The 135,995-nt window shown below is 39.1% G+C and overlaps 7 protein-coding genes, 1 long non-coding RNA gene and 1 pseudogene across 8 annotated transcripts; 4 read left to right on the top strand and 5 right to left on the bottom strand.

Annotated features, from left to right (window-relative positions):
* The first annotated feature begins 3,244 nt into the window (after window positions 1–3,244).
* LOC118826185 (cornifelin homolog A-like) lies at window positions 3,245–11,067 on the top strand. The gene is made up of 5 exons (XM_036597076.1): window positions 3,245–3,372; window positions 3,595–3,861; window positions 5,797–5,907; window positions 10,199–10,344; window positions 10,639–11,067. The coding sequence occupies exons 3-5, from the start codon at window positions 5,805–5,807 to the stop codon at window positions 10,768–10,770; spliced, it is 381 nt and encodes a 126-aa protein (XP_036452969.1). The 5' UTR covers window positions 3,245–3,372; window positions 3,595–3,861; window positions 5,797–5,804; the 3' UTR covers window positions 10,771–11,067.
* Window positions 11,068–11,180: 113 nt separating this feature from the next.
* Window positions 11,181–16,597, bottom strand: LOC118826184. The gene is made up of 6 exons (XM_036597074.1): window positions 16,520–16,597; window positions 16,029–16,091; window positions 15,751–15,834; window positions 15,052–15,431; window positions 14,029–14,190; window positions 11,181–11,597 (listed from the first exon to the last, which is right to left on the bottom strand). Exons 3-6 carry the CDS (start codon window positions 15,793–15,795, stop codon window positions 11,525–11,527), a joined length of 660 nt encoding a protein of 219 aa, XP_036452967.1. The 5' UTR covers window positions 15,796–15,834; window positions 16,029–16,091; window positions 16,520–16,597; the 3' UTR covers window positions 11,181–11,524.
* Window positions 16,598–24,791: 8,194 nt separating this feature from the next.
* LOC118825873 (cornifelin homolog B-like) lies at window positions 24,792–37,038 on the top strand. Its single transcript, XM_036596725.1, has 4 exons — window positions 24,792–24,958; window positions 25,937–26,047; window positions 36,155–36,300; window positions 36,424–37,038. Exons 2-4 carry the CDS (start codon window positions 25,945–25,947, stop codon window positions 36,568–36,570), a joined length of 396 nt encoding a protein of 131 aa, XP_036452618.1. The 5' UTR covers window positions 24,792–24,958; window positions 25,937–25,944; the 3' UTR covers window positions 36,571–37,038.
* On the bottom strand, window positions 27,127–36,240 carry LOC118825874. The gene is made up of 5 exons (XR_005008699.1): window positions 36,131–36,240; window positions 32,038–32,476; window positions 28,574–28,633; window positions 28,254–28,346; window positions 27,127–27,751 (listed from the first exon to the last, which is right to left on the bottom strand). It is a non-coding gene; the product is annotated as an uncharacterized LOC118825874 (long non-coding RNA).
* Window positions 37,039–47,221: 10,183 nt separating the features above from the next.
* Window positions 47,222–66,842, top strand: si:dkey-33c9.6 (active breakpoint cluster region-related protein). The gene is made up of 22 exons (XM_036596761.1): window positions 47,222–47,441; window positions 47,643–47,761; window positions 48,026–48,130; window positions 49,378–49,602; window positions 49,822–49,929; window positions 50,026–50,080; window positions 50,187–50,239; window positions 50,383–50,520; window positions 52,849–52,970; window positions 53,867–54,023; window positions 54,342–54,467; window positions 55,019–55,094; window positions 55,185–55,280; window positions 55,542–55,613; window positions 56,180–56,277; window positions 57,074–57,166; window positions 59,545–59,711; window positions 60,360–60,499; window positions 61,454–61,588; window positions 63,733–63,838; window positions 64,099–64,240; window positions 64,361–66,842. Exons 1-22 carry the CDS (start codon window positions 47,390–47,392, stop codon window positions 64,445–64,447), a joined length of 2,472 nt encoding a protein of 823 aa, XP_036452654.1. The 5' UTR covers window positions 47,222–47,389; the 3' UTR covers window positions 64,448–66,842.
* Window positions 66,782–89,580, bottom strand: ntn5 (netrin 5). The gene is made up of 8 exons (XM_036595976.1): window positions 89,389–89,580; window positions 77,790–79,210; window positions 76,071–76,259; window positions 74,878–75,027; window positions 71,644–71,697; window positions 70,280–70,360; window positions 69,578–70,170; window positions 66,782–66,793 (listed from the first exon to the last, which is right to left on the bottom strand). The coding sequence occupies exons 2-8, from the start codon at window positions 79,195–79,197 to the stop codon at window positions 66,782–66,784; spliced, it is 2,487 nt and encodes an 828-aa protein (XP_036451869.1). The 5' UTR covers window positions 79,198–79,210; window positions 89,389–89,580.
* On the bottom strand, window positions 89,555–101,676 carry LOC118825389 (annotated as a pseudogene).
* A 269-nt stretch (window positions 101,677–101,945) lies between these two features.
* On the bottom strand, window positions 101,946–106,632 carry cnpy4 (canopy FGF signaling regulator 4). The gene is made up of 6 exons (XM_036597686.1): window positions 106,472–106,632; window positions 105,331–105,457; window positions 105,078–105,174; window positions 104,428–104,550; window positions 104,038–104,155; window positions 101,946–103,369 (listed from the first exon to the last, which is right to left on the bottom strand). The coding sequence occupies exons 1-6, from the start codon at window positions 106,554–106,556 to the stop codon at window positions 103,254–103,256; spliced, it is 666 nt and encodes a 221-aa protein (XP_036453579.1). The 5' UTR covers window positions 106,557–106,632; the 3' UTR covers window positions 101,946–103,253.
* Window positions 106,633–107,061: 429 nt separating this feature from the next.
* Window positions 107,062–135,297, top strand: hdac8 (histone deacetylase 8). Its single transcript, XM_036597470.1, has 11 exons — window positions 107,062–107,278; window positions 107,492–107,544; window positions 107,784–107,914; window positions 108,912–109,053; window positions 109,890–110,002; window positions 110,270–110,347; window positions 111,956–112,064; window positions 113,015–113,187; window positions 113,663–113,757; window positions 125,837–125,942; window positions 135,058–135,297. Exons 1-11 carry the CDS (start codon window positions 107,165–107,167, stop codon window positions 135,078–135,080), a joined length of 1,137 nt encoding a protein of 378 aa, XP_036453363.1. The 5' UTR covers window positions 107,062–107,164; the 3' UTR covers window positions 135,081–135,297.
* The last annotated feature ends 698 nt before the right edge of the window (window positions 135,298–135,995 follow it).

Here is a 135,995-nt window from a genome sequence, read left to right as displayed (position 1 = left end):
AAAATACCAAAAAGATGAAAATCTCAGCTTTCATATTGCTTGCGGTATCGCTAATGTTAGCTATTAATAATAGTCTGACTCTGGTGGCCAACTAGTTAGTTCTCCACATAATGTTACACTTGTTGCTGCACACGATTCACGCATCTTTTTTCTAGTTCAGCCTTCTGAGAGTTATGACAAGGTTCCTGGACCAGTATGATGACGTTGATGCACAATCCAGCTGCCAATGCAATGTCTACATGAATATGTCAGTGGTGCAAACAGCTTGTACACTCTCCTTAGAAAATCACTACCAACAGGAGCAGATTAACTTGGTCATAAGGCCCTCTGGGCTGTACATTCGTGTTTGCCCCCAGTGTATTTATATTACATGCCAGTCAAATAATGCCATCCAATTAAGGTCTTTGACCTAATTAACCAAGCTAAAGGTCCAGGGCTGTAAGAAAACCCAAGGGCCACCAAACCATAAGGAGGTCCACAGGTATGCAGCTTTCTTCATCTTCTTAATATTGTTTGTGTAAGTCATAATACTTTCAATGTCTTTTTAAGACATCATTGATGACTTTGCATCCAAAAACAAAAACAAAAAAAACAAACCATACCAAACCAAAACAAAACAAAGAAAGCAGAAAGCAGCATGCCACTTAAACACACAGTGTGTAGTTATTATTTCATTTTTTTATTTCAACTTTGTGTACTGGTTGTTTTCTTTATGTAAAATATGTTTTTCAATATTCCATTTTACCTGTTTAACTTAGTATTTTTATTTATTCATTTATTTTCTTTATCACAATTAAGTATTAGTTATTTTTCATTCTTTCATACAAAATGATATGACAGAGGTGACAGGGACCCACTTGGAAGTCAGTGAGGGTCCCTAAAATGGTCCCCGAGGTTTATGTGTCTCCACTCAACAAGAATCCTACAGGCTTATGTAACGTCATACGAACAAACCAAAAGTTCTACAGAACACATGATGGTTTTTGAGAGTCTGGGGACCTACTGAAAAAAAATTAGTGAGTTTTAGAGTGAGGGCGCCATCTGCTGCTACATCTACAAAACACACTACTAGATATTTTTTTATATATACTCATTTTGCATTTGATGCCAGCAACACATTTTTGAAAAGTTGGGATGGGGTCAACAAAAGACTGGTAAACCACCTGGTGGAACATCACACAACTAGTTAGGTTAATTGGCAACAGGTCAGTAATGTGACTGGGTATAAGAAGAGCATCCCAAAGAGGCTGAGTCTTTCAGAAGTAAAGATTCACCACTCTGTGAAAGACCATTATAAGATTCAGAGAATCTGGATAAATCTCTGAAGGCCAAAAACGAATAATGAATGGCATAAAATGTCTTGGTATGCTAAGCATTAAGATTTCCTTTCAGTGGAATTAAGGGGCCTCAGCCAACCCCTGAAAAACAAGCCCATAGCATTATCCCTCCTCCACCAAACTTTACACTTGGCACAATGCAGTCAGACAGGTAATGTTCTCCTGGAATTCATCAAACCCAGACTCATCCATCAGACTGCCAGATAGAGAAGCATGATATGTCACTCCACAGAAAACGTTTCCACAGCAGAATCTAGTGGCCACTCCATCCGATGCTTGGCATCATGTATTTTGATCTTAAGCTTGTGTGTAGCTGTTTGGCCATGGAAACCCATTTCCATGAAGCTCCTAACGCGCAGTTCTTCTGCTGATGTTGCTTCCAGAGGCAATTTAGAACTCTTTAGTGAGTGACTGAACAGAGGATAGGCACTGTGCACTTCAGCACTCGACAACCTTACTCTGAATTTGCGTGGTCTACTGCTTCGTGGCTAAACTGTTGTTGCTCCTAAGTGTCTCCATTTCACAATAACTCTAGCATGACAGAAATTTCACCAACTGACTTGTGGCAATAGTGGCATCCTATGACAGTGCCATGTTTAGTCATGAGCTCATCAGTATGACTCATTCTACGAGATTGCAAGATGATGTGCTTAATTTGATCCAGCCATTATCAAATATGGCTGAAACACCTGAACTAAATAATACTTTTGTCCATATAGTGTGTTATGATGTTTATGCCATAAAGTCTGATTCTATCTAGTGCCTTTTAATAAAGCCCTTGGCCAATTTAATGATGGTAAATAGGCTCACTGTCTTATTTTAGGCTACAATCTAAAATATTTCAGTGTAAAACTGCAATTTACTGGCAGCAGTTTGTCTAGCAATTTACCCTTTATTAAGAGTGTCCACACTGTATTATTCAACTACAGCACTTTATTGTATTTCTAAACAAGCTTGATTATTGTACGGTTTTGAACAGCTTGTATGTGCTCTTATGTACCCCCACAGCTGACTAAGGACCCTCAGCTTTTACCACATTACATCATAAAACATGTAAAGATATATGCAAACACAGCAAAACTATCTAGCAAGTTTTGACAGCAGCTCCTTGAACATTCATGCATGGTTAACAAAATGATCAACACTCAACAGCCTAATTCCACTTATCAGTCGCGTTCCAGCAGTATCTGCTCTCACACCAGTAATTAGAGGACGAACTATTTAGAACTATTAGACACAAAACACCATCATGGTTCGTATAAAAAACATGTAAAATACATTACTTTGTGATGGGAATAACACAATACAACTAAATAAAAACTGTGAACTGTAGATGAAAATATAAAAGGAAATGAACAAAAAAGAACAAAACCGTAAGGAATGCTGGGAAGCTTCAAAGTGCAGCTCTCTTTTCCTAAATCACAGCTAACTGCTGCAATAGCCAACATTTTAACTTCCCATAATACATCGCTCTTTACAGCAGTCTGTATTTCAGACATACAGTAGAGTTACTGCTGTCTCTGCGATGTATTTACATCAGTTATTTACAGTGTTCAAAAATGTATAGGCTAACGTTTTACATCAAACAAAAATTTGAATAATTCAGTAACAACAGCTTAGTGTGAGGAAAGAGGAGCTGTTTTGTGGTCTATACTCACTGGAGCATGAACTCCCTCCCCTCTCCTCCCCTCTTGCCAACGTTTTTTTTTTGCTTTTTTAGCAAAACCGAAAGTTAAGGAAAGTCTTCAGAAAACGTCTTCAGTTTTCAGAAAATGAAAGTTAAAGGCGACCAATCACGAGCCACTTACACTCCCTTCCTGGCCCCTCGACCAAATTCACGTGGAGAGAGAGAGAGAGAGAGAGAGAGAGAGAGAGTGAGTGAGTGTGTGTGTGTGTGTGTGTGTGTGTGCGCAGCGGACCGTTACGTGCAGTTAACGCATTTACTCCTCCTCTGCTCTGCTCGCCTGTTCTGAGAGGGAAAATGCAGCCTATGTGGTTTCCTTCGAATATGCACCTTCACAGCGGGTATAATTAGGTATGAAATGAATAACAGCTAACAGAATAAAAACCCCGCATTTTTACTTCTATAATTAATGTGATATTAGCATAGCAGTGGCCTTGAACGTGTAAAGCCCACTCTCATCATGAAAATTCATAAAATAAATGTAAATGGGCTAAACCTGCCTGACAACTTCTCGTCCAACGTATCCTTTCCATGCCCTTTATTATACTAATGATCTTGTTCTGCTCGTTTTAGGGTTTTTCAGTTGGGCAACACACCTGCCTTTCATTACCTTTCCTAGCACACAACTGTAAAACGTATCAGAGCACGTCCACCATGAGTGGAGGCGTGACCTTTGTAGTCCTCACTGTGTACACTGTGGACCTCCTGCACTCAGTGGATGCTCTGCTGGAGACATTTTCTTAGTTCCCACGAAAGGAAAAGTTCCCTGCCTCCACAAACTGCTTTCATTCTGAGTCACTAGAGGATTTAGAGGATTTTCTTCGAACCACTCAACCACAGGTAAGTGCCTAAAAGACAAAAACTTCATTTCTTTATTACTTTTAGGCCAACACTGTCTTTTTTTTTAAACACACGTTTGTCTTTCGCTGTCACTTCCACTTATAATAGTTCAGTGCTGAGGAGGAAGCCTGGTCTCATGTCCTCATTTTGAAGGAGAGACGGAATTAAGGCTACGCTGTGCGGTTTTACTGGCACATTAAAATGGTGTTCGAGCGGCTAGACATTTGACTTGAAATAACAGAATACAGCTTTTCAGCATTTAACATTTTGCCTCTAATTCTGAAATAACTGTTTAGTTAAATACCTGCACGTTTGCGCCAAAATGTCAGTGTTTTGATCGTGAATTTGGAGTTAAGTCGTTAAAAGCACACTGGATAGTTAGAGCAGCGAAGTGAAGACCTCTGAATTGTTTCCACTGGTTATCGTGATGAGCAGGAAATGGAGGGTGGAGAGGAAGACATAAACAACTTAAGACAGAGATTTACTACGTTAGAAAACAGTGTTGTCTCCTGGCTGACCTCAGATTTATTCACACTGCTTTACCAGTAATTAAATACAGTCTGTTTTGCAGCTTAATTTCAACATATGGACTGTCCACACTTCAAACAGAAGTGTCAAAAAACAACACATTGTCCCTGAATACTAAAATATGGTTAAGCTCAACAAATGCCTGCTATGAAAGTGTGAGGAAGAATAGCTTAGTGAGAAGTAGATGTGCACATTTCCTTTAGACTGCATGCTGTTGATCTAAAACTATACTGCCTCTTCATATACTGACTGTAAAACTGGTAAGGCAGTTTATTAAACCATTGATGAAGTTAATATTTAACCCTGATAATATTTAACCCCTTAAATGGCCAGGGCCCACTGGCGGGCCCAAAGTTTTGTCAACCACTTCTATAATCTAACAACAGCACTGGAGTCCCTGTAATTACTGAATAATAAGTCTTAGTATGCAATAGGCCTGATAATTTAGGTGAATAAACTCAAGCAAGAAAGGCCTCATTAATATTGGCACTTTTAAGATTTTTTGCCTACCTAGAAAGATGTTAGTCTGACTTGCCTAATGACCGAGCCATGAATCCACAGCCCTCACTGATGGCTCCACTTTACTATAATAAAGTGTAGTATATACTTTATTATAGTAATCAAATTAAACAACACATTTGCAGATAAACAGTCTTATCAGACTCAAATTAGTCATTATGTTCAGGTTTTAGCATTTTGGCATTCCATGTATAACCTTCAGGATAAATGCTTCATAAAATGTTTAGGGCCAGTTTCTCAGACCCATGTTAGTCCTAAGTCCAGACTAAAAAAACACTCCAATAAAGATTTACCATTGGCATTGAAGTTCAGCCCCAAGACTAGGTTTGATCCATGTCCAAGAAACCAGCCCTTAATCGACTGTATGGTAGGCTTGTGTATGGCTAGTGAAATGAACTGACCTCAGAGTTTTATGCAAAACCTCTGAAATCCTGACCACTTCTACATTTTTGTGTTTTTTCAAGTTTATTATTGCAAAATTTCTTGGTGAGAAAATTCTAACCAAGTCACTGTCTCAGTTACAAAAACTTTTCCTCTTAGACTTTCTCTGCAGATAAGACTGATTCTTTATGTGGTGGCTGGCTAAGATCAACTTTGAGGATGATGTCTAAACTTGTCCAGAGGTTGACCCAATAGCACAAAATGCTATTTCGGATATTTCTGATTTCTGTGTCTCTGCCACAATGTAACTTTATCAAAAAAGAAGGTTGAGTTGCTTTTTCAACAGTAGCTAGATGTGTTCCACTCAAACCAGTGTGACCATTGTTAGCTAGTCAGATTTAGTCATCATCACATTTACTCATGATTTGTCTTTGAGTACAGCACTGTAATCTCCAATTAAATTTCTCTTTATTTTCTCTCTCTCTCTCTCTCTCTCTCTCTCTCTAGTAATAGTCATGGCAGTCCAGCAGCAGGTTGTTTCAGTGACAACCCACACAACCCATAGTTCTGGAACATGGACCACAGGCCTCTGCGACTGCTGCTCAGACATGGGCACATGTAAGTCAGTACACACATGGATGTGCATCAAGGTAGAATTATGGGGTAATTTAATTCTTTGGCAAACATGGGGTGGTTATTAACCAACATATCACACCTGTAACAAAACCGTGCACCTATGAAATGGTCATTTTACAGGAGAAGTATAAAATGTTCTTAGCTTCAGTGTACATGAATGTAATGAGATCGTCTTATGCCCATTTTTGGCTACATATTCAATATGGAAAGAGGTGGAAGGTCCTGCAATAACAATTATTTGCTAATATGGGAAAGCTACACTCGCCACTTTTTTAGGAACACCAGTACACCTGCGTCAGTCATGCAGTTATCCAAATGATCTAATCAGCCAATCATTCATGCACTTCCATTAAAGTCAAACATAATAGAGAAAATGGCAATGGCATGGTTGTTGTCAGTCAGATGCTGAACTCCTGGTATTTTCACACACAGCAGTCTGTGGACTGTACACAGAAAGGTGTTAAAAAAAGAAAAAAGAGCAGTTCTATGGGCAGAAAACTTGATGCTGATGACATGTCAGAGGAGAATGGCTTGAATTGTTTGAGCTGACAGGAACTGCAGTAACTCATTAACCACTTTTTAAAACAATGGTGCCACACGAGTATCGTTGCTGACCATGAACATTCCTTTATGGTCCTTTCACATTTTCTTTTTACAAATATTCTAATTTATATTTTCATCATGATAAAGCACCTTGTCACTAAGCAAAGTCATCTCAAACTGGTTCCATGGGCATGACAATGAGTTGAATCCCTGTCATGAAGAATTCAGGATATTCAGAGAGCATGGGGGGTATTAGAATTGTGTTCCTAATAAAGAGGCCAGTACGGGAAAGTCACAGCTGTTCATTTGACGTTTTATTGACAAGTCTTAGTTGACATGGCTGTCTTTTCAGTTTCATGAAGACTCACTTGTGGCTTAGTCTTTTGTTGCAAGGAACACAAACTTACAGACCGAATGTGAAAAAATATGCTTGTTTAATTTAACAAGTCCGTTGGGATGTAAATGGGCCCCTATAGATTGTAATGTAACAGAGGGAAGCTTACAGAAATCAGCAGCCAAAACTAGATCATGGTCACTAATGTGTCATTTCAAATGAAAATACAACATATGCATATAACAGCCGTTTTATTATTGAGCTGAAATGTGGTGTTTTAGCATGTCGGCTTTCGGGAAAATATAACATTCAAATTTAAGTTTTCATTGGCCATACATCCTGTTATGGTTGTTTGTAGCTGAAGCTATTGGCCTCACACCTATCCCCCCCTATGCCACAAACCACGTACACAAAGAACCATGCAGAAGTCTCATGCTTTCTTAACGGAAACGAGGCGGGTGTGTTCACATTTTTATAGCAGCATTTCTGATAAGAACTACCAACATCTCTTTCCATTTTAGGGATTGGTTGATGTGTAAATTCAAGTGAATTAGAGTGTGTGTGTGTGTATGTGTGTGTGTGTGATATTGGCAGAATAGAAGGATTAGACAGAGAAGGAAGATGAGTAGTAGCAGAACAGAGGGTGATTCGGTGTGGAAGAAGAGGACACTTAGTTTGTTGTTTGAGGAGAAATATGCTGGTGTTAGCATAATGGAATAACAACACAGGGATCGGGTTACATGTAAACAATTTCAAGGATATATATTGGCTGCCATGGTTTAAACTGAGACATTATATCTGAGGAAGAAGGTCACATAAAGTGGTGAAAAGAGACATTTTATTAAGTAGTGCTGTGGATCAGCCCTTCAGTTACAAGTTTAGATACTCCTAGTTATATTATATGCTTTGTTGGTTTTCTAAGTGAAAATAAGTTAACACATCCTCTACAGGGAGCAAATCTAAATATGAATATAAAAATATAAGCATGTTTCTACAAATTTTAGTGCACAATTTTTTTTATTCGCTGAATTTAACATATTGGGGAAAAAACATAAATTATAAAGTGTGCCAAAACTTTTACACAGGCCACATTTTGGGTTTTATTTTTCTCTCTATTTGATAAATTCAGCAAATAAACACAATTGTGCATTAAAATGTGCACAAGTATATTCTCTGTAGAGGATATGTTTTTTTTCACTTGAAAACTTTACAAAACATACTTTTTCATCCATTTCCTGACGTATTACACTGTCAGACTAAAACTGCATTAACAAAATGAACTAAATATAAAAATCCGTAGCACTGCTATTGAGCAAACAGTACTGCTCTTTGATTTTATTAACATCATGATGTCACTTTATATGGAAAGCTGTATGTTTCTGGTAAATCTTCTTCAGCTACACTGACAGTATTTTCATAACTAGACAATAACCGCAAACTTTAGTAATAACCAGTGACTTGTCACATTCTTTGCATATGTCTTCTTGCAGGCTTCTATAAGGCTCAGTGCACATTCTCTAAGTACCTTATGTTAACATCCTCAAGTAATAGGAGCACCTCCAGCATGTTAAAAGTGCTATAATCAGTCATCCCGCTAGTAATAAGGGGTCCTAACATAATCTCAGAATAAATACAAATAAACATAAACACAGTATAACACAACAAGAAATTACGGTTTTCAAGAAAGTTATTAATATCTTGTTTAGAAAAATACAGTTAGAAGAACCCAGATTCGGCTCCTCTGTGCTCACTCCAAATAAATGCAGATAACCTGCTTCCTTACAAAATAAAATAAATCCATTAGGAAGAAGAAAGTCAATGAATAAATAATCATTTCAAAACTGGAGTTCAAAAAAATGAGATAAACAGTTCTTAAAGCTTTCATTTTTGAGAGAGGAGAAAAAAAATCTCTTGCTCCAGATAAAAAAAAATCCACAGGTGTTTCTGTCCATCCTTCCACTGTGAGAAAACAACTCAACGCTATGTGTAGTGTCAGTAAGGAAATAAAGAAAAAGGAAGAAAATTTGCAAATAAAAGTAGCTGCTGGTGGCGTCAGAACAATGGACTGTCTATGTCTACGAGTCCAGACCTCAGGATCACTGAATATGTTTGGAAATACTTGGATTGGCCAAAGCAGAAAATGCAGCCAACTTCTAAAACTGAACTTTGAAGGAGTGAAAAAATAGTCCTGCAAATTTCTTTGAAAAACTGAATGCAAGTCTTCTGAAAAGAACGGAAGCTATAATATTGGCAAAGGTGGACACTGTTGTTTAGCCCTCTGTGTAATTTTCTGTTTTTTATATTTGTTTTCTGCTTTTCTTATGATGCTAAAAAATGAACAAATTGTAATTAATAGCCATTTTGACTGGAAATTAAATTAATGAAGGATGGTTTTCTGACTTTTGCACAGCCTTGTATAGAGATAGCCGATATTTGAAAGAGCATGATGGACACACCACATACATCTTTTTTAAGTACATTACATTGTATTCTATTTTATTTGAATCTATTGATTTTATTTACATAGACAGTTTAGCTGTTTAAAATTGTTTAAAGATTATTACATTTAAGCAGTGCCGACTCTACATGCGGCATAAGTTGCAGCTTAGGTCCTCACAGCAAGCAGTGGGCCCCCTAACAACTTCTGGCTTATTAATGTACCACTATGTTGTCTAAGTTGCTCAAGTAAGAGGGGCAAAAGCAACTGCCCCAGAAATGAAAATATTCATCTGGAGTCAAGAAATAGAAAAAAGAGAAGGAGAAAAACATTCACTTGTAAACATAATTTATAACCAGGTTTAATCCATGTTTAGATACTCTGTGATTAATCTTCATGCGTGAGCAACATGAAAGTGTGACGTTTATAATGAACAGCCAATAACGTGAAACACGAGGAAGAGTCGCCAAATAAAGAAAAAGACATCATACTACCTAAATATGTAAAAAGTAAAGCATTTTTAAAGGTAAAAAAGCAACGTTCTGTAATTTAAATCGTAACTTATTAGAACCCCACACAAGCATCCAATTATCAGCAGTACACAAAATAGCCAGTTAGAAATGGGTATTATTTGGACAGCTTGTGGTAGTCAGTGTTATTAGTTAGCCTCCGGTTTTACAGTGTATCAGCTGGAGTCCCCACAAGGCCAGATTCAGCCCTGCTTAAAGTGTCTTCAATTTAATGTGTAACATAGCATTTATCTTGATAATATTTTTTCTTGAAATCTTGATTTTTTTCTTGATCCAAAATAAATGAAGTATTAATCTTTGTTTCATTCTTGCATACGAAATAACACCTTTGAAGTGGGTAAGGGGACCTAAATGTCCAGAAAAGGCCCTGACTTGAAGAACAGTGTCTTGAAGTTGTCATTGAACCTTTCTATTCTAAATTTGTTGCAGGTTGCTGTGCCCTGTGGTGTTTCCCCTGCCTACAGTGTCAGACTGTTTCTCAGTTCGGCTGGTGTTTCTGCTTGCCCCTTCTGGACTGCTGCCTGACCGTCTCCTGCTGCCTCCGCAGCAAGATAAGAGAGCGCTACGGCATTCATGTAAGACAAGCAACTTCATTTCCATAGTCTTTGTAGCTAATAAGGGGCTGAGTTATTTCCGGGAATCATGCAGCACCTGGCTGACCACAGTTTGTTTCACTTTCACAAAAATGTAGAACTACAAAGAATAGATTGTGAAATTTTCTCCACCAGTAATTTAGTGGATATGAGCAAGACTTCTGGTGTGAATCAGACTCACACAGTCAGAGCAGTGACTTATCACTCCACCAAATGAGAGCACACCAAAAATTTTATAAATCTCTCTCTCCATTTCTCTTTCCGTTTCTCTCTCAGGGCTCCTGCTGCGATGACTGCTGCACACTGTGTTTCTGCTACCCATGTGCCTGGTGCCAGATGTCTCGCGAGATAAAGATCCGTGCTCACGCCACAACTTCTACTGTAGTTACTCAGCAGGTTCGTGCCTAAGCGGACTGCTGCACATACCTGCTCTTTTCCTGTTCAGATATAAAAGTTAATGTTCAGAGCATATAAGAGGGAGACAAAACCAGTGTATCTTAAGCATCTTAAGCTATGTAACAACTAATTATCTTAATAATGTAGTAACTCCCTTTTAGTTCTTTTAGGATGTGCTTTAACCAAAACAAATCAGTTCAGTTCCAGGCAGATTGTCTTGCTGTTGTTTTTTTTTTTGCTTTCTTGCTTTTGTGTCTTCTTGCTACAGCTTTAATACTTTGCTAAATAAAACATGGGATTGTTAAGAAAGATTTTTGTTGTTGGTTTGTTGTACAAATGTAGGCACTATTCATGGCACTGATGGGTCCTACATTTTGCTTTTATACTCTATTCAGTAAACAGTCCTTAATTTAAGTACTATTTAGACAGGATTATGTTTACATGGGGAGGTGGAGTAGTGTAATATTAACACAGGATGATATAATGGGAGTTGCTACCTGATATATGCATTACATGAAAAAAAGTTTCAGGTTCATTTTTTTTTTTTCAGAAGGCCATTATGCTCAGTCTGTCTGCTGTTCAGGTCAGATTATACTCTAAGTTTAAAAACCTCCCTGTTTTCACTGGGTTAGGCACTGGTTAACTTACCTCTGCGGTTAAAATGTAGCAAAATGCAAACTATTGCAAGATATATTGGTTGGTAGTGTTTTACAGAGAGAGAGAGAGAGATGAGTGAAGCTGCAGTATAAGTTTATTTCAGGAGATATCAATCCTGCTGTTCTTCCACATCTTGCCCTTTGAACTCTGTTATCTCAGCCTGGCATCGCTTACACAGAGCACTGAAACACACACATATGCATCCACACAGTTCCACTTGCGTAGAAAACAAACTTGCTTTGCTTGAAAACATCAGCACCGTCAAAATAGTGACATAAACTGCATGACATAAATTAGGCTGTGAAATAAACGCTACACACATGCATGTTCAATAAATACTCCTGGACTCTAGAGAAGAGATACAACTACAGTTCCTCATCAAGAAAACATTCAGGAACACAGTAATAAACCAGTAACGTCTGCAAGTCCAGATGTCACAGGGGAGCTAAAAGCACATCAAATACACTAGTGAAAATATTTGTTCAATTTTAACTTCAGCCATTAATTAGTTGCCATGGTTCTAAAATTGACTGAATGGAGAGGTGGCTTTAAAATGAACTAAGCGGTCAGGAAACTGAAATGATTTTCTAGTAAAACATGATCTTAAACATCCATCTTGATGTTTGAAACCCCTGTAATTGGACATTTTGCCAACGTCTCCCTTCAACACATTTTGAAATGATATCATATGAGAAATTGTCACACACCACACACTCACATTTGAAACCTTGAAACTAAAACTATAACATCTGTACAATCCATACACAGAAACTAAGCCGTACAATGTTTATTTAAGTAAAGCTTGTTCAATTCAAGGATAAAAAGATGGTGGGAAATGGCCATGTAAAAAGTAATTTTAAATTAACTGTAAATATAAATTGTGATATGGGCCCTTTAAAATCAGCTATTGTTGATTGATGGACTTTTCTTAAGATAAGCATCAAAAAGTAGACAACGTTCAAGCTACTTTAACACTCTACTACCCCACAGGAAGAAACACACAACTAAAAATATCACACAGTGTGAGTGTGTGCTGTTTCAGGCTAGATTTGTTACAGGATCAGATCGGACACACTTTTAACCCTCCGATATCCAATCCAGCATGTTCTGCTGTTTTCCGCTCGATACCGATATCTGGTGCCAACTTTACTGAAAACAATACTTGCCACTAGGCTACTAAAAATGAGTTTGGCCTGGATAAAGTTTCTTACTCTATTCAGTAAACAATCATACTAGTCAAACAGGATTAGTTTACTGGAGGAGGTGGGGTTATGTAATTTTACCATGGAATGTCTGTTTTTAGAGAGAGGCTACCTGATTTATTATGCAATAATTATGCAAATTTCCATACACAATATGTTTGGCCGCTCACAAGTTGAAAACTTGTCCAAACATTTCATTTAAATGGCTTACACTAACCATCTACCTTGTTATCTTTCATTGTATCATTGGCATTGTCATTATCTGGGAAGTTACAGCACTTTTTCTGTGATTTTACATGTTTTAAAGGGCCCATATCCTATGTTTCTTGAATTTATTTTTTTAACCGATTATTACCTGATGGGTTTATGTGACACAACCATCTTAATTCATTTTTTACATGGCCATTTTCCATATATATATATATATATATATATATTATATATATATGATGCCTGGCCTGACTGGCTGTCCTATATTGTGCCTCATTCAGAAAAGCAGGCCAGGGTGAAACTCTCCATATAAGTTCATTGTGAATAGGCGGGGCTAAACTGTTGTAGGCTGAATAGGTGGATATATGTTAATTATTTGTTTCTTCATGACATCACAAAAACTGAATTCAAAACAGGTGTTTTTGCAGCTTAGTTTCCATATATGAACTGTGTGGGCTAGGTACATTTTGAAACTTTAACAAGGCTTACATACTACATCAAAGTCTTATTTCTAAAGCAAAAATGATGATATCGGCCCCTTAAAGTTCAGAGTCATACATTTGAGATAGGACATTACATATCGGCTTCATATGGACCACAGAAAATACAAGTAAAGGCATCTCTACAATTAAAGAAAACTGAAAGCTCCTTTACCCACAGGATATAATGGAATATTTACCGACATGGCAATCTGCGCAGAATTGATTTAACCCAGGCTTATATCTACAGTTTGTTTTTAGTAGATAATAGCTGTAAATCGTAACTGATATGGGAGCATGCAGTCCATGATGTAGTGGATTCAAATGAGACCAAAATCACAGCAAAACTCTGTTAAACACTGTAAAACACTGTTAATAATTACATTAACCCATCTTCCCGTGTAAAACTAATCCTGTCTGAAAAGTCCTTCAGTGATGTAGGATCTGCAGCATGGGTAAAACATTAACTGAAAAAGTCATTTGACTAAGAAATTTAGGAAACCTCGATCTCTGATTACAGCATGGAAAAATAACTCATCAGTCACATGATTACACTGTTTCCTTACCTTTCAGCTGACCTTCACACACTGTCAGCTGTAGTTATCTTACACCAAATGCTTCTGCAAGAAATGGCAAGCCTTTCCTGAGTGTTATGCAGGACAGCAGTACCCCAGGACCAGGGTTGGGAAACACTGCTCGATGGTGTGTGTAAACATACTCACAGCTTGTTGATTTTGCTGGTTTGTTGCCGCTGGTGGTCGAGTTGGGTAGCACTCTGCTGCCGTGCAAGCAAAGACTCAATCTGCTGTTGGAATCCATGGAGCAGAGCCAGAATCTCTTTACTGTCCTGCTCCTGAGCCAAACGCACCTTCCCCACACTCTCCCTGAGAGAGAGAGAAAGGAAGTGGGAGTGAAGGCAGATGGGGTGAGGAGAAAAGACAGGTGAAAGGAGAGAGAACATGGATCAGTAGGGAGAGGTGAGAGATAATAAAGGTTCCTGCTGATTTTTTTAAATAATAATAATAATAAAAAGTTTATAAATGGGCACTGTTATAGTTTCATAACAGTCATGACTAAGAAACAGTATTGAATGTGGATTGGTCAGATTTGTTGATATCCAATCCATTAATTAAGACTAATTCCAGTGACTATGACACATATTAATATTAATATTAATATTACTCTCTCTTAGCAGGGAGAATAAATCTACTTATTCAGTGGTCATTCTTATGACCTTATCACAATAGGTCCAACTAATCAGCCAATTAACAAGCCCTTCCTGAGATGGAATGGGTGACTTTGAGCAGGGCAATTACTAAAAAAGTGCAGGACCGGGTTTCTCCAAGACCACTGTCTTTGAGGATGGTTACTGATTCGCAACACAGACAGCTGAGCAATGTGGTATAAATATAATGCCATAAATACTTCAATACATTATACATATCACAATATTTCCGTTTTCAAGTTGGAACAGACACAAAGCCTTAGCAAAACAATACTGAGCTATGAAAAAGAACAAAGATTTTTTTTGATGTTTCATGTACTCCACATCACAACATCCAGGCCAGAATATGCTCTGTTGTCATCATTAGATTTACAATCATCTGGCAATAAGACTAAACTTCAGACTACCTTCCTGAGAGAAGTGTTATTTTGAGTATTATACTTCCAATGATATGGGAAAGGTTTTTTGTGATGGAATTTACAGTGAAAATGATATTGTTCTGTTTTGTCTCTACTGATACCTGAGTTCTGTCAATATGTGGAAGGTTTCCATCTTCTCCTTCCTGCGCTGAGCACAGCTGGGTGGCTCAAACATGCCTGAGCAGCAGGGGCTGGGGAGGGGGTGAGCAGGGTGGGTGAGGCACGTCTCAGAGGGCCTCCGGGCCACAGTGTGGGCTGCTTGCCAGTGTGGGTGAGGTTGGGGGTTGTGGGCATGGGTTTCAGTCATAGTGGTGTAGCCAGAGATGTACGGTTGAGGGACTGAATGAGTTTGAGCAGATGAGAAAGTGACATGGATGTTTGGAGTAGGTGATGTGAGGTGAGCATGTTGGGAGGTCTTGGTGTTGTTTGCATTAAAATGTTGAGCCTCAACCAGGTGCGTCAACAGCGTCCTTAGAATGTCCTGTGTATGACACAGATATTACAAATGGTAGAATGCCACATAGATACAGTCGTGTGCAAACACAACATATTGGGAAAAAATATAAAACATCAAATGGGGCCTGTGCAAAAATGATGGCACATTTTATATTTTATTTTTTCCAATATGTTAAACTTAGCAAAAAAAGAAAGAAACTGAGTTAATATTTCTAAGATGCAATGTTTGCTTATGACATCAACAGTATTGTAGCTTGAAAAGGAATAGCTGCACTTGTAACTTCATAGATCCTAATACCAATTATACATTCATAAATAGAGACTAATATCTTTTGTTTCTGTACCTGTACTGTCTGCACACTGCGGTGTATCATTTCCATTTTCCACATCACACTCTCCCTCTCTCTTTCCACTCCTCTCCATTCTTTCTGCACAGAAAAACCACCTACAATGTTTCTTTTGTTTTTTGTCTGCTTCCCCATCACAGTAAGTGCTAATCTAAGATCAGGATCTTTTTTGCCTTCAGTATCCTGATGAATACAGTAATTAATTAATAAATATTATTATGAGTATGCAAGAAGATAAAAATAAAGCACACAAGTATCAACCACACGTTACCCACCTCAAGCTCAAACAGGCAGTGAGTGATTTCTGAAGGGACCAGGCTCTGTGGTAAACTATGAAACTGCAAAATGAACATCGATTACATGTTATGATGCTGTTTTATGATGCTGAATTATTATTTGATAAAGGTGTTGCTATTTCAACAAAGCTGTTGCTGCAATTAATTATCATTTTGAATAACTTAGCAAACTCGTTATCCTGTTTAGCACACTAAGCTATGAGATGTCCTTAGTTATTACAGATATACATGTTCACAGTCTACACTTTAATAGAATTAAACACGTAACTGCCAAATTTCACTTTAGGCCACCTTAACCGGCTTAAAGAGTTGCCTTGCAATGCACACTTTACTGTTTTCCCAGTTATAGCAACCCTAACTCAATTTAAGACCTTAAAGAGCTCAACTGTATGTGTACTAAGCCAAGACTAGGTCCAGAAGCGTGTCTGGATTACAGGCTGTAAGATGAGGTAACACCTAAGATGCTAAACCTGCACGTAGTTGACTGAGTCAGTTTGGGCTCTGGTTCCGATGCCATTCTCCTCCTCCGCCTCCTCTTCCTCCTCCTCATTATCATTATCGTTAACAGATCCTGAAACATCTTCCTCTATCTGTGCCCCACTTTCTCTGGCATCCTCCCATTTTTCATCCTCCTCTGCACACACCACTATTTTTCCATCGCTGCTTTTCCCCTCTCCACCAGAAGGGATTGCTACATTATCCAGAGAGTACTTGCTGCCAACCAGGCAGATCTCTGTGGCACTGGGGGGCTGGTGCTCCATTCTGCCTTCCCCTTTAGAGACTGGAAGATGGAAACAGTACAGAAATAAGTTTCCGAAGCCCATTATCTTGACACTCTTTTGTCTTTTTTCTTTCTATTTTGACTATTATAGTCAGAGGTACGTAGACTAAACAAAGGTAGTTTTACTCTAATAAAATAATGACTCATGTAGATATACACGTAGCCTGGCAAAAACAAATTGGATAAAGGAAAAGTATAATATATTGGTGTAAAAAAACAAAATAAAGCAAAACACTTTGCCACTTTGGTCAGATTTCTGACATGAAAACCAGGGACATTTGCAGTTTGGTGGCCAATATGTCATTAAAATATCTAATGTGTTTATCTGTGAAATAAAAACAGGTGACAATTTCCAGTTTCATGCATTTCGACCATGGTAACTGTTGTACTGTAATAAACTATGGTAAAGGCTGACTGATAAAATTCGGTAATAAATAACATTGTAAACTGTGTCAGAAAATCATAGAGTAGCCTACCATGAGTAAACTATGGAACACTCAATAAAGAAAATATGCATATGCATGGCTGAAAACGTAGTTTAAAAAAATTATGCACTGTATGTAGATCGCATAGTAGCCTACATTTAAGTTTATTATATGCCTAAACAAATCAGATACAAAATCATTACAGTTCATTCCTGGGTTACCTTGTGTCTTGAAAAAACGTTTGTGGTGCTGCTGTGGACTCACTAGACACTTGCTGGTCAAGTTTTACACAGCAGTATTCCCTAAAACTAGGTGAGCAAGTGGTCAATGTGGTTAGTAGACCAGCCCCTCTGTTGGCCAAAACAAGCACAATGCAAAACGTCTGCCCACCTGCTCTGATGCCAGGTCTTTCTTAGGACTTTCTGGTGTATTTTTAATTCACAGTTACACCCAGGGACTTTTCTGGGGTAGGCCACCAAAAACAGGGTTGCCTGGTTACCCTACACTTAGGTACTGACTTCACTACAACTGCACTAGAACTTTGGTCTAAAATAAAGCACTGAAGCCTGAAAGTATTCTTCAGGCTGTCACCAACAAAGAAGAAAGAAGGAAACACTTTTTCATCTACCTTCTGCCTTTGATGTACATAAACAGGCAGACAGCCGCATAAGACAGAGGCTGCATTCAAAACCACAAGGTAACTTACTGGACAGTATGTCAAAATAGTTTTCGCAACAGTAGTGGCTTCCTTATTCTGAATTTCCTGTGTACTGGACTTTTTTTCACAAGATTTCTAGCTCTATAGAAGCGGTTATGTCACCCCAGCTCAGTCTTTCTACTGATTAATCATTTATTAGAAGGTTTTCTTTTTTTATCTTGTTGTAAACAAAAACAAACATGGCAGCCTGGCTAGCTCCAGCTCTGGTGAGATAGTTTAAGGAGTTGTTTGACTTTCATATTTGTGTGTAGCTTCAAAACAATTAGCCACAACATTAGGATTTCCAGTATGTGTAATGGCAACCAAAACAAAGTACCATGCTGTATTTTCTCCATGCATCCTGGTACAGCACAGTTCACCACCATTCTGAACAATATGACGCAACATTGCCAACCCAAAGAACAGGGCATTGTAAGGGAAAAAACAGTACTCAAAGACAACATATATTTTTGTGAATTTAGCCCTATTGTACCATTATCAGCATGACATATAAAACGTATAAGACACAGTTCACTGGTGATGTTGGATAGCAGATACAATGTTGATATTTGTAGTGTAGACATAAGGATGTCTGGTTCCTAGTACTACAATAATAAACAATTTTGACTTTTCTTCAGAATTTCTTAAGAAAGGCACATTTCACAGCAAACCACTCTAAATGATTTTGATTACATCTAAAGCTTTGAATGATTAAGTCACTTTGTAAAATTGGTGCAGTTCCCCTTTTAGTGTCCAGTAATCTGGTGTAGTAAATTGTGCTTAGATTGGTATGGTAGAGTCATACCTCACAAAACAATTATTATTTGAGATTTTTGTATTTTGTTAAACGTAGAATCTTTCATTTACTTATGAGTGACACCAGATGATCATTTAAACATTTGCAGATATTGAAGATTTGATTTATTTTTCCTAGATTTTATTTATTTATTTATTTATTTATATATTTTAGTCATTTCAATTAAATTAACAAATTAGGCACACTGAATCTGCAGGAGTTGATTTGAAAATGAACATATTATTACTGATATCGCACCATCATATGATTTTTGTCATCATCAATGTAACAGACCCAAGCTAAAACACATAACTTTCGCTGTGTTTACTGTATGTACAGCCACCAGAAAAGGTTAGTGTAGCTGTTTGTCTGGACAGCAGTAGTTTGATAACCCCCTTGAACACCACTGTTGGAGACCATGAACATGTGATGTTTCCAGCTCCTTAGTTAAGATCCTCTTCTGATTTGAAGAGAAGGTAGGCAAAATTTGTGTTTTTATCCATAAAAAATAAGTTTTTTGATTTAGAGAGAAGATCAGACCTGTCTGGACTGAGGGGGAACACGACTCTAATTTTCCTTTTTTTTTAATGTGACATTATCCTAGAGGTTCACAAACCTTTTGCATCCGTTATCTTGGTTGTTTAACCATTTGCTCATTTTAGATATCTTAATGTAAATCAGTGAATATGTTAGTGTTGAAAAGCCATTTGTTTATCCCAAATGTCCAGCAGACTGGACGCTGAACATTATATGCTCCACAGTAAACAAAATGTTTAAAATGTACTGTGTTATATAGTGTGGGGCGATGAACATTTTTCATAACAAAACATTGTTTATTTTAAAAGTGTCCAGTCTTGGGACAGAGGAGGGTATATATATATATATATATATATATATATATATAAAATCGCATTATTCCCTTTTTAACGTGCGCAAACAGGCTTCCAAAAGTATCATGATAACGGCCTTGGTATGGCTTGGTACTGGACCGAGAAAAGCCTTACAGTGCACACTTACCTGAACGCAGCGGCAGCGCCCCCTCCAGATCGTCGAGAGAAACGCTGCTGTGCGCGAGCTGAGTGTGTGAGAGGGCGGAGTGCAGCAGGTCAGTGGAGCCGAAGGAGCGCCGCACTCCAAGGCTTTTACAGTGGGGCTGCTGTAAATGGCCAGATCTGTTTAAGAGCGACAAACCCGAAGTTCAAACAATGCTCAGCAAATAGCCAGTTAACCTCTGCCTCTAACTGTCTATCAGCTTAATGCTGTGTCATACCTGTGAGTGCACAGAGCGAAACCCGGGTCGGAACTGGACGTTTGATGGTCGTCTCTGAGAGAGCGTGCACTGGCCTGCCTCAGCTCCTTAGATATATAGATAGTGGTGCACTCCTCCATTCCCTCCTCCTTTACCCTCCACAAAACGCAGACCGAGGAGACAAGACAGCAAGAAGGATGTAGGTCCACTATCCAACACCGGACACTGGATTTGAATAACTGGGTGATTTACAAGTTACACGTGGATTATGATGCTGAAATTCCACATTCTGACGCCATAATTGACCGAAGGAGTGCTTGACGTCAGTTCAATAGAGCAAAATCTGTAGGAACTTACGTCACAGATATGTCGACCTTTCATATTCATGTCATGCCAAATCCTCACACTAGGCGGCAGTATTGCACTAACAACTATGTATAGACACTGTATAGTATTACTGAAGGCCTTGGTTTCAAAACGTTCTACCGTTTTTTTTAGACTGCCACTTCACACTGTTGGCAGCTTTTTGGTTAAACTTTGTTGCTATGCTCATTGGCCATTTTATCAGAAACATCTATATCTGTGCACTCTGTAGGTTTTCAGTTACTGACTGTAGCCCATCTGTTGCTGCACAGTTTATCAGGGCTGCAGTTCAGCAGCTTGGTGCTTTATCTGGTCAAACACACCTACTAAACCTGGCAGTTAACCGATGAGTTGAATCAGGTGTGCGGGTCTCTGGCTGTCCAGGATCAGAAGAGAACACCCCTGCCCTAGTCTGCCTGTCAGTGAAAACAGACCATCATACGGCCACCGCTGACTAGATATGGTCTGGATGGTGGACCATTCTCAGCACATGGTAGTAATATGGTAGCGTGTGTGGCTACATGCCCTCAGGAAGCAAAGAATTAAGCACCCATAACTGAAGATACTGCTAATATTGCTTTCCCTCAGCCTTTTGTGCGTTTTGATTCAAGGCTGTATGACGGTGGGGTGGATTTAGTGATTCTGGTGCTCTAAAAAATTGTATCTTGGCTAGAGAACTCATGCAGTTGATAAAATCTAGCGTTAATATTTCTCACTTTGAGATGTATAATAATATACAGTTATTCAATTTATGTTTAGACTTTTAGATTTTATTCAGTGAAATTGGCTCACTATTTGAGCAGGTCATTTTGCCTGCTTTAAGAAATATGCTTAAAACAAGCTAAACTACCTGCCAAAATAGTGAGATAATTTAATAATGTGGAGTAACATAGAAGTAAATCAATAAGTATTGTGTTTTTATTTCCATTGTTTTCCAGGAAATAATAACTACTGTAATTCCAGTACAGTTTGATAGAAGTAATTAGTAACTTAGTTTAATTACTTCTTTTGAAGACCTACCCCAACTCCAGAGCTGTACCAGCGTTCACACTAGCATTATATGTAGTCTGGCAAACCTGTGCAGCAGCACTTTGTTCTGACTAAAAAACAAAGTTAACTTTGGGTGGGATTTGGGTAGTGACAAACTTTTTGCTTTTCTCCCTTTTTCATTGTGTCCTAACAGCAGCTGGCACGGGGCACCTGGGCTCATGGGGGCCCTAGGCAGCTACCTATATTTGCCTAGTGCAAAGACCACCCCTGATCACAGTTAAAATATATTCTACAAATAAATATTGTAAATCAGGCATTTGAAGAGGATAAAATAAAAATAGTAGAGATCAGTCTGGAACTTTAGTCAAAACATATTTAAAAATCATTAAAACAAGCAGAAGTTTTGTCTCTTAGCTGTATCTTGAGTGCCACACCATCAGCAGGTGGCGGTACAACCTCCAAGAAGAAAAACTGGTCCCATCATAGACTCCTGTGTACGTCTGTGGATCCCACACTGGTCGCATTATGTTGTGAAAATGTAAGAGCGTAAAAATGATCTTTCTCTTTCCTCCTGCCAGTTTATGTCAAAAGAGACCCGACCCCCCTGTTCCAAACATTTCACTAAGGCGGTGATGGCTACTATGTGTGTTAGTCCAGTCAACTAAACCGAAGACTGTATCCTCTCTGGATGGACCCCCATCTGAAAAAGATCATTCTATGATCATTCTTGACATAAACTGGCAGGAGGACAAAAAAGTCTCTGTTGGTTCCTGGTGGTGTCCAGTAGTCACTAATGGTATTCTGTGTTTTCCTGATGGGTTGACATCACGGTGTACTGTATTCTAATGGTTACATAAACTGGAACCATTTTATGGAACTGCTCCATAAAATGCATCTGATTCCAGATGCATTCGATGGTTTCTTAATGGGATCTGAAGGTGTGCTACAGAAAACTAGTGGTCTCTAATGGTAACCATTAAGCCAATTCCTATTAGCAGATAGCAGATAAAATGATGATATTTGTAGTGTAGACATACGGACGTCTGGTTCCTAGTACTATAATGGTGAACAATGTTGACTCGGTAAATTTCTCTAGAAAGGCGCATTTTACACCAAACCACTCTGAATGATTTTGGTTACATCTAAACGGTTGAATGATTAAGTCATTTTGCAAAATCGGTGGACTTCCCTTTTAATGATGTTTGTGAGCATCGTGTGAACTCTTGAACTTGTCATTTTGGAATCGGGCCGGATTTATGAAAGATTTCTTAAGAAAAAACTTGCAAAGGCTCTTAAGACAAACATTAAGAAGTTCATAAGAATGTTCTTAAATGCAGTTATTAAAAAGAATTTATTCTCTTATTCTATTCTCTATTCTCTTAAGATCTTCTTAAGAAAATCTTCATTGTTTTCTTATTTAGGCTACGTTGCATTTTACCTTGTGGCATAAATGACGCAGGTTACATTTTGAATTTGTATTAACTGTTGTTTCCATAATTAGGTTAATCTGCTCAGAGGAGCAAAATGGGGGAAAAACATCAAACCAAGTATTTAAAAAATGTAGCAAACAAGAATTAGAGGTGATGGTGTAAGAAACGGCAAACATGAAAATATCTTTCTTGGAAAACATAATTGTGGGGTGATGGCAAAAAGCAGGAGAGGAGTCTGAGTTTGATACATTTAGATGCTGACCTTGTCACCTCTTGCAACCTGAGACGACTGTGAAGCTATCATAAGGTTAGGAAAACATTTAAGAACATAATATTTTCAAGAATACCACTTATTCTCAGAACTATTTTTAAGAAAATAGTTAAGAAAAGAAAATAAGATCATTTTTAAGGAGTTATTTGAAGAATAACAATTTTTGTAACTTTTTTCTTAAGAATGAAGTTAAGAAATAATGCACATTTATGAGGATTTTATTTCTTAAGACACTTTTGTGAATCTGGCCCCAGGTGTTTTTACCATTGCGGAATTTGACCAGCATTGAAAGACATGATCAAACTATTTTTTTCTAATTAGTTTGACCGTTGCTAACTGTGTATAACTTGAAACATAAAAAATGGAATAAAAATAGAAACATCAAGACAATCAGCTGTGCTAATATGGCTACTAGTGAAAAAAGCTATGAAAGATCCTGTTTTATTTTCATTTCCATATGTTGAAAATTATCCATCAGGTCATCAACACCAGAATTACATTGCCAGCTGCAGACTTTGCATGATTTATTGTTTTGGTGATGTAATGGTTCCCTCTATGTACACTCATGCACTATAAATTTAACACTTTTTGGTACACATGCAATAGGCTCCTGCACCCCCCACAATCCAGAAGGATAAGCAGCTTAGGTGATGAGTGAGTGAGGTACACATGCATTTGTCTCCTATCTGTCTAAACCATATCAACTAAAAGAAGCTCTGTAATAAAGCTATCAGTCTGGAGAGTTCAGATCCAAGGAGGGGAATTTCACAAAGGAGGTGTTCTCAGTTTTCCCAGATAATTTGAGCGCAAAAGATGAGGATTGTCCAATAGGAATGTCCGTCAGGTCTTTGGCTCTTGGAGGATCCACATCTTTGGACTCAAATTATCTGGGAAAACTGAGAAAACCTTGTTCTGTGAATTATGCCTATTGATCATGAGTCAAGTAAACAAAGACATTGTCCAGCCATAATTCCGCCCATTTCCACAGCTTAGTACAAGGAAGTCAGTAATTCATGCAGGCTACTATCGCAAATTTGGTGTATGACCTCAACAACTTATGTTTTTGTTAGATATCATTTCTTAAAAGGGTCACTCGACTCCATGGCATAAACAGTATGATTTAACCATTTAAACACAGATAATAAGTATATTTCTAAGTTGTGCGAATAGTCATTATGTATAGATAACCATCCTGAGGAATTATACCTTTTTTTTTTAACTCAGCCATGGCAAAACACTACAGAAGCTATAGGCTGCTCATGTGGTTTTCTGCCTCAGAGGGGCAGCAAAAGCAAAAAGAAGTTGCGCTGCGTCTCCTTTTATGTGCATGAACTTCTTTATGTTGTACCATAAGATGTTTTTGTTTCAGTGATTCATATACCGTCCTTCTCCCATAGTCTAAACACAGATTTGTTAAAATACAACACATTCTGTCTCTAACTAGACACATCAGTGTGTGAGCAACTTTTGACACAAAATGTGTTGAAATATTTCTGTGCCCACCCATGGATAACACGTTTTGTGTTACTTTTAACAAAGAATGTGTTAAATCAGAAAACAGAATAACTTAAAAGAAGTGTGTAAGTGTGTTGTTATCTAACACAGCACTTTTTAGAGTCACAAGTACTGCATAGCACAGAAGTCTAACCGACGTGTTTTAAAAAAGCATTACCAGACGTCTCAGAGAGCCAGTGTGTTTACAGGGTACGCTGTGGGGTGAGTGTGGAGGCGTGGCCGTTATCGTCCTCATGGTGTACAGCGTGGCCTCCTGCACTCAGTGGATGCTCTGCTGGGGGCATTTTCGTAGCTTCCACCAGAGGAAAAGTTCCCTGCCTCCATAAACTGCTTTCAGTCCCTAGAGAATTTAAAGGATTTTCAGCATACACACCACACGAAAAACACCACAGGTAAGTGCCTAAAAGACAAAAATCTCTTTCATATTGAACATTATTTGTTTGCCTAGTAAGATGCTAGTTTGACTTGCCTACAATGACCAAGCCATGAATCCACAGCCCTCACTGACAGCACCAGTCAATGTAGTGCAGTAGGCAAGATGTTCATGGAATTTAGTAGATCTACATTGAAGGGACTTACAAAAACATAAAAACAAATGTACTCAGAGTTAGATTTTTATTGGACTTTATTAGAGTAAAGTACAGTATATACTTTTTTAAAGTAATGAAATTAAGTTAAATTAAGTCTTATCAGACTCAAATTAGTCATTATGCTCAGGTTTTAGCATTTTGGCATTCCATGTATAACCTTCATGATAAATGCTTCATAAAATGTTTGGGGCAAGTTTCTCAGACCCATGTTAGTATTAAGTCCAGACTAAAAAAAACACTCCAATAAGGATTTACTGAAGTTCAGTCCCAAGACTAGGTTTGAAGAAGAAGAAGCCAGCCCTTAATCGTAGGCTTGTTTATGGGTGGTAAAATTAACTGATCTTGAAGGTTTTATCCAACACATCTGAAATCCTGACCACTTCTCCATTTTTGTGTTTTTTGAAGTTCATTTTCCAATTTTTTTGGTGAGAAAATTCCAAACAAGTCACTGTCTCAGTACTGAGAAAAATGTTTGTCTTCAGATAAGACTGATTCTTTACATTGTGAAGTTACTTGGCTAAGTTGCCTTTTTCAACAGTAGCTAGATGTGTTTTCTGCTCAAACCAGTGTGACCATTGTTAGCTAGTCAGATTTAGTCATCATCACATTAACTCGTGATTTGTCTTTGAGTACAGCATGTGATGCTCAACACTATGATCTCCAGTTACATTTCTCTCTCTCTCTCTCTCTCTCTCTCTCTCTCTCTCTCTCTCTCTCTCTCTCTCTCTCTCTCTCTCTCTCTCTCTCTCTCTCTCTCTCTCTCTCTCTCTCTCTCTCTAGTAATAGTCATGGCAGTCCAGCAACAGGTTGTCTCAGTGACAAACTACACAATGAATAGTTCTGGAACATGGACCACAGGCCTCTGCGACTGCTGCTCAGACATGGGCACATGTAAGTCAGTACACACATGGATGTGCATCAAGGTAGAATTATGGGGTAATTTAATTCTTTGGCAAACATGGGGTGGTTATTAACCAACATATCACACCTGTAACAAAACCGTGCACCTATGAAATGGTCATTTTACAGGAGAAGTATAAAATGTTCTTAGCTTCAGTGTACATGAATGTAATGCGGAAGGTCCTGCAGTAAAAATTATTTGTTAATATGGGAAAGCTACACTCACCACACTTTTTTAGGAACACCAGTACACCTGCTCAGTCATGCAGTTATCCAAATTATCCAATCAGCCAGTTATTCATGCCCTTCCATTAAGGTTCATGTCAAACATCTTAATGGTGAAAAATTACCATGCACTCAAAAAAATGACTCTTTGAAATTTACTTAATTTTTTTTCGTCAAAGTTTTGCACGAAATTAAATTATCTACATTCAGATATATAATTTGAGTAACATTTACTCATTACCTATAAGCAATGTCAACTTAACTCTATTTTGCTGGATTTACTTCAATAACTTCAGTAACTTTAACTAAAATGAATCATGTTCTTTCTACTTAAGCAAATTACGTAGATTGTAGATAACTTTTTTTAGTTAAAATCAAATGCACATGTATATTAGGATCAACTAAAATACACATTTGCTTTACCACTATAGAAAAACACTGAATATTAAGTAATAAAATAAGACTGTAGACAAAATAAAGCAGAGTAGTAAAAAAATAGACTAAATACTTCTCTAAAAGTGCACCGCTATCAATACATTATTGCTTGTCTAGCAGGCAACACAAGCTAAAATGCAACTTTACATACAACAATAAGCTTCAAACAGAACACTGCAATTATAAACACATTCACCTAAATGTGTGTGCCTTTAATCACAATTAATTAAGTCTTAAGTACTGGCCCAGAATTTGTGAAACAATGAAGTAACATTCAGTAATTATGTAATGATAACACTAACCTTAAGTGCAACTTTACAACAGTAGATATTTAAAATAGAACAGCACAATAACACAGTATTAATGTTATATGACTTTATACAATATCCAGTTGTCATCAATGATCAAAATAATGCCCCAGAAATAGGTGCCTACAGAGTACAGCCTTCTTGTCAAGCACTGCCTCTAGTTAGCACAACCTTATTTTGCTTGTTAGGCTATGCAAATTTGGGGTGAAAATTTATAGAGCTCAAATTGTTCAAAAGGCTACTTTGTACAGCTTTAGCAAAAAAAGACTCTAAAATTTAACTGCATGCTGTTTTAAGACAAATTGTTCTTAAATATGACCAGGATCTTGACGTGTTGTATAGAAAATCATTGAAATGTCACTGAATTTTAAAAGAGATGTTGTGTGAAAAGTTCCATATATTTCCAAAATGGACAGCCTACTTTGACTGTCCCAAGATTTTGTTCTGCAAACCAAGAATATTAGGGGAGAGCTTTGCACCATCCTTTGGCATGAGGAATGTACAAATTCATAGCAGCATTTCCACCCATTGTGGTAAGCCATATTCAGTGCATAGATTACTCCAAGCATTGCTGCAGTCTGGTGCAACTGATTTGATGTTTCCTACAATAATGTTTCCATCAGCGTCAACGTCTTCATATTCTCCTAGAGCTCCACCCTCTTCTGATGACATGAATGTCCATTTCAGTGCTGTGCTGGTCTCTCAATATGTCTTCACCATGAATGTCCTACAAATTAAATCTTGTTATTAATACTAAACTCCATTGTACTCTTGCTCCATAAAGAGTAAGTTCAGTTTATTTCTCATTTGAGCTCTTCTAAATACTTCCAGGCACCTCCGACAGTTTTTTTAATATCAAATACTTATTTTATGATGAATCTAAATAAAATCAGCCCCCATCTCCACAAACCTCCATTCAATCGTAAAATACACATTACAAAATGGATAGTTCTAGTTCACCCTTCTCACATTAGCACCTACAATCTATGGTTGGTGCTAACATACTAACGCACCAACGCCGCGTTTCGATTTGGATTTACTACACAGATGGGAGGGGACTGATTTTATTAAGCAAATGTTATTAGCAACTGATATAAGAACTGAGGTGCCTGGAAGACACACACGGTATTTAAAAGAGCACAAATATGAAATAAGATGAATTTACCTTAGTTAGAAATTAGAAGTGAATTAGAATGATGGTGATGTGCTTAGGTCACATTCTGACTTACCCTGTACTCCTTGATAAGAAATCCATCATCATCATTCAGGTGCGGACAAAGAGCTTTTATGATGGCTTCTCTTTTACGGTGGACATTCTTCACCTGCACATATTGATTGCACTTGTTAGAATATACCTTCAACTATACATGAACTTGACAAGCGTGCAAGGAACAGATAAAAGAAACATATGAACATCAAAACACAATCATTTTAGAGACTGAAAAATTATTACTAATTTGAACAATAAAACAAATAAATAAAAAGTAGCTTTACAAAACAAATAGCCGCATAGTTAAATATCAAATCTGGATCATAAAAATGCACTTACCAGAGACTTAGAACAGAATCCTTTAAAACATGGCACTCAACAACCTTGTTAAGCCTTAACCTATAAACAAAGAGTACATTTACATAAAATGAAATGAAAGACCATGTTAACATTTTATCTCAAACATAAGCTTTACTTTAATGTTTTATCGCGTTACCTTCATGTTTTATCTCACCATGTGGAAGAACATAACAGTGCATTATTTTGGCTGAAATTTAATAGTCTTACAATAATATATATTATTTGACTCATATTTAGCTATTTGTTTTAATTTTGTGAACATTATTTTAGTTTGAAACCAACTATGATATTTAAGTCACATCAAGGTTCTTTTAATCAATATAGCTATCAGGATTCCCTGTCTAGGATTTGTGCATTATTGAGCATCAAAATCAATGTATAATAGTGTTGTCACGATACCAAACTTATAACTTTCGATACAATACCTGCCTAAATATCTCAATACCGATACTGAAACGATACCACAGCAAAAAACTAAAACATCAGGAAAAATAATGGAATAATAATGATCGAACATAGAACTTAGAAATTCTTTGTTTTTTTTTTATTAATAAACAGAACAGTTTAACAATGTGAGGTTTATTCAGTGTTTGCTCTCTGATATATGGATAAGTTATAAGACTTCAGTTATTTCAGTCTTCAGTTTGATAACCTATGTAGATTGTAAACTACTTTTTATTTGTAATTGTAATTTTTGCATATAATTTGACTAAAAAATAAATAAATAAATGTTGTCAGTAGAGCACAGACCTATGCCATAGACATGTATTGAGTCATTTATGTTCAGTAATGTGCAAACAAATAATCCTGAGTTTGAGCTGACTTACAGTTCATGTCATTGTTTATTTTATGTTTATTTTCATGCTCAATAAAAAATGCAGTTTGTGTGTGTTTTATGCATGTAGGTGCGTTTTTGGCAATCAATATGTACATTTTGTAACATTAATATTTTGATTATTAAAAATAATTAAATTAGAAAGGTCACATTGTTATTACATTGTGTGCAGTGATCTGATGTCCTATGTATCCTTGAGTTTATGGAATTTCTTTAACGATATTTCACGATAATTGTTTTTTAATGGACGATAAATTGTCCCAGGATTTATCGCGATAAACGATTTTATTGTATGTGTACGTGTGTATACATATGCACATACATATTAAACACTGTTTTTAAATAAAGTCGACATACCAGCTCAATCGTGTTAACGGGATCTCCTCGCAAACTCAGTGATCAGAAAGGATCCTGGTTTTAGGGTCACGGATCGGATCATATTTACCATATAAAGATAGACCAGTCACCGGTTATGCTGATAGGGCCGTTTGCTGTAGTGATGGACTGGGGGGATGAGTCTGATTCCTCACGAGGCTCATTCACACGGTCAACAGCAGCTCTGATTGAGTTTGAGTCAGATAGGGTAAATAGCTGACTGACTGACCACATATTTTCAATCCGAGCGCGCTGCAAGCCCAGACGTGGCGTGCGTGAAGGTCTGGAACTTTCCCGCGCTGCCTCGTAGTACACGCGGGAAAACTAAAGCGGTTTTGACTTGTGTTAAAACAGACGTTACAGATCTCTCTCTCTCTGTGTTTGGCTACTCGCCTCAGAGCAGACGGGAGAACAGAGCAGCGCGCCTGGTTAAACGTATCTGCTTAAATACACGCAAATAAACACAGCGGCATTATCGAGGTCGAAATTATCGACGTCATATTCATTTATCATACGATAAGTCGATAACGTGATTATCGCGACAGGCCTATTTATAACTGGTGCTGATCTACTTGTGAACGCCTGATATTTAGCAGCATGGAAGTTAGCGTAAACATAACGTTACCAGTTCGCCACATTGGTAGTTACCAAAAAAGATAAAGTCAGTTAACTTAAACAGTTATCACTGCCCTAAACTGCCTCATGAGAAAGACTGACACAAAAAGACTCCCACTCGTCTGACTTGAGCTTGATGTAATTGTTATAGCTATATCATATTCACTAACCTGACGTTCTCTGAATTCTTTAAAGAACTCTGCATGTCTGTCAGAAAGATGCTTTGCTAAGTTGGAGGCGTTGGCTCCTTTGGTCTGTACATGTTTAAAGCATCTTTTGCAGGCCGGTTTTGATGTGTCCACGGGGTTGCCCTGACTGTCAGATGTGTATGCAAAATAATTCCATATTTCGCTTCGCGCGTGTGCTTTTTCTACAAGCCGAGGACGGTCTGCGAAATCGCTGGTATTAGCAGCCATGCTACGCGTTTTCTTCTGACTCTGTCCTGTGCGCGCACACTGCCCCTGTGGCACTCGTTGGAAATACTGCTCTTATTTTAAAACACGCTCATTCATTTAGTACCGGTACCAAATAAATGGGGTACTGTACCGTTTTTAATGACGAAGTATCGCGATACTTTTCAAGTATCGGTATACCGTGCAGCACTAATGTATAATAATTACTTCTACCACTTGACACTTGAAGACCATAATGTTGAAGCAAAAACACATTTAAATTGAGAAAAACATGCACAATTTTATTATGTAAAATTTACTAAGGGCCAAGTTCATTTTTTTTCAGTGTGATATGTTTGTTGGAGCCAGATGAGGTGGTTTGAGTACTAAACTGCTGAACTCCTGGGATTTTCTGCATTTTACACAGAAAGGTGTGAAAAATGAAGAAAAACATTAGGAGCAGTTCTATGAGCAGAGACATCTTGCTGATGACAGAGGTCAGAAGAAAATGGCTAGACTTATTCAAGCTGACAGGAAGGCTGCAGTAACTCAATAACTATGGAGTAAATTTTGTGCCAAAGGTTTTAAATAAAATTATAAGGTCTACAAGCACCATGTTAAGTACAAAAATATAGCTTAGTCTTTCATTCCATTCGGTCAGTACAAGCTCACAGGCCGAATGAGAAAAAGCGCGCTGTACAGAAGGTGCCTTACAGAAATCAGTAGCCAAAACTAGATCATTTTCACTAATTGGTCATTCATAATGAAAATACAACATATACATATAACAGCTTTTCGTTATTGAGCTGAAATATACAAATGTAAGTCTTCATTGGTCATACATCCTGTTTTCGTGGTTTGTAGCTGAAGGTACTGGCCACAAACCACGCACACAAAGTGCCATACGGAAGTCTCAAACTTGCAAACGGAAATGGCGTGGTGTTTTCCGATGTTCATAGCTGCACTTCTGATAAGAATCGCTAACGTCTCACTTTATTTTATGCAAGTAAATTAGAGAGTGTGTGTGTGTCTGTGTGTGCGTGTGAATAGAAGGATTAGACGAGAAGGAAGAGGAGTAGTACCAGAACAGAGGGTGACTGTAGCATGGCCTGTGCTACCGGGGGTACAGGAAGGACACTGGAGGCAGGAGAAATGTCTGCATCAAGCAAATTTTGGTTTCCACTCAAAAAACACAACATAAACAAAACCAAAACTGGCCACCTCACCATTGCTACTAGACTTTTCAGGCCTTTTCTCCATGATCTTTTCAGCTCGTCAGTCTTTCATGCTGCTGCTGGTCCCTCTCCTCTCTCTTTGTTCCCTCTCTGCTCTTTTTAAAGACGGATGGAAGGAGAGCTCCGATCCTTCTTACAGCAGGGAGGGGAGGTCAAAGGATAGATGAGAGTAGGGCTCCTGCCCCGGGCATGCTGAGGAATACCGCTCTGCCAGCAGGCTCCTGAGCAGCTGGCGCTTAGCCATCTGCTGCTCCTCATGTTGCCTTTACTGCCTTGTCTGTGTGGTGGAGAGCAGCCTGCAGCCATTGACCGACGAGGTGCCAGTGGACAAGCGCCCAGATTGCTTACTCCTTTGCTGTGGAGACTCCCTCGGCATGTCTGTGTTCTGTTTCAGTGGTTTCAGCACCGCTGTAGCACAGCCTGTGCTACCCTAGGTACAGGAAGGAGAAACATCTGCAGCAAGCATATTTTTTATTTTCATTCACAAAACACAACATAAACAAAACCAAAACTGAACCAAAACTGGCCACCTCTCTGCAGCTACTAGACTTTTCAGTCCTTTTCTCCAGCTTGAGCTTTGCAGCTCGTCAGTTTTTCATGCTGCTGCTCGTCCCTCTCCTTTCTCTCTGTTCCCTCTCTCTCTGCTCTTTTGAAAGCTTCTGAGCCGAGAGGGGTATTAGCCACGTTTACATGCAGCCTGATAATCCGTTAATAATCCGACTAATAGCTCAATCGGAATAGAATACGTCCATGTAAACACCTCAATCGGAATAGTCTAATCCGATTGAGGCCATTCGGAATACAATTTCTATCTGATTAAACGAGGTGGGTAAACTTCTAAATAATCCGTTAAATAGAAGAATAATAGCCATGTAAACGCCTGAATCCGATTACATTCCAATCGGAACGTGTAAGTATGTTCTGCGCATGTGCGTCGCGTCACGGCGAAAGTTTACACCGCTCAACATGGCGGAGCAGAAACTGGTCTGGACCTCACGTGCTGTTCGCTGTCATGGTAACGTTTACTCTAAGCGTTACTCCACGCACTCCTGCCAACCTTCACAGCCGTTTTGTTGTTTTGTTGATTTTTGTGAAAATGAAGTGAAAATAAGTTAATACAATCTCTACAGGGGGAAAACTTACATTTTACATTTTTTTCTACAAATTTTAGTGCACAGTTTCTATTTATTTGCTGAATATAACATATTGGAAAAAAACATAAATGTGCCAAAACCTTTGCACAGGCCACATTTGGGGTTTTATTTATTTTTCCTCAATTTGTTCAATTCAGCAAATAAACAGTAATTTAATAACTGTGCATTAAAATAAGCACAAATATATTGTCTGTAGAAGATGTGTTATTTTTACTTAATTTTTTTTGTTATTTTCTTTCATTAAGATAAGAGAATGCTCTTGGCCACATCCAGTATATGCTCAAAAGTTTACAATGTTTAATATGATATTCATGCCTGGGTATCTCAGTATCAGGATATTCATCCATTTCCTAACATATTTCACTGTCAGACTAAAACCGCATTAACAAAATGAATAAAATATTTCAAAATCCATAGTACTGCTATTGAGCAAACAGTACTGCTCTTTGATTTTATTAACATCATGATGTCACTTTATGTGGAAAGCTGTTTGTGTTTTGTTAGTTTCCGGTAAATCTTTTTCAGCTTCACTGGCAGTATTTTCATAACTAGAAAATAACCACAAACTTTAGTAATAACCAGTGACTTGTCACATTCTTTGCATATGTCTTATGTTAACATCCTCAAGTAATGGGAGCACCTCCAGCATGTTAACAGTTCAAAACTTTACAGTTAAATAAAAGAAGCATCCAAGTCATCGTTTGAAGAAAGGATGTTTCTTGCTGTAAGTGCTATAATCAGTCATCCCGCTTGTAATAAGGGGTCCTAATGTTTGAATAAATACAAATAAACATAAACACAGTATAACACAACAAGAAATTACGGTTTTCAAGAAAGTTATTAATATCTTGTTTAGAAAAATACAGTTAGAAGAACCCAGATTCGGCTCCTCTGTGCTCACTCCAGTCACTGCTTAGATTTGTTAAATTCCATCAGCAGCACACCTGATTTAATTTAATGATCTCATTAGTCAAATGAGGCATTGGATGGTAACTAAATAATCTGCTTCTATACAAAATAAAATAAATCAGATGAAAAGTAAATGAAAAAGTAATCATTTCAAAACAGGAGTTCTAAAAAAATCTTACATATAAATCTTATAGATATAGAGAAAATGGGACTCTTTATAGAGAATGTTTCTGTCCATCCTTCCACTGAGAGAAGACAACTAAACCCCATGAGTCTGAATGGATGTGTAGCTGTCATTAAGCTGTTACTGAGAAAAGGAAATAGAGAAAAAGGCAGAACATTCGCAAATCAAACAAAGTAGCTGCTGGTGGCCTCAGAACAATAGACTGTTCACCTCCAGACCTCAGGATCACTGAATGTGTTTGGGATTACTTGGATTGGGCAAAGCAGAAAGTGCAATCAGCTTCTAAGACTGAACTTTGAACAGTTGTATAAAGTACATTTTATAAAGTACATGACATTGTAATTAATTTTATTTGAATCTATTAATTTTATTTACATAGTTTAGCTGTTTAAAATTATTAAAATTATCTTTTGTTAAAAGATTATTAGATTTAAGCCGTGCTGACTCTACATGCGGCAAAAGTTGCTGTTTGGGGCCTTATGGCAAGCAGGGGGCCACCTAATAACTTCTGGCTTATTATTGTACCACATGGGTGTCCAATATGTCGATCACACTGCACGTTGGTAGATGATGCCTCAAAAACACTTTCTTACTGCTTTTGGCGGCAGGCGGGTCAACGAGATTGACTGACGTAAAATGTGGCCGCTGTCTCTTTAATTTACTGCTTGTTACCATAGCTACACCACAGCCCGCCTACAGCACTGCTGTAAGTTTGCCTCTCTAGCAATCTAGAAAGTTTTCATTTATCAGTAGCCAGTTCATGTAGTGCCATTTTTGTCCTTTTGTAACCTGCACTAACTCTTTTATGCAGAGTGGGAGGAGGACAATTTTGTACAATGTACAACTCCAAATGCATCTGCTTGATTTGTAAAGTTGCCATCACACTTCCAAAGAAAGGAAATGCCCAGACAAAGAATTCCCACCAAAAAGTGAACTCAGGAAGAAAAAAGTGGTCCAGCCTACACAAACCTGGCTGACACCATTCAGTGCAAATCCTATCAGAATAGGGTTAGCATTATTTTTTTAAGGTAGATCATGATGACCTGTCCACTGGAAAAAAGTAGAACTCAAGCCACAAAAGTATGGGCACGCCTGCTGTACCATTATGTTGTCTAAGTTGCTTGAGTAAGGGGTTAATGTTAATCATGCCCCCAGAATGAACAAATGCAGATTCCTTTGTACACATGAATTTGTAAACATAATTTACAACAGCGGTAAACAAATTTCTCATTTAGTCCAGGTTTAGATACTCTGTGGTTAATCTTTGTGCATGAGCAACATGAAAGTGCAAGGTTTATGATGAACAGTCAAATAACGAGAAAGAAATTATCCTACCTAAATATATAAAAAGTAAAGCATTTTAAAGGTAAAAAAGCAATGTTCTCATCACTGACACCAGGGTTAGATCGAAATATGCTTAAAGTTAGCTGGGTAGGAGAAAATACTGCGTCGTAAGACAAGAATGCTGAGAAGGTTATCTGTAATTTAAATCGTAACTTATTAGAACCCCAAACAAGCATCCAATCATCAGCAGTACACAAACTAGCCAGTTATAAATGGGTATTATTTAGACAGCTTGTGGTAGTCAATGTTATTAGTTAGCCTCAGATTTTGCCGTCTATCAGCTGGGGCCCCCACAAGGCCAGATCCAGCCCTGCTTAAAGTGTATTAAGTTTACAATGTGTAAATTAGCATTTAGTATATTGTTAATCTTTTTTCTTGATCCTGATCAAAATAATTTAAGTATTAATCTTTGTTTTATTCTTACATATGAAATAACATCTTTGAAGTGGACAAGGGACTTGAAGAAGTGTCTTGAAATTTTCAGTGCACTAACCTCTTCATTCTGCGTTTGTTGCAGGTTGCTGTGGTTTGTGGTGTTTCCCCTGCCTGCAGTGTCAGACCGTTTCTCAGTTCGGCTGGTGTTTCTGCTTGCCCCTTCTGGACTGTTGCCTGAGCCTCTCCTGCTGCCTCCGCAGCAAGATAAGAGAGCGCTACGGCATTCATGTAAAAAAACACTCGGCTGACCACAGTTTTTTCATATCTACAAAGAATAGATTGTGATCAATGAGAGCATACAAAAGATTTCATAAATCTCTCTCTCCATTTCTCTTTCCGTTTCTCTCTCAGGGCTCCTGGTGTGATGACTGCTGCACACTGTGTTTCTGCTACCCATGTGCCTGGTGCCAGATGTCTCGCGAGATAAAGATCCGTGCTCGCGCCACAACTTCGCCACAGGTCATCACAACTGTGGTTACTCAGCAGGTTCGTGCCTAAGCGCACTGCCAAAGGAATCTGGCCTTTTACTGTTTGAAAGTTCAAAATGTCCAGAGCATTTAAGAGGGAAGACAAAACCTGTGTAAAAGCAAACATTAATGCATCTTAAGCATCTTAAGCTATGTAACAACTAATTATCATAATAATATAATAACTGCCTTTTAGTTCTCTTTTGTTGTCCAGTTTTCAGTTCCAGTCGGATTCTCTCTTTTTTTTCTGCATTTTGTGTTTTCTTGCCACAGTTTTAATACTTTGATAAATAAAACATGGGATTGTTAAGAAAGATTTGTGTCGTTGGTTTATCGTACAAATGTAGACACTATTCATGGCACTGATGGGTCCTACTTTTTGCTTTTATACTCTATTTAGTAAACAATCCTTGAAGTACAACCCCAGTTCCAAAATTTGGGATGCTTTGGATGTAAATGTAAATGAATGTAAATAAAAACAGAACGCAATGATTTGCAAATCTCATAGACCCATATTTTATTTACAGTAGAACATAGAACACATATCAGATGTTGAAAGTGAGACATTTTACCGTTTCATGAAAAATATTAACTCATTTAGAACTTGATGACAGCAACATGTCTCAAAAAAGTTGGGACAGGGCGATGTCTACCATTGTGTAGCGTCCCCTCTTCTTTTAACAACGATCTGTAAACGTCTGGGAAGTGAGGAGACCAATTGCTGGAGTTTTGGGGGAGGAATGTTGTCCCATTCTTGTCTGATGTAGGATTCTAGCTGCTCAACAGTCCTGGGTCTTTTTTGCAGAATTTTTCATTTCATAATGCACCAAATGTTTTCTGTTGGTGAAAGGTCTGGACTGCAGGCCGGAGAGTTCAGCAGTCAGACTCTTCTTCTGTGAAGCCATGCTGTTGTGATGGATGCAGTATGTGGTTTGGCATTGTCTTGCTGAGATGCACAAGGCCTTCCCTGAAAGAGACGTTGTCTGGGTGGGAACAAATGCTGTACTAAAACCTCTATATACTGTTTAGCATTGATAGTGCCTTTCCAGATGTGTAAGCTGCCCACGCCATAGGCACTAATGCAACCCCATACCACCAGAGCAGGCTTTTGAACTGTGTGCCGATAACAAGCTGTATGGTCCCTCTGCTCTTGAGTCTGCAGGACACTGCGTCCATGGTTTTTAAAAAGAATTTCAAATTTTGATTTGACCACAGAACAGTTTTCCATTTTGCCTTAGTCAATTTTAAATGAGCTTTGGCCCAGAGAAGACAGTGGCGTTTCTGGATTGTGTTGATATATGGTTTCTTTTTTACATGATACAGCTTTGACTTGCATTTGTGGATTGCACAGCAAACGGTGTTCACAGACAATGATATTGACCGTCGGCCTTGTCCCTTGTGTACAGGGATTTCTCCAGATTCTCTGAATCTTTTGATGATATTATGTACTGTAGATGGTGGGATATCCAAAGTCTTTGCAATTTTACGCTGAGGTATATTTTTCCGAAATTGCTCCACAATTTGTAGATGCAGTTTTTCGCAGGTTGGTGAAACTCTGCCCATCTTTGCTGCTGAGAGAATCTGCCTCTCTAAAATGTTCTTTTTATACCCATGTCAGTTAGTAGCAATTCACTCCTCCAGCTGTTTTTTTTAGTACCACTTACTTTTCCAGCTTTTTGTTGCCCCTGTCCCAACTTTTTTTGAGATGTGTTGCTGCCATCAAGTTCTAAATGAGTTAAAATTTTTCATGAAATGGTAAAACGTCTTGCTATCGTCATCTAGTATGTGTTCTATTTTCTTTTATGAATAAAATATGGGTCTATGAGATTTGCAAATCATTGCATTCTGTTTTTATTTACATTTATTTACATTTTACACAGCGTCCCAATCTTTTTGGAAATGGGGTTTTACTATTCAGACAGGATTATGCTTACATGGGGAGGTGAAGTAATGTAATATTACCACAGGATGTCTGCACTGGGAGTGACTGCCCGATGTACACAAAAAAGTTATGTTTGTCTGCTCACAAATAGAAAATGTCACCAAACAATTATTTTTTTAAATAATTACCAAGACACCCATAATATCCTGCATAGTTATTAGGCAACAGGTTCATGTATTTTTAATAATTTTCAGAAGGCCATTATGCTCAGTCTGTTTGGTGTTTTGTTCACATTATAAATAAGTTTTAAAATGTTCCCATTTTCACCTGGTTAAGCACTGGTTAACTCTCTTTGCGATTAAAATGCAGCAAAATTTTGCAGGATCTATTGGTTGGTAGTGTTTTACAAAGTGAGATAGCTGAGTGAAGCTGCAGTATGAGTTTATTCCACATCTCACCTTTTGAACTCTGTTATCTCAGCCTGACATCGCTGGCGCAGAGCACTGAAACACACACATATGCAGCCACACAGTTCCACTTAAGTAGGAAACAAACTTACCTTGCTTAAAAAGATAAGCACCATCAAAATAGTGACATAAACTGCATGACATAAATCAGGTTGTGAAATAAACGCTACACACATGCATGTTCAATAAATACTCCTTGTAAGTGTACAAGAAGTTGTGGCTTAAGTGGGTTAGGTTTTCAACACTGGACTGTAGCACCATATTTCCTTGAATTGGACTCTAGAGAAGAGATACAACTACAGTTCCTCGTCAAGAAAGCATTCAGGAACACAGTAACGAACCAGTAACGTCTGCAAGTCCAGATGTCACAGGGGAGCTGAAAGCACATCAAATACACTAGCGAAAATATTTGTTCAAACCTTACTTCAGCCATTAATTAGTTGCTATGGTTCTAAAATTGTTGACTGTATGGAGAGGTGGCTTTAAAATGAACTAAGCGGTCAGGAAACTGAAATGATTTTCTAGTAATACATGATCTTACATGTCCATCTTGATGTTTGAAAACCCCTGTAATTGGACATTTTGCCAACGTCTCCCTTCAACACATTTTGAAATGTATGAGAAATTGCCACACACCACACACTCACATTTAAAACTGTGTATTGGTTAAATTGTAAGCAAACATCATAAGTTGACATTACTAAACCTCAACATAAGATGTGAAAAATGCAGGATGTGGGCCCTTTAACTTTTAAAGCACTTTTCTTAAGATAAGCACCAAAAAGTAGACAACGCTCAAGCTACCTTGACACTCTACTACCCCACAGGAAGAAACACACAACTAAAAATATCACACAGTGTGAGTGTGTGCTGTTTCAGGCTAGATTTGTTACAGGATCAGATCGGACACACTTTTAACCCTCCAATATCCAATCCAGCATTTTCTGCTGTTTTCCGCTTGATACCGATATCTGGTGCCAACTTTACTGAAAACATTACTTGCCACTAGGCTACTAAAAATGGGTTTGACCTGGATAAAAGTTTCTTACTCTATTCAGTAAACAATTACTGACTTAAGTACTACACAAACAGGATTAGTTCACACAAGGAGGTGGGGTAATGTAATATTACCACATGATGTCTGTATTGAGAGAGAGGCTACTCGATTTACTCATTGCCGTCACACCTAAAATTTCCATATGAGGTATGTTTGGCTGCATATTTCATTGTGGTTCTTTCATTGTGTCATTGGCATTGTCGTAATCTGGGAATTTACAGCCCCTTTCTGTGATTTTACATTTTTCCCTTAGAATTATACAGGCTGTTTTTGTAGCTGTGACTATAAGACGGATATATACAAATGATCTCTGTCCTAACTGGCTGTCCTTTACTATGCCTCATTCAGAAAATGAAGCCAGGGGTGAAACTCTCTATTGTGTTCTATACTGTTAGAACAGAGGAAAAAGAAGTGTTAGCTACCATAGACAGTTATATCACTTCATCTTATTGAGTTGGAAGAATAAATCTGAATCCATCATCTATCCTGACTGTGTACTCACTGTACACAAGGACACAGCAAGGGTTCAGTCACTTGTTGGCATCTGGCAGCAGGAAATAGCAACTCAGCCGTTCAGAAATGGCACGTACTGGCACATCCATAACTGGTAACGAGTGCCACTTGCCGCTCACGCTGCTCGACTAGTGGCACTCACAGGTGGCCCCTGCCAAACAAAAACAGCGCATGTTACCCACGGCATGAGTGGCAGTGCCACTCGTTACCAGTTATGGATGCCAGGTGTCATTTGCCAAGTGGCACATGCCAGTACGTGTCATTTCCGAACGGGAGAGTTGCCACGTCCTGCTACCAGATTCCAATCAGGGACTGATGCCTCCCTCCCAGATGTGCTGAATGACTTCTATACACGTTTTGAAGCACAGAACAATGTAGCAGCGAGAAAAACCACCCTCCACCCAACGACCAGGTACTGTGTCTTCAACATCTGTCTGAGCAGTGCTGTCATACCAGCATGCTTCAAGGCCACTACCGTTGTCGCCGTGCCAAAGACTCTCAATAGACACTCAATACCATCATTCCTCAGCATCTCACAGGAAAGCTGAGCCTGCTGGGCCTGAACACTTCGCTCTGCAATTGGATCCTGGACTTTCTCACTGAGAGACCTCATTCAGTCCGGATCAGGGGCAGCATCTTTAACACCATCACACTGAGCACTAGAGTGTACTCAGTCCACTGTTGTTGACTCTGCTGACTCACCACTGTGCATCAGCTCACAGTTCAAACCACATCATAAAGTTTGCTGATGACACTACTGTGGTTAGTCTCTTCAGCAAGAATGATGAGTCAGCAAAGTGCTTGCATCCCTGCAAAACTTCTGATCAATAAACAAACACCAACATGTGTAATTTAGTCCACTTTAGCCCTTATCGTCCACCATCCAAACCAAAGGAAAGGGATACTCAGGAGAGTAAAAATCCATCAGTATTTTTCTAAGGTACATGTACTTGAGTAAATGTAACTAGTTACTACGGACCTCTGAAAAGGTTTATAAAGAAGGCATTAGCATGACATGAAAGGCGATTTTAGTCAATGGCCTAATTGTATTGCGTCTCTCAGCCAGCTGTTTTTTCTTTGGAAACAAGATGTTTTGCCCCACCTCTTTTGGAGGTGTGGTGCCACCCCTGCCATGGCCAGCTGTATTACTGTCTGGTTTGGGTACTGCACCGTCTCCGACTGCAAGACCCTTCAGCGAATAGTGATGAGAGCTGAAAAGATCATCGGGATCTTTCTTCCCTCCATCATGGATATTTAAACCACACGCTGCATCCCAAAAGCCACCAGCATTGTAGATGACCTCACACACCCCTCACACAAACTGTTCTCTCTTCTGCCATCTGGAAGAAGGTAATACCGCAGCATTCGGGCCCTCACAGCCAGTCTGTGCAACAGTTTCTTTCCACAAGCCTCAACTCCCACAGACTGAACTGATGGAGACCCACATAGACACACATACACATCTACATAACAAATGATACCATCTCACTCCCAACTTCTTGCAATTCCAGACTATGTCTGGGAAACTGTAATTAAATATAATTATTGCATTTCACACTGAAATATTTGGGTATTGAACTTGAAAACTAGGTGAGCAAGTGCAAGAAGTGGTTAGTAGATAGCAGCAACAAGCCCCCTCTGTTGGCCAAAACAAGCACAACGTGGGACATCTGCCCATCTGCTCTGCTGTATGTACTAGACATTTTTGTTCCCAGCATTTCCAGCTCTGTAGAAGCTGTTATGTCACCAGGCTCACATTTATGTGTTCCTACAGAGCTCTGTCTTTCTACTGATTAGTCATTCATTAGAAGGTTTTCTTTTTTTTATCTTGTCATAAACAAAAACAAACATGGCAGCTGGGCTAGCTTCAGTTCTGGTAAGATAGAGGCCTGCCACCTGCACTACAATTTAAACATTGCTTCTGAATTATCCTTTATGTCGTACATATTACGTCAAACACACCTATGTCAGAAAGGTTTTTTGTTTGTATATCCGTCAAGAAGATCCCTTATGCAAAAGGTAATATTAAACTAGTAGATGTTTATTTCTACATACACAATTTTTGAGAAAAAGTTAAGTGTCTAGTAATGTGGTGTAGTAAATTGTGCTTTGATTGGTATAATCAAAGTCATGCCCTACAAACAACTATCATTTGAGATTTTTGTTTATTTTGTTAAAGGTAGAAGCTTATGTTTACTCACGAGTGGCAGTAGACGCTGTTTTAAACATTTGGGTATATTGAAGATTTTATTTATGTATTTATTTTCAGTAATTTCAATTAAATCACCAAATTAGGCACATTGAATCTGCAAGATTTTGAAAACATAATTGTCATCATTTTAATAATTTGCTGTGTTTACTGTATGTTCAGCCACTAGAAAAGATTAGTGTAGCAGTTCATCTGGACAGCAGTGGTTTGTCTGTGATTGAACACTGCTGGAGACCATGAACTTTTCCATGCAACTGTACATACAGTAAAAACAGAAAAAAGTTCAGTGTTATATTGGTGATAACTAGTGTGTTCATGATTCAAACACTCTCACATTTCATGTGTCTAAGTCCAAATGTCCAGCAGACTGGACGCTGAACATTATATGCTCCCCAGTAAACAAAATGTTTTAAATGTACTGTGTTAAATAGTGTGCAGCAGTGAACATGTTTCATAACAAAACCTTGTTTATTTTTAAATTTCCAGTGCTGGGACCGAGGAGGTTAGTACATTCATTGGCATAATATGTACAGTGCTGTGAAAAAGTTTTTGCGCCCTTCCCAATTTCTCGTATTTTTGCATACTTGTCACACTTGAATGTTTCAGTTCATCAAACTACTTTTAATGTTAGGCAAAGATACAAACACAAAATGCTGTTTTTAAATGATTATTTCATTTACTGAAGGAAAAATGCTATTCAGCCCTGCCTGGCCCTATGTGTAAAAGTAATGATTTGACGTCAGTTAAACAGAGCAAAAACGTTTGTAGGAATATACGTCAGTGATAGCTCAACTTTTGTTAAAATATTCATGTCATGCCAAATCCTCACACTAGGCGGCAGTATTGCACTAACAATAAATCCGAAATCCATGAAAAACGCTCAGAACGTGTTCACTGAAGGCCTTTGGTTTCAAAACGGTTTACCGTTTTTTAGACTGGCAGCTTTTTCTTTAAACTTTTAAGCTTTGCTCATTGGCCATTTTCACATCTGTATCTGTGCACTCTGTGGGTTTCCAATTACTTACTGTAGCCCATCTGTTGCTGCACAGTTTATCAGGGCTGCAGTTCAGCAGCTTGGTGCTTTATCTGGTCAAACACACCTACTAAACCTGGCAATTAACCAGTGAGTTGAACTGGTGTCTTTTTACCGTGCTGGCCGTCCAGGATCAGTAGATAACACCCCTGCTCTAGGCTGTCTGTCTGCTGACTAGATATGGTCTGGATGGTGGACCATTCTCAGCACATGATAGTAATATGGTAGCGTGTGTGGCTACATGCCCTCAGGAAGCAAAGAATTAAGCACCCATAACTGAAGATACTGCTAATATTGCTTTCCCTCAGCCTTTTGTGCATTTTAATTTCAACATCACATCACAGTCAGGTGGATTTAGTGATTCTGGCACTCTAGGCAAAAGACAGGAATGGGGCCCCCTGGAGTCACATTTTTATTTTCAAATTAGTTAAGCTCTGGGTTCCTGAGTGGCACATCCTTTTACACTGAAATAAAAAGAAAAATAGTGAAAAAGTGAAAAAGGTGATGGCAGGGCAATGAAGCATGTCGGCAAAATAACAGCTGACCCCTCTCATCCTGGACATCAACTCTTCTAGCCACTTCCCTTTGGTGGAAGATTCTGGGCCATCAAATCCAGCACAACCAGACATGCTAACTGCCTTTTCCCCAGAGTTGTAGCGCTAATCAACCACAGTGAACACTTCACATTATGATGATGATGATGATGATGATGATGATTATTATTATTATTATTATTTATCCTGTATTCTATTTGCTAACATGAATATTAAAAGCAGCTGGAAAATGTTCTAATGGTCTTTTTTCAGCAGGCTATGTGACTGACCACAGATGTGTAAATATTTTTAATAATGACTGGCAGTGACTGTTGAAGCTGTTACATTTTTTCCAAATGTTTAGTAGTTTGACTTGTTTTTCTTAAAAATTTTAAGCTAAAACATTTTTTTTGCATAATTAACATAATTACAGATCTGTTCTAATGAAATAACATTAGCTAATGTCAGCTCATGTTAATGCATCACAACCCTGTTAAACTAACAAAGGTTGTGTTAGATCGTGGTCGTTAGGTAGCTAGGTGGCTCAACGGATGTCGGTAAAGTTGTTAATTTGCTTTTCTGACTATGTGAAGCAAACTTGTAAACTATTTTAAGATAATAAGGGCCTGGGCCTATCCAGAGTGATCACAGGCCTATTTTTATTAAGCAGATTTTTTAAGACAATAAAATGTAAATGTTTTCTGTGAGTACTATGGATAATCAAACTATTAAGCTTCCAATCACTTTCTTAGCAACCATTGCTATCCACGATTACCTCAAGCCTTCAGTTCGTTATCAGCACGGCAGTGTTTGATAAGCTCCAGCTGTGGTAAAAAGATGAAACCTGAGACCTCCTGTAAAGTATGTCATTTTCTACCCATCCAAAGTCAAAGAAAACCTAGTCGTCATCTGTTTCTTAAGTGTTCTTTTACTACAAACGCTGAAATTGGCTTAGTGAAAATGTCACAGCAAATGACTAATGTTACTTTAGTACATCACAGGTGCGACATGAACAGACCATAAACATGTTTCCGGCTGTGGTAATATGTTTTTGGATTCGATGATTAGGTCCAGAATTTTAAGTTTGCTGCTTTTTTCCTTGTCTTTGCACATCTCAGTCTGATCTTAACTTAATTCTGTCATCTTACAAAACAATGTGAGCAAACTTGCCTGTGCTGAGCAGACAGATGCTTTAGTCTTTGTAGTGAAGGGTGCTGCAGTGTTCTGTTGTTATGTATCACCACAGGCGTGGAAGCATTGGAACAGGTAGGTTGATGAATGTATGGCTGTCAGGAATAGACTGTAGCCTGAGGGACATTAGCGTGTTTGGAAATTGTACCCAGTTGGCCCACCTACTTTCTCACAACCTCCCCAAATATGTATTTCTGCCTACGCCACTGACAGTAAGTAAAATAAATCAGCAGCAAAAACATGATGACCACTTGAACAAAATAAGCAGAAGCAATTTGTAGAAAGACATTTAAAAAGTCATGCAGTTTGTGACACAAGGGGCACGTTCAATCTCAAAACACTGTGCACCGTTTTGCTGTTTTCCGGGTTGGACGACCCTTGGATGTTCTGTCAAAACGGTGTGCAAATGGCTTTGAGGCACATTATCTCTCCTTTGATGGGCATGTCAGAGGTGTTACCCAATCAACAGTGACATACATATAAACCCCGCCGTATTAAAAAGGCAGAGCACACATTGGATTCTAATAAAAGTCCTAGACAAATGCGGCTTCTGCAGCTTGGGGATGTGCAACAACTGAAGACATTAGTAGGCATGTTTGTCATAAGTATTTTAGTGTAAAGTTTTTTAAATATAATATGCTAGAACAGGCATGTCAAACTGGGGAACTTCCAGACCAAAGTGCTGTGGAGATTGACGTTTACCCTCATCTAATGCTCTGAATTCAGTTTATGAAGGCCTTGCTAAATAGCTGATGAGCTGAATCAGGTGTGTTTAATGAGGCAGTGTACTGAAATCTGCAGTGTTTTGACCCGCAAAGCCTGAAGCCTGACACATGCGCTAGAAGGACGCCAAGAACGGCCCTCTCAGCTGCCATAATTGCAATGCTTACGTAATACAATGTTCAACACTGCTTCCGTTTAAATAAACGTTATGCTAATACATCAATAAAAACACTGTTTAACGTCCTAAACACAATAAAGCTCCTGGTAGGAAACAGTAGGCTAGCATAAATGTAATAATCTATATCAAATTAAATGATTTAAATTAATTGAAGAAGAATGTGACGACTCAGCTGAACAAAGACCATTAGAACCATAAGGATTAAAACCTGATGATTTTGCTTCCGAATGGGAAGTGGATTAATGGTACCATTAGAGACCACTAGTTTAGGACACCTTTAGCTCCCATTAGGAAACCAGTAAAGGTGTCTAGAATCAGTTACAGGTCACCTATTAAATCATCAGGGTCCTTTATATAATGACATCACTCCATCAGGTGAAGCCAAAACACATTACAGAACTACCAGGAAAAAAAAAAACTGATATAGCCTTTTCAGCAGGGGAATGACAGTGTCCAGCCTATTTTTTATTAAAGATTAGCTGACGAACACGGGGTCGAGTTTTAAAAACACATCCATGCTGATTTACTTGCTGTTAACAGACATAAAGTGATCACGGTTAAAAAATTCCGTCACTAAAAAATAGTTCCTGACCCAGTTTCAGGAGCTGTAACTGCACCTGAGTCAAAAAAGCTCAACGTGAATTGTTTTCTCTGCTTTCTAATGAGTAATAACAAAACCTCTGTCTTCAATCTCTGCCACTGTGTTCCGCCTTACCGATCCAATAACCGTGTTGCCTCTCTCTCTCTCTCTCTCTCTCTCTCTGTCTCTCTCTCTCTCTGTGTGTCTCTCTCTCTCTCTCTCTCTCTCTCTCTCTCGCGTGGTCATAGATAGAAACAGGAAGAACTCAGGACTTTTATCACTGTAATATATGAACAAGCTCCGCCTTGGCGGTTTATTAGTAGCCACTCTCAGCGCAGCAGTTTCGCCGGAATACGGGTGGGGAAAAAAATAATAAGTCTTTAATCGGCCCGTGATGTGAAAGTGACCAGAACAGTTAGAGACACTGACAGACGCATTGCTGTAGTTTTCGAGCCCGCGTTCCTCTCGGGCAGTGGAGCTGGACATGGAGCTTTACTCAGAGGCGCTGCAGTACCTCGCATCCCATGGTCTACCTGGTATGGCTAAGTCTACAAAATCCAGCTGTTTGACAATATTTAATGTTTACATTTAGATTTAATTCTCATGCCGGTCAGTTTGAAATGTTAAAGTTTAGAATTGAGTGTCAGTCTGTAATATCACAGTGTGTTTTTCTGGAGACCCACTACGACTGAGGAAAAAATAGTGTATTTTCAAAACTTATTTATGTCATTCGCTAGCGGAGGAAGAGGATGAGGAGGAGGAGGCTGTAGATTCAGACCTGTTGCAGGACGTGTTCAGTGATGACACAGGCTGGGTTTCTAACAGCACTGAGGTCCCAGGTCTTCCAGACACACCGGTGAGGCGGCATAATTAACTCCACAATGGCTTTTGTGGTCTTAGTAAATTGATTCAGTGGCTGGATGTAGTGAGATAGCTTATCATTTGGCTAAGTTCAACATGGGACTGGGGAGTTAATGTAATTGTTTTTGAGTTGATGTTCTTATAGTTATTATTTTTATTGTTTTAGAACTGGAAATGAATGAGTGTCTAGACTGTGGAGTTTCTGGATCAGTAATCTGTTGGACTGATTGATGTTCTCAGTGATGAGTTGTTGTTTCAGACCTACAGAAGCCCAGAGGACATGCTGGAGAAGAGGCTGCTGTTGCTCAGAGAGATTTTAATCAGTGAAGAGGTCTACCTGTCTGAACTGGAGACACTGCTCACGGTAACATTCATACACACCAACACAAACACACACACACACACACACACACACACACACACACACACACACACACGCACGGCAACTCACAAACAAAGACAAAACATACATACAATGACTTTCGGACTTTCCATAGTTCCCTCACATACGTGTGCTCACAGACTTGGATTTGAATGTGTGTGTGTGTGTGTGTGTGTGTGTGTGTGTGTGTGTGTGTGTGTGTGTGTACACAGACACACAGGCAAACACACAGGTTTCCTGTGGAAGATGGTGGCTAATCCACAAATGTCTATATTGCGTAATTACTGTATATTATTTTTAGAATGATTACATAATATTTATTGCCTCAAAAATAATATTGTACATCTTTTCCAGCCTTATCATATAAGTCTGAAATCATGAATGATACATATTTCTTAATTTTATCTCGGATTTCTTGTGAATATTTCTTAAAAATAAGAAAATATAGATTTATAAACAATATTGGGGTATTGAATAATCATGATAAACAAGTGAAAATATGGATTTGTGGTTCTGAGTGTCTTTGTCCAGGAAGTTGATACATGTTGAACATTTTGCTCTATGCCTTTCAGTGACTGGGTTTCTAATTTGTACTTGCACCCAAAGGGTTATACATGCTAAACGGAGACAACGATTCTTCCCCTTTCAGTTATGCGGATGGCCAGACTTCTCTTTCTTACCCTCCTAAGCAAAAAGCGAAGTGTTGCTTCCCTTTCGGTTCATGCTTTTAGGTTAGTAAGGTGTAAAGTTTAATGTGAGAGACTTTGATGAAGGTATTTTCTCAAGTACTTCAACTTGTACATTATGGAGTGGAGAAAGAGAGAGAGCCACTGCTGAAATGGTTGGTTGGAATTAGCTGCTGTGTGTGGTTCTACAACTTACTCTTCTCACTTTAGTGGGCAGTACTTGCACTTATATTTGAATACATCTCGCTCGTGAGAAAAGAGCACCACACTTCTCGCTTCCTTTTATTTCTCAGATAGAAACAAACTCGCACTTGGGTCTCTCTCTCTTAGGCTGCCTCTCAGCATGGTTGGGCTTTTTCTATATGCACACACACACATACAGATACACACACACACACACACACAATGAAATTATCTCACAATTGCCCTTTTTGCACCTTACTGAAACTAACATTTTAGCCACACCTATATACTTTGGGTTCACTCCCTCTCAGACTTTAGTTCTCCCTCTATCTGTAATTCTTTCTCTATCTCTCTCCCCAGCCTATGAAGGCTCTGAGGGCCTCAGCTGGTACGTCTCAGCCCGTGTTGTCTATAGAGCAGGTCCAGACAGTGTTCTACCAGCTGCCGGAGCTCAGAGATCTCCATAGAGAGTTCCACAGCGGCCTCAGGGCCAGACTGCAGTCTGTGGACATGGAACCAGGTATACCTGTCCAGTTACAGCACAGAGACCCTCAGCTGTCTGTGGGAGACCTCTTCCTGAAGTTTGTGAGTTTGTATTTTTCATGTCCTTTGCACAAGTGTTCTGAAATTACCTCTATTAGCTTTTAACAGGTAAATGAGCTGAATGTTTCATTCTGAGATCCATCGATCTCTTTGTAAAGTTTTATTTGTTTCTAGCACATCTCTTTCTGTGGCTTTGCATACACCATGGGTCTTCAGTCCATGCAGGGCTGTAATGTGGCTGTCTACATTGTTGATACACAGGTGAGCCAGTTAGGACTGTATAGAGGGTTCATCGATAATTACGAGAGTGCGGTTCAGATTGTGAGGAAGAGCACCCAGTCAAACCCACGATTCCGAGTCCTTGCCGAGGTACGTACACTGCGCTGAGGAATCACTGCAAAGTAGGTTTATGGTCATCTAGTGGAATTCATATGCTTACATCCCTTTTCATGTTCCTGTTCCTAGAGCATGATGTACACTAAAGGGTCAGACAGCTTCAGAACTAAGTACACCTTTGAAGGTAATGCAAGAGTATTTTTTTTCTCTCCCTCTATAAAGACCGAGGCCAGACATTAATGCATTTCTGGATGTTTGTTTGTCCCATATTCATGTGTCTCGTGTCACAGCTCTCCTCTACAAGCCTCTGGACCGGGTGACGAAGACCACTTTAGTGTTGCATGTAAGTGCTGCGTGTAAAAAAAATAATAAAAGAGATCTATAGATACTGTAATAACTATTCAATTTTATAATATAGTTATGAGTCTGTCTTCTTTTGTTCATTTCTGTGGTTCTTATTGCTTCCTGTCACCTGTGTCTCTTCAGGATCTTCTGAAACACACACCAGGTGATCACCATGACAGTACACTGCTACAGGAAGCTCTCCGTGTCTCCAGCAGTTTCCTGTCTGGGGTCAATGAGGGGTCACAGCAGAAGAGAGCTGTCACTCTCAGCAGAGGAGAGGTACCTACATACACTCGAGCACACATTCTAGAAGTCTGCACAGATGTGAAGCCCAAACTCATCCCAAACTTGCAAATTTACGACATGACTGATAGTACTGCTAAATTTGACACCTGAACCCAACCAAGACCTGCATGTGTGCACTAAAGCCAGGCATACATTACACAACTTTTAAAATCTTTCTAAAATGGTAGGCATCACAAACTTGACAACAGTCTTTCACAGACCTTCTGGTCTTTTTGTCATGAGGGTATTCACATTAGAGTATATGACCCGAGTGTGTATAACCGGATATAACACACATGACAAGACTCAGAATATCCACATATCCCCCGTTGTCACCTGATACAAACAAAGCTAAACTTACTGGACCGGACTTGTTTGTGTTTTTATGTGTAGCAAAAAGTCTTGACTTTGGGATGAATATGGGACTGAGAAATACTGATATGACAGTGAGAGCTGGAGAAATATTTCACTGCTTTGTGTATGGCTTCGCCTTTTTTCTCCACTCTTATAACTGTCTCATTGACTGTTGCTTGAATTACTCATTGAGTAACATCTCACACTGCAGGGCTTGTGAATGTTTTGAGTTGTAAAAGTCAAACATGTTTGAAATGATCAGAGGTGCTCCGATACTTTTAGAGCTCACACAGAAGGCTGAAGATTGACTCATCTGTCCTCTCACACTACTGTATTATCCGCTGCCTCAGTCATTTCCGATTGAGCTTCTGACCTGGAAAATCATTTCAGATTGTAAAAAGTTGTCAGAAGGGGCAAAATGGAGTTAAAATTAAAAAAAATTGTGTAGTGTAGACCCAGCTTTACAGAGTTGGCTTTTCTCAGACACAGCTTTACAGCGCTTTGCTTTCTTACAGAGCACTTGAGTTGATTTACAGAAAATGAACTAAAAACCTCTATATACTGTAGCGTCCTGTTACTGGCTCGTGCTGCCGCAGGGAGTGTGGGTGGCATGGCCATGCAAAGCAACCGTGCACAGAGGCTCTCGGAAGGTGCCGCATTTGCGGTAGGAAAGAGATCTATTATAAATCAGTTGTTAATAGTAGTGTATTGATGTGCATATGTGTTGTTTTTGCTGCTCTGTGCTGGGCTGTGGGCTAGTCAGTGTAGTGTTAGTGCCTATCGTTAGGAGAAAGTGTATGGCTAGAAGTGACTTGCCTGCTATCTCTGCCATTTCAGCAGTGCTGAGTGGCAGCTCTCCCTTACTGCATCTTTGATACTTATAACTCGACTGATTTTCACAAAAGTTGTTTTCTTATAATCTTCAGACATTTCGGTGTGTTGCTGATTATGTAATAGCCTAATTTATTTGGTGCTATATTAGTAAAACGGGTGGCTTGGTGGCAAAGTGGGGTCGCCTCACAGCAAGAAGGGCCTGGGTTAGATTCCGGGCCGGGCGACCAGGGTCCTTTCTGTGTGGAGTTTGCATGTTCTCCCCTTGTCTGCTTGGGTTTCCTCCAGGTTCTCTGGTTTCCTCCCACAGTCCAAAGACATGCAGTCAGACCAATTGGACATGCTAAATTGCCCCTAGGTGTGAGTGTGTGTGTGAATGTCCATGCCCTGCGATGGACTGGCGACCTGTCCAGGGTGTATCTTGCCTTCCGCCCAATGACCGATGGGACCCAGTAGGATAAGCGGCTTAGAAAGTGTGTGTGTGTGTGTGTGTGTGTGTGCGTGTATATTAGTAAAACACCAACAGCTAGCTATACTGAACTGTTCAAATTTAAATAAGTACGCTCATAACAGCCACAGGAAGTGACTGAGGGAAGTAATATTTAGATTTACATTATGTGTTTATTTAATGCTTACTGGTGATGGTGGAATCGCTAAAAAATGATTGTAAACACTGATGTTAAACTAGCTGTGATAATAATCTAGTATTATTGCAATCATACACTCACCATATACTTTTTTAGGAACACCTTCTTTTATCTACACTTATCCTCCATTTTGCCAGCTCCACTTACCATATCAGAGTATTTTGTAGTTCTGCAATCACAAACTGTACTCCATCTGTTTCTCTGCATGCGTTGTTAGCTTCCTATCACTCTGTTCTTCAATGGTCTGAATCCCCACAGGATCTCTACAGAGCAGGTATTATTTGGATGGTGAATCATTCTCAGCATTGCAGTGACACTCACGCGGTGTGTGTGTTGAGCTGGTACGAGTGGATCAGACACAGCAATAATACCGGCTCTGTGGTGGTCCTGGCTGTTTGTTTTTCGAGATACACAGCACAAGAAGCAAAGTGAGATCTCTCTCACACATTTGTTGTTGATTAGGCTTTCTTGTATCTTGTGTCTTGCACAGAGACGGCAGCTAGCGCGTGATGGTTTTGTGGTGGATGTCTGTGAGGGTGGACGGAACCTCAGACACCTGTTTCTTTACACAGACCTACTGCTATGTGTGAAACTGAAGGGTGGGACTATGGGGTGAGTATGGGGTGTATCCTTTATTCAGAGGAGCAAGCCTTCTTTGTGAAAGACAGTTTGCCTTTGCAGTGCAACTGTATCAGGAGGTGTGTATCAGGAGGTGGCCTCAGTATAGATGCACTGGAAGGCAGAGCCAGTACAGTCATTGGCCAGTTTATCAGACATACCTACCATATAAGCGCACTTTGCTTGTATAAAATGGACAAGATTTTTTAAAAGTTTTTAAAATATTATTTTTAATGCATTAATGTTTGTATTTGTTCTAATGTTGTGTTGTTTTTACAAACAAAAACACACTTGCTGGTGAGATATAACATTTTCAGCAATTTGCTAAGTACTGTATGTCTGTGTGTTTTATATAAAATAATAATTAGAAATGAATTTAAAATGGAAAACATCTGATAAATTTCAGTAAAAGTGTCTGGAAAGATACCCCAACTGTCCACTTCATTAAGTACACCTCCTTGTTTGTATCCATATTTTTAATTTTATCAGCTCCGCTTAAACATACAGGTACACTTTGTAGTCCTACAATTACAGACTGTAGTCCATCTGTTTCTCTGAATACTTAGCCCCCATTTCTTATTGTTCTTCAATGGTCAGGACACCCACAGGACTACCACAGAGCAGGAATTATTTGGGTGGTGGATCATTCTCAGTAATGCAATGACACTAGTGATGGTGGACAGTATTTAAAAACTTGATTATAGAATGGCTTATGTTTTGAGGATACCAGTATTTAGAGTGAATTACAGTGTTCTTGAGCATTGCTTTGATGCTTTTTAGATTAGATTTTGTACTTTCAGCAACTTTATATGGCAAAAACATGAATTTCCTGCAAGCTAATTCACTTTTGACCAGCTCTGTACGTGTGTATTTGTGTGTGTGCATGTCAGGAGGCAGCTTCACTACAGGTTTTGTTGGTATATGCCACTAGCGGGATTAAAGATGCACTGGGCGGAAGAGCAGGACCCATCAGCTGACCTTCAGCTTAAAATCAGTAACATGAGAGCAAAGATGTTTCACTGCAAGCGCATGCTTCAGGAGTATATGGTACTGAGAGTGTATTTGTGTTTGTATTTGTTTCTGTGTCTGCACGTGTATTTGCATGCGCCTGTGCGAATTTTTATGTGGATGTTAGTGTGAATATATTAAATATCACCGTTCTTGATTAAGGGTAGTCAGACCCTGTGTAAAAACTTATGTGTGTAACTGTATGTGTGTTTGTAAGTGCCTGTGGGTATGGGTTTGTCCTGTATGTGTGATAAGCTGCCTGTATGTCTATGGGTGGAGGTGTGAATTCATTAAATACGGAAATTCTAAATTAAACGTTCTGAAAGAACTGTGTGTGTGTGTATGTATGTGTTACAGAGAGAGAGTAAAGGGTCTGTTTCTCGTGCTGCTGATCGCTGTAGAAGGAAGCTTGAAACCTGTGAGCTTTGGCTTCTCACACACACACCTTCTTTCATCTTAGAGTTACATAGCCCAAACAGCAAGGTGAGGTCACCTTATATACTTTTTATAATGCAGCATATCACCTTTTGTGTATATACTGTACACTGTTAGAAATAACGGTGCTGTGCAGGTACATTTTTCATTCATTAAGGTACAAACAATGTAAATGTACCCTCAGAGATACAACAGTGATTTTAAGGTTCAGTTGTGTACCTTAAATAAGTTTTTTCTTGTGGTAAAGTACATATTTGTACCTTTTCATAACGTAATGTTTTAAAACAGAACAATAAAATAAAAAGCCTGGAGACGAGACGGGGTGTGTTGAGTCAATACAACTTCGAAAATAATAGAAGATTATGGTACAGTTATGTTCTCTGACTAAAAGTATTGAGATGTACCCTTAAGGGTACCATCCCAGTGACAGTTTTGTACCTTTTGAGTTCTGAGAGTGTATAAATATATATATAAATATATATAATATAATACAATATATATAATACATATATATATATGTATATGTGTGTGTGTGTATGTATGATGTGTGTATATATAGATATATATATTATATATATATAAAGTCTCTGTTTTTGCAGAGTCACATAATCCATTTATCTTCTCTACATGAGCTTGATGAGTGGAGAGAGGCAATAAACAAACTCAAAACAGAGGGTGAGTGGACATTCCATTCAGTATTTGTGCTTGTACCACCTTTCATTTTGATTTTCATGCATTGTATGTGTGTTTGCATGTGTGTCTCAGACCTTGAGACTGTGCTGCCGGATTTACTCTCTCTAGCCAACTCTTGTGTCAAACTGAGAATGACTCAACAGCCACCTCTTTGCTGCCTTCAGCCTGGTCAGTACCTTTCTTTGTCACACTTACACATACGTAGGCTTACACACGCAAACACTCACAGTCTCACATTTGCCTTCTCTCATTTTTTTATGTCCTTACTAAAGTTTCCATTTCACCCACGTGTCACAGAAAAGTTGTCTCCCTCTGCGTCTATTCTGTTTCTGTCTCTCTTTCACGGTCTAGGGTTCATGTCTGTGCCTTTGTCTTTGTTTTTGTCTTTGTCTCTCTCTCTCTCCCCCTTTCTCTCTCTCTCTCTTACAGAAGAGGCGAATAGCATTTGTGGGAGCCTGTGTGTGGTTGTGCATTCGGCCTGTGGTCTACAGCAGCCTGCAAGTAAGTCACGTCTCCCCTAGTCACAATCACATGCACAAGCACCCCGAGCAGTCCATCTAAACACTCCCCAGTTACTTTCTTTCAGTCGTTTAAACTCAATTCCTGAAAGACAATTCAGATTTTTAAAGCTCCTAAACTCCCAAACACATTTTACCTCCATAATTGTCATTAATCTCAAATCTTAAAGTGGTCACCTAGTTATATCTTTGTATAATAACACAATAACAAATATTGTCAGAAAGTTTAGCTTGAAGCATCTTGACACCACAAACTGTGTTAAATTTCTTCAAGTTTAAATACAACTTGTCATGAATTTGTTAACAGCAAGTTTCAAAATCTAACAGTTATGCACATATTTTATGCATCTACACAATCTTTGATTTTTCTGCAACCAGTAACATGTAGTTAACTTAGAGCTGTATCCATCAAATAAACCAGAAAGCATATTAAATGAATGCTCCCAGTTAAGTCCTTCCTTCGTTTTTAGTCTGTTCCTTCTTTCTTCAGCCATTCACTCTGCAGCTCACTCTCTCTCTCTTTCTCTCTGTGTTTTCCTGGGGTTACAGGTGTCTATGTGTGTGTTGAAGTTGATGGCTTTGAGATTTTTGACAGAAAGGCACAGACGTGTCTCTCCTCTTACAGTTTGACACCGCAGTGGGACCAGGTGAAGACCCAGCACACATAAACACAAACACATTACTTTTCAACTTGATCATTTTGAGTTCTACTTAATCTGATTTCATATCACTTCATCACTTTGGATATCATTTTAATGCATATGTATGCATATCGCTTTTGTCGGAAGAAAACTTTGTATCTCCATTTTTTATGTTTTTCAGTTTATGACATAATTTGAAAATGCCTGTTGCCCTTTACATTGTGTGTAAATATCATGATAAATGGACTAAAAGAAATGCCGTAAAATGACTTGGAAAAATGTCTGGTTCCATTAACCTACATTAAAAGTAGGTTTTTTCCTTCTCCTGTAAAGTTAGCATTTTGGAGATACAAGGTTTTCTGCCGACAACAGTGATATGTATGTATATGTATATATGCTTATTTGTATATTTTGTTCTGTTGTCCTGTCTAGTATTTGCTGTCATGTATCTGGTGTATTTATTGAATGTTCTGCACTCATTTCACACTGTTGTTTATCTGCATTTATGCAGTCCTATGAATTATGCTGCTGTCATGTGTTGCCCTATAGGGCCTGAAGAACGATATTTTTTTGTTCCAGTGTATACAAGTTGTACTGTGGAATTATAGTAAAGACCTCTTGTCTTGACTTGAATGAGTTCACATGTAACAGTGGAAAAGTTAAAATGGTCTGAGGTTCCTCAGAGCGCTCTAGCATTCAGCTCAGGGCAATTCAGTAGCAAGCATAATTTCTAATAAGGTGATCTTAAAACTATGAAGCCTCATGAAAAATGGGCCCTGAAGTATGTGTGTGTGCCTTGTAGGAGTTGGTGCTTCAGGTGGATGGAGCTCGGCATCTGCGACTGCTGTGTCTCTCTCAGTCTCAGGAGGATATCATGGGCAGAGCAACATTAGAGGTGAGGTCTCGAGTTCCTTTCAGAGCTAAACTAAGCTACCCAAGAGCAGTCACATGTAAGATGTTAACATGATCCAGCACTCATGCCAGTGTAATCAAAATACAATGAAAATGACTGTGCCTGTTCTTAGGAGTGCTCAAACAAGAGGTGATCATGAAGGGTCATACAGTGAGAAGCAAAAAAAAATTGTGTTCTAGATCAAAAAATGAACATGAGGCAAGCATAACAGCTTTTATTTCTGGGCAACATTTTCCATATACAGCATCAACCACACTTTATTTTTGTCATCTGTTGTATGAACATCACCAGTTTCCTTTGAGCATAAGTGTATGATAGCTGAGATGTTCCATGTTCCCTTAATTGTAAACACATAAAAGAGCTGTGAGTTGGTTGGAGTTGTTGGGGTTTGCATTAAGGGTCTTGTATTTAAGAAATAAAACAAGAGAAATGACTATGATCTGTAGCCCATGTGTCAAACACAAGGCCCGCAGGCCAAGTCAGGCCCGTGGCACAATCCTATTCGGCCCAAAAATTATTTTAATTTTCTATTAATATTAGCCCATTTCACCATGAGCTGCACTACAGTTCCCAGCATGAACTGCAACATAATGTGTGCTCCCACCCCCTCCCCAACAATGACCTATGGGACTGCGCCACAAAACAAAAAAAACAAAACAAACAAAAATGCCAAGCGAATGGGCAGTTATAGTAAACCTGCTGTACACTGGGGACCTTTAAAGAGGTTTGACAGTTATCTGCAGCTAATGTAGTCTATTCTTCCAAATAAAACAATTTGTTTTTATTATTGTTTTTATTTTGAATCGTTCAAATATTCAGTGCCCATTTTTTGCTGTTGTAGTTTTGGCATATTTTGAACAAATAATGGCTAGTTGGGGTCATGGCAAAAATATTAATTAAAAGTAAAATAAAAACACAGCTGGTCCATGGATTTGTTGAGATTTTTTAATGTGGCACTTTTAGTGCTTGAGTTTGACACCCCTATCTATAGTGTGGTATATATGTAGATAAACCTTGTGTGTACTAGAAAAGCTACACCATTCACTGACTTCGGCAGAAAAGCAGGCAGTTTTGAGCATGACATTAAAGCAAATACCTATCAGAACCATTGCAGGACAATTGGGCATTCCAAAAACAACAGTATGGAAAAAGAAAGAAACTACAAGAGGTGTTAGCAAATTGCAACAATCAGGACCATCCCAAGAAAATCATAGCAGCTGATGATAAGAAAACTGTTAGAGCTGTAAAGAAAAAAAGACAAAAAACAAAAATAACATCTGAAGCAATAAAACACAGTCTGCAGAGTGCAAAGTGAAATGGTCAGTATTCACCATTCACAGAGGACTTTCTGAAAAGAGGGAGTACACAAGCTGCACTACAAGATGCAAACCTCTCATCAGCAGCAAGAATAGAAGAGCCAGGCAGTAATTAACAAAGTACAAAAAAGTACAAAGATGAGCCAGAAAACTTCTGGAGCAATGTTTTATAGACAAATGAGGTAAAGATTCCTTATTTAAACCCAACTGAGCATGCATTTCACCTGTTGAAGAGGAAGCTGAAGTCAGAACACCCCCAAAACAAGCACCAACTAAAATAGGCTGCCATAAAGGCTTGGCACAGCATTACAAATGAAGTTATCAAGAGTCTGGTGAAGTCAATGGGTGTCAAGCTTAAAGCTGTTATTCCATTTTGTGAGTTCCGGGCTGGAGAAGCTGCCCAGAACTCCAGTCTGCCTGTAGCTAGAAGGCCAGATCCCCCCTCATAGCTGTAGTAGGACTGATATAGGACTGAGGAACAGGGAGAAGGCGGGGTGGTGGTGGGGATTGCGAACACTTCGTCATGGGAACTGAATGTGAGGATGTGAATTCATAGGGCTTTAGATTGGAAGAAGGAGGGGTTTCAGCCATGCTCCTCCCCCCAAACTTCAGTTATAACATAACTACATTTAAAGGGTTTGGGACCAAATACTTAATTTTGCTTTAAATATATTTGTTGCAATACTTATGCTCAGTTGAAATTGGAGGAGTAAATGCAACAAATGCCATTTTTCCTGCATGGCTTACAGTACGCAGGCATTTCATCTTTATGAAATAAAAGCAGACATTATGTGCTTTTGTCACATGTTCATATGTTGGTCTGGAATGTCAATTTTGCATATATATAACAACTACCACTTTACCTCATTGTCCCAATGTGTTTGCTTCTCGCTGTATATCTAATCACAAGAAAGTTCAGGATGTATTATAAACCACAGTAATTCCAACTAGAACTTTTTATTTATGATGTGTTAAATTCTCAAAGCAAAATAATGACTTGTGTTTTACCTTCTTTGTTTATGTGTGTGTATGTGTGGGTGACAGTTACATTCTGTTGATATGCTAAAGAAGTGGAAGAAAATGACCTTGAATTTGGGCCTGATAGAGGTGATCATATCAATTAAATACACACCCCACCCCCTGGAGCCACCTAGCTTCACTCCACTCCAGCAGAAGCCTGTTTTCTCTGTGCTAATTGGAGATGTAGCAAGGTCAGTATTTCAGTGTTTTGTAAGTGATCCAGTTGAAATGATTCATTTGGAAATATGCGAATTTACTGTGAAGATGTTATGCAAAGGAAAAAGATCGGATGGCAATGATACATAGAAGCAGTTGTAGAAAGTAGACTATTATGTTGTCATTTATTATTTATTATTAAGATAAAAAAAATCATATACCACAAACTAATACAACTGGTCTGAAATGTTTAATATAGTTTTATTTAGTGACTCAACAGTACAAAACAAAAAATTCAACAAATTTTCTGTCTTCTCACAATGTGCCTCGTAGTGCCCTGTTGTGAATGAGTTGTACTTTCTAAAAGTTTTTTGAGGAAATGGAAAGTTAAACATGAAGGATCAGCTTTATTATCAAAACAGGAATCTAGTTATGAAAGACTGGAATATTACAACAGACCAAAACTGTGGCAAGTTCTGCAAAAGAAAAAAGTATGTATATGAGGTACTCAGCAAGTCACATTCTGGGTTAGTTTCCTGTGATTTGCTGACTGTCCATGTTTTCTTGGTAGCTTGTTATTAATAATGCATTATGTATACACTCTTTCTCTCTCTCTCTGTGTGTGTGTGTGTGTGTGTGTGTGTGTGTGTGTGTGTGTGTGTGTGCTTATGTATATATCTCAGACAGGAGGGTGTGCTGGTGCCTCATATAGTGCGCTCCTGCGTGGAGGAGATTGAGAGGAGAGGGCTAGAAGAGGAGGGCATCTACAGAATCTCAGGAGCTAGCAGGGAGATTCAAGCTCTCAAACATGCATTTGACACCAGTGAGCAAGTGTGTGTGTGCGTGTGTGTGTGCGCATGTGTTTGTGTGGTGTGGGGGTGTGTATACATCACTAACACATGTGAAGGTTCTGCATGGCATGGATTTTTCATACTAAATGAAATAACCAAGTATCTCCATTTTTTCCGATATTCATTTTTCTGCATAATTTGAGCACAGCAGCTGCCCTTTACATTGTGTGAAAATTCTGTGATGAATGGATCAATAGAAATGCTCCAGGGTTGCTTGGAAAAAATCTCTTCATGTTGCCTTACATTAAATGTAAAGAATGTTTTGCCTTCTCCTGTAATGTTACCATTTTGCAGATACATGTGTTTCTTTGGACAGCGATGATATGGACATTTGTGCATATCTATGCCTCTTCCCTACTGTCTCTCCTCATCCTTCATTGCCCTGTTGTTTCATTGTCTCAGGACATCCAGGCTACAGAGGAGCTTCTTTCCACAAGCCATTACTCTCTTGAACAGTTAAAATACTATACATAAAATATTCCAGCTTCTAAACTGCACTACTAAATATATTGGTATCTATTATCACACTGAACATTCCATTCTCTAAAACTACCATCTCAGACCAGTGCTTCTTCTAGCACTTCACTTACCTGCCTTGTTACCCCACTTATCTGACTGTTACCTTACTGATCCCTTTCCTTGCCACTATACACTCTTTAATTGCTGCTGTACTCAGCACTTTAACTTAAGACACATATTTTGCACATTGTAAGGTTTACAGGTATGACTGTGTGTGTATGTGTCTGTGTGAATGAGTGAGTGATGGTAGGAATGCATATGTTATTTTATTTTATTCACTACCTTGTAAATGTTTGTCTGATACTGTGCACTATGAGCTCCTGTAACCAAAATCAAATTCCTTGTATGTATAAGCATACCTGGCCAATAAAGCTTGATTCTGATTCTGATTCTCCTTCTGTCTTCAGATTACTGGGAGGCTGTAAGTAAGGTGAGAAGTATGGATGTGAATGCAGTGTCTGGAACCCTCAAGCTGTACTTCAGAGAACTCCCTGAGCCTCTCATTCCTACTGACCATTTCCAGAGTCTATCCAAAGCGCTGGGTGAGTTGTCTTTTTTTTTCTCTCTCTCTCTCTCTCCCTCCCTCTCACACACACATTCGCATGTGCACACGTACATGCAGACTTTAAATACTTTTTTGTATATTTGTATTTAAATACTTTTTTGTGTACAATCTGCAATCCATTCACTGCCGATCTACTAATACATACAGTGCTGCCAAAGATTGGGACAAGCTGGCATTTCTGTCCTATGTATTGTATGGCAGCTGTCAGCAGTATACTTTCATGTTTTTGAGGTTGAGATTTTGAGGATTGATGTCTAATCCATATAGTGATGAAAAGAACATCCGGTCTTGATTTTTGAGACTTACGTTTGTCGCATGAATGAATGAAACAACATCAGGTATGTTGGGTATGTTTGAGAAAACGTCACTTGGTCTTAATTTGGGGAATGTCTTTCTGTTGTGCATGGCAGTTCTTTGACAAGCAATGCAGTCAGTAATGCAGTCTAGTGGTGTACAGACATTTGAAGGAGTCTAAAGCAATTTAGCACAGACTTCATGCAACTTTCAATATGGCCTGATACCAAATGGCTGGATACCAGTGTGCTAGATTATACTTAATAATTATACTTTATATGCATTTATAGTGGCAATGAACATCTCCACAGTGACAGCACTGTTTCGGGTAAATTGAATGTGATGCTGAATTATTTCCATCTAATGTCCTGCAAAAGAGATGTACAGTAGCTGTATCATGACAGTTCAGCTCAGTGAGTGTGAGTTAGCAGCATAGCAGCACCATTCATAGATTTGAATAGTTGATAGTCTGATTTTCCATGCAGCCAACTAGGGCTGAATGATTTGGGGGAAATATCTAATTGAGAGTAATTTTGTGATTCCAGTTTACTTTCGATTATTTTCTATAAATAAATGTCCAGGCTTTTTTTCATCTAGAAGACCAACACTTCCATTTTTTGAGACTTGAGTACTATAACACTGTATGTAGTGTGACATACTGTAAGTTCACAAGCTCTGTGCTATTAGGTTCAGTTTCCCTGCTTAAATTAAGTTGTTAGGACAATGTTGAATAATATAGAATATAATTAAAATTGCAGCTCTTGTGATTTGAAAATGGCACTCTCTCTTTTTTTTATTGTATTTTTTCCAAGGGGAGACGTTTAAAAGCATGCAATTACATGCAACACACAATCTCATGCATGCGTTAATTTCTAATTATATATCCTTTCATACATCTTCTAACCCATACCACTCCCCCTTTTTTACTTGCAATTAGAATGTCCCATAAATATTTGTCTGATCTTGTTACATGAAAATTTAACACCCCTAGGAAAAGTGTGAAAATTGCACTCTTTCAAGTTGTTATTTCTATATAAAATTGATTAATGGCTCAGCTCTACTACCAGCTCTGGGAAGACAACAGGTTGAGTGTATTAAATTGCAGCCATTTCATCTCTAACTGAGAAAGTTTTGTTATTCATCTTATTAAGGACATTTTTGCATTTGCAAAGATGTGATGGATTTTAGCCAAAACCACTTCCCTTACTGCTTGTGTTTAATCTGTGGCCTAAATAGTTCAATCTGTTAGAACGGGGGAATGTGACAATATTTATTGTTATCATGATAAAGTACATCACAGTATTTCACAATATGCTTTTCTGAGAATATCATGTATATTGTCAGTATTTAAAAACCACTTCCTAACTGCATGTTTGATTACAAAGAGAGCATAAGTAGTTCTTCTTTATTGGAGTTGCTGCATCACAGTGTGTGAAATGATGAATACAAATGATTGGATTTATAGTTTTTGATAGTATTTTTAAAATGTTTTACTCTGTTTTAAATTAACAGATGTCAGAAAAATACATATAGTGACACACTGTGTATTGTAAAAACTTCCTGAATAATCGTGATATTACATTTTGCCAGACCCCCCACCTCTGGTACCTATTATAACAGGAACACTGTATATAGTGTGCCAGACTGCAAGCTCTCAAGCTCTGTGTTATTAGGTTAAATTTCCTGACTTTAAACTAAGTTGTTAGGACAACGTTGAATAATATTGAATATAAATAAAACTGCAGCTAGAATATGATTAAAAAATACACACTAACTGGCTTATGATCATGCCCACTAACAAACTGACAACCCCTCTGTCTCAAACAGACCTGGCTGACCCGTACCTCAGAGCCGAAATCATGCTGTCTGAGCTACAGTCCTTCCCTGACGTCAACCGCAACACTCTTCTCTTCCTATTACATCACCTCAAACGGTAACATCCGCTGTCTTCCCTGTGACTGACTCTATTTCATCTCTGTCCAGTTTTAATTTGATATTCATAGGTCAAGAGGAAAGCTAAGATTTAACATTTTATTTAGAGACTGTAGTTCTAATATCAATGTTGTCCCGCACAATAACACCTGACTTCCTGTGACCTCTGGACTTAACTGATTTAGTTTCAGCTCTGTGTTTAACCTGGTTTCAGGTTGAGTCATTCAGGAGTAACTGTTCTCTCTCTTTCTCTCTCTTCAGGGTTGCAAAGAAAGCGGAACAGAATAAGATGTCTCTCAGTAATCTGGCCACAGTGTTTGGCCCCAGTCTCTTGCGCCCCCCAGTGGCCAGTCTTAATCATTGTGGCCCACCAGTGGACATCTCTCAGGAGGTCGAAGTTCAGGTAAGTTTGTTACCTTTCTTTCTTTCAAAAGGTGAAATTCCCCCCAATATCTGAACCACTCGCGAAATAGAAACAAGCAATGCCTTATCTAGGTCCTGGGGTCTTTCTGTCCTTCCACAGGTCCAAGTAATCTACCTCTACCTCCAGAATCAGAATCTTCCAGAAGCTGTCACTACCAAACTGCTAGAAACAGAGGAAGAACCATGACAGTGTTCCTTAGTGATGAGATCAGCAAACAGTGTTTCATCCCATTGCTGGATTCCAGCAGGAATCCATGAGGGCCATTGTGGTGGGTAGGATGGTACTATGCTGATACAGTGCGAAGCTAGCCAATGGAGGATGTCTCTTAGGTTATGTATACAGAACTGAACATTTAGCCGTTGGATACACAGACAACTTGTGTTGGCCCACACCCTTTGACTTTAAAGGTCGGTAGCTATTGTACATCAAGAGATCTAGCTAGTGGGTAGGAATTGGCTGTGCCTAAAATGTGGCAAAAATACTATTGATTTTCTCTTGAATTGATGTGAAATAAGAATCTGTATCCTGTATATTTATTTTATTTATAAAATAAAATATATACTTTCATAAAAGTAATTGCAATGACTAATGATTGATGCTGGACAGGGCCAGCAGAGCAAGTGTTATGAAAAGACAGAGTAGTGGGTGTGTATGTGTTCTTTGTAGCGCTGCTAACCAGGGCGTTGACTCTCCTGGAGTCTTCTGGGAGGCTGCAAGGTGAGAACTGCAGTGCAGAGCCTTTGTCCAGCTCATATACACGTCCGAGTCACCAATAACTTTTCTATGCAAGTCTCCCCCCACTATCCAAACAAATCAATCTGTCACGGTTCAGCTTCAACAAGGCCAGGTTTAGCATCATGTGTAGCAGCACTTCAAAGACTTCTGCAGGGGATACACACACATGCACACAACATCATCTGCACTGATCAAGCTCTGCCCATACAACTGAGTGTTGCCTTTCACCCCCTACACACCACCTGGTCAGAGTGGCCTACCCTCTCTGTCGCCCTTCAGTTACAGCTTTGATCCCTAATCCTGACTCTCTCGCTCCCAGCATTCCAAAGAGCCAGACAGGGGAAAAGCCCTTCGGTGTCAGATGTGCACAGAAACGCAGTCCAGACATTGTCACGGTAACAAAGAGCCGGGATCGTAAATCAGAAGTACCACGCTCAATCATTCAGCAGCAAAATGCTGAATACAGGCACAGCGTGAGCAATATGAGAGGACCTTGCCATTAGAAAGCAGAGAAAGGAAACTGACAATATGAGTAAAAAAGCTGAAGGACTTTCATTATGGACCTGGCTTTTCCTTCATAGAGCTCAAAGCGTTCTGCTTTAAATAAGATCATATAGCAGCAGATAGAAAAAAACAGGATTTATCTCATGAAATTAGAACTTGTTATTTTCATCTAGAAGAACAGTGTGTGTGGGTCACTGTGTCTGATGGGCATGTGTCTCTGCTAGTGTTCAACGTAACCTTTCAGTGAATTAATTCACACTGTGAATAGAAAATAGGAACTCCTGTGTTAAACAGTTTCTGCAAACGTTAAGTGCAAACAGGCTGCAGAATTTGCAGGAACAAACATCTTTGGCAGAACAAAGCAGTCAAGTCACTGAACTTCTGTGGTGAACTTCTGTGATGTAAAAAAATGCACTGGTCTTTAGGGCCACCAAGCCAGTGAATCTTGAAAAAAAGAAATATTTATAAGAAATCTTTACATTGCAATAAACATTGCCATTATTTTGGTCCCACCTGCCGAGCTGGTCTGCCCTGACCTTATCCTGTATGGGTTATTTTATTAGATCTGTTTAGCCACACCAGCTTATTTAAAACCTTATTTTATTTAAGGTCTTATTTGTAGAGTGATTTTAGCAGACTTTAGCCATTGGAACAGTTTCTAGCTGCTGAGCAGAAGGGACATTCATGGTCACCACACCACTGCGTTAGCTATTACGGTGGCTACAGTTAATACATTTTGTCAAAAAAAATCTCCAAGGCAAGTGACCATTCAGGCCACAGGCTCTGCATTTTTATTGGCCAAAATGTGAAATGCTCTGGCCAGGGGCACCAGGCAATAGGCACTGTCAACTCCTACTGAACTTACTGTACCAACTGAGTAGTTTTTTTTCTGGAAGACATTCTGCTTTCAATGTTTTCTTGTACATTGTTTTTTGTTCTAAGGTAATTAATTACTGCAACACTACCCATTTTGAGGTGTAAGTTTGTACACTAGGATATGGTGAGCCACAGATGGCACTGTTTTTATTGGAGCTAATGTGGAGGTGTCTTGTTGCCATGGATGCAATGTGTTCGTACGAGAGGCATTCATGCTAGGGATCAACTGGATTGACCTCCTCACTCTCGGGTTAACAGAAGCCGCGTGTGTATCTGGTTCCCTGGGCCAATGTCTGTGTGTATGTGTGTGTGCTCATAAGACAGAGTGTCTGTTTGAGCAAAAGTTTTTGTTTTTGAAACACTGTGGGAAAGCCTTCATGGCATGCTGAGGTTTAACTTATGGTGTCAGTGTTCAGCCTGACCAGAGAGAAGGAGAGTTAGAGAGAGAGTTTGAGAGAGAGAGAGAGAGAGAGAGAGAGAGAGAGAGAGAGAGAAGTAGGAGGGCTTGTTGAACTTTGACTCAGGAGGCCTTGCATCTCGTAAAAATTCTTCTTGCTAGGCAGTAAACATGGAGCTCAGAGCGTGGTGTTTATCCCACACACATCCATCGTGTGTCCCAATGAGCCAGCATGTTCGTCTGCCTGTACTGATACACTCAAGCTTGTTCAAACACACACACAAACACACAAAAACTGACACAATTGACGTATATCAAGTGTGTGTGTTCGGGGGCTCAGATGGTGTGAAGTATGTGTTATGTGATACACACAGTTGGCTCATAGACAAAATAGCGAACATGTCAGTATAAAAGCATGCATGTATGTGAGTAATACTTGAGGAGACATTTGTGTGTAGTGCCAGCAGCAAAGAGCTTTAGCTTTTACTGCTGAGAGAACTTCATATCAGACAGAATGGAGACAGGTGCTGCCTAGACAAATATAGCAGGTGCATCAGCTCCTTCTTTTTTCTCACTTTCTCTTCTCAATGTGAAGCTGAACTCTGTAGATATACCATAGCTTACATTTAGACTGCATACTACTCGCCTTCAGTTTAACAGTAGGGGTGGAAATCTCTAGGCACCTCATGATTCAATTTGATTAGGTTTCAATTAAGGGGCCAAAATGTGATGAACACACACACACACACACACACACACACACACATACATATATATATATATATATATATATATATATATATATATATATATATATATATATATATATATATACACTAATTTGTGACTGCAAACGTGTGCATTAGTGAGATTCTGCATTTTTTTTCCACCTCCAAGCTGCATTGTTCTGGCTGCTCATGAGCTTTTCTGTAGGGGAAATGCAGATTCTACAGAAAATCCAATTATGACATTTTGTGAATTGATTCAGAATCTATTGAGAGAGTTCTAAGAGTCCATTACTTTCCCCATCTATATTTAACCCACACACATATAACACACACAAATAATAAACAGATTTAAATGCATATTTACAATGCTTTATTGTGAGGTAGTGTGTTACATGTGCTACAAGAAAAATATGTAAGTGCTCTCGCATTGTAAAGTCTTAAGTTTGTTTGTAATAATAATCAACATCTAGTAGAATTCAGATAGCATTATACAGAAGAAATAATGCTAACTGATGCTTGTATGGAAGCATCGTAAGTGAAGTATTCCTTTTAAAAACCATGCTGAAGCTACAACATTCTCGATGCAGTCGTTTCAAACATTTAATGCGTCTCCTGCAGTCGGAACCATTTTAACATGACAGCAATGGTAATTACAGAATTAGGAAGTGTGAAAGCTGTGGTATGAAGTTTGGCAGTAATAGACAACTCAATGTCATAACTGCAGGTTCCAATCCCTTCATGGTCTTACTAAAGACATATGCCGCCTGTTATTGTGTGATGACATAAGACATTCCACAAACTGCAATAAAAAGATGGCTTGATATGGAGGTTTTTACTCAGCTTTAGAGCACTGTTTAGTGACAGATAGAATCATTTCATGTTTTTAGAAAATGGCTCTTTTTCACTAAGATAGTGTTTTTTTTTTTCTTGTATACCACAGTTAGTTACAACTTGCTAATGTTTTTCTGTGTATTTTACAATATACATGTTTAATAGGGCAAAAAAAACCCTTAAAACTTAAAATTAATTGCCACTACCTTACTAGTGGTCAAAAAAAGTGTTGTTTTTTTAACAATATGTAAGTGTTTAGGTGCTAACACACATATGAAGTGTACAGGGGTACTGGTAAGAGATACAATAAATAAGGTTTTATTTCATTTTTCATCACAGAAAGTCACACACCCAGTCTAGAGTGATATAACTGAAAAGATTTCACAGTTAATAAGACTTAAAAAGAAGCTGGAAAAGCATCATGTCATTCACCATTTTTGTAGTTGTTGTCCACACTGCACTACATGGTTAAATAAAGCCTGTTTCACATATCTTTTATTAAAACCCAGAAACTAAAAACACTGCATTCTGTCTGATGATTGAAGCACTTAATAAGTAGCCCCTCACTTAGCTTTTCCATCTCAGTCTTCAACTGCCCAAAACTCCGACTCTGCCATTGAAACATAAACCTTACAGCCTTTTGAGAAAATATAATTTTAAGCCTTATTGCTACATTTTAATTGGTGCAATATACCGTCATTGTTGTCTAGGCAACAAAAACTGGCCTGCCAGCTGCAGCAGTTCATGACCCTTAAAGCAGAAACCGTCTTTTAAGATTATTCTTTCATCTTTGGCACACTAGCAGGATTAAAACGAATAAAACCATAAGAAAATCTTGTGTGTGAGCTCTCTGTCCCAGATTTGGGAAAAAAAGCTTTGAGTTCCTCAAAAAAAGACATTCAGGAGACTAAAATAAACCTCCCTAAGTCTCCAATTCAATGGATGCATGATTTTACTTACATTTGGGCCATACACTAACAAAGGCCCAGAGCTGTCATCTGATTATCTTGCCCACTGCTTAACTAGCTATTATTCCATATTTATTTAATTTTCTCTTTCTGCTTCTGCTGAACTTTCTTCTTTCTGTTCATACGTGACAGAGGGCCCTGGTGACCATGTTGGGCAAACTGTTGGTAAGTGAGGGTACTGGTGACTATTGAGTGGGCTTGTTTTTTCAGGAGCATCTGATGGATTATTCTGATTTTCCTGTAAGGAATTCTTAGTATCTTGTAGTGACAAGTCTACGTGGAATCCCTCGCTGTGTATAGCATTTTCAACAGAGTGTTCTCTATGTTGACTAAGATTTCCTTGCATGACATCTGTGTGTGTGGTGTCTCCATGTGTGTCCGGAGCATTTGTTGTAGGGACTGTTTCTTCAGACTTTGCAAAGAGTTGGTGGTGACTGTGTGGCAATGGGTGCATCTCAATCTGCGGTTTCTCAAGATGTGGTGGTATGTATTGCTCACTGGTATGAGATTGTGTTCGTGCTGTGGTGTTTGTATGTGGAAGGCACTTCCCTCTGTTGTCCTGCCCCCGAAACCCCCTTAATTTGGGACTCCAGTGTTCTCTCCACTGTAGGGCCATCGTGGAGCGATCAGCAACCAATCGCTTCTCTCCTGGGGCCCAGCTTCTCCTGTTTTCCTCTGCACCAATCAGGAGGAAGGTCCTCCCCACTTGAAGGGCAGGGCAGCCACAGCCCAGATCCCGATCAGGAACCCAAACGGCTTGTAGGCCTCTCTTAACCTGAGACGACCCAACACGGAACACTGACTGCACCCACGCAGAGAACTGCCACCAGGGTCCGGAGCGCTCCTTAGCCCTAATCTGCACCTTCAGGACTATGGCAATCAGGAGTGATATTCCTTCCATTAATGGCTAGACTTTACAACAAAATGTTTGATTAATTTCACCAAATGATTTGCCTGTGTTGTGGACTCTCTGACTTACCATAGTCTTTGAGGCAGAAGGTCTCTAGATTCATTCTGACTTTGACCTGAGAAGGCTGGCAGTAAGAGAGACACTCCTCACCTGAGAAATATGAGGGTGAATGACAGAAATGCAGAAGGAGAAAAGTTGAACAGGACTGGGAAGGATGTTATCAGCTATTATCACAAGATGATGCATGAATATTAATCTATAAAAAATACAGCTTCATTAACAACTACAATACATAGATGCTCCACAAGGTGGCAGTACTTAACAATGAAACAGACCTCTTCCAGAAGCAGTGACTGAAACAAACTGAAATGTTTTGTACTGATAGAACCAGTGGAGTGATTGTTAAAAAAAAAATCATGGGGGTGGTGAGTTCAAACAACTGGGTGGAAATGGGAATACTCCAAATACATCCATTGTAATTTGGTGTGAACATTTCAAATATAGATATAATATGTGTAATAGACATAATAAAGGAATAGTTTGCCAAAAAATCAGATTCACCTAGTTTTACACTTATGGACTACATCTGGGATCAGCTAAGACATGTTTGGAGTCCAAACTTTGCTTCTTTTGTTTAGAACTGGAGCTGGGAGGCTAACCATTAAAAAGCAAGTCACTCAAAAAGCCCAAATAGTTTCTGTAAAAACACATCCTATAAACTTCTCTCAACCCATTCAACCTCATCCAGGTCTTCATTGAGGTTGTGCAGACCTGCCAATGTGGTTTACAGCACAGTTTGACTTACTGTCAACTTTAAAAATAAAACAAACCTTCACCACTATACTGCATTTCAGACAACACCAAGGCTGGTATTCACAAAGTAAGACTTTAGATCAGATTCCTCTGTATTTATGAGGCTCACTGTCACAAACATTGGTTCTAGATCAGCACTTCTACTCCTGAGATGCTTTGTGAATACAAACCCTGTTGTCTAAAGTGGCTGCCTGCAGTTTTGCTCATTTTATTGTTTACCGTAAGTCATACTGTGTTCTAAATCACACTGACTGCATTACCTTACTGAGCAAGTTTCGGTGAAGCATTTTTTGGGGCTCTTTGGGTGACAATTGTGTTCGTGTCTGCTAGCAATGTTAGCTTTGCCTCTCCAGTTCTAAACTAAAGAAGAAATATTTGGATACCACATGTCTCAGCTGATTGACATTTTTTATTTTTCGCTGAACCATTCCTTTAAGTGATAACATTCATTTAAAGGAGATGGAAAGGGTATGGCAGTTTTACAATGGGGATGATTCTGTCATTTTTTTTTAATGAGGAGATGGCATCCTCTTGCCTCGCCCCTCGAATTGAGACCTGGATAGGACCTTACAAGGTTTGCTGAGATATCTACTATGATTACAAATTATAAATACACGTACCTCTGCTGTACTGAGGCTGGTACACTGGGGTTGGTGGAGTAACCTCAGGGATGCCTGATGAGACAGCAAGAGAGAGAGAGACTTGTAGCAAGAGTGACAAGTTTATTTGTGTGCCTTTGATTTTGTCTTTCCCCTTTCTCACACCTCTACTATGTGTGCAAGCTCTCTAATCCCACTGGTGGCTCATTAGTGCATGCTGATCGTGTGTGTCTTTGCATGGACTCCAGAGTGAGGATATGTGTGCTATGTGTGTGGTTCCCCCCCCCCATGACTCTCAGTGTATGTGGAATGCCTGTGCCAGTGACTGGTGCATGGTTGTCAATATATGTGTCTGTGTGTGTATCCAGATGGGTTTCTGCACTTGTGTGGTCCTTCAAGAGTTTGGTAAAAGTGTTTTCTCTGTCTCTCTCTCATTCTCTCTCTCTCTCTCACTCTCTCACACACACACTTTAGCCATTAAAGGTCTACACCGCTACTCTGGGCCAGCCATATATTACCCCAACGTCTTGTCCTTTCGCCCACATCTCTGACACAACTGGGCCAGTGACACCTTATCCCCATCCTAACCGCACATGCAACAAGCCACCATACACTTTATAAGGATGCAGCTGTAACCATTACAGATGTGCTGCCACCGTATTATTCATTTACTCATGATCCCTTGCACTAATATTTGCCTTTTCACCTCTGGGGTCCTAGACTTTGCTTCTAGCAGCAACAAGGGCCTTGTAAAAATAATTGAACGTCTTGCTCTGCTTCTGCTTTTCCGTGCCAGAAATGTTCCGCACACTTATAGACGACTCGCAGGTCGTGTTATGCAAAATAAAGACCCCCCACTGGTTCTCCGGGTGTCTCGCTAATAATACAGCCCGGCTCAGTTTCCCAGTGATGAACGACGAGGGGCATTTCCTGCTGGTGAAAAGGGGAGAGCGCTTCGGGGCTGTTCTCGCTATAAATAACATAAATAACCCAGCCAAGCCGAGCTCCGGTAAAACAACAAACAAGTCCGTCTTTCACTGAGCCCTTACCCGCGAAGAGTTATGCGGGTGTCATGGCTGGAGTGAGAGCGGTGGGTCTCGCGAGCTGAGCAACAGGTGCCTCGCGCACGCAGCGTCACCGAAGCGGAGAGTTAAAAGCATTGCAACTGCGGCTGGAATTAAAACGGAGCGATGCACCCGGATTATCGCGAGCAGTCCAGCCTCGGCGAGAATAAAGAGCTGGGAAATCCAATAAAGCCTGATCACCGGGCGGACAGGAGCTCGGCACCCGAGTACGAATTAAACAATTTATCTTAATCAGACCAAGAGCAGTCAATGTCACACTAAATAAATGTGAAGCGGAGAGAGAGAGTGGACCACATCCATTTATTTAAACTCGTAACGATGGACCTGACTAACTTTAACCCCTGAATGAGGGGCTCTCCAAAAGCCTTGGAAATAAATGTATTTTGGTTTCTATTTTTGATATTCTACGTTATAAAAATAAATGCTAAATACTACGAGGCTCTATTTTCCATGAGCATATTCCGTGTTCTGCTTACCTGCCTGCTGTTTCCGTTAACACACCCCCCTCAAAAATATAAGTGGTTTGATCCTCCTGCTCGCAAATCTATGGTTCTCCATTGCTGGCTAGTTGCACATTACTATCCTGGATTCAAAATTTGTTGCCATGCCTTTGCGATCAAAGCACAATTTAGCTCTATGCGAGAGTAAGTGTCCTTCTAGAAGGATGACTGTGAGTGATTTGCTAAGGCATGGAAATTCTTCCATTGGAATGGTATATGATGGTGGTACTGATCAATGTAGCTGCTGCATCAAGAGTAGATTAGGATTACCTGAATCCACACCATTCATTCTGAATGAAGCATGTCCCCCTCCTCAACATTCATCCCCTGATTGGAGAACAACTTGGCTGGCACTGTGAGGTTTGATTTCCATGTCCTACACTTGCTCTAAGAAAGTTGCATCTCTTGACATCTCTGTGAAGAGACTGGGACTATAATGACTCAACTGTCCATTAACAGTCTTAGATGGGCAGCTTCCCTTCAGGATGGTTTGGGTCTGCAGGATACACTTTGTATGGTACTAAATCATCAGCTCAGCTAATCTATCTCCAACTTAGATTAGCCCAACTGAATCATCAAACTTGGGAGCCTGGGGAATATCATCAGCTGGCTCAGCTACCCCATGCTTTTGAGGTTTTGCATTTTTACTTCAAGATGCCTAATGTATACTAGTTGAAACAGTCTCCACTTTTGAAGCAATAACTCCACAGAACACTTCATGGTAATACAGCTAAAATGATGGCCCATTGCACCACAGTGTGCTACCTCAGTGTGTTGTCTATAGTGAGTTCAGTGGCAGGATTCTAGGTGGACAATGTTGCATGTAACAAGCATTACTATAATGAGGATAACAGCCACCAGCAAGCCTACTTCATTTTAGCTGTCATTAGATAATTACCCTCTCATGACCAGAACCAAAAACATTTTTAAATTTTCAACATAATGCACAATTGCTTAACTCATACTTATTTATCTACTATAACAATTTACAGCATACTACAGCAGAAATAGGGTAAATAAACAGAGACATTCCTTTTACAGCACTAGGTTCAGACATTTGAGTAACTTTTTTCTCCTCTTTTAATGGCTTCTTAGAAAACTTAATTATTTGTCATCATACTGGTCAACTAGAGAAACTGCCACATGATTGCTCATGTGATTCTAGTGTTATCAGTAAACACAAATAATAGCAACAATGGAGGAGCTTCAAATTCTGATTGACTGTTTACTCAGTATTTTTTATGTGAAGAGTAACAGAGCAATTCTGGATAGATAGTGTTTATAGAAATGGCAGTTGTTTGATGACGTGTGATGTTTGCGACTCACAAATCAATGGTCTATACCATTTGTAACTCCACCCATATAACCCCCGGTTCAGTAACTTTGGTATCCCGAAACAAGGGTAACTAAGTTCAGCAGTTACTCAGACTACAGTACAGTACACCTGGCAGTGGAAATGACAACAAAACACGTGATGAGGGATTTATAACCATATCATGTCATACTGTACTGCCCAATGGAAAAATGCCTTAAGGACTGTATTATATATCATCTTTCACTACAAGGTGCTTGGCAAAGCACAGGGAAAGCTAGACATTTAGTTTTAAGTAGTAAGAGCAATATATGGGTGAATACAAAGTGCATACACTCAGCATCTAACAGGTACTCACGAATGCAGGGCCGAAGAGGCGAGCGGCCCTGTTTGTATCCTGGAGCACAGCGATTACACCTCTGGCCCGTCACCCCCTCCCTGCACAGACACTGACCTGTGGCCTGGTTACACCAGTGGCCCACTGCTCCCAGTGGATGGCACTGACAGGCTGGAAGAGAGAAAGGAGTGAGGAGAAGATTAGAGAGATGTAAGCACTGCGATAGCACCTGAATCAGTGTGGAAAATACAAAAACACATGCAAAGCATGTTTTTTGCCCCTGGAGTTTTGTCTCTGTGTGAATGTAGAGGAGAGTAGAGAGCAGTTCATGTGGGATGGAACAAAGTTAAATAAATACTGGAGGAATGATGAAAAGAAACAAAGTTAACATACCTAAAGAAAAGAGGGACAAAAGAGGATATAACAAAGTAACTGTTAGTATTACGTCAAGTACTGTAACTTTCCCCCTATGAAACCAAATGACGTGGCAGAGAGTGAACAGCAGACATAACTGAGCAGTTTCTGTTTCAGCTCAGCCTGCGCTCATTCAAACAAACCTCCAGCAGCCTTGCAAACATTTAAACACTTTCCAATAATCAGGTCAGCCTCAACATTAACACAGTGTAAATCTATCTGATTCTGTGCATTTTAAATATTTTTTATCAAGCTAAACTCAAATATCTAGGTGTTTGCTATTACTTTGTGGAATTCATAGAATACATGGCAAAGATTTAGGTATTGTGTACATTTGTAGGCCTTTCCTATATGACTTCCACATCACATTATATGTAAACATACTGGAGCGTGACACAAATGTGTCTACACACAAAGGCCGCACACAGTGTGAACTGGAGTTATATTAGGATTGAAAGCTCCTATAAGCATGCCACGGTCATGACAGCAAAGGCCAAATGTCAGAGCACATTCCAGCACTCACAGCGTAGCCATAACATAGACAAAGTCTCTCACCCTTTTTCTTATGCATACCGCCCTAACAGCAGCTAACAGCAGTTTCTAACACGTACCGCAACAAGTGAGATAAAATGTCTATGAACATTTTTGAAATCTAAGCATTTTTGAATTCTAAGTGATAGGAGGTGAAAGAGTTTTCATTGGCATGCTTGAGTGCAGTGATAATTCTTTTTTCTGTGTTATAATATTGTATAGTACATTGATTGCTCAGGCACATTTACACAAACAACAAAAAGACTGACGTTGGCAGGCCTTGCGGTGGCTGAGGGACTTCTTGTGGTCACGTGTGTATCCATTCTGGCAGAACTGGCAGTGGCGTCCGGCTGTGTGATGCCTGCACTTCAAACACACTCCTCCACTGACCCTGCCGGACTGCTGAAAAACCTCCATACTGAACCTGCACTTTGTTGAGTGGCCATTACACTCACATGCTGTGAGAGAGAACAAAAGAAATTCAGAAAGAGAGGGAAAAGGGAGCTACTACATAGGTGTATAAAATGAGTAAAATAAAAGGCATGGCTGGCAAAAATTATCAAGTTAACACTAAGTAGGTTACTTGCCTATTGTAGTTTAAGTTTGGGAAATGTTTATCAGTAGCCCTATAGTTAACACTCTAGATGGCGAGGGCCCACCGGCAGCCCCAAAGTTTTATTACACACTTTAATAACCTAAGAATAGCTTAACCAGTTTGCACTGAAGTCTCTGTCTTTACTGAATAACCAGCCTTAGCATGTAATAAGCCTGGGGTTTTAGGGGGTTAAACAACGGCAATCAGACATAAGATTATGCACTCAAAGGCACAATGGCCCTGTTCACATTTGGTATTAACTTCTGTCTTGAGTGATCTGATCGTGAATGAACAGCAAGACATAAAGCCATTTACACCAAGTGTGTCGGAAGCATCTGACCACGTGACCAAGCTGCGCCCTGAAACCCTAAAAGTTACTGCTTCTTCCTACCAATCCAGGTCCTTCCCTCTGTGACCTGGGTACTGATTTTAAGATGCTATCTTGGCAGCTGTCCTAATACCGAGGGAGGCAAGAGAAGCTTCACCAAACATCTGCCGAAGCAACTTCAAATGGAGGATATAGGTGTGTATGCCCCCCAAGAAGTATTTTACAGTATTACAGTGGTCTCACTACAAGAACACCTAGGGAGGACAGACAACATTGGGTAGGTCTACTGTGCTTTTCATTCTGTGTTTTATTTGTATCTGTATAATCTCAGTTGTTGTGTATTTTGTACTTGATGTAAAACAATATAAAGAATATGGAAGAGAAGGCAATGCACAAATGTAAACAGGCTGGCCACATGTAGCAACTGATAGCCTGCTGGCAGTATTAGGGGTGTGCTTTTAAGCAAATGTTGTGATAGCCTTATTTAATCAATTAATTGACATAAACTTTGTTGACATTGAAAGGGTTATTTCCCTAAGTACTGCTCATTCTTTTCATTCCTTCTGCTTCTGTCCTCCCTTTGACTCCTTCACGTTCTTCTGGAGTAGGAGAAGAGTAGTAGCAATCCATCAGGAGGACACGGCAGTTTCTTTCTGCATTTATTGTCAGATAAAAAATTCTAGCAAGTCCTTGCTTATACATGTACGAGCTGTTACAAATGTTTAAAGAGCATGGACTGCTACCTCAATTTGTAAATAGGAGAGGAGATGAAGAGAGGAGCTGTGAAAGCTGCATTCGTTTCTGCAGTTGATTGGACGGTCCTTAGTCATTGTCAGGGATGCGTTTGCGTTTACAAATGTTATAAGATCATTTGTATCCCTGATCACCTCTAAAGGTGGTTTGAGTGATCAGATTATAGGGTCCTATGCATCTCAAAGACGCATTGGACTCTGCCCACTCCTGCACTTAGGGCTTTCCACTTATTATCACATCTCCCAAGATACATGTTAATGCCAGGTGTAAAGGGGGCCATATACACACATACACAACACAGTCATAACTCACGGACGCACGGGTGTGCCTGGGAGGGTGTGGCCCGTTGCCATGGGCGATCATAATAGAATGGCTCACAGACATCACAGTCAGGTCCTGCTGTGTGATGCTCGCACTGGCATACTGCCTGACCCTGGGTGTCACGGCGACAACGGGAGGCATGGCCATTACACTTGCATCGGCTGCCAACCTGAATGTCAGAGAGGGCAAGAGGGAGTCTAGGTGGAGCTGAGAGGGAGGATGGGGAGAGCTGGTGGGTGGCCTTGTTCTTGAATCTGGAACGAGACCTTTCACTTCCAGCATTGTTCCTTCTCCTCCTCAGCTCCCTCCCTTTAGAGCCCCGCCCCCGCCCTTCCACTGTCCAATCACACCCACCATCCTGGCATGGCTTCCAATGAGGTACGTCCTTCTTGCGACCTCGTCCTCTGCCTCTACTCTCTTGAGTCTCTGTCTGCTTGCGGGTCACATTGTGTCCACTTTCTTGTAAGGAACTCTTATTGCGATTTCTCCTTAATGATTTTTCTGTTTTTCCTTCTTTCCTGCGTTGCTTTGTTTCTGTGCTCTTGGTCCTAGTGTCTTTCTTTTCTACTCTCAAAACATTTTCCTCTCTTTCTTTCTCAGCTTGAGTTACAACTTTACTTTTAGATCCCAGACTCCATATCAGCGACACATCCACCTCATCTGGCTTCTTTTCTTGCTGAACTGTTTTACTTTGTGACTGATGGAACACTATCCTGATATCAGTGGCAGTTACCCAGTCCTGGAGCCCAGGACTGTATTCAAAATCTGCTGAAGAGGGGCGTCCGTCTAGGGTCGAAAAGGCCAAAACGACCCCTCCACGGTGTTTCTGCAGGGGCCTTGGATCTGAACATAGAGACTCCATCTCCTGGTGCCTGGTTAGAGCAACAGACTGAGCAGGAAGGCCAAATTTCCCCATGCAGTCACTTGAGTAGAATTGTAGGGGGCGCCAGCTGCGACCATAGTCCATTGACTTCAGGATAGAGATGGAGAATGGCTCAGCAGGCTCGGCCTGCTGGCAGAACTGCAAGCTGACATAAGTAACCTCAAAGCGTCTGCCAAGGGGCACAGTAAAGGTCCATTCTCCATGAGCTGAATCTTCAGAAGCTGTCCAGCAGGTCAGGTTGTGGGGATTATGGAGGTCTGTCAGTGAGGTGATGTTCCTTTCTGTACCTTGCAGCAGATCCTCAGCTCGAACAGGAACTCCATAGGCAGCGTTGATGAAATCAGACAAGCAGTGGCGTGGACGGCCATCCAGGTGGTAGCAGGGGTCATGGGGAGATGTCCAGCGAAGTGAGGATTGAGAAAGTGAGGGAGAGAGAAGGGAATAAGGGCAAAAACAGAGCAGAAATGGAAAGAGGAGAGAGAGGGATGGGAAGGGAAGGGAGTAATATTGGAACATGATGTCATCAGGCCTGCAAAACAGGAAAAAAGAAGAAAGAAGAGATTCAATTTAGTCAAAAAAAGAGGTCACATCATAACAGGAAACGATACCGATGGATTTATCTGAAACACGACTGCAGCCAAGAAAGCAAGAGCATTACGATATCCATTTTCAAAGACTACACCACCTGCACCCCAATTGAAAACATCCCCACTTATGCCACGCGCTCCAAGGGATGGAAGTCAACCATTTTATAGCAATAATCCCAACCAATCAGAGACCAATCTGTCAGTGGGGGCTCCCTCCGTCTGTTCTATGTCACAACGTCCAGCCTAATGCAGCCTTTTAAAACATATTCAACTTGACATCTTAGGATGCAGATCCCATGAAGAAAGAACGAGGGCAAACGAGTGTGTGAACATGGAAGCAGATTCTGTGAAGGATGACAGAAAGCATGAGAAACAGCTGGCCCACTATCCCAACCCCGACATCATTCATCAAATTTATAGTCATTCTTCCATTCCTAATCCAAACCTGTGCAATGCATGTGGAGAAGAATCAGGGAACAGGATAAAAAGGAGCAAGAGTGAAAAGAGAGAACTTATACATATACAGTGGTGTGAAAAAGTGTTTGCCCCTTTCCTGATTTCTTATTCTTTTGTCACACTAAAATGTTTCAGATCCCCAAACAAATTTAAATATTAGACAAAGATAGCACAAGTAAACACAAAATACAGTTTATAAATGAAGATCTTTATTATTAAGGGAAAAAGAAATCCAAACCTACAGGGCCCTGTGTGAAAAAGTGATTGCCCCTAAACCTAATAACTGGTTGGGTCACCCTTAGCAGCAACAACTGCAATCAAGCGTTTGCGATAACTGGCAATGAGTCTTTTACAGCGCTGTGGAGGAATTTTGGCCCACTCTTCTTTGCAGAATTGTTGTAATTCAGCCACATTGGAGGGTTTCCGAGCATGAAGCGCCTTTTTAAGGTCACGCCACAGCATCTCAATCGGATTCAGGTCAGGACTTTGACTAGACCACTCCAAAGTCTTAATTTTGTTTTTCTTAAGCCATTCAATTTTGTTTTTCTTAAGCCATTCATATATATATATAAGGCAGTGGCTAATATGCATGGTGGCTATCTTTCTTTATTCTACGTGAGCCTTTTTAAAAATCCCCTAAATGGATTTGCCAGGGAAATAAAGGCAATATTTGTTTAATATACAATAGTGTCTTGGTGTGAAGTGAACTTCTACCTATACCTTTTTTTCTATAAAGAACCATATACAACCATCATGGAGAATCAGCCACGCATCAACTTGTGGCTGAGTTTAGTATCTTAATACCACAAATAATTATGCCTATGATGAGTTAACCTGCAGTATAATTTGCAACCTCTTGTTAACAGATGTTGTGGCTATTACCACACCATATTAAAATGTTTTGCAATGTCTTTTCCTGGTCTGTTAACCCTTGCCCAGCATTATTTTGCTATGTATTCGATTCACATAATTATTTATAAGTAATTACATCATTACATGATTACTTAAAGAATTACATTTATATTCAGTATAAATTCTGTATTGGTAGGTTTGAGTGTGCACTTCTAACTTTTTCAGTTCTTTTTTTGATGTAAAAAAAGACAAAAACCTGGCAAAATGTAAAAGAACTATTCATCAAATTCAAATAAGAACCTGTCTCCTGTACAACTCAACGCAAATGTGGTATTGATAAAATGTTTGTAATCTGTATTTCTCTATGCTACAAGTAAGAAGTCATTCAAGAAGAGGCGTTTCAAGGTGTATACACATCTGGGAACCTAGGAGGTTTAAAAAGAAGGAGAAGGAGAGATGGTATGAAGGATGAAGAGAGCATGGAAGATAGACAGCTGGCCTCAGCAAGCAAGACGAAGAGGGCAGAGATTAGATGAGAAAACTCAGTGGCAGATTTACTGATTGAATGTGAGAAATGCATCCTGACCTGGAAGCCTCATCGTGGCACATCCTAAAGGAGAACAGAGTGCAACTGTCCCTCAGCCAAATGTGAATAACTCTCCTGCTTCCCTCTGAGACCCCAGCTTTTTATTTATTTATATGTCAAGAACTTGACACCCAGGAAGGTTGCAAAATCTCGCCTGCAGATATGACGAACAATGAACCCACTTTTACATTAACGGGGTGATATACTGCTTTGTCAGCTCACAGCTTTAAGAGTCCGTGAGACAAGCAGCCATGCCAGAGCAGACCTCACACCCTACAGGCCCAACATGTGAAATCCAGTTACAGTTTTTAGTCATTAGCTCTGCAATTCTTCTCATTGTTCAGGAGTTATTTGTCCAAAACACATATCCAGACAAGAGACTCATTGCAGCAAGTCTGTTCCTTGGATTTGTGCTTCCTCTGAAGATTCATCCTGTTTGTAATCAGCAACTTCACTCTCTCTCTCTCCCTGTATCACCTGCCCCTATCGTTCTAGGACTATTCCTAAGTGCTGATGATTGATGATGTCCTAACAAGCGTTTGACATTGACAGCAGAGTCAGCAGGGCTGCATAAACCAGCCCGGTTGGAGAGAGGGGCGCTGGGAGGGTAGTCACCATGCTCAATTAGCTCACTGCCTGAAATCTGAGCAACCCTGGGGGCAAAGGAGCAACACTGAGGGGGGGAAGGAAAAAAAACCTAAAGCCGTTTCTTGCATTCTCTCACTCTATCTTATTTCTGTATAACCTCTCATTTCACACTCTGTAAAAAATGAAACACTTTCTAAAAATTGTCATCAATACTGGTCCTTGAACTGTCATTGCAAATGTCCCACAGCACCCTTTAAGTGTCAAGCAGCCCGCCCCTCATTCCAGTCATGTTGTGACTTGCCCCAGGGGGAAACATGAGTGAATACGATCCAACACTCATCCGCATTAATTGATCGGCTGATTAATTGGCTCTTGGGTTTCGACATGGAGTCTTCGAGTCAGGAGGAGTGAGACGCTGAGTTAGGTTAGAGAGGAGGTGGCCACAAGGAACAGCTCTAATACTTGGACAGTGGGGGCTGTATTGTATAACAGCTCTTGCACTTCGTTCATTTACATTGTGTGTTAATCAAGTACATCTCAATACATGCAGCCTATTTAACTCACATGGACTTATGATCTTCCAGAAGTTTTGGACATTACCCCTCCCCAAACGTAGGCCTGGTCAGTACGTCTCGCCTGATCTTCATTCCAGCAGGGCAGATACGGTTTCCACAATTTATCCTGCGCTTTCCATAAATTCACACTCGACGCTTGGCAGAAGAAGTTAGAAGTAGAACTTGATCCACTTCAGCTCAGTCTGACTTTGAAGATGATAGGGCTTCTTCTTTAGCCCACAGGCCACGATAAGTTAGCAGGAAGCCAAAGAGGAATTGGCACAATTATTTTGTGTATGTTTAGGCATGTAGACCATGGAACAAGGCAAAGCTTATGTCATATACAGCACTGTTCAAAAGTCAGAGACCACCCTTCCATTTATTTAATTTCCAGTCAAAACAACCTTTAGGTACAGGCTATTTATCTTATAGTGTGAGAGAAAAAGTGCAAAACCTATTCAACTGAATATAATTTCACACTTTCAGTATTTAGTGTGCCCACCATTTCCTTCCACTCTTTTCTGAGACATTTGCTTTCAGTTTTTTCAAAGAAATCTGCAGGGATGTTTTTCTACACCTCCAAAGCTTGGTCTGAGAAGTTGGTTGCATTTTTTCTGTTTTTTACGATCCAAGTACTTTCAATTACAAATTTAGAGTCATCAGTTCAATAAAATATTTCAATTTCAGTTTTCTAATTCAATTTTTCCTTTTTTTTTCTCAGTTGTCTTCTCACAGAGGAAGGATAAACAGTCCTTATACTACACAAATACTACACAATACTGCACTTATACTACACAAATCTATGTGAATCATACATTACCTGAACTTAATTGAATTGTGGAAAAGACTAAATTGTTTTCTTTCAAAAAAGGCAATTTTATTAATCCAACATAGTGTACTAAAATTAATCTGTTATTGTATATGCAGCTCAGTGTATTAAAGTTCATTAAACTTCATATACCAGGGTTGAGTTAACGTTAGTAATAGAAAATGTGCAATTTAACTATTTAAGAATGAGTTTAAGTGGTTAATCAAAATATGGAATGCAATCATACACTGAAGAGAAGATGGCCCAGGAGGAAAGACTGTAAGAGGAAGGAAGAGATTGTAAGTAAAACGAGGAAATACACTCCTATACACATAGATGGAACCAGAAGCCAATAAAATCTGTGTCAATCTCTCCAGCTGCTGCACTCTCAGAAATAAAGGTACTAAACAATCACTGGGGCAGTACCCCTCTTGTCACGGGGGTGGTACCCTCAAGGGTACATCTCATTACCTTTAGTTAGGGAACATAATTATACCATAATCCATTGAAATTATATTTTTTACTAAGTTGTGTTGACTCCACACACTCTGTCTTGTCTCCAGGCTTTATATTTTATTGCTCTGTTTTAAGACCTTGGGTTATGAAAGCGACAAATCTGTACTTCTCACCTGGGAAAAACTCATTTAAGGTTCATAATTGGACCTTAAAACCACTGTTGTACTTTTGAGGGAACATTTACATTGTTTGTATCTTGATGAACAAATAATTTACGTGCACAGAACCTTTATTTCTAACAGTATAAAGGAAACTGAAAATAAATTTCAGTACATTGATTCAGTTCAAAAATCTATTTTAAATCCATGAAATCAGTTCCTCTGACTCAAAACAGTTGCGTCATCTTGGATACTTCCTGTTTAAAGCACAACAGACTTAATTTATTTGAATATGTGCCTGGTGGAAATCCCAGGAGACTTGGAGAAACACAAAGAGGAAGTGTCAGTAGGATGCACAAAAGTAACGAGTGGACAAATTAAATACTGATGGATTTAAAATTAGACTCAGTGTTGGAAGCTTTTGAGTAATTTTCTGTTAAATATATTTCCTGCTTTTTTCTGTCACTGAAAAGTGAATAACTTGTGCTTAATTGTCATTTTGATTGCAGTTTAAATAAACAAAACAGTGGTCTTAATACTCATAAACACAATCGTAATATTTCAATTCACCTTGAATAACTGTTTATAATTGTGGGTAAGGAATATTGTGGGCATGTTCATAAACGTGGTTAGATTTATGTTTAAAATCTATAAAGAGTAAAACTCCTCCTCTCCAGCCTTACAGGTGCTTCCATAGCCACCACCCCCCCAGCCAACTTCAGTCAAACTATGAAACTTTACAAACTACTTGTTCACCAAATGTTATCTCTTCTTTCAGTTTGTGTTTATTCATAAAATATAAATGATCAGGTACATTCAGCATGCTTTACCAGGAACTTACAAACCTGACAGTTTAAATACATAACAAACTGCCCCTCAGCCACGTTTATTCGTACAGAGGCCGTATGTCTTCATTTGAGGTCGTCTCTCCTGTCTAATCTATCTCAAATGGATTTTGCACACGTTTGGCTGAAATTGTGGACTTATCCTCGAGAGATGTGGATATATCTGTCAGCCTCCGCAGGACTGCAGGTTCTAAACAGGATCTCTCTCTCTCTCTCTCTCTCTCTCTCTCTCTCTCTCTCTCTCTCTCTCTCTCTCTCTCTCTCACGCTCAGGCAGGCGCAGGAGAGCTGGAGGAAAATGACTACAAAGATCTGGCTACTCAAAACTGCACTAATTCATTGTAATTACACCCAACTGCGAAAACAATTTCCTTTGCTCACTGCTCGTAATGAATCAACGTTTAATGTTTACTTTACAAAATGAAAACACGTGGCCGTTTACAGGAGTATCTGGATTCACATTAGTCATGAAAGCCAGCCAAAACACACATCGGAAATATTCCTGATAAATTAAAACAAGATAGCGACGGAAAGCTTAAATCTCCCTCAATGCTAAGCTAAATCATCCTCACACACGCACACGAGGCGCTCTGGCCTCCGTATTACTGAAGCATAAGGTTGCACCTAAACCCTGAGCCTAATCCTGACTTGAACCTTGCTCTTAGGAAACAAAACGAAATAGCTCTGTAATTTGTTTTTTACTCTGAGATTAATAGTGATGTCTGTGTGGGTTCAGGTGCAAAAAACAGTTCTGCTTCTTTTTTACATTGCTATTTTATAACTCTCTTCACTTTATGACTTGTATATGTAAATGACCTCTGTTTTGATTGGCTGTCCGTTCAAAACGCACTCAGAGCTGAGACACACCATGTTGGTTTTCGTGACATGACAAAAATGAACTCAGTTTTCAACGACATGCGACTTTTAATAAAAATGATCACTGACCACCTCCAGTGTCCCCGCTGTTTCTGAAACCAACAAAGACGCCTTGGCGACACACACACCAGCAGTTGACACATTTCAGTTTTTAATTGCCCTTATTTCATTGTCCTTTAATGGTCCGGAGCTCAGTGATAGAAATAGCGCATGCGCAGCGCCAAACAGCGGGAAGCAGAAGGTGCGTTAGGTGAGTTCATTTCACTTTAGAGGAGCAGTGACGTTAGCGCCTCAGGCTTGTCTCCTCTCTGTCACAGTCAGACCCCTCTGCTGAACTGGCCCTGCTCTGCCACAGACCCCCAGCACGCATCACAGCTTATAAACAGCGATGCTGAGCCGATTGTAATTAGGCCCACCGTTCAGAGACCTCCATGTGCGTCAACCCATGTGAAGGATTCAGGTCTGAAGTGATGTGCTGTTTTTAACAGGCGCTGTCCAGACAGGAGACCCATAAATCTACAACCTGCAAATAGACACTTATATTTTTGAACGTCCTAATTGAGACAGCGCCTTAAGCTCCATATGCTCCGATATACAGCATATATATATATATATATATGTATGTATATATATATATATATATATATATATATATATATATATATATTTTTTTTTTTAGTTTATTTGTGATCAATTGTTTCTTTTAGTTCAATTACATTCCAGCTATTGTTTCGTTTTTCTGTTCTGAACTGATCTGTTAGTTCAACACTTGAACTGTTTCACTCTAAAGATTTAGCTTTTTAGACTAAAATAATAAGAAAAGTAAGAACAACCCCTGATAATCTTCGGACAGACTTCAATTTCTATGCTGATAGTTGCTGAATGTACTAAAAGGTTCCACTGCAGGTCTATAGTTACTCGTACTGAAAGGAGAAATCCACCGATTTTTCTGAATTTCTGCAAAACTCTGGTTAAAATGTAATCTCAGTTATTCAGAGTGATTTGGTGTGAAATGCTCTGTTCTAGAGAAACTTAATGAATCAGGATTGTTCACAGTGGTGGTGATAGGAACCAGACGTCTGGGGAGTTTAATGCCTCTAAAAGCTCCCTCAGGGAGAATTATCACATGGTTACAAAAGCACTTATTTTTGCTTTAAAAATGTTTTGGCCTAAAAAGAATATATTATAGTCCATTTATTGTGGAAGGGTGGGCCTACATGCAGTGAGTAAGGCAAAATAGACCCCAGAGAAAACTTACTGTGATCAACTTTACATATAAAAACTCAGATCACTGGTGGTTTTGGATAGTCACACTCTTGAAAAGGATAGTTCTTTAAGAGTTCTTTAGTAATTGAATGGTTCTATTTAGAAACATAAGTTCTACATGGAGCCATTTTATGCTAAAATGGTTCTTTGCAAGGTGAAATTGTTCTTCAGATATGGTTCTAGCACCAAAATTAGTTCTTCTGTTGTTATAAGCTTGACATCATCAAAATAGAAAAAAACATATATTACACGTTCTCCATCAATCTAAAGAACCATTTCACCACGCAAAGAACCATTTAGGCATGCAAATGGTTCTTTGAGTGTTCGTGGTTCCATATAGAACCATTCACTTTATTCTTGTAGACCCATGTTTGTTTAGGGTGTACCTTCAGGCTACGTCTTAAGCCCTTATTTCACTGAGGTATCAGTGCTTTTTCCTGGGTTTGTGTTTAGGTTGTTAGTCTCTGCCTCTAGTTAAAACGCACTAATGGCTACAAGTGACAAACTGTAACACAGAGGCCCTCAGAGTCACACACTGCTCATGAGTTTAACACAGCGGACAGCAGAGGCCTGATCGAGGATTCATGTTCGAAGGAGAAACCATATGTAGAAGAGAGAGAGAGAGAGAGAGAGAGAGAGAGAGAGAGAGAGAGAGACACTCTCCCACGCTAGTTTCCTCGCCCTGGCAGTGAAATTTCTCTGGGAGGTTTCGCTTCATTGTCAATGCTGAGAAACAGATGCACATGAACTCGCCTCCTTCAGATATGCCAAGCACAATATTCCCCTCAGAAATTAGCTTTAGCTGTCAGAAAGTGGAGTCAGAGGAACATGTGTTAGCTCCGAGCTAAAACCTCAATAACACACGGTTATGTGTGGATTCATCTTTCAAACGGCATCATTAAAGCATGCATTAAACTCGCAACTGGCACTCTCCAAATAAAACGACACAATCAAAAACTTCTGTCCAAAGCATGAAAAATGCCTCACAGGCGCTCTCGTTCATTTCGAATGTGTCTCTATTCGTTGATACAGAGCTGGGATGTGAATTAAGCGGAGCCCTGCTGCACCGTTCTAATGATCATTTAATGAAAAAGTCTGTTTTATGGATCTATAATCACAACCAGTCGTATTTATCAGCTGCTCTGACATGTGTCCCCGTGTTAGAGGCCACAGAAAGCGCTCCGAGGACGGAGAGCGGAAATTACAGTTTTCTAAGAGAATAAGGGCTCTGCAGCTGGCCCACCAACCTGCAGCCAGAGCCCCCCAAAATAATACTGCTTTTACTTTAAACACCACAGAGAAGTGTTTAATAATCACCTCTGTACAGCTGTTTCCGTCGCGTGTCTAAATCAGACAACATTAATTATTATCTTTTATATTTTAACATTATTATTTTTTAGGTATCATTATTAGGTCAGTTATTTACAGACACTAATTTTAAATAGCTGATATTTTTTTACACGTGAATAACCGAATTTAATAACTGTAATGGATTCAAAATTAATAACCCACTTTGAGTTTTTTAACAGCCGGACTTTCATAATGAGGCCACTAAATTAAACTGAGCGCGCGAATGTCTTTCTGAAAGTCGTTTAAATAGGCCTCGCGCTGATTTTCAGATGGAGTGTTTCTATCATGTTTGGTAAGCATGGCTTTTCTAAGATCTCTCAGACGAACGGACTTTAGATGACCGCGCTGTCGAGCACATACAGCCAGTATTCCGCTCAATTTAACACTGATTACGGCCCGAGTCTTTGGCCTGATTTGCTGTTTGCGCGCTCAGAAATGTTCTCTTTACAAAACAATCAGAAGAACTAATAACAGAAATCAAATGTTCTTATCCAGTAAAACAGTTTTTTATTTTTAATTTTCGGACTTTTGATTTTATAATATTAATACTTTTGTAATGTTTTTAAGATTAGTTTCTTTAAGTTTTCAGGGCTGAAAACGTCTATGGCCAAACGACAAACTGCATATTATTATTATTATTGTTATTATTATTATTATTATTATTATTATTATAATAATAATAATAATAAATAATAATAATAATGTTTCTTTTAAACTAAAATTTTGCTGAGAGAGAAATATGTATTTTGACAAATTCACAAGACTTTAGCAGTTCACCTGTTTAGACCTGTTCAGCAGGATTACAAATCTACAATGGACAGCACTGGATTTCAGTTTTTATGGGCTATAAGATAAAATATATACACATACATTTATCTTTTTATCTTACGGCCTATAAAAAAATACAAAACATGCATATTACAACAGTATTTTGATGCTTGTGTCGTTTCTTGAATGAATAGCTTTATGGGTGTAAATCCACGCTGCATTATTAGTCATTTCAGTTCTAAAATACTACTTATGTTTTTAATAAACAGAAGCAGAGCTGAATTCTAAATTACTAAATTACTGCAGGCCCACTTCACTCGCTTATTAACCCCCCCAGTACAGCTTTTCATAGAAGTGCTCTTAAACCACCAGCATGCACACACACACACACGCGCGCGCACACACTGAGAGCGACCTCGACCACCGATCAGTTTATCAAAGTTTGTCGAAAGTAAACCTGCCTATAACATGTAATACAACTCTACAGTACAGCACACATACTGAAGAGCCGTCACGCTAAGGACAGAGTCGGGTAAACAGCTCGCGCAGAGCTCCTACCATGTGCGGGTCAGTGCGCGCGCAGCTCCGCCTGCGATCAAACGATCCTCATCAATAACAGAGACTGGCACACAGACACTGGCACACAGACACTGGCACTCAGACTGGCACAGCTCTGTGGAGAAGCCACTGAGGTCTACAGCATGGGCTCCGGGTCGGCATGACGTCACTCAGTCTCCCACACCCCCACACACGCTCCCTCTGTAACGGCCAGAGCAGAGAGTGGAGGACCTCCCAGCGCCTCCGACTGCAGGCAAGAGAACAGCACCGTCACGAGCGCCTTGAGCCATGCTGTTAATGCATGCGCTCAAAAAGAAAAGAAAAGACATAAACAAAAGAAAAGAAAAGAAAAGAAAAGAAAAGAAAAGGGGCGTCAACACGGAGAATTCGACATTAATTGCAGAAGCGTCTGATGTTGAGATAGCGAGATCACTGTACACTCTTAAAGCTAAAGGCTCCTCTCTGGTTCTTGGCTAGAGAAACTGTTAATTTGTAAACGTCGTTTACATTAACATCTTCAGCTGTACACGCTACACTCTTTCTGGGGTGACCCCTCAGATCTCTGGGGTGGTACCCTCAAGGACACGTCTTCAGTACCTCTAGTTAGGGAACATAATAATACCGTATTCTGCTGCAGGGATATATTTTTAAGTTGCACTGACACCACACATCCCGTATGGACTCAGGCGTTTTTATTTTATTTCTGTGTTGTAAACATTAGGTTATGAAAGGATACATATATGCTCCCTTTCCACTGGGAAAGTATATGTAGTGTACACCTCTAAAACTCATTTAAGGTACACAGTTGATAAGGCCATTGTTACACCGTTAAGGGTGCATTTACATAGTTTGTACTATGGTGGACCTGTACAGTAGCATCTTTTTTTCTGAGAGTACAAATGTACTTCAGTATTTGATCTGTACTTAACTCCCATTGCATTTCCTCAAAATACTCATAGATTGTTTGTGTGCTGTACATTTATTGATCTATATCTTTGTTTGCTCTTCTGTATGATTTGTCCCCTCTATATTTTATTTTATTGTGTTTTATTTATGTTGATTGAGAGAAAGTCCTTACACATTGGGTACCTGGCAAAGAAAGATTCTCATTCAGAGTAAGGATTGTTCTTTATAGAACTTTACAAATTGTATGGTTTTTTAGGGAACCCAAAGTGGTTCTTTTATAGCATTGCTATTAAGAACCCTTTTTGCTTCCACTTTGCACCTCTTTAGCTTATTTAACAGAATTGAAATAGTGTGTGTGGCATAATTAAATTAAGTTCATACAACAAGTAATGTGTTGTGTGTAAAAATGCTGATTTGGTTCTTGCTTGTTTGGGTTTATCTCTCCTTTTTACCACAATAAACAATCATGTTGATGTTCTCGTTTGCTGAGAAGTGTTGAAGGAGTGTTTGCTTTTTAGCCAAAGCGGTTTAGAGACTGAAGTATGTCGTTTAAGGGCACAAAGCCAAGAATGGAAAGCAGTAGCCCTGCAGTCATCAATTTAGTGTCAGTCGAACGCACAAGTGAAAGAACACTTGACCAAACAGTGAGTTCTGGAGATGAAGTGAAGCTTGTACAGATGGTAATACTACAGAGAGAGGGAGAGACAGAGAAAGAGAGAGAGAGAGAGAGAGAGAGAGAGAGAGAGAGAGAGAGAGAGAGAGAGAGACAGAGAGAGAGAGAGAGAGAGAGAGAGAGAGAGACAGAGAGAGAGAGAGAGAGAGAAAAGGGAAACAAGAACAAGTGAATGGTAAGGAGAGACAAAGCAACTTTCCCAGAGCGGTCCCATAAAGCTGATTGATGACTTCCCTTGAGGACTGTTTCCCAGGTGTGTGTGTGTGTGTATGTGTGTGTGTGTGCAAGATTATGCACTGCAGCACTACAGCTCAGTCTTTGATGGACTTGGACAGGAGACAAGCATAATAACTTTAATTGAGAGGTGAACTGGCAAAGAGACTGTGCATCGTGTTAAGTTGGAGCTCAGCTTGAGCTAGGATTGGTACTGAAGCACAACTAACAGCAGACGAAAGTCCAAACACTAAATGGAAATACAAGAGTTACTGTAAGGAAGCCATTTAAGAGACTATTTGTACTCCAATGGCTGCTTGCATAAAACATCTTAAGTATTTATTTTATGTTAAATGCTTAAGGGATCAATTTAAAGCTGTAAGTTTACATTTAAATTTTGCAACTGTAAAACACTGAAGTGCTGAACCTCAAACATTGACTCTAAAACTTAAATTACAATTATAGATTTTTTTTTCACTTTCCACTCAAACACTTCCCTGAAGAGACTTCACTCAGCTCACTTAAGATTTACATTTATTTAGATGTACACTTTTCCAGAGTGACTTACAACTGAATCATGTTACAGATTTACAGCCTCAGAAAAAAAGCACTGAACTGTTGCTGGTGTGGTACCCCTCAGATCACTGTGGTGGTACCCAAAAGCAAGGTTTATCACACTGTGGTGGTCCCTGGACCAATACAAAGGAGGAGCGAACGGTCTGTGGTGGGTTGTCAATGGCACTTTGTGAACAAAGTCTATTAAAAATATTTTTGACTTAATAATAAGAATGAAATTTAAAATGTTTTTAAATGGTAAACAATGTTAATACAAGCTCTACAACACAGCTTCAACTATTTTTGCTCCTTGCTTCTAGAATCAACATACATACAATTGTCCACTCCAATTGTCCTCTGCAAGAGAGCAAAAAACATGATTTACAGAAACACTCAAATTAATTTGCCATCATTGCACCTGATTTCTGATATAAAACAAGTTTATGTTGGTCTCATCTGTTGATCTTTGAAGTTCAGTGACACATGTCATGTACTGTATGGTAAGCACCCAAACATTGCTTTGTTGAAAAGTTGAGTTTTGTTGTCCTGTGGACCTTCATGCTTTCTAGTTATATAAGTGGGCCTTAAGGTGGAAAAGGCTTAGAACCCTAAGGGGCACATCTTCAGTACTTTTAGTTAGGGAACATAAGTGTACCATATACCATTGCAATTGTATTTTTTACACTGTTTGTACTTTGTTGAACAAAAATGTACCTGTACGGTACCCTTTGTTCAGAGAGTATAGGCAAATGTAGTGTTAGGAGTCTTGCCCAAGGACTCTTAATTGAACTGAATTTAATTGGATTATAGAAAGTATTACCACACAATTTAAATGCCTCTCTTTCAAAATAAGGCACTTTTGCTTCTCCAACATTATTTACTTTTATTGGCTAAACTTAATTCGCCCTCACATTTTTAATTCAACTCATTAAAGGCTGATTTTCTGATATTGATTTAACTTATGCTGGCCCTGCTAATTTCACTAGAGTTGGTTTAAAAGCGGTCATTGAGTTTAGACTCACACTCAACAATAGAAAAAGCTTGACAATTAACTTAAAAATAGAATAAAAACAAACACCTGAGGAAAGATAGCAAAAGAGGAAAGACAGCACAGAGATGTAAGAGTAAAACAAGAGGAAAGACATGCCTGATATAAAAATAAATGGAGCCAAGAGCCAATAAAATCACATAATACAAGAAATTGTCAAAAAAATCCCCTAATCCAAAACTGTTGAGTAATGTGAGATATTTCTCATTTTAAATACAACAGAATTAATTTATTTAGGTCTGCATTGATGCAAGGCAGAAATCTGTAAGAGACTGAAAAACATAATTAATCCCCTTTGTCTGACTTGATTGACTTTGGATGATTCAACGTTTGGGATAATTATGTTCTTTCAACACTAATTCAATAGGGACATTTTAAATATGAGTCAATTTAATTTATTTCAACGTGATTTGTTTACCTTACATGCACAAGAGCCAGTTCTGTTTTTTTGAGTGTAGTATTACCGACTATGCTACACCCGCCACCAGAATGAAAATCAAGACAAGACCTAAGGCCAAAAAAATGTTTTATCATTTAAAAGTTCACTTCTGACATTCATTATTCAAAACAACCCCAAAACAACAGCTTTGAGGTTCGTAAATGGTTCTTAGCTTGGATGTATTGCCCTAGGAAAAAAACTTTACATTATGGTTCAAAAGATTCTTCATATTCACACATTTGCAAAACCTTTTCTTTTTTTTTTTGCCAAACTGTCAATTGAAGTGTTCTTTGGTGAACCAAAGTGGCTCTTCTATATCTCCGAAGAACCATTTTTGCCACCTTTATTTTTAAGAGCACAGGGCTCCCTCACCTCTCTGTTTACTGTGGTATTCAGTTGGTCCACTCCTGAATTTATTATTTTAACTTTTATTTATTCATGATTTAATCACAGATATAAATTCTAACTAAAGCATCCCCCCTTCTCTCCTCTGCCTTATTTGGGATGTCCACTCTTGAACCCCCAATTTGTTTTAAGTGCTGCTGCTCCAAATAAGATGAAGCCATGTTTATTTTGGAATGAGCGATTCAGTGAGAGCCTTATTTTCCTTTAAGACAAATGAAAATCGGAATCTGCAGAGCACAGCTGCTGATTGGAGTGCCAGTGAAATACAAGGCACGTCAGTATTAATTACATAGATACGTTCTCACAACATTTGAGAGCAGCGATTGAAAGTATGCAACACGCGAAGGGAAATTCCACAGCACTGATACCAAAACAAACCCATGCCTAGACAAAGAAAACATTATCGATGGGTAATTACTGAGGTATTTAATCCAGAGTCCAATTAAAAGTGGTGTTATCTCAGCAACCGTACAAACACATATGATGTCAAAGTGGGCAGAGATAATACAAGAAAGGAGAAAATGAAAACTGTTGAAGGGAGTTTAATTTAAGGATTCACACCTGTCATCTAGTGTTTATTTATTCTCTCAGAACATATTAAAGGAGTCATCATTTCACAACGTATTTCATACCAAAGCCAAAGCTTGCTCAGAAAGATACTGTTTATACTGTCAGTCAAAGAAATAATATTAATCATACATTTTTTGTTAATACCTTTTTATTGATTTTTCATAGTAAGCATAAAATTTAAAAATTCTCTGCATGCCAATAACACAAAAAGTTAACAATACATTTATATTAAGTGGAGCTCCATGATAAAACAACTACAGACACAGATAAATCAACTGTCAAACAACTATATCATTAGATTTCATGATGAATGGACCAACAGAAATGGCCCAAAATGACTTAGAAAAAAATTTTGGTTCCATTGACTTATGTTAACAGTAAAGTATGTTTTTTCCTTCTTCTGTAAAGTTTCCATTTTGGAGATACAAGGTTTTGTTCTGACAGCAGCGATATGCATGTCGAAATTAATAATTTTTAAGAAGAGATTTAACAGACTTCAAGTTGTCTAATGCTGAAGAGAAAGCTCTGTATCTCATAAAAATAACATTTCAGACACGTAGTCAGGAGCATTCTCATCTAGTGTCCATAAGCAAGAAGTAGTACCTTGTAAGCAATCCAGTGAGACACAGGTAACCAGTGCAAAGTGGTTATTGTGGTGATATATATGGTGGCACACAGAAGTAGATGTAAGCAGCTGCACAGGTGTATGCAGAATTATTTAAGTTTTTATCAAAGTTATGTTTAAGAAAACTGCTACATATCCAGGAATTAATGTACTGACCCTTGTGGAACAACACAGATGACAGTAGTTGGGGCTGACTGCATCCCATTAACTCTCACAAACTGCTGTCGATTATTCTTCATAAGACTGAAACTAAGACCGTGCAGGGCCAGTAAAACCCACAAGACTATGCAGGCACTCAGGCAAAGCCGGGTGGTGCACTGTATCAAATGCTGCCATGAAGTCCAAAAGAATAAGAATGCTTAAACAATCAGAGTAAGCATTAAGAAGGATATCACTGATGACCCTGACAAGCGCCAATTCCGTAATGTGATTCTTCCTAAAAACAGACTGAAAAGGGCCTAAAGCTTATAAGATGTAATACGATCTTGTAGTTGCACTTCTCTTCACAGAAGTGCTGTACTCGTGCCTGAATTCTAAAAATCACAGACAAAGCTGAGTGGTGGGAGACGTTTATGTGTGTAAATTCATTGGAGAGAGTCACAACCAAATGCAGGCGAAGATGTGCATTTCACAGGTTATTTAGTGTCAGAATCCTTTTGCCTGAAGCGCTGTGCAAACATTCTGAAGCCTTCCACTTAGTGCAGTAATGTGGCATGACAGGTAACATGGCAACATTAGACTTTAGCACTGAAGTTAAGTCCTTTTATTAAAAGGGGAGGATAAGACTGCGGGGGACAGCCAATCCAGTATTTTGTTAAAGGTCCATGTCAAAAAAGGGAAATAAAATCCAGTTTAATTTCTGATGAACTTCTTAACCCATGCACTGTAAAGTTGCTTACCCAGCTCTAACACCCTGGGATCAAGTCATTTAGAGGCCTTAATCATATGATCCAGGTGTGTTAGAAGGAAAAAAAACACTAAAATGTGCAGTGCTAGTTGGACCTAGCTTAGCATTTACAAAAGCTAAATTGCCTTTAACATCATAATACCACATTCAATACCACATAGTACCAGAGAATGAGCTGTAAGTGAATGGAACTTTCATGTTAAGGTGTACATGTAGAGTCAAAGGTAACCCAAATTCATATTCCAGAAACAGAGGACACTGTATGCATAACTGGTATATCACTGGCCCCCGTGTTTCAAAAAGAAATCTCTCTTCTCTGATTCAAATGAACTCACTGGAGAGGCTGAGGATGTAAAAACTTGAACCATTTGAACAATGCTGAAAGGAAGAAGAAATTAAAAGAAGCGCAAATAAAAAACATTATATAAGGTACTTTGACTTGCAGGAATACTCACTGTTCTATAAAAAGATCCTCCCTAGCAAAACACAATGTAATCTTACAGGTAAAGAGAACTTCACAACAAATGCTATACATTTTTACAGACCCTTCCATTCATACATCAAATTTAGCCGTGGATTTATATATTGAGCCAATATGATTTCACTATTAATGCTTTTTAGACTAGGACTAGGCTTACTTTGTGTCTGGAAAACTAACTCCTAGATCTGGAACACTCACCAGAGATCACTTAACACTTCATCTAACCTGCATTTGGACAACAAAATGCCCAAGAGTGGCTCCTTGTCTCCAGTCTGAAAGAAAGAACTCTGCAGTTGCAATAAGACCATTTTTTAGACATTTGTCATGTAGGTGAAGATGGGGGAGACATGAGTTTAGCAGAATGCACACAGTTAGGGGCAAAATGTCTGAACAGCGGCCAATTTTGTTACAGAACAAAAAATTTAAATCCTGTAAATGGACAACTTGTCCAAATGTTGGGGTAAGATGACATCCTGTGCAGGAACATAAAGCCCCAGGTGGAACTGCATCAGTTGTTATTTGACTTTACAGAGGAATATAAACAAAGTAATAATTTAATTTAAATTTAAAATTTAATTTAAAAGCGAATTCAAAGGCTGATTTTCAACAGAGTCAAAAGTGCAAATGATTAGTGCACATGACAAGAACAAATAAGACATGGATTGAACTATGTCTAGCTGCAAAACTCATCTCCAGCAAGATGTTGACAATTTTTTTTGCAAATATGCGTCAGTGCTAAAGAGCTAAAGACTGCTATAACTATCACAGAACATTAGCTCATTAAAAGTACATTGAGTCAGTGAAAATGTAACTAATATTTGGTGAAATATGGTAAAACTAATATTTAGGGGGAAATATGGTCATGGTGGCTTCTTTCCCTTTTGCTGAGGGGGCTTCCTTCCCTGAGGGACTAACTTCATATTTTCACTTTAAAACATTTAAAACAAAAAACTTTTCCCCTCTCAAAAATCAAATTAATCTCAACACTGCTACCATAATTATATTTACAAAATAATAATAATACCACCACATAAATGAAAGTAAAAATAACTGATGTGCAACACTGTGTCATAAGTATTTTACCTCTTTGCTCATCACTTTGCCTCTTGGTTACTTTCTGGCCATCTTGTTTACCAGGCTGGCTGGACATGACTGGCTCAATCAAATCCTGAGCAGAGTTTCCGCAGCTACAGGACAGACACACCTGGTCAATCCCATCTGCAGATCTCCACCTAGCAAATGATGGGTAAAATGTTTTGATTTACAAAATTAAACACAAAATACAAAAAGTTAGCAACTGACAACAGGAGAAACTGAAGACTGTTAACATTAAAAGAACTGTATTAACTTGACTGTCAAAGTGAAGATGGACAATTTTTACTTTGTACAGTGAATGAACTTTGTATACTTACTGTAAAAAACAGTTCATCAGTTCAGCCTTTAAAAAAAAAAAACCCACACCACATAATGTGCAATTAAACTAGGTGTGCTCAAATATCTCCTATATCAGTACTTTGATTAAAAGTGAACATTCATTCAAAGTATTTATTTAGGTTGAATAAAGTTATTGTTCTTGATGTAACCCCATGATTTTTTTTCTGTGTGGTTCTCAGTCCCAGTCAACCTTATTTACAGATGTTTGTTCTACATTATTTCAACATGCCTAAATCTTTAATTTCACTCCCTCCTCTCTCTCTCTCTCTCTCTCTCTCTCTCTCTCTCTCTCTCTCTCTCTCTCTCTCTCTCTCTCTCTCTCTCTCTCTCTCTCTCTCTACAAGGCCGTACCATTCTTTACTGTTACTTTTTCCAAACAAACTTTAAGTGCCAATCATGTAATGTAGAAATTGATGGAGTTACCAAAAAGTGTGAGTACTTCAGTGTTACCTTCATGTTATGAAAGTCAACTGGAATGGTGCCTCCCCTGAGTGAGAAAGGTGAGTGGTCTGAATGAAAAAACACTTCATATCCTCGATGTCCAAAGAGAAACGCATCTTCATTTTTTATTTTTCCATATAATTTGAGCACAGCAACTGTAACTTACACTGACTGAAAACTTCATAATGAATGGACCAATAGAAATGCTCCAAAATTGCTTGGAATAAAATCTCTTTACAGTAACTTACACTGACAGTAAAGAATACTCTTGCCTTCTCCTGTAACTTTTCCATTTTGGAGATAACTTTTTTTGAACTGCGATGATATGCAAGTGGGCTTTCAACCAAAAATATAAAGTTACCCAAAAAAAAAGTTATAACACACACTGTAAATCTACTATAACTGCAACAAAATGACCATTTACATTTCATTGAGCCATGCACTCTCGTGCATGGCTCAATAAAATCGTGCAATATAATAACGTTAAAGTTATTATATTACCATAAAGCATTGGGCCATTAAAACAGTTTCTTATTGACAAATTGTGAAATTAAAACATCATTGTGTTAAAATAAGGGCCACTGATGCAAGATGCTGCTCTTATGAAGCATACGTTAACGCATCCTATAGAAAACAAACCTAAATATTAGAATTTCTATTTAAGCTTCTATTTATTTGCTGAGTTTAAAATATTGAAAAACATAAAATATAAAATGTGGCATAACTCTATACATTTTATGGTTAACCCCCCTCCACCCCCAATATGTTAAATTCAGCACATAAACAGTAACTGTGCAGAAGTATGTTTTCTACAGCAGATGTGTACTTACTTTCACTTAGAAAATTAACAAAATGCACAAATGTTCACAAACGACTGTATTTGACCGCTAAAGGGGCCCGCTTGTGGAGAATCAGCCTGCTAAACGTGAGTGAGCAAGAGAGTGAGTGATAAGCCAGTTCCATGAGGTACTTTGTCTGCTTCTAGAAAACACAGCTGTTGAAAAAAGACAGAAAGACCTGTACAGAATAAGATTTAAAGGTAGCTCAAACACACTAAAAAATTAACACACACTATGTTGTTAAAAAATCCGTTTTAAAAGCATGATAGAATCTGAAAGGATATTACCTTTCATCAATGTAAGAGCAAGCCCGCTTCTCAGGATGCCTCTGTGCAGTGGGCACAACATCCAGATAACATGTGATGAAGATCTGCAAGAAGAGTCACAATATGTCACTCCAGCTCACAGGAAGAAGCTTCAAGCAAAGCAAGGAAATCAACAAGTACCTGGGGTAATAAACAAACAAACAAACAAATAAAAAAATGACTGCTAACCAAATTACTGTCAGTATTCTGAAATTTGAAAGCATCCAACTGGAAGTGCAGTTGGTCGTCTTGAAATGGGGCAGGAAGTAGGAGGAAGAGCCTGTTAGCAGACTGTCAATCATACACCTGCAAAAATGGTAAAACATCAGCTGTTATCCTGCATGATTCAGCAGACAGATTTGGCAGAATCTCTCAGCTTCCTTACACCATGTTCTCTTCACTGATGTAATAAGTCATTCCTCTGCAGTAATGGCACCATTGTGTGTGTGTGTGTGTATATATATATATATATATATATATATATATATATATATATATATATATATGTCACAGGGGACCACTGATTTTTAACAAAAACGGTAAAAAATCCTAATTATATTGTGAAAAATGTACAGACATGTATGCGCAATTCAAAATGAATACTCTTAGATGAAATGTATAACTATAAAAACATCATGGCTTTAGATCATCTGTGGGATGTTTTCTTATCACAAAAAATTTATTTATTGGACAGGATGGGGTTAATAAACTGGCCCTAACGTCAACATAAACAACTAGTCTCCAATAATAGTTCCATCTATTTTGAGCTGGATGGGGAAAAAAAATTGTTAAATATTTTGCTCTTACCCATGGTTCTCTACGAAAACATACCTGGGCGCAGTGGTAACATCAGGACTCTGTGTAGCAGCATCGGTGTCCACATACACACGGTGGCAGCTGACTGGCCGCGTCCACTGAGGCTTCTACATTTATAACATCACCCAGGTAGTACACGCGTCAACTCACTGCTCCAATCACCTGCACAAGTATAAAGCAGAAAACTAATACAAGCGTCCTGTCTGACCAGCGTACATATGTACATAAGTGGGGTGCAGCAAGCTTAAGCTCTGAGGTGCTGCAACACTACTGCCCTCTAGTGCCCCAAAGTACACATGCACATCACTGCACAGTAGCACGTTAAACCAACATTACAACATTAAACCAAAGTAGACAGTTTGCAAGACATCATGCAGCTAATGTTAATGGTAATGCATTGTTCTCTTCTGGTCAATCCTCTCAGCATACCTACTGACACTGGCATGACATAGAGCACCAGTCAAAAACTCTGGCACATCTGCTAATCTAGAGTTTTCTCTATTGTCAATATTTCCACTATTATTATGCAGTGTGTGTGTTAAACAAAGCTCATATTTATCTTCTTTTAAGTACCCTCCTTTTTGCTACAGACTTGGATTTATTTACAGTGGTGGTGATGGGAACCAGGGGTCAGCATGACGAGCCTAATACAGCCATTTTATTTACGAGTCAAAATAAGTGAATGCACAGTCTCTTTAGTTTTTGTATGTAACATTGAAAGCAATAAAATAATGGCAAATCCAAAAAAATCTTCTTTGGGAACTATTTTGCCTTACAGTGCCCTGTAACTCTTAAGAGCAAAACATTTCCTCAAAACAATAAAACAATCATAAATATGTGTCTCAGACATCAGGCATCTTATTTGTGATCATTTTGTGTAGAAACGTAAAAAAAATATTCAGTGATGTAGCTTTTAGGGGCATTAAATATTTCAGTCATACTTCAGATTTCTGGTTCCTATCAGAACATTGTGAACAAATCTGACTCTAGAACCTTAACTGCTGAAAACTGCTTGTTGGGGCATTCAATTGTCTGAAATTAATGAATACATGCACATCCACCTCATTAATATTTGTCTTAGGAAACAGTTTTAAGTATTTAAGCACAAGCCTTTAGATCTGTACGTCTCTTAGATTATGAAAAATACAGACTCAGTCATGCATCCACTACTGTACTACACTGTAAATCACATACATTTCACCTGCACCATAAACTTTGTAAAAAAGCAAACAATAAAGGCCAACTCGCCCACAACTTGGTGTCACACTTGTCAAATGGCACCTTGATCTTATACTCAGCTTGTCCAGCCACACTGGCTCTGCAGGAGTCTCCAACAGACCCTGCAGATAACACTGCCAGCTCATCGGCCCGTACAGGAACACCTGTACCAAACAAATCGCCTTTAACACAGACCTCCATGGATGCTTCTCCACATGTCACTGCTACAGAGTACAAGTGGAGTCTGCCAGTGAGGAAAGGTTGTACAGCGCTGATCTGTTCATGAGCCGCAAGCTCATGCAGAGATTTGAAAAGGAGCAAAGAAGCATATGTTTAACACTCAACCTCTAGAAACCTGAAGAACAACACAACCCAAAAAAAATTAGAACAAAAAGAGTCACCAAACGCTCCATTTTCATTTTACTGAAGGCTTTGCTGGAGCTACATTCTGAAAGGTGTGGCTTTTCTAAAGATCATTCAGAGGAGTGAAGAGTCTTAGCCAATGAGGAGAGGGATTCTATAAGGTGCAAAGAACAGCCAATGAGATTCACCTGAAATGGACTTTTTTTTGGCATTCTATGAAGTAAACCACTTCCTCACATAGAAGAGGGCAAGCGTTGATGTTGGACTGAAAATAAAAAGAAACGTTAAAGTTGGAATTCAAAAAATCAAACCAAACACATGAATAAAAATATTTTATTTCATAGTCATAAAATGTACATACTGCAGTTACTAAAATGTCATATTGCATTGAAACACTAAGTTGATAGCATTTAAATACTGAGTCACTCAAACCATATGCTTTCAAAAAAAAAACAAAAACAAAACGAACAAGAAAGATAAATACTAATGTAACGTGCTCATATAACACCGTGTTAGAGTTACAAATCCTCATTACTGCTGGATTAAGCACACTAGTGTCAGAGTCTGTCCTCCCACATAACACTGAGGCAGTCTAGCATAAAGGCACAATGCATGGAGTGTCTTACATTTACACCATTTAGCTGTAGTCTTCAGCATTTAGTCTTCACCATCAATGGCAGCACTGCATAAAAACACCCATTCTGTAAATTAGGACAAAGTTGAAACTCCACAGATTTTTCTACAGTTCTGCATAATAGTCATCGACATGTAAACAAAATCATTTAGGGTGGTTTGATGCAAAATGGTTCATTGTAGAGAAACTTACTGATAGAGATTTTCTTTCCAGCGGTGGTGATAGGAAGCAGGGGTCATAATGCCTACAATGCAAATACAGCCATTTTATTTACTACCCAAACAACCAGTGAACCTACATGTGTGAACCTTCTCAAAACTACTCTAAAATGTAATCTCTCAGGCATGAGGCAATGTATTTCTAACTATTTCATTTAATACGTTTTCGAGGCACTTTGGATGTCTGGTTCCTATCATCACCGCTGTGAATAATTTTGTAACTGTGTATTGACTCTGCATAAATTTTTCAAGGATGGCACATTTCATGTCAAACCCCTCTTAATGCCACAGTTTATATCTTAACCATTGAATTATGTTTCAAAAATCTGTGCAATTCCCTTTTATTGTCCTAGATTACAGAATACTTCAGTAAGTAAGTAAACTAGGACATTAAAGGTTGCAAAGTATTGGCAGTGTGTAACTACAGATTGGCCTCACACTGCCAGACAAGATAAAGTGATTCAGGTTCTCAAGGTACAGTGTCTCTCCATTACAAAAGAGAAGACTGGTACTGAATATAACATGCTCACAGTTTCTTATTGCTTGAGGATGCTGATTCAGACTGCTGGCTTGGAATAAGAAACCAAGCAGACAGGAAGGCACTTTAGAAACTTCTGGAAGTAACTTGAATTATCCATGTAGTGTATTGACTAGAGGAAGACAAGATATGTTTCTTGTTTTTTTTTAATCACAGTCAGTTCGATCACTCTTCTTCCTCAGGACATATTCTAGCAGGAAGACCAAGTGTTTAAATTTGTCTGCCATGTTTCTGTTGTCAGAGTTCTCCGGCGTCATGTGTTTGTCCTTCTCCCTCACTCCCGCCGTCACTCTTAGACTCCTCTGCAGATCCTTTAATCCCCAGGTCACCTTTCCATACCTCCTTCAGGCATTCTGAAAAAGAATGAAAAAGTAGACTAAACAAATAACAAAAGTGTCCTGCGAATATGAATCTGTGTGTCTGAGCAAGTGCAGTTTGACACTGAATTCAGCTTAGAGTTGCAACAATTAGTCAACAAGTCAATTAGTCATCATCAGGGAAAAAAGTTGATTCACTGACACGTCATTTACTTAAACACAGAAGTGCTCTATAAATGTTCATGACACATCTAATTTTTAAGAAATAAATGCATTTTTCCTCAATATTTTTCAAACTTTTAATAATAAACAACATTTATTCATGCATTCTCTCTGAAATGGTGCCCAGAGTGCTCCACAGCATGCATTAATTGTGAAGTGTGTGGGACATAAAAGCAGAGCATAAAGTGCACCTCTCCCAAAAAGAACAATCCACATCTATTAATCAGCAATCAGTCTAATGTTTTAAAAGAAACAAGTTGTTTTGTTTTCTCCAGTTACACAAATATGCTTAATTTCAATGCCCAATTGCATCCAGCTGTTTAAGTATTTCTGTTTTTTTCACATCCCACATTCTCTTTGGGGACTGAGCCCCTCAAACGGCAAAATCCTTGAATCTCCCTTGGCTGTGTCTATGAATAAATTGTTTTAGGAAGATTCTTCTCCTTCAGTACAGATAGAGCGTTTGAGTGTAATGCCCTCACCGGAGTCCGAGTTTTTCAGGACATGGGCCTCACAAAGGAACTTCTCCAGTCTTTCCTCCTGATGGTTAAAGTACCAGTCCTCTACCACCTCCTCATATTCTTCCAACATAGTTTCACACTGAAACATAATAGTGTGTATTACTAAGACAAATAAACATACGTCTCACCTCCTCAAACTCTTCAAGCATGATTTACATTGAAATATATACAGTTCCACCAAGAAACATGTACTATCTCCATGTATTTTTTTAAGATCACAGTTTACTTTACATGTGCTATGGGTTACAAAACCGGACAGACTATCCTGAACCACATCCTCACATTCCATAGACAAAAATAACACGTATGAACAAACACAGTGCACACCTATATGCCGCAGATGGTTGTTACCTGTCTCTTCATGTCTGCCACCTCCACTGTTGGCTCATCCCAGAGCTCATAGGGGATACCAAGCTCTACCTTTACTCCCTTATTAACCAAGTGCTTCAGTGTGCTCATGGTCTGACTGGTGCCCTGAAACACACACCCATTCACAATGATGCTCAAACTACTACAATACCAAAACAAGAATAGCCTAAACATCCAATTTAATTTCTGATTACATGCTTTGACTGAAAGGCTTGCAGCCTCTTTTCCGCAGGCATCCTAGTGGCCATTCCACTGCCAGAATGGAAATGGACTCAGATATTTTAATTAATATAATCAAATGAAATATATTTTTTGCCATATCTCTGTCATCTGATTAACTAGGACAATGTTGGCTTTCTGTGTGTGAAATGTTGTGACTCTGTGTTGAGCTGCTAGTGAGCAATGAGACGTGAAAGAGAAGGATCTATTTCACTTCTGCTTTTGTAAATCATAAATACTTCCATTAAACTACATTCCATCAACATTAGTGAAGAAAAAATGCACAATTTAAAACCGAGGGATCTTTCAAATGGGCGGAAATTGCATTTATGGCTGCTGTGAAAAGTTGCTCAAATACTAAAGTACTCAAAATACAGAAAAGGAACGGGCTGACTAGTGTTGTAGTAAACAACCTTGGCATATCGGAGGCTCCCAGGTCTCTCAGCATGGACGCTGTACTGCAGTATCCCTTCACAGATATTGTCCACAGCTTCTGTCAATCGTGTTTCCCTTAAAAAAAAAAAACATTCGAAGTTTGATCAATAATAACCACACCACGCATATCTAAAGTTAATTCAATCTTTTTACAATTCCAGTCTCTACTGTGTTACATCCAACCAATTATCCTTGGCCCATCCTATTTCTCCATAACGTCCCGCCACTTACGAGGTGTTATACTTGATTTTGCGTCTGCGTTTTCCAGTGTCCAGCACCTCTCCAATCTCCAGGACCTCTTTGGAGCGGCCACTCTTTTCCAGAACTGCCTGAAGCTCTACTGTCAAGAACTTGCACACTGCCCAAAAATATATAACGAAGGAGTGTAAATGGCGTTGAGTAATTTACCACAACTAGACTAAGATAAAAAATAAAAATATATGAAAAACTACATGCAAAGCACCTTTTCATAATTTCTGTGGTGTATATATCCCAAAATGTAAAATGATCCTAAACAATAACTAAAAGGGACAGATTACAAATTTAAGCACGTGCCCACTAGCCTCTTATGTGGTGCCACGGTAGTCTCTAGAACAATTCTGGTTTAAAGATTAGGAAAACCTCCTTTCTGATGATGTATCTTGAATATGAAAGAAATTCTGAAAGACTTGAAGTGCTTTGGGATGGTTAGTCAGGGGTGGGGTGTTTGTTTTTTATTATTACTATTATTTTAATTTTTTGTCGCTAGCTAAGTTATTCATTTAACAAAGAAAACGGTTTGACAACCACTGAGGTTAATGCTACATCACATATGTAAGCTAGGAACACAGATTAGAGACAGAATACAGTATTTAGCAGCCTCTAGTTCTGTGGCTAGCAGTCAGGATTTGTTAAGCAGCACAGAGATTCCCAAAGAGTGTGTTAAGTATTTGCGTAATGCATCATGGGTATTGTAGTGAAAGAACACTGACGGAAGAAAACATGAGAACAAAACCGTAAATTCTGTCAACCAGTGAGGCTGAGAGACGCAGTGATGCACTGGAGAATACTACAGTACATAACAAATAACATACTAAATGCTAGTTTGAGGTCGGGACGCCCCCTTTAGGCAGAAAGAATTTAAAATGTAATATAAAAATTCAGGATTGCAAGTACAGAAGTAGAGAATAGATAAAAGTCAGAAGGGAGGCCCCAGACACCCTGACTTTACTATAAGAACTACTGAAAGTTATTTTTACACGAACAGTACGCGTATCAAACTGAAAAAGATATTCACTTTTAAATGTTCTGTATTAGAAACTATCACATATCATCCACATCAGTCAGCACAACTGTGGAAGCCCAACTCCTACTGAGCTCAAAAGTAACTTACCTTCACATTTATTAGGAAGCCGCTCGTCCTGGTCTGCTGCAGCAAGGATAAACAGAAAAAACAGAAATAAGGCTGAAACTTTCATTATGTCTGCATTTAGTTTCAGGCTCAGCGCTGAAAACCTGACATCACAGCCACATCGACACGGCTCGGCACCAGAGAGCCTGTCGACATTGCGCATGCGCGTTGTAGACATGACGGTCTGAGGAAAAAACAAAACAAGAGTATGAAAAAATCGGCCATGGACATTACGCTGAACGTACTCTGATTCAACGCTTTGAATGATGTTTGAAATAGCACAAGTTGTTAGTAAACATGCTATATCAAAAAAAAAGAAAAATCTGATTTGAGACTGTCGACAGGCCTGAAGAGAGTTATTTTGTTTTTGTTTATGTTTTTGTGTTCCAACATTAATACACAATAAAAAACTTACATAACTATTTTGAAAAACGTGTTTGAAAACGTTTTTCTTGTAAAAAGTAAGTTACATTTTGAATATGTCAATCATCTTTAATGAAAGTAGGTTCATTTCGCTTTTTCAATGTGAGAAAAATGCTTTTATTGTGAAATTCAGTGTGTAGCTACCGGAAGTCAGTGACACTGAGCCTGTGTTCGTTTTAAAAACCTCAGGGTACCGAGAGCCTTACATGTATTTGTTTCCTTGATTTACTGCTTTTAACTGTACGGTTTTAAATGTGTGACAGAGGCGACTCTAATGATGGAGAAGTCAGTAAGCGCAGAGTGGTGTACATTTACAGTTCGGACTATGTTGAGACGTGTGACTCCTTATCGAAAGTGCCGAACCGGGTGAGTTCACTGACTGACTGGAGCAGCATCTCTGTACTCGAGCTGAACGCTCAGCTGTGTTTGCGCTTTCAGGGCTTTCTGCTGCTACTTATAGGAAGATGTAGATTTTGACATAAAGAGTGTACGGGCGGTACTGAAACCGACGTGCCTTTTGTGTTTTTTTAGTAACACCTTTGAAAACATAACGTTGTTCTTCTGTGTTTACCTTTCCAGGCAAGTATGGTGCATTCCCTTGTTGAAGCCTACGGCTTATTACAGTACATGAGGTGTGCACCTTCCTCCAAATTTACAACAGTTTCTCTGGACTGTATCTTTTTGATGCTCACTAGACTGCCAAATTATGAGAAACCACCACTAAGGTCACCATTGTTACTTTATGACCAAGAGGATTGCTGTCAAGTACTCTTCTTTAAGCATTGTACCCCTCCAAACGTGAGACATGTTTGGTGAGTAATGTAGGTAATGGTTGAGAGATATTCTGAAATGAAACCCAATACCATTGCAGGGTGGTCAAGCCTCATGTGGCTACAATGGAGGAGATGGCAGTGTTCCACACGCACTCCTACCTAGAGCATCTCCACAAGATCAGTCAGAACGGAGACAATGATGACCCTCAGTCTGCTGATTTCGGACTGGGTAAGAGTCACTGCATGTGTAAACTTTTTGAGTACTTCTGAAATGGTGACTGTGTACTGCAAAACCACTATTTATTATGGTGGGATGCATGTAGGAATGCATCATGAAGTGAATGTCCTCCTTGTCAATACTCATAGAAAAACAACAAAAACTACAGAACAACAACATATGTATGTATGTATACATATATATATATATATATATATATATATATATATGTATATGTATGTATGTATGTGTGTGTGTGTGTGTGTGTGTGTGTATGTGAACACTAGTAGTAGTAGTACTACTAGTAGTAAACATTAGTAAGCCAATGAAGTGCAAGTAAGGCTGACGTGAAATTAATTTTGCGATCAGTTTCATCATAATAAATTGAGTTATTAGATGTGAGAGTTTCCAAATTGTTCAAGTTGTTCAAAAGCAGTTGGAGAGCCAGAGAGTGGACGAAGACTTTGATGTTCAGTAACTGATTAATACCAATCATTTTATTTGCTTTAGCAACTATTTGTGACATTTTGCATTGCCATATCTATGTCAAATAGTGAATTGCACGACTGGCATTTGAGCTTTAATCCTAGCTGTCAGGTTCACTCTCAGGAGGCAGATTTCTTAGACTGGACTCTTAACTCTTAAGACTTAAATAAAAGTAGCGAAACTGGTTTCAGGTGAGAATTGTGAAAAAAAACTGACAATGTACATGTGCATCATGTCAAGCCATGTGCGTCATATTATTGTATGCAATACTCACTTTCAGACACCAGAGGGCAGTGTAGGTCCAAAGCTTCTATGAAAGTCAGTTCAGCTTCAGTTCAAGTCCATCAGCATGGTCACAGCTTGCCTTTATGTTGGATATCAGCCATGTATGCTTTAAGCATCTGACATACAAATACTTCAGACTATTTTGGAAGTTTTTATCTTATAGTGTAGGAGGCAGTTCAGTTGCCAGATTTTTTCCTTAATGCAGTTCTTTGCTTTCTTTTTGTCCATCACTCCCTAGGGTATGATTGCCCGGTAGTGGAGGGTATATTTGATTATGCAGCGGCTGTTGGTGGAGCCACTCTGACTGCTGCCCAGTGTCTGGTGGATGGAAAGTGTGAAGTGGCCATCAACTGGGCAGGAGGCTGGCATCATGCCAAGAAGTAAGAGGACTCAGCAAGCCTGTTTTGTCAACCTTTAAAACAATCACTGAGTCACCAGATTAGAAAGTTCCTGATAGCCTCATAGCAAAACTGCCTGTTTTCTGCAGTAGTAGATTACTTTGATGCTCAAAATTAACTTTTAAGTTTTTAATTTTTAAGGCTGTGCGACACAGTACATATGATTTGCTGATTTGCAAATAGAAAACACATTCAAATGGATTCAGATGTAATAAACATTTGTCCAAACAAAGTTAACACATCATCTACAGAACACATTTCTGCACATTTTAATGCCCAATTACTGTTTATTTGCTGGATTTAAAATATTGAGGAAACAAAGAAAATGTAAAATGTAGCTTATACAAAGGTTATGGCACATTTAGTATGTTGTTTTTCTGCTAAATTCAGCAAATAAAAGAATCTATGCTCTAAAATATATTTAAAAGTATAGTGTTTTTCACTTAGAAAATTAACAAAACATGTAATTCGACCATTTTTGTTCATATAGCTGTGGATTTGTTTATTAAACAATGTAATTCTTAGCTTTTGAAAGGGTTGTGTGGAATATGCCAGTGACAGACTTAATTCAGTGGTCTTTCAGAAATTATAATATAAATATTTAAAATACTCAAAAACATCTTAGTGTATTTCTGCGATGTTTTAAAATGGATCAGGCTACACTGAGTATTTGGATAAGGCAGCTTCATCCACAGTGTTAAATAAGTAAGTGGAAATGTTTGTGTTGTCTTGCAAGCCAAAGAAAAATCTGAGTTATGAGTCTAATATAATGCAAAGTACCCAGTGCTAAACAATGCTGTGTGTGTTTGTGTTTGAAGGGATGAGGCGTCAGGCTTCTGCTATGTGAACGATGCTGTTCTGGGCATCCTCAAACTGCGAGAGAAGTATGAGCGGGTACTTTATGTGGATGTGGATCTTCATCATGGAGATGGTAATCATTAAAATAAAAGCCGTAAAAATATCACTGTTATGTCTACAGTCTTGTTCAAGTGTAAATTATTTTGAGTCAGTGTCTCATACATGCCAAATTTCATACAGTAGACATGTCATGTTTGGTTTTGAACTGGTTAAGTGGTTAAATTATGTAATCTGTGTCCAATAAACAAAGCTCATAGTGCCTTTACTATATATATTTTGATGAATAGGGATCTTTATATTGCTTATAATGATGCTATCTGATCTATGGTCTTATCTACAGGTGTGGAAGATGCCTTCAGCTTCACTTCCAAAGTGATGACCGTGTCTCTGCACAAGTTCTCTCCTGGCTTCTTCCCAGGTTGGTTCAGCATGCCTCTTTGCCTCAGTGCAGACCAGCCTGCCTTTTTTAATTCACTTAATTGACAGCCATGTTTCAACCGATGCCAAACCCTGAGCAGCCAACTCCACATCAGTGCCCATAGAGTCTGATTACCAATCCGATAGTGGAGACAATGGCTTTGCTGACTTGAGGAGAATAGTGTGCAAAGGGGGCAGATCCATGTAAAGACCACATTTTAGCTGTTGAGCTTATATGTTAAAATAAAAATAATTTATATGGTCTGAGATTTTTTGGTTATAAACAGCTACCAGTGCTTCTGGATTTTTACTAGAAAGTACATGGTCTGAGAGAACGGCTATTCCCCATTAAACACCATTGATTATGCAGCCATTGCAGGCAAGAAGCTGTCAATTATTTTAAATTTTATAGGTGAGTTTTATAGGGAGTAGCGTTATACTCAGGTTAACACATGTCAGGAACTGAAGGTGCGGTTTTAGAGTGTTGCTTACTAGGACTGGTTATCGAAATTCAATATGTTTATGGTACCGACTAATTTACTTAAGTACTGCCAAGTATTGAAAAATTCTGTGGAATTCGATGTCAAATTTGAATACTTTATTAATCGGTCAGCAAAATCTAGACTGTTGACTGGCTAAATCTAAATTAGAAGTCATAAGAATGTTAGTAATGTCAGTGCTTCTTAAATTCTGCATGGTGCTCCTCCTGATTACTCGGCAATTGATTGCAATCTATGACTTTTAACGCAATATGTATTGTATTTAAAATAATGTACTGGAAAAAGAATCGGTCCTCCAAGTCTGAGTCCATGGTCTTAGCATGGTCTTAGCCCGGAAAAGGATGGTATGCCCACTCCGGGTAAGGGGAAAGGACTTGCCCCAGGTGGAGGAGTTTAAGTATCTCGAGGTCTTTTTCACGAGTGATGGGAAGAAGGATTGTGAGATCGACCGCAGGCTGGGACAAGCGGCAGCAGTAATGCGGTCGCTGTACCGGACTGTACTGGTGAAGAGGGAGCTGAGCCATAAGGCGAAGCTCTCTGTTTACCGATCGGTCTACATCCCGACCCTCACCTATGGTCATGAGCTGTGGGTAATGACCGAAAGAGTGAGATTGCGATTACAAGCGGCGGAAATGAGCTTTCTTCGCAGGGTGGCGGGCTACACTCTATTTGATAGGATGAGGAGCTCGGCCATCCGGGAGGAGCTCGGAGTAGAGCCGCTACTCCTCCGCATTGAGAGGAGCCAGCTGAGGTGGTTCGGGCATCTGATCCAGATGCCCCCTGGACGCCTCCCGGTGGGGGTGTACCAGGCACGGCCTACCAGAATAAGACCCCGGGGTCGTCCTAGGACCCGCTGGAGGGATTATATCTCCAAGTTGGCCTGGGAGCGGCTTGGGGTCCCCGGGAATGAGCTGAAGGAAGTTGCGGGGGACAGGGTCATCTGGGATTCTCTGCTCTCCCAACTGCTACCGCGACCCTATCTGGACTAAGCGGTTAACGATGATGATGATGATGAAAAAGAATCGGTATCAGAGTCAGGGTATCAGTATTGCTATGCAAAAGTTTTTAATGACATCCAGCTCTATTGCCAACCACCTGCTATTTGACAGGTACAGGTGATGTGAGTGACACAGGACTGGGGAAGGGCCGCTGGTATGCTGTCAATGTGCCTCTGGAAGATGGAATCAGAGATGACCGCTACCTCCAGGTCTTTACCAGGTCTGCTTCTCACCTTCACCTTCATTTCTTCCATCAGATGTTCGCCCTTGGTCCATGTGTTATTGTGCGTTTGTTGTTCTTAAAGAAGTTTCAATTTAGCTGTTTGTGTGACAACCTCACTGAGATTTTCTCATTCTCTTTAATGCATGACCAGTATATCAGTTGGCCAAGAATATTGGTTGATATCAATATCACCAAAAAGTCAGAATAAATAGTGGCTTGTTTTTTTTTTATGGTATGATGTTATTTCTAAGGATTTTGTGGCTTCATGCTCATATGCCTTTATTAAGACTGCTAACCTTATGGTTACCATCTCCTCACTTCTATTACAGCAAAACAGGGTGAATTTGGATACAAAACATAGTCATGGATAACATTTACAGTTGACAACTGACAAGCATATGAGTCAGTAAAGCACAATTTAACTAAAATGTTTGGGTTTGTTTCAATTTTTTGACCATATTAAATTGTATGGACTAGAATTGCAGACCAGAAGTATCAAAAGATCAGTACTTTTTCAATACTGCTGTTTAGCGAATAATTCAGTGCTACAACTTGGAATACTTTCAATACTTTTGAAATTTAATTATAGAACATCTAATTAAGTAGCACCAGATTGATGTGGTATTTTTCTGCATTTGAAAAGTTTTGCCTTGATAAGGATACTGAATTGAAAAAAGAACATGTTAATTAAGCTGTAAAAATGTAGCATTCCTCTGAGTTTAATCTAGTGAACATTTGGTGTTCAGAGAGTGATGAGTGTTTTACATTTTGCCATATTATCATTTGGTGTCAAGCATTGTCATACTCCTCTTGGTATCGATATCAAATTTCTGGTGTCATGACAACCCTGCTTTGGACTGATATGACTGTTTATTGAAATTTTTAGTTCCATAAAATCAGTAATTTATGTCTCTTATGTCTCATAATTCTCCTCGTCCTTTTGACAGCGTCATGCAGGAAGTGAAAGCGGTGTTTAATCCAGAAGCTGTCGTGATGCAGTTAGGTGCCGACACCATGGCCGGTGACCCCATGTGCTCCTTCAACATGACTCCTGTTGGGGTGGGCAAGTGTCTGAGCCATGTTCTGGAGTGGGAGCTACCTACGCTGCTGCTAGGAGGAGGTGTGTGTTTGTGTATGTGCACAAATGTGTGTGTATATGTTGTCAACTGGGAGTCTAAATAAGCACATTTTCTAGCAGTGTTGTCATGCTTCCAAGTAGATTGCTGTCTTCAAGTGTAACAAAAGACACTGACAAGCTCTTGTCAAAGACGCTGAGTGTTTTTGTCCATGCCTGCTGAGGTCCTCTCTTGTTCCTGTTGCCAGGCAGTAGCCCAGGCCAAAAAGTTTATTAGTGTGTAGTTAATGGAGGGGGGTAAAGGAGGTAAACTTTGTGATTTTAGCCCATTTTGAAATGAGCTCTGAACTCAAGACCTGCCTGGCCAAGCACTGGATGAAAGGTAGTAATTACAGCAGTACAATGAAGCCCTTTGCTGAGATTCATTCTCTCTCTCTCTCTCTCTCTCTCTCTCTCTCTCTCTCTCTCTCTCTCTCTCTCTCTCTCTCTCATACACACACACACACACTCACGCACACAGGCGGTTATAACCTTGCCAATACTGCCCGCTGCTGGACCTATCTGACAGGGACAGTGCTGGAACAGGCTCTGTCCTCAGAGATACCAGACCACGAGGTAAGACCCCTGTCCCCTCTCTCCTTTCAACACTGCCTGAAAATCCTTCTTTCTTCCTTCGGTCCTCCCTTCTTTCCCCTCCTCACTCCATCTCTCTCTCTCCGTCTCTGCTGAGTCACCGGCTCTAATCAAAGATGTCCGAGCGCCTCTCAATAAACGCGTTTGTTTTCATGTGATTCAGAGGGAAGGAGGGGTGAGTGTGTGTGTGTGTGTGTGTGAAGGGGGTGGAGGGGGTCTTAACAATACCACTCTGTCCCTGCCGCTTGACAGAGAGGGACTTGTGCTTTTCTTTCCTCCACCTTTTTTTTTCCTCCTCTCTCCTCTTTCCTTGGAGAAAGAGAAAGCGTGTGTGCACACACACCACACTGAAAGGAAGGGTTTTTCTTTCTTTTCTTTTAGACCATGGGGATTTTTTTTTTTTTGAGAAGAAGGATTGTAAATTCCCACATAATTGCTTCTTCAGAAGAGAGAGCGAGAGAGACAGTGGGGGGGTTGGATGGAGGGGCTTTTTGAATGTACAGTGATAGGTTGATATCTCTCTCCTTCTCACACTCACAAAGAGGGTCTTTTAGCACTATAGAGGGCGCTTTCATGGTCAGCTAAAGAAAAGATGCTCTTGTTTCTTCAAACCTGAACTCCGGCGAGAGGTTGACCTTTAACCTCATTAAGGGGCAAGCACCTCAAATAAGCCTGTGCAGAACTGGACAGCCATGGAGTGGAATGGAAGGCAGCTGTGGTTTGTTGTGCATGCAGTCCATCTTATTGCTTTTTCCATTCTGCGGGTTGATTATAGGGTGAATGCGGCCGAATATGATACCGCACTTGTAATTACAACTTATGTGGTCATTGTAGTTTACAGCTGGCTATTAGCTTCATGACTTTAATATACAGCAGAGTCAGTAAGTACTGGGAAATGTCTGCAGTAGGGCTGTCACTATTGGTTTTGTTAGTAATTGAGTAGTCCACTGATTATTTTGATGATAAATTAAAAATATCAGCATTACAAAGGCCAACTGTTTACTTATTGCTTACTTTCTTATTCAGAGCGACATACAGTGTAATTGTGTTACAGAGGTAGGCAAATGTAGTGTTAGGAGTCTTGCCCAAAGACTCTTGTGTAGTGTGCTGTGCTTGCCCGAAAAGGGAATAAGTATTCTACACCACCAGAAAATAAAAATGGCCTAACATAGCCATCGCAATCCACACAGAGCATTCTCAAGACTTCAAAATACAAAAAAGAACACAATTATTGCAAAAAGATCAAATAGGAAGCCTTTAAAAGACTTTATAAAAACAGCACATCAAAATAAGCAATATCCATACATGTTTCAGTAGGAGTATTTAAAATATGCATTATCATCATGCAAACTACATGCAGATTATTGCCAAGCCATTGAGAAGGTAAATTTTAGTAGATTTCTCATTTTTTTAATGTTTTTAATTGAGTAAGGCCTGGTCTTAAGCAGTATTGACAGGGTGGTTTATCTAGCATCATGGGGAATAGTCCAATACTTAACCTCAGTCCCTTATGAATAGCACAACCCACATAATTTTCCTTAAGTCTGTTTTTTCCCTTCGGTGTGGACCCTTCCTCATTTAAACTATCTGTAACCCCAGCTCTGCCTGTCCACACCTTTTTGTTCCTCAGCATATGACATACTGACTAGGAGCGCTTCTCTCTTCTACTCATTTCCCCTGTCCTTTTCTCTCTCACCCTCCCCTCTCCTCTCCTTTTCTCGCAAGCCTTTCCTTTTTTTTAGCTCCCCCATCCGCCTTTCAAATCGCAGCCTCCCTTCCCAGTGAGAATCCTCTCCACCATAGATGTTGCAACTGCTGTGTTTGTATGTTCATCTAGCCCAAAGAAAACACTATTTAACTGTAGGGTGACTTCAGAGAAGATAGTCAGACAAGCAAGCTAAATCGGACTGAGAAAGATATACAGCTGATAAATGGCCAGAACTAATATATAGAATGTGCAAGACCACTTGAGTTTGAAAAAGATGAGAAAGGAGAGGTAGAACAAGCACTACTTTGTACCTGTCCCCTCCCTCTCTTGCGCTCTCTCGTTCACTTGCTCTCTCTGTGCTGGTCCAGCTGCTGGGGTATGTAGAGGCCTCTTTCTGTGTTCTGCCCTGCCAACACTGTGGACAATAAGCAGCAGAGACAGAGACTGGAGTAGGGCACACAACAGCTTCATTCAAGCTCCACGCACTCAGACAGACAGATGACCAAGTCACAGGCTCAAGTGAGAGGCCAAGAGAGGCTTATATAGCTCAGACAAGGACAGAATTGCCCTTTCCAGTTATTAAGACATGTTTATTAGTTAATTACTGCTGCCCAAATGATAAGCAAATATAACAGATGCAAAATATGTATTTAAATGTATATGAATATATAAAGGTAAATGTTTTCACTGTTCACATAAACTCAAAATGCCCCTTCAGCTTGGGGAAAACCATAAGTCTGTACCCAAGTATACATCTGCTTTGTAAATTATGAAGACTGTACAGTAATAGAGCCTCAGAATATATTGTTTGGTGGTCATTATCACAGTATTAGTCTTTGAATGTTACAAACCTCTGTGAAATCAGAATTGCAAAGATGACTACATTTTTCATTGTGTACTGTGAACATCCTGACCTCAGATATCTATTTCAGCTGAGTGATTCTGTAGGTGGTTTGATGAATTAAGGCATTCACATGATCAGACTTATTACTAGTCTCATGACTAGCCACAGCCGCTTCAGCCTCGGATGTATGCTGACCATCTGATACGTGTCGTATTCCACAACTTTCGTAATTCTGCCAGTTAAACTCTGGCTATCTCCACTGCTCTGCACATGCACTTCCATACACCATATTTATCAGTCTGATGGTAGGAGGGGACTTTTCAAGCTAAATGCTCACAATGACAACAATGAGCCTTTAAGAGCACATTAGATTTACAAAAACCACAGCATCCTGCCTTTAAAAGTTTTTGAAGTGTTTAGTTTGAACCAGTTCTTAGGAAGTAACCAAAATATCCAACATGTTTCATGCTACTTTTGTTTAACATGGATCTGTTTTTGATGTAGCACTGTTTTCATACCTCTATATGTTGTACTAAAATAATGGTCTGTGATTGATTGGTTTGCCTGTTAGTCAGGTGTCACCTTCTTGTCAAAGCAAGTCCTTTAACTATTATATGAAGGGTTTCCAGTATGCTTTTAGTACATTGCAAGGTATATCAATAGCAATAAAAAATTATATTTGTTATATGAGACCTTTGTCCATATCGTACAGCCCTGTGAAGTTGGTTAAAGTCCTGAATGAATTAGTCAGTACTCCTGATTCATCTTTTCAGACTTTACTCCGCAGTTTGTGCCTTTAATTTTCTGATACCACTTTACGTTCAATACTGATACTGCAGCCTTAAGTATTTGCAGATACCAAAACCAATCCAATCTTTTTCCCCTCTCTTAAACAACTTGGCTGTTAATAAAACATTTGTCTAGATGCACTTTTCTTAATCCAGCTATCTAAATAACATAATGCTCAATCTGTGAAACCAATATCTACTTCCCTAAAGGAAGAAATACATAGCCCATGATTCAGTTATGCAATACTGCTGTTTTTCGTTTTACTGTTTTCACACATAGGACTTTTAGCAGCATTTTTGATCGGCCAGCACAATTCAGACATTCAAAATGAAATTAAAGTGCAGCTTTGTGTAATAGTTTTAACATTCAGTGTAGCCTATACCTCAGTGATCAGATTATATTTTAGTTTTTCTTCCAATATCTGATCCAGTGATTTTGGCCAGTATCGGATCAATACAGATCCTGAGTATCAGATCAGTGCACTCTTACATAAAACCCTGTGAGTCTTTGCCACATTTCCTCTTTCTGTTTTTTTGGCTGATCAGCTGCTTCTCTGACTTCCCACGGTCCACTAGACCATGTGGCACAAACTGACCTACAGTAGAGCCAGCGTCTAGGTCAGCCTTTAGGCTTTACAATGCTTTTCCTCCATATTGACTCCACATGACTCCAGGCAGAAAGAGTAACTGAGTTTTTCTGCTTCTCATGATATCAGATTCCACCCTGAGCGGCAAGTCTTCAGAGGAAATTAAACAACCTCTTTATTTTAGCCTCCTCTCTCCTTAATGTAGATGTTTGGTTTTGAGGTTCTCACTACACTCTTAGAATTTTTTTACATTTTTGACCTCTATAGAACCGTTAAGTTTTTTGACACTCCACATAATTTAACAGTTATATTCCAAAGTTTTTTGTATAAATGTACAGCCAGGACAAGAATCAATTAGGAAGCAAAATTTGTACAGACAGACAGACTCGTAAACTTGCCTTTTCAGGAACGTGTAATTAGAATCGTTCCTCAGCAGGCCTGTCAGGCCTGTAATACGGAAGCATACACATTCCTATGTGGAACAGGCTTGTAAGGAGTTAAATCTAAAAATAATCCTCAGCTGACCGGTGCTCAGAGCAGGCCGAGGTGGTATGGCTTTTTCTGTGTTTAGCCTTATCAGTGATAAGTGCATGAAGCCATGAGTGTTTTTGTGCTGTTGCGTTAGGGGCCCCGCTGTGGCCCCTAGGTGGAAACGCTCCACGCTGTTCTGCTGGCTGTCCACATCTGTACATCCTCTCTCCTCTTTTTTTAGGCCTTGTTTTCACTTGTTTCCGCTGAGCCGTTCCCAGCGCAGCCCAGTGAAATAACAAACAGCAAGCACTGCGCTTCCCCTTCACTCACTCGCTCACTCACTCACTTGCTGAGTTTCTCTGCTTTTTTCTCTTTCACACACTCTTAATCCCTTTTCTCCTCTCTCTCATTTCTTTCTTCTTTTTGTATTTGTACATTTGTATTGTGAAAGCGCGCACACTAACACACACACACACACACACACACACACACACACGTATATGTGTGTGTGTGTGTGTGTGTGTGTATATATACATATAACAATTTGTTTTAACAAAAACAGAATACTGTATTACATGTATACATGTATAATGTGAATAAAAACTTATGGTTTGGTGTTCACTTAATGTCCCAGAGTGTATGACATTAATACGCATATGTGGCTGCATCCTTTTTATCTCTTTCTTTCCTATTCTCCTTTTCCTTTTCTGTTTTTGCTTCTCCATCCTCTTTCTCTCTCCTTTTTCTCTTTCCTTCTCCCCTCCTTCTCTCTCTACCTTTCCCTTTTTCTCTCTCTTTATCTTCTTCTCTTTCTGTCTCCCCCTTCCTCTCTCTGTCTCTGTTTCTTTCTTTCTTGCTTGCTTTCTTTCGTTCTTTGCTTTATTGAGCATATTTAGTAATGCCACAGTAAAGCAACAAAAACATTTACAACATTTAGAGATTTAACAATTCTAAATTCTCTCTCTCTCTCTCTCTCTCTCTCTCTCTCTCTCTCTCTCTCTCTTTCTCTCTCTCTCTCTCTCTCCTGTACCTTCTCTCTCTCTCTTCTGTACCTTCTCTCTCTCTTTCTTTGTGGTAAGTTTGGGTGGAGCACAGTATGAGGTTGGTGGTGTCAGATACTGAAAGTTGGACAATCGGCATCATTTCCTCCTATTGTGCGATCACTGATGGAACACAGACACGAACTGCTGTTTGTGTTATAGGAGACTGAAGACTGTACGTCAGATACAGATAACTACAGTTTGTACACATGTAGAGACACTCAGATGTGCAGTGGTGTAACTGCAAGCAGAAGCTGTTAGAGATCACATACGCACGCTGGAGGACAGCTGTGGCTACGCTAGTCAAACACAGCTAAAGGGATTAGAAGCACTCCTGTCCTGTGTGAAAGATATTAGGAGGGGGTCTGGCCCTCCTGGGATGATGAGGCAGAATAAAGGAGACAGCGCTTTCGAGTGTGTGCTGGGTCTTAGGCGAAGAGAATTAGGTGTGAATAGTGTGTGAGAGCTACACATACAAAGACAGAGAAGCCCCTTTGGGTCGATTTACAATTGTGGTCCATAAGGATTTGTTGAAAATTTGGAATGCTGTTGGATAAAGAGAATAGTATGTCAGATTGGAGTAGTAATTTTGGGTTAGTGGTGTTTAGTTCATTAGTTAATCTGAGTTTATATTTCAGCTTATGTTTTGGGAGCATGTTTTTTTTTGTGTATCCTCTTTAATTCTAGACTTATGATTCAGTTATATCTTAAAAGGATGTTTTGGTGAAAAATCAAGGAAAACAAGGCTAATATTGCTAACAAATACTGCAAGTCACCCAAATCTTTCATGTAAATACATCCTTAGACTTTTCTCAACCTAGTCAAACCATATCCAGGTCATCATTAAGTGTTTGTTGACTTGTTGCTAAATGCAGCGTGCAGTCATTTTAGACTACAAATGTTGTGCACAAGAATATGGACATTACAAGTTATGTTCACGATTTCTGTTTTATCATTTTATAAATAACTATTGATTTTGAAATTTTGAACTGAAGATGTATGTAAATAAATAGAAACAACAGAAATCACGGACATACGTCTACATGTTTTAGGCGAAGAGAATCAGGTGTGAATGTGAAGGTAAGCTGGATTCTGCATGGGAGGCTGACACCCTGTTGTCAGAAATGGCTGCCTACTGCATTCAGCTACATGTTGAACCACATAGACTCTAAGTCTGACCTTAATGAAAACCTGAATGCAGGTTGAGAGAAGGTATTTACAGAAAGATTTGGGTGACTATTGACTTTGTGTTTGTTAGCAGCCTTAGCGAGCACTAAACTAAAGAAACAAAATTTGGACCCCAAACATGTCTTAGCTGATTCACTATATCTGGGATGAGTGAAAATTGGTATGAATTTGATAATTTTTTATTGGCAAAACATTCCTTTTTCCAAGGTGAATTGCCTAGTAACTACTATGGAACAATCTATTATGAAAAAGGTATGCTTGTGAGTCACTGAAGTGTGGCCACGCATACAGGCCATTAGGGTTAACTGTGTGTATGTTTTTGAGACACACCTCGTATATGTGTCTGCACACGTGCGTCTGCATGCATGTTCTGTCAGTGGTTGGTCTTTTTCAAGCTCCACCAAATGCTGGCGACGTTTTGCCTACACTTCCACCTCCCAGTCTGTCTCCGTAGAGCATTCCGGTGGACATGCCATTTCACACCAACACAAACACACACCACTCACGCACAGGGAAACTCAGTAAGACAAGGCAACGTGATGTTTGCATTGTCTGAGGGTTTGGAAATGGACCCTTGAATGGTTGATTTCCTTTTTTTTTATTTTATTTCTAAAGCTTATCTTCATAGGCACAATACACAATGAGAAATGAAGTGTAGTTTGTTCTTTCTACGGTCTCTGGCCACGTATGTCAACAATTACACAATTTCAAGAAATCTGCCTTGACAGTTTACCATAAACAAACATTCCACCTGAAAGGGCTGTCATCATTAATCAATTCAAAAAAAAAAAACATTGACTTGAAAGTTACTTTCTTGATGACTCTGCATTGTTTAGTTGACAATTTGCATGATGATAATGTGCAATCACATGCAAAAGTTTAAAAAGTAGGTCATACAACAACAGTTGTAATTTTGTACCTACAGTCGTATGCAAAAGTTTGGGTGCCCTTGGTCAAATTACATGTTTTTTTAAAATAAGTTGTTAACATATCCTCTACAGGGAATACATTTCTACACTTTTTATGCATACCTAGTGTTTATTTACTGAATTTAACACAATGGAACAAAATAGAACATTAAATTGTGGTCCTGTGCAAAATTATGGCACGTTTTATGTTGTCCAATATGTTAAATCCATCAAATAAATAGAAAATGTGCTCTAAATTTCAAAGTAAAATTCCATTTTTAAGTATGTTCCCTGTGGAGGATGTGTTGCCTCATTTTCACTCAGAAATTAAATGTGGAAAAAAATTGTGCTCAAACTTTTGCATACGGCTGTATATTTTGAATTTTCTTTCTGCTTCCTCTTGCAGAAAGAAACACATGGACACATTTTTGTCTGATGGACACAATTTTTGTCACATATTGACTTTTTACAGTACTTTTTACAGTTTGCAGTTTTTATCACCCGTGTCCAGTGAGGGCGACAGTGGCTGCAGGTTTCAACTCATCCACAATTGTAGCCTCTCGCTCTCATGCTTTGTTTTGAGCGGAACTGTAGCTTTCCACTTTGCTGTTGCTTTTGTAAGTTTGCGAGTTGTTGCAAGATTTATGCATTATTCTCTTGCAAACTCTGTCCACCGTGTGCTAAGGGCAGCTAGTGCGAATGTTAATGATGTTAACATTACTGATATTGCCGCCATCATTGCTACGTTTTGCCTGTAAATGATGCTTCAGACTCGACACATTTCGGAAATAAAATTCACAGCATTGCAGTAGCTGGAAATAACTTTTTACACTGATAAATTTATTATAAATCTATCAGTAGAACTGCTAAAGCTTTGTCTGATTAAAAGGGCTGCAGTCACAAAGTCAGTTTTAGCAGCACTGCGTGAGTGGCTGGGCTTCAGGCTGTAGCTACAGATGGTCAAACTAGAAAAATGCATTTACAGCGTAATGCCTTAAGTTTGACCCAACTAAATGACACCAAAATAAACATAAGTACAGTAAAACATAAGAATGTTTTCTTAGTAAAATGTTCTTAATGTGTTGGTTAGAAGAAAACGTTTTCTGAAGGCTATATAAAGCCATTTGTCTGGGCAGTTGTGACTTAGTAAATTTCTCTAGAAAGGCACATTTCACACCAAACCACTCTAAATGATTTTGTTTACATCCAAACGGTTGAATGACTAAGTAATTTTGCAAAATTGTTGGAGTTCCCCTTTAACTCCAGGGACTTTTTATTTTCAGATGATTGTGTCCATCGTCAGCTTTGACTGTCCAGTGCAGTGTTTATGTAGCCATTCTGAGCTATTTTTGCTTTTGATACTACCGTAGTTTTATGTATGAATCCATTCCTTCAGTGGGAACTATAATTCTCTGTTCAGGTTTTTAAGTTCATGGTCACTCTAACTTTTCAAGAGCAAACCCCTAAAACTTAAAACTGACCTCAGATCACCACAAAAGCTACATGCTCTCTCTCTTCTGGCCAGGCTGGGAAAGCTCTGCCAGGCTGTTTGGGAAATGGCTGGCTCCCACAATTCCTGGAGTGGGATAAATGCCGGAAACAAGCCTAGGGGAAGTGTGTTATGGAGCAGGGGTGGTGTTATGACTCTGGAGTCAGGGTTACAAGGCCAAGAGGTGATATTTTAACCGACTTTCATGGTGAGTAAGTATCTGAGAGACAATGCGATGTTGAGCAAGGTTTTGACCTCCGCACTAAGTGTATTGTTCGTGGGGTTTTCCGTGAACTTACCCTGTTGAAGAGGGAAATTTGACCTTGTTTGTGTTTTGTCTAATTTGGTGCACCTTTCTCCTGTGAAAGTGATGAAACTATTTCAGCAGATTTCCCTCGCATTTGGTTTTACAGAAAGAAGAGTGTCACTGGTTCAGCCTTTTCTCTCTCATTTAACGATTAAACCACTCATGTTTCATAGAAGGAAAAATATAAACATAAATGTACAATGTTTCATAGTGCACTGTAATTGTTAGGATGGGGCAAAATTATTAAATCGTTTTGTTTAAATGTATAAGTTGATAAATTTGTACTGTTGCAAATATAAAATCATTGTGACTAATAACATTTTAATAAATGTTGGTGCTAAGCCAGTACATTTTACTAGTCACTAGTAAGGATTAACTAGTCCTGTCACAATTATTACATAACCATCTGATCATAATTATTTGAGCTATTTGCAATTATTGAAGCTTACCTCAATACTTTGTTTTACAGTTGATAGCTTTAACAGTTCCATGTTTACACTACAATGAGCAGAAGGTAAAGATTTTCATAGCTTTGGTTGGGGCAAATGCATGCAAATAAATAAAGCAGTAAATGCATTTATTGAGACACATTTTGGTTCTTAAACAACAAACGTTTGTTTATTTGAGCTTGAACTGTGTTCCTCATTAGTTGGGAGCTACTAAGTCTCGACAGTTAGCAAGCAAGATTGCTAATCAGCCAGTTTGGTCACTTTAGGCCTTTATTTTAATAGTAGCATACAATAGACAAAAGCCATATTGTAAATCTCAGTTATTTATATGTTAATTAATCATCAACTAAAATTTCATGATCATGACAGGCCTAGAATTAACTGCTATTAGCTAATTCACATGATTTTATGATTTGCTCTCAATTAAAAGCAGGCCATATTTAAGGGTTCACAAAAAGCACACTAGTGATTTTTTTTTATATGCTTTCCTTTTAAACTCCCACTGTGAGCTTAGATTGAACTCAGCAATATAGTAAGATGCTAATATATACAGATATACATATACACCAAATGGAACACTCACAAAAACAACACATAAGTGTGGTCGCTTTGTTTCGGCTTGTCGTTCAAAGAGGTCTTAATGTGGTCCAAACCAAACAGTCCCGCAGTGAAGCGGACAGGGCAGTCTCTGCTTGATCTGCATGGGAACGCTGGAGTTCATGGGAAAACCAGAGTCATCTATGTGTGCGTGTGTGTGTGTTCAAGAGGTAATGGGGTGCTGTGCATAAATCGATGTGTGTTTGTCAAAGATACATTTGTTCACTAAGCCATATATACGTACATGTTTGTTGCTGTGTTTGTGTGTGATTTTGCGCACACTCATATTCTATAATCTTTTGCATGTTGTGGTGCCTTGGGACCGGAGGCAGGCCGGATAAACAAGCAAGAGTTAATTGAAAACAGAGTTGAGCTGACATACACACAGCTAAGAATCATTCAGCCCACTCTGATGCTGTTGCTAGTCCAGTTCAAAGGCCAAATATTTCTATGATGTAGCAGTCACCACGTTTCAGGTTAGCAGAGCAAAAATGACTGGCTAGCCAGTTTCTCCATTTGAAAAAACGAATTCATTAGTAATTTAGTTGCTATTCCATAATAAGGGAAATTTTAACTTTTTTGTTGGCTGCTTTTCAAAATGAAGAGGTGGATTGCTGTCAAAAAAAAAAGCACAGGCCGTTTGGGATGTGTTTGTGTGTGTGTGTGGTTGTGTGTGTGTGTGTGTGTTTGTGTGTGTGTGTGTTAAAGTAAAAGGGAATGACACAAACTCCCCCAAGCACACCAAAATATCATACAAAATAAGTCATACTTCCTCACTGAGGGATATTTGAAAAACCCAGAGTTTATTTTTCATAGGAACTTTATATCATGTTAAAAGGCTAGTGTTGAAATATACACTCTGATATGTAAATCTCTGTCCCAGTTGGATAAATGTTTGCCCAACTCATCCTGATTGCTTAAATAGTGCCTGCCAATACTGGATTTTGTTATCAGAAACATGTGTACTCTTTTCCTATTACTTCACTGCCTGTATGTGCAATTATAGAATACCGTGCAAAAGTCAGAGAACACCCTTCATTTATTAATTTTTTTCCAATCAAAGCAGACACTAAGTGTAAGTTGTTGGAGATATTTCTCAGAAGACTACGTAATCCACTTGCATTAGAAAAGAGAATGTCAAGGGAAAATGAGTGGGAACAAAAAGAGTTTCCAAAACTGGAGTTAAAAACTGAACTTTGCAGGTGTGGAAAAATATCCCCGCAGATTTCTTTGAAAAACTGGCAGAAATTTCCTGAAAAGAATGGAAGCTGTAATAAAGGCAAAAGGTGGACACTCTAAACACAGAAGAAAATTGAATTATATTTAGGTAATGAGGCTTCTGTGTAATGTTCTGTTGTTTTCTATTTTTTTCCTGATGCTGAAAAATGAATAGCTTATACTCAATGACTGTTTTGGCTGGAAATTAAGTAAACAGAATGTGGCCTATATAGATTGTGGATCTGAGGCAGTTGTTTCAGTGCCAAAGAGTTTAATGGGGATACGCGATGATCTTGATGTTTAACAACACTGTAAAAAAATTTATTCTCAAAACACTCTTCTTGTTGCTTTAGCAAACTGTGTTTATTGACTTAACATGGTGCAAGTTTGTGTTGTTTTTTTTTCCTTCAAACTGCTTGTTTGGGTCTGACTTGTAAACACTGAGGGTTGTTTTATTCCTCATGCAGTTTTTTACGGAATATGGTCCGGATTATTCCCTGGAGATCAGCCCGAGCTGCCGACCCGACCGCAACGAGAGCCAGCAACTGGAGAGGGTCATCAGCACCATCAAAGGTAATCGCCATGATAACAACCAGGACTGCACCACGCAAAGGTGTAATAAACTTACCATGCACCCTTGCTTCATACTCCAGCACTATGCCATTTACGCCATCACAGATGGAATTACTTTAGCCTGTTCAAAGGATCTGGTTATAATGTCCAGAGCATTGGTCTGTTTATTTAGACAGTCATTGATGATTGGTTGGATGGCGTACTGCCACTTTTCCATGTGACTTTCATTCAGCCAGCTGTTTTTTCAGATTTAAAATTCCTCACTTTCATTGTGGTCTCCTGGGAATCCCCCTAAACTAACCCTGGCAAGCCTTCTGCCACTACCATCAGCACCAAACTGCTGTTCTACAGTCAGAAAAACAAGGGAAAATATCTGTGTTTGATGTCCCTAGTAATCAGTAAGTAAATAAACAAGGCTTTGGGAGGAACCTGAATATACCTCCAGAGAGAGCAGGGAATGTGAACAAACCAAACCAGATCTACTCACATACATGTACCCATGCTTTCTTTTGTATTCTTTGTATTCTTTCTGATGTAAATTAACTTGTGTCTGATGTTGGAACAGAGCTGTTGTATGTAGCTCTTGGAGTTGCACAATATATATTCTTATTAATAATTATCCCAATATTGGCCTTTGCAATACTGATGATAGTGCAGAAAGCTGCAATCTATAATGAGCCCTCTAACCAATCAGTGTTTTTTACCACATCCTGTGAGCATCTTTACCAATCACAGTTCAAGATGAGCATTTCTCTGGGTGTTTTGGTGAGTCAAGGTATTCACGTAATCCAACAGAAGTCAGTTATGTTAGAAAATATGCAGGCCAGCAGGAGTGTAATGATACACTCAGCCCACAGTTGGATTCACAGTACTGAGTTCATAATTCAGTACTTTGTTACACAGCAGAGCTGGGAGGCAGGAGTGCTGGAATGAGGTGTTAATTGGTCAATTGGTGGTGACTGATAGTTTGCATACTTTGGTGTTCAAACAAAGAAGCTGCATTAGATGGCATAATTGATAGAAAGCCCATTCTTCACAATGCATTGTCAAAGTATTGCATTGTCATATCACAGGGTCACAGTGCATTGTTACATCCAGGCCAGTCTTAACCATGTTTCATTATTGACTTATTAATGCATTTTTATTATACAGTCATTAGTTAAAATTTTAACACCCCTGGTCACATTACATATTTTGTTTATTTGAAGTGAAAACAAATTACTGTACCCTCTACAGCAGTGGTGAGATCTGGAGATCTGTTTTACTGCAGAGTTTAGTTTCAACCTACATCTAACATGTTGCCCCCTCTCTTTTCTGATACTAATGCATTTGATGCCACCATTCAAGGACTTCTGAAGAAGTTAATAAGCGGATGTGTTAATTTATTTTCACTTAGAAAATTAACGAAACATAATTTGACCCAAAATTTTGCATACATGCTATAGTCTGTACAGTGAGTCTTACATATGGTCATTTTGAAAACTATTAATTCACCTAACTTTCCATTATAACAATCTTATGACAAAGAGTACAGAGTATAGAAATTGCTTACCAGATTGTTAGTGAAAACTGTCAATAAAATAAAAACTAGCATCTAAATCAAAACTAATGTCCACCTGTAAACACTATTACAGAGAAAAAAAAATTGTAGGGTGTTATGAAGGGTGGTCTAGAAGTGGATAACTTCGTTGTCAAACTTCAAAGGGCGCAGCGAGGTCTTTGAGTAATGTAATGTTAATTTGTTTACACTATTTTCCATCTGCTAGCTAGGTCTCCCCTCAGTCACGCTGTTACCAACCTGGGAGGGTGAAGGTTACCACATACTTTCTCAGCAACATGAATTAAATCACTGATTATGCAACGTCATTAAGCAACAAAACACATTTGAAGGAGAACGCTAACTGCTAAATCTATTATGCTAGCTAAGAGATTCCTGCATTAACTACCATTGCGCTGGGTGATTGGGGAAAAGGAGGGCCCTCCTGTTAACCCAGAAAGAGCGAGCAGCTTAGCTACAACTGTATTACAAGGCATATCGCAATATAATCACTAGTGTTTTTTTCCATATGTGGCAGCCCTCGTACCTACACTACCAGTCAAAAAGTGGGGCAAACCTATTCATAGAAGGGTTGTCCTTATTTTGATTATTTTTCACCTTTCACCATATTAGCGAAGGCATCACAGCCATGAAATGACGTAGAATTACACAGTCACCAAAAAAGTTTAAAAATTCAAAATATCTTATTGCCTTAATGCAGTTTTGCACACTCTTGGCACTCTCTTAAGCAGCTTCATGGGGAGTCACCTGAGATGCTTTTCCAACAGGAATGAAGAAGATACATACATGCTGTGACCTTGCTGTTGCTGTATTTGTCTTTGAAACAAATTCCATTTGTATTTGAGCATAAGCCTTTAGTTCAAAAATATTTTCTTATGAAAAATGCATATTCAATTAGGTGTGTCCAAACTTTTGACACGATGGAGGTACTTTTTATGTGTGAGAGAATCTGTCCATGATATTAAGAATGTATTTGATGTGTTAAACTGACCTGGGTTTCACCCATTGCCCCATGTTTCACTTACACTGTGAAGTGAGCGAGGAATGTGTGTTAGAACCTTTGGTCTCTTGTGGAAAGCAGTGTGTGTTTGTGTTCATGTGTGCTTGTTTGTGTGATTGTTAACAAATAACATCACTGTGGTCTCTTGCCTTCACCACTTCACTCCCTTTGGGACTGGTGTGACCTGAACGAAACCCCCTCTTGTCTCTTTTCGGGCTCAGGTTTTGGGGGTTTTAGTTCAAATGTCTGAAACTGAAAATGAAAACTTGTCCAGAGCCATAAAGTTTCAGTACTCATAGTATCATCTGCTCCACCTTGAATTCAGATGTCTTTGAATATTATATAATCTTTCCATGTGTGAATTTCTCTGTCAGCTCACTTCTGGCTAATGTTCACCCACACTCTGAGGAGAAGCCTTAGATCTTAGCTTTTAATGTAAAGGTCATACAGAGGTCACAGGCTCATCTCTTTCAGGAAGGATTTGAAATCTGGTATCAGTTGTGTCACTGGCACCTTTAAGACATCAACTGACCAACTATCCAGGCAGTTTCCTGCCTGACCTCTGTCCTAACCTGAGCTTTCTTCAGTATGCACACATACAAGTATGTTTTGGTCTAAGTTTTTTAGAATTTTGACCAAAATATAAAATATGCATTAATGCATTATGTTGTATCAATCTAAAGGTATTAACTGAATTGATTTTGAAATATTAGGACATCTTAGAACAAATTATGCTAATATTTAATGAAGTATGCAAAAAAAGCAGGCTTTAATTAAAAAAGAATTATTAAAAATTTAATAAATATATCCCATACTATATTCCACTACTGTGTACATAGTTTCTCTAAATTATGCCAGAATACTCAAATTGAATCATGGTAAAATTTTCCAACTTCATGATGTGTTATCTTCTAAAGAATTAAAATCAAATCATTTTCAGCTTGGTTTCCCCCATTCACATTGTTACCAACCTGGGAGGGTGAAGGCTACCACATACTTTCTCAGCAACATATGCATTAAGTCACTACATCTTTTTCAAACTGCCACTTATGCAACATCATTGGACAGCAAAACACGCTTGGAGGAGAACACTAACTGCTAAATCCGTTGCATTGACTAGCAATTCCTGCGTTCACTAGCATTACGCTGGGTGATGGAGGAGAAGGAGGGCCCTCCTGCTAACCCAGAGAGAGCGAGGACCCTGGCCATGAATGTGGCATCACCAGGGATCAAACTCTCAATGATAGGGCTAACAATTAGAAAACAGCGCCGCCCAGGAGTCTTTTTTTGCAATATCCTACTGTTGTGCTAATTTAGTATTGAAAACTTAACAGAAGACAATGACTCCAATGAGTCCAATTTGAAATTACACCTCAGTTTCTGACAAAATATTCACTATAATACTACAAAACAAAAAGTAAACTAAACTCTTTCTTTTTGGGAAAATAAAAACATTACTTAAATTCTTAATACTAAACTAAACTGGAACTGAAGACTAAAATAAACTAAATAAAAATAATAAAAACTAATAAAAATTTCCTAAGCTATAAGAACCCTATTGTGTACATCAGGAGTATTCGGTTCTGGTCCTGGAAGGCTGGTCTCCCGCACAGTTTGAGGATTTTCCCTGGTGTGTATTGCATGGTGGAGGTTCTGGGTCAGGGGTGCATTCTCAGTCAGTCTTTATCCATTATTTGCAAGAAAACTGCATTCACATCGGTAAAAAGGGCAGTTTCAATCAGTGCTGCCTTTGAATATTTTTAGTACCCATGTGGTATGTGTAGCATGTAGCGTGTATGCACCCTCTCTGCCATACCACCAGAGGCTAATTAAAAAGGGCTTAGGGTGCAGACTGCCCAGCCTCGTTTTGAGATGCCTCCCCCTAGCCTTAGGAATGTTATGTTGTAGGTGAGCCATAAGAACAGGTCCAGAGTCAGTGTCCTCTTACTGTGTGTAGAGGTCACTGGTGGGCAGTAGAGAGAGAAATCCTGATCTTGGGTCAGTTTGCGGATAGGTCCCTGCCATGTAAGCATTTTCTTTCTTCGGTCAGATGCAGTTATGTGTTCTATTTAGATGTTTTGTGGCTGCTTTGAAATAACCAGGGTGTCTGTAAAAACATACAGGATTTTAAGGATTGCTGTGTTGGAGGTGGCTATTTGCATAGCTTTAAATACAGCATAAACATGTGGTAAATGACATTCTGTTATATACAAAGCCTTTATTTGATGCCTATTTTAATTTGGTGATATTTTTCAGTTTATGGGGCCTCTTTTGTGGCACAAATACTGTATTTGCTGGTTTATGTGTGGGCACATGAACACCTAGCAACAGCGTGAGCGATTTTGAGTGGGAGGCTGGGAGACTGCCCATGAGATAGCACGGTTTAATCGCTGACATGTTGTAACTCTGTCAAACATCATATATGCCCTCAGCTGGCACCAAATGAGCCCAAAGCACTTTCTCACACAGCATCAGCTTCTCCTGTGCCAGGCGAACAGGATGTGGTGCAACAGCTGGCCACTGTGTGCCCGCTACAGTAGGCTGGAAGAGTCGCGTGCCTGTCGTTGACTATCCCCACCCATGGAAACCGCAGACAAATCTGGGAGCTTTTCTAAAGACTAGTGGGCTGCTTCTTGACAAGGCTATGCTTGGCAAGACAGAGGTATCCACTGTGCTGGAGGGAGAACAGGCGTTTTACAAAAAGGATTGGTTGGTTTACACTCTTAAAGGTGCCAAAAGGGGTTATTTAGACCGATGCCATAGAACAGTGGTTCCTAACCACCGGGCCATGGATAGTTTGATACTGGGCCGCAGCTATGAATCAATGAGTGGGGATGGGAGGGTGCTTAGTAGCCCACCTGCTGAATAATACTACTTTATTATTATTGTTATGTTTTTTTATTGGACTTCTGGTCCATCAACGCCATTGTGGGCTGTGGCTCAGTACCACTATGTTTAAAAAAGGTTGGGAGCCCTTTTTCAACATCCAGAAGAATGATATTTGTAAATATGTGTAAAAGTCTAATTGGCTGCCTTGCAGTGTGCCTCATTTAAAAAAAGACTGGTCTGAAACATTTCTTATAACTTCACTATAAATGAGTGGAGCTGAACTGAAAGGGCAGATGTATGTAAATGTGTTGGTTTTCATGACATCACAAAAACAGCAAATTCAAAACAGGCTGTTTTTGCAGCATTGTTTCCACATATGGACTTTGAGGGCTGGGGACTGAATAGTTTTGAAACTTTAGAAATGTTTATCTACTGCATCAAACAGAAATTCAGATTTCCATAATATGAGCCCTTTTTTTCTAAAGATGTGTAATTTTAATAAACCATTTCAAAGTTTTAAGAACCTCCACATAATGCAAATGTTCTATAACTCCATGAGCCATATGGCCAAACCAAGAAACATTTAGGAACCTTTAGTTTTAGGAGTTTAGTGCACGTAATGAAATCATGGAGCAATTTAAAAAAAGAGGGACAACTGGTTTGATGTAAGAAGCTTTGTATTAGTTGTTGGGATGTGTCTGCAGTGTTCACCACCATGTTCTGTATCATACCATCTGACTATCCTCTCATTGCTTTCTCGAAAGACTACAAGATCCTTTTTTGGTGTTGTTTAAAGCCCTTTGCATGTGCTGCCAACATCTACAGCTTACATCAGCTGAATCATATTTTAATTAGAAATCCACCGTGGCAACATTTGATGTGTTGTTTGTTTGTTATCTTATTTATGCAGTCTTCGCCTACACTGGATTTACAAGTGGGGTAGGCAGGGGACATTATTTTTTTCCCACCTGTATTCTGAGAAACCTCGCCTCCTGTGATGAAATTAGTTCATACTCACAGTCACACTTTGCTAAGATTGGCTAGTAGTTCACATTTGTGTAGCCAAGAATATGGCAGTATATCTACTTGAAGAACTGCAATTGATTAAGGCAGGTAATAAATGGCAAGGCCTGCAGTTGCTGCGCATTACTGGCGTTTCCAAGCACATCTGGGGAACATTTACAAGATCCTGAGCGCTGCATTCGACTATATGAGAGGGGGGAGAAAGAGAGAGAACAAAAAGTGTCTAAACAGCCCACATGGTCGCTTTCGCTGACCCTGATTAGCGTATTCTACAGCAATTTAGATCCCTCTTGGCTTCAGCCTCACATAATCTGATAGGCCTACAGCAGAGCTGTCTAATTAAGACACTATGCGCTGCAAAGAGACAGGAAATGATGCGCCAGTAAAAGCTGAGACCATTCACTCTTTCTTGTACTTTAAATTGAAATTGCATGCAGCCTGTCGCCATTGTGGAACAGCATATGGCGACATGAGTAGAAGTGGCTAAGGCATCCTAAAAAGTTAATGCTGGTTTTACATCAGTGAAAGGTCCAAAACAAATATGCATTGATTGTACCTTGATGAACGAAAAATGTACCTGCACAGAACCTTTGTTTCTAACAGTGTATATGCTATATCAAAATTGAAGAAAGCCCTAAAAGAGAGGAAGCCCCTGTACAGAGAGTTTTGTTGGCTCTAATCGTTCAGTGTGGAACTCTCAATCAGAGAGCCTGGTCAGGAAAAGTTTGCTTTTTTTTAGCTGGTTGTTGCTCAGGCACTTCTCAGCTAAAAGCCCCGATGAACTGTCTAATGTAACACACAGACTGATAAAAGCGTGAGTGTTACCACACATTAAAAAGCAATGTTTCACCAGAGCTGAAGGAATTTACAGTTTCATATGTAACTAATATTGTCATGCAGCCTCAAACAGCTGCCCTAAAAATTTACACAAAGACGGATGACGTGAGTAATATGGAACAGAACATGCCATTCGTTTATGCTGTTCCACAGTTAGAATTGCACGGTCACACATGGAAACATTTCCCTTTTTAACAGGGGACCTAAACCTTCCAAAGTGACTTTAGCTTCAAATCAGCTTCGTTAGCTGCTTTTGATTGTTTTGACAGCCCTAATGTTATCAAAACACCATCTGGCCTGGACAAAAAGGATGTCCTCTTTTAACACATGTTAAGTGTTTGCATGTTAAGGGGGGACAATGTCATGCAAATCACCAGTGGAGGTTAGAGTGATGTGAATTTACATGCAGTGATATTTGCATGTTTTTTTGCTTCCTTAGGAAACGTGACCACCTTGCTATTTGCATTGTGATGAGGTGTGAGGTTTGTTTTGAAATCATGTCAGAAAGACCACCTTATGTCCACTTTATACACTTCTAAATGTAGCTAAATTTGACTAAAATTAACCAGATTTTCTTTGCAACTAACACCATACTTTTAAAAATAAAGGTTCCTACATGGTTCTTAGCTTGGATGTACAGGGTAACTGGTATATCTTTATATTATATGGGGCTTCTTTAAAATTTGAAAAAGGTTATTCATACTTGCATTTACAAAACTAGTTTTTTAAAGAACCGTCTACTGCAAGGTTCTTTTAAGACCAAAAGTGGTTCTCCTAGGACATCACTGCAAAAAATAACTTTGAGAATTTGATCACAGTGCTGTGTAGAAGACAGAGACCACCCTTCATTTATTTAATTTCTAGCCAAAATGGCCATGAAGTTCAAGTTATTCATTTTTCAGGATGTATTTCTGAGGAGATTAGGTATAAGATAACCCACTTGCATAAGGGGAAAATCAAAGGAAAACAATTGAACACCAAAACTGTCACCATCAGATAAACAGTACTTAAAGCTTTCATCTTTGAGAGAGAGGAGAAAATCAAGCTCCACTCTCGCTTCAGATCTGAAAAAATCCACAGCTGTTTTTGTCCTTCTACAACAAGTCTGAAAGAATGTGTAGACAAAAACGAAGAAGATTTGCAAATCAAACAAAGATGCTGCTGGTGTTCTCAGAACAATGGACTGACTGGGATTGTGAGAAGCAGAAAGTGCAACCAACTTCTAAGACTGAACTTCAGAGGTGTGGAAAAATATCTTTGTAGAACTGAAAGCAAGACTCTTGAAATGAATGGAACCTGAAATAAAAGCAAAGGGTGAACACAATAAATACTGAACAAATTAACATCACATTTAGTTGTTAAGGCTTCTGTGTAATATTCTGTTTTCTCCTTTTTGATGCTGAGAAATTAATAACTTGTACTAAATGGCTGTTTTGACTGGCCTCTGACTTTAGCGCAGTACTGTATATCTTTCAAAAAGCTGATAGTTTTATTATAACATGTCATTCTTTTCTTCAACATAGAATGTCAGGTTAAACCGAAGTCAAATTTATCCCCTGATTGTGAACTTGTGTGATTCAGAGCTAAAGGGTTAAAGGCTCTGACCAATACCATTACCACACTGACCATAATAAGAGATTTCCTGGGTTAGCAAAAGGAAATGTTTGGACTGATGTTTGACAAACATGTTTAAGTTGAGGTGTAGTAGGAGTGTGTGTATGAGAGAGAGAGAGTTTCTAAATACTCTGTCTGTGTTGGTGTGTTATCTTCATAAATTTTGATGTAAATGTGTTGTTTCTTTTAATGATTCATGTTCTCCTCTCTTTTCTCCTCTGTCTCTTTCTCCTCCTATCGCTGCTTGTTTACAGGGAATCTGAAGAATGTGGTTTAGGAGTGGGCTCTAAGCTCATGTTTCCAAATCAGACCCTGCGCTCCTAATGAAGACAGTATGTGGGAGCCATCGCCAGAGGGGAGCTTTGGAAAACATTACTTGAATGTTTCCAAGGATTTTTTTTTCTTAATGGGAAAGCGAGTGGGCCAGTGTTACCCCATTTGATAGTTTCTAGTCAAAGGGGGTCAGAGGGTGAAAACTCAAAAGGGTTTTTATTATTGTTCCCCTCCACGGCCCTTTTAGACAGAAAATGAAGACTAAATCTTCCTCAACTAGACTACGATATTTTTAAATGTTTGTACTTGGTTATTTTAACCACTGTGTAGTCTTTGTTTTGATGGTGGTCTCTTGTTTTGATCATAGATACACTTGAGAAATGCAGTTAAACATGCAGTACATGTTTAGTGTATGGCTCTGTCGTCAAGGATATGACCCCGTTTCTGACACGGCATGCAGCTCCACGTTCCCTGGTGAAATCCAGTCACTGTCATACTGGGACTGTCAATATGCACTCACACACACACTCTCCAAACGTTCTAACCACCCAAACATGCTCACAGAAACCGGAATAGACATAGAAGAAAGAATGAAAAGGGCAGGAGAGTGAAGAGATCTCTGTGAGTGGGGGTTAACACAACAGGCTCCTTTTCTGTGACTAATAATAAATACTATAACCATTTATTTCATCCCTTCTTTAAGTTTGTTTACCACGAATTTAAAGGCTTTGGACAGACTTTGGACAGCATTACTACTCACAATCCAACCTGACCCACCACCGTCCGGTTCCCGCTTTGCCTGCATTAACCCGTGTCCTTTTACATGATGCACACCATGAATTTGAGAAGAGGAAAAATGACACAAAGAGAAATTCATTGGGGCAGAATGACCAAATAACAGTTTTAACTGAAACCACCA

The sequence above is a fragment of the Colossoma macropomum genome, unplaced genomic scaffold (assembly GCF_904425465.1).
Source record: "Colossoma macropomum unplaced genomic scaffold, Colossoma_macropomum, whole genome shotgun sequence".
In the NCBI taxonomy this organism is placed as follows: Eukaryota; Metazoa; Chordata; class Actinopteri; order Characiformes; family Serrasalmidae; genus Colossoma; species Colossoma macropomum.
Note: the sequence above shows the minus strand (reverse complement) of the source record. Positions and strands in the feature narration are given on the sequence as shown.

Excerpts from the sequence above, each read along its gene's own strand:
- hdac8 (XM_036597470.1), top strand. The coding sequence starts at position 107,165 with ATGTGTGACAGAGGCGACTCTAATGATGGAGAAGTCAGTAAGCGCAGA. Across the intron at positions 110,348-111,955 it reads CTCTCCTGGCTTCTTCCCAG|GTACAGGTGATGTGAGTGAC; the intron begins GTTGGTTCAGCA and ends GCTATTTGACAG. Across the intron at positions 113,188-113,662 it reads TACGCTGCTGCTAGGAGGAG|GCGGTTATAACCTTGCCAAT; the intron begins GTGTGTGTTTGT and ends TCACGCACACAG.
- LOC118825873 (XM_036596725.1), top strand. The coding sequence starts at position 25,945 with ATGGCAGTCCAGCAACAGGTTGTCTCAGTGACAAACTACACAATGAAT. Across the intron at positions 26,048-36,154 it reads CTGCTCAGACATGGGCACAT|GTTGCTGTGGTTTGTGGTGT; the intron begins GTAAGTCAGTAC and ends CGTTTGTTGCAG. Across the intron at positions 36,301-36,423 it reads GAGAGCGCTACGGCATTCAT|GGCTCCTGGTGTGATGACTG; the intron begins GTAAAAAAACAC and ends TTTCTCTCTCAG.
- LOC118826185 (XM_036597076.1), top strand. The coding sequence starts at position 5,805 with ATGGCAGTCCAGCAGCAGGTTGTTTCAGTGACAACCCACACAACCCAT. Across the intron at positions 5,908-10,198 it reads CTGCTCAGACATGGGCACAT|GTTGCTGTGCCCTGTGGTGT; the intron begins GTAAGTCAGTAC and ends AATTTGTTGCAG. Across the intron at positions 10,345-10,638 it reads GAGAGCGCTACGGCATTCAT|GGCTCCTGCTGCGATGACTG; the intron begins GTAAGACAAGCA and ends TTTCTCTCTCAG.
- LOC118826184 (XM_036597074.1), bottom strand. The coding sequence starts at position 15,795 with ATGTGGAAAATGGAAATGATACACCGCAGTGTGCAGACAGTACAG. Across the intron at positions 15,432-15,750 it reads GCAGTGTGCAGACAGTACAG|GACATTCTAAGGACGCTGTT; the intron begins GTACAGAAACAA and ends TGTCATACACAG. Across the intron at positions 14,191-15,051 it reads CACATATTGACAGAACTCAG|GGAGAGTGTGGGGAAGGTGC; the intron begins GTATCAGTAGAG and ends TCTCTCTCTCAG.
- cnpy4 (XM_036597686.1), bottom strand. The coding sequence starts at position 106,556 with ATGAAAGTTTCAGCCTTATTTCTGTTTTTTCTGTTTATCCTTGCTGCA. Across the intron at positions 104,551-105,077 it reads GGAGCCTCCGATATGCCAAG|GGCACCAGTCAGACCATGAG; the intron begins GTTGTTTACTAC and ends TGTGTGTTTCAG. Across the intron at positions 104,156-104,427 it reads TGGCAGACATGAAGAGACAG|TGTGAAACTATGTTGGAAGA; the intron begins GTAACAACCATC and ends ATTATGTTTCAG.
- ntn5 (XM_036595976.1), bottom strand. The coding sequence starts at position 79,197 with ATGTTCCAATATTACTCCCTTCCCTTCCCATCCCTCTCTCTCCTCTTT. Across the intron at positions 71,698-74,877 it reads GCCTCTTCGGCCCTGCATTC|GCATCCCTGAGGTTACTCCA; the intron begins GTGAGTACCTGT and ends CTGTCTCATCAG. Across the intron at positions 70,171-70,279 it reads CTTCTGCCTCAAAGACTATG|TCCTGAAGGTGCAGATTAGG; the intron begins GTAAGTCAGAGA and ends TGATTGCCATAG.
- si:dkey-33c9.6 (XM_036596761.1), top strand. The coding sequence starts at position 47,390 with ATGGAGCTTTACTCAGAGGCGCTGCAGTACCTCGCATCCCATGGTCTA. Across the intron at positions 55,281-55,541 it reads TCTTTGCTGCCTTCAGCCTG|AAGAGGCGAATAGCATTTGT; the intron begins GTCAGTACCTTT and ends TCTCTCTTACAG. Across the intron at positions 60,500-61,453 it reads CAAACATGCATTTGACACCA|ATTACTGGGAGGCTGTAAGT; the intron begins GTGAGCAAGTGT and ends TTCTGTCTTCAG.